At 41.7% G+C, this 144,179-nt stretch overlaps 1 protein-coding gene across 1 annotated transcript; it reads left to right on the top strand.

Moving 5' to 3' along the window:
• The first annotated feature begins 49,719 nt into the window (after positions 1–49,719).
• Positions 49,720–134,103, top strand: LOC124548284 (hydroxyacid-oxoacid transhydrogenase, mitochondrial). Its single transcript, XM_047125164.1, has 10 exons — positions 49,720–49,869; positions 64,524–64,638; positions 82,733–82,941; positions 83,016–83,212; positions 83,349–83,517; positions 85,985–86,152; positions 98,249–98,407; positions 107,638–107,789; positions 129,886–130,007; positions 133,613–134,103. Exons 1-10 carry the CDS (start codon positions 49,817–49,819, stop codon positions 133,694–133,696), a joined length of 1,428 nt encoding a protein of 475 aa, XP_046981120.1. The 5' UTR covers positions 49,720–49,816; the 3' UTR covers positions 133,697–134,103.
• The last annotated feature ends 10,076 nt before the right edge of the window (positions 134,104–144,179 follow it).

The raw sequence follows: 144,179 nt of genomic DNA, 5'->3' as shown, positions 1-144,179 counted from the left end.
ATCAAAACGACAAAGACTGTACAAGAATTAGTTAAGATATAAATAGGCAATATATTGCAATAGAATCGCTTGTCTTCTGCACGGACTGAATGGGAGAGGAACCCGTGACGTTGCATTAGGCTCTTAGGTAGTGTTCATTTGTCGTAAGTCGATGATCGACGCCATTTGTAGCTGGGATTGTAAAAGGAGTGTAATGATTTTAACTGTTTCTGTTAAAATATATTTATCTAGTAAAATCTGTTTGTCACAATTACTGCAAAGTTCGCACCGGACATTACCCATTTTATTTAAGAAATTTCACCATTTTATTGGATATGGCTGGTGGTGCGGAGCTAAGCCGCGAGCGAGCAGTCTGCAGCAGCGGCAGATTTAAATATACGATCACAATAACGACCACATCCGAAAAAGGGTACGGGTAGAGGTGGAGGAAAATAATAAACTGTTTCTTTTCACAGCATTCCAGACGCAGAATAAAAAGAGATAGTAGATTTTATCGCGTGCATTTGCAGGTGGATACAAGCTGCAGCTTTTGTAAATTTTCATTCAAAAAAGTGATAAATTCTGAACATATCGTAAAGTGTATTTAAAAGTGGATAATTTCGTGAGAGCTTAGCAGTATAAAACAAATTAAAACGTTTTCATATAGTAAAGATAGTCTTATGCTTCGTAGCTAGTCGGGATATATCCAGTTAAGCAAAAATCCACTGCAGCGTGACAATGTTTGCTAAGTTCGATGGACAATAATGTTTTCATTCTTGCACAAAAAGCTTTAGTACTAGAATAAAAGCAAAACGCGTATCATTATTTCAGAATATTTAAGGAAATTCATTTTTATTAATCTGCAGCAGAGTATTTCATACGTAAAGTAATAATTACTGATGAAAAATTTATTGCAATTTTTCTTTTCTCATGTCCATCCATGCATATGTTAGTTCAATCTCAACGGTTTCCCAATCAAATTAAACGCAAAAAGTAAAAAAAGTTTAAAACCAGACGGTCAACTCCCGAATAATTAAAACAGAAAGAATCGCATTAAAAAAACCTTAGCCTAGTTTTAGTATATTTGTACAGGTATCTCGTCTTCACTTCCTGTGTGTGATATAGCGTGTCAGTGTCTGTGTCTGTGGTCTTCCCTGTCAGATGTGGAGCCTGTCTTATTCTAGCGTATGGTTTCTCCTGTTTGTATGCTGCATGTAGTGATCAGAATCCTTCGTCTGCAATGTTGTTCGCAGAGTCCCAGTCATCGTGTCTGCGTATTAACTGTCCTATGTCTTGGTTCCCTAACCTGCGTCATATGTCCTGGGGCATCGCAGATGACCACTATGTCTTCAGGTGAGCCATTCTCACGTCAGACACAAGTATGGGACTTGGACTGTGAGAAAGTGCACGATGCCGAGTGTTTGGTTTACGTACTTCATACTCATCCACTCTTGGGGTTAGTCGTAAGTCACTCGACGACGGTAGAATTTCGTTCTTGCTTTCCAGCAGTTCATATTTATAGCTGAAGTCCACATCTGGTGAGCGCTGGAAGGTGAGCACCGGCCCACGGGCCTCGGCTGAGATGTGTTGTGAAGAAGCCTGCAGCTGCTACACCCAGCACAGCTCAGGCATGGCGCGACCTTGTGCGGTAAACAGACCCAGCCGGCGACCAGATTACGTCAGGAGATCACGTGGCAGACTGGCTCGGCCGAGTGCGGACGGGCAGTCAACCCGCCCCACCTCTGGTGGGCGATAGGAGTGTGGAAGTCCAGGGAATGAAACACTGTCCAGCATCTGACTGGTGGCGTCTGGTGCTGGCATATGCACACTGGCTCGGTAGCTAGGAGGGCCTCAGTTCGACCGCTGGTCCATCACCGCTGCGGCTTGACCCACTGGCGGGCAGTCCTGTCCAGGTGACAGTGTAGCAGCAACATCACTGTGAGGGGCACTGACTACAAGAGTCGCCGATTCGATTCACTGCCTGTCCGGACGACCAGTATTTACAAGCGCCGAAGCAGGTTTTTTGCGGTGCTGCAGCTGCAAATGTCACACACGTCGAAGAGGCCCGCTTTTGGGCAGCTAGGTGGGAACTGATAGGTGTTGGGAGGGGGGGTGGGGTGGGGTGTGGGGAGGGGGGGAGGGGGAAGTGGCAGCAGCACACACCAAGTGCTTTGGCGTAATGCTGTGCCAGCGTACTGCAGCAAGAGTCCTCCTTACGGCATCGAGTCCACTCGCCTAGGCTCGCATTGTTAAACCACTGTGCCCTCAATCTGTTGAGTAGAACTCTTCTCGCAGATGAAGGTCACATGAGCGTGTCTTCAATCGTAGACAATCTCCCAGCACAACTGTCGCCGGGTGAAGCTTTTGGAATGCCTCCATCAATCTGAAACATTGTCACTGGGAAGAGTAGCGAAGCTGTGTAGCGGGTGGTCGCTGTTGGTAGTGCAAAAACGCGAAAGTGGCTGTGCAGTGTGGGGAGACTACTGTGCAACGATCGACCGATGAGAGTAGTCGTTAAGCTGGCGCAGAGATTCACGTAGTGAATCGAAATTCCAAAAAGGAACTTAAATTCACTATATCCATTGTGGTTACCGAACTGGATCTGTGATTTAAATTGGTGATTTATCTGGGTTTGATATGCAACATCTACTTAAATTTTTTATAGAATTTCAAGCCCCTGCAGGCTCATCACCAGATGAAGGTGTTACAGGAACATATCCAGATCGTATGCAGCTACTCGCAATGGTTGTGGTGATGGAGGATATGACAGAAGTTTTGTTACTAGTAACGAAAAGTTTATGAACCAAAAAGGTTGTTATGTTTTGCTAATTACATTGCACTCCCTCACTGTATCCATAACAAATCCGTTTTGTGGTGCACATTTTCCAGGTAACGTACAGACATATACAGCATTTAGCTGCACTTTAGAGCTAAACTATTCCCAATTAGTAAACACTCCAGCTAAGCACATAGAATGTGAATATAATGGATAGTACACTTTGCCACATCGCGATCTTCAACTTGAGATGTATTGCATTACAGAATACGTATTTAGTCATAGATAATGGGTATAATCCCTCATTCTCATCACCCTAGTTGAATAAAGCAAACTACAGCAACCACCATCACCATTGCATACTCAAAAAGAAACGCCTAAATCTGCCAGTCTTCCATTCCTCGGTAAAGTTTCATACAAAATTGCAAGCCTCCTCAGACATATAATAAACTGTTCCGTACAGACAACAAACCACAAAATAAAATTGTCGATAATAATAAATCCACTAGAAGAATGGGGGCACCAAAAGTCTAGTACATGTAAACTTATAAGCCCTCGTCTTTATTCTAGACATGCTACATATAGAGTATGCAACCTTCTACGATGATCATATGGATGCCGTCCAACTCAAAGACAAACAAGTCACTCTTTTCGTCGCACACTACCGATAACTAATACCCTGCTGGGGTCATCAGCGACAACTCGTCTGTGTTACGCATTTTTGCCAAAGGGTTACAAATGGATCTCTTCGAACACTTGGAGATTTACATTCACAAGTTAAAATCACTTCAATGAATAACAAAGAAACTGAATCAAAAGAACTTTTTCTTCCAGAATTTCCAAGACACGCTGGTACCTGAACACCAAAAAACGGCAGTAATAAAATGTATTCAACCTCCTGCATAAAGTATCATTCTCTTATTCATGTAACGAATATGACACTGTGTTTGTTTATTCATAAATCTTCTGTTCTTTGTTATTTATATTCCGACATCACCACGAAGAAATGCTCTGTCATATACGGTAGTAACTTATTCACTCTTTAACTATCTAGTAAATATTTCACTCTAATGGTATGTCTTTTGTATTTCTTTGTCATTCATAGTACAAGTATGTTGTCAGTATATGAACACACATGCACGTTGGGAGGTTCACTTATATTGCCGGCCGCGGTGGTCTCGCGGTTCTAGGCGCGCAGTCCGGAACCGCGCGGCTGCTACGGTCGCAGGTTCGAATCCTGCCTCGGGCATGGGTGTATGTGATGTCCTTAGGTTAGTTAGGTTTAAGTAGTTCTAAGTTCTAGGGGACTGATGACCACAGCTGTTAAGTCCCATAGTGCTCAGAGCCAGTTGAACCATTTTTGAACTTATATTCACTGTATGCTTGTAAATATTTATTCTGCAACGCAATGCATCTCAAGTCGAAGATCGTGGTGTGACAAAGAATCATGGTCTAGCTACACACAGTCCAGGGAATGTTCCTGTAATACCTCCACCTGACTATGAACCTTCACTGGCTTGAAAACTAGTTAATGGTAAAGAAAATAAATTATATAAAAAAAAGACGACTAGTTACATGTTACACCCAAATAAATCGTCAATAGAAACAGATACCCGCAATACTAATTTGCATGTTCGTGACAGTACTGCCCTTTCATGTGCTGAGATGTCTTGCTCCCTGAGGTTTCAACCAGTTCATTGCAGTGTGTGACGGTGAGTATTTATCGGCGTGGCGCACCCATCTGCCTCGGCCAGCGTGACTCGAACTGACCGGGTCAAAAGATGTCGACCCTGACACTGATAATATCTCCGTCTTGCCGTCAGAGTCAATGTTGTAGTTGCGCGGTACTGGAGAACGGCTGGCTGAAGGGGGAGAAACTAGGATTTGCGGTTTGTGGTATCGACAGTCCTCCCACTGTGTCCCTACTTAGGGCCTCGCGGGGTGGGATAGAAATCTACTCTCGAAGTTGTATAATACATATTGCCGCCTGACAAGTACCTCTCTCAATTGTCAAAAAGACTTATTGGAATAGAAATAGTTCATTGGCGTGTAGCTCTTAATACACCACATTTTAGCCGTCTGTGCCATACATGGTTTATGAGAATACGGACCCTCATCTTAGACGATTGATTAACTAAACACCCTTTTGGCGTTGTGTGGAACGCAGCAAGTCCTTCCCAGTTTTACTGCGCACAGTGTTCCAATAGTTTTCATTAATATTTTGAATTTCTTTTTGACTTTTGTTCCATATAACGTTAGAGTCACCCTATTGGGTAATTGACTGCGGCACACTATAATTATCATCTTTGTCTTTAAAAAGAGTTACAATAAATTTGTAAGATCAAGCCTTAAGAGCAAACGTATTCAGAGGACGAGCTAGAATACGTAACAGGCACTGATATGTGATGAAACATATCATCATATGGAACAAATATCGAAACAATACAGGACATGAATGCACAAGGTATATATATAACTATATATTAAATCACGTTCAAATTTATATGGTAAAACTGATATTCGATGTGAATTCTGTGATTACTGAAACAACTTGCACATTGTTCTCAAAGCAAATTTCTGTAATGTTCTGCAGGAACTGGATATGTAATGAACTCAAATGCTGCATGATTTTTTTCCTCACAACTGTGCACTAGCTGCGAGAGAACAACGGTTTAAATCTCAGACCGACTCAATGCCACAACCACAAAATGTCGCTGCACTGACGTTGATTGTATGCAGGTGGAACGCCAAATAACCATGTCCAAACGTCAACCTGTAAATCGTGCTTATAGTTCGTCTTGAGAAATCTGGATCTTGAAACCAGATAGAGGTTGGGATGGTAGGTTGTATCTCTGCGCTGTGCCTTTTTTTTTTAAAAAAAAAAGCACCACTGTCTGACTGCGGTTTCTACATACTCTAAACCCTCTCTTGTTATAATAATAACGGAATACTTACTACCTTTCTTGGACCAGTGCCTGTCTTCCAGATCTTCACTACAGACATCGAGTCTGTTACCAACAGTGCTATTAGTCTAATTCTTCTGACACACTTCATTGTCTCTGTTATCGCAATGTTTTCGGCTGTTAAGTACAGAAGATTTTCGAGGAAGCTGGAACAATTTTTCTGATTACATCGCTGAAGACCAAAGACATGACTTTCAGCTTTCACTTTCGATACATCTCTGTAAACTGGAATAGAGTTCGGAAACTTAATTTTCAGGATAAGTGAATAATTGGATACAACAAAGATATCTTGAAAACATTGATGACTTAATTTTCAGAACAACCGAATGGTTGGATACAACAATGATGTCTTGAAAACATCTGTTGTTATATAAGTCGAGGCTCGAAACGTTACTGCAGAGCAATCACTTTCTCGCACTGGAGCAGAGTTCCACTGGACAGTGGATTCCAACAGGTGATTCCACGCCATGTAACTATGGTAGCTTTTTCGTACTTCTCTTTTTCTAAGTTCGCATGTAAAAGCCAGTATTTTGATGTCAGCTGGGTGGTCAGTAATCGATAATCTGGAAAGGAAATATTTATCATGTAGCCGTCTTTTTAAGCTGTATGATTTCCTTAGCTCTTCTACGAGGGCTGAAACTTTAACAATGGCAACATTCAATTACAGCTCGTACAAAATATATACGTGTTTCAACGTTTTACTGACCTTAAAAGTGTCGGCCGAAGTGGCCGTGCGGTTAAAGGCGCTGCAGTCTGGCACCGCAAGACCGCTACGGTCGCAGGTTCGAATCCTGCCTCGGGCATGGATGTTTGTGATGTCCTTAGGTTAGTTATGTTTAACTAGTTCTAAGTTCTAGGGGACTAATGACCTCAGCAGTTGAGTCCCATAGTGCTCAGAGCCATTTGAACCATTTTTTTGACCTTAAAAGTAGTCAGCAGCATTGTGTATAGCGCGTTGCCAGCGATGTGGAAGTCTTAGGATACTCTTAGCAATGCCAGTTGTGTTGATAGTTCGAGCGGCGCCGTCTATTGCCCGACGAATTTGTAGCAGTTCTGAAGCGAATGCCGTGAAGCGTTTCCTTCAGTTTAGAAATCGAGTTGAACTCACGAGGGCTTAAGTCAGGGAGTGCAGTGGGTGGTATAGCACTTAACAGCCCCATCAGTAACAGCTTGCACTGTACGTACTTGAGCATTGTCCTGCAAAATGATGGTCAGGTCCTGCTGAAATTGTCCTCACTTCTGTCTCTATGCTGTTCATTTTCGGAACACAACCTACGACCAGTTTAGAGACAGAAGTGATGACACTTTCTGCAGGACCTGATCATCATTTTGCAGGACAATGCTCAAGTACGTACAGTGCAAGCTGTTACTGATGGGGCTGTTAAGTGCTATACCACCCACTGCACTCCCTGACTTAAGCCCTCGTGAGTTCAACTCGATTTCTAAACTGAAGGAAACGCTTCACAGCATTCGCTTCAGAACTTCTACAAATTCGTCGGGCAATAGACCGCGCCGTTGAACTGTCAACACAACTGGCACTGCTAGGAGTATCCTACGACTTCCACTGCGCTGGAAACGGGTTATACACAATGCTGGTGACTACTTTGAAGGTCAGTAAAACTTTGAAACACGTATCTATTTTGTACGAGCTGTAAATAAATAGTTGTCACTGTTAAAGTTCCAACCCTCGTATGAGTAGTGCGTTGGTAATTGTGGTCCTTGTTGTATCGAGACGTACATATTTACATTAAATGTATGCGAATACGAAACTGTGCACGTAATTCGTCGGCGAGCACGATCACAACGTATTAACAGCACCGCTTAACGGGCACTTAGCGTAATTGAAGTATAAGCTGGGTATGGTGACCCAGCTTCAGAGGGCTTTAATCTAGAGCCATCCATCATCCAGCCATCCATCGATCATGAACGTCGTTATTTTCACCCCAGCTCGGCCGTCCGAGAGGGAACTGCAATGCAGTTAAGTGAACAGTAAAGTAAAGACCTCTAGATCCAACATACGCAAATCTTGACTGTCAATTCCGAACATGTTACCCCTCTCCTTCTAGGAGCCACAACTTTCCCTGAAGCCGTGTATTTCCTAAGAGGCCCGGATGAGGATACAAAAGGTCTTGATGACATGTATATACAAGAACTGACAACAGCTATAAGCGACACAAAAAACAGGACATCAAACATTATCGATGCAATTTTTGCAGAGTTAATTAAGTACAAGGGAATGCAATTTCATTTTACATTCTACGTCTTCGCATAAGAGTTGGAAGGTTAAGAAAAGAGGAAGGAGGTAAAACTAAAATACTGAACAAGAAAGGCCACGAGACTATTTATAATAACTATTGGGCAAAGAAGCCCACTTCTCACGCATTACAAACTACTGTACATTCCAAAATTATAAACAAGTGTTTCAGATCAGTAGCTGACTTTTATTAGTGATAAGTTAGTATTAGAAACCCAGCAATGGCTGATATTTTTACTTGACGACAGTTGATTGAAAGACAACAGCAGTTTAACCAAGAAAAACATTTAGTATCTGTAGATAGATCTAGGCTCTCTGGTGTACGCTTGCCAGTCGATACGCAGAGAGCGAAATCAGATGGCGTACAAAGTAAAGACCCTTCGACTGTCAATATTTTGACAGTAAATGCCCGAAGCGTTCGTAACAAAGTACCTGAATTCACTGCCTTCCAGGAAAGCTGTCGAGCTTTAAATTCTCGGAACCGAGAGCTAGATGAAACTCAAAACAGAAAGCTCTGAAATATTCTGAGAGGCACAGAACGTATATCGAAAAGAGATATTAGGCTCCGTAGGAGGGGGGAGTGTTCATTGCAGTCGACAAAAATATTACGTCTCTAGAAATCGAAACTGAGTCTGATTTTGAATAGACACGAGTAACCGGTCTATGTGAACTCGAGTTACTTATCAGATGTTTTTATGACTCATTCAAAGAAAGTCTGCACTCAGTAGCGTGGAAATACACCCATCATGCAGTATTAGTTGCTGAAGACTAACTTCCCGAGTACAGACTGGGACGTCAACGGATTCATTGCAAGCGGTACCGACAGTCTTGTGAATTAGTTCTGAACACGTTTTCCGAAAACGATCTTTAGCAACCAGTTCGACGATCCACACGCAATGGAAATATTTTAGACCTTTTAGCTACAAACAGGTCTTACGTTATCAGCAGACTCAGTGTAGAGACAGGGACTATTTGTCATGATATGATCATGACAAATACCAGACCAGATAAACAGTTGTTAGCACCCCACTTAGACAATGAGTGGTCATCACTTAGTTCCAATATGATGGACGTACTGGAATTATGGACAAAGTTTAACTAATCGAAAACTGCGGTCCGGAGAAGCATGTACCGAGTAAGCGGATTAAGGACGGAAAAGACCCACCTTGGTTTAATAACGGAAGTCCGAAAATCCTGAGGAAGCAGAGACTGCTTAACGGTTCAAATAAGAACGTGAAAACGTCGACAGTCAAAAATTAGTGGAAATTAATGCCTCTGTCAAAAGATCGACGTGCGAAGCATGCAGCTTCTAGCGCCCTGCCTCAGTGAAAGAGACTGCCGAGAAGCTGAGAAAATTCTGGTCCTACGTAAAACCAGCACGTCAAGCTTCTATCCAGTTACTCGTTGACCAGTCTGGTGTGGGTAGAATATAAGGAAGATGGATTCTGAAGGCATACTTAAAAATAAAGAAGTACAAATGAAAAGGAAAAGGAGGTCCTGTAACACCGAAAGGAAAAGAAACCTTAACTGGTAGCAAACGCACTAAAATGTAAAGTGATGAGGAAATTAAAGAAAGAAGATGAAGAAGAAGAAGAAGAAGAAGAAGAAGAAGAAGAAGAAGACGAGGAAGAATGTCTGGAAAAGTACTCTATAAGACAAAAAAAAAGTCGCACCAAGAAAGAGTTGTGCAATTTGGTGACAAACTGGTGTTCATACAGGTATCGACGGAAAATGTAAAATTGTAAACTTTGGCTGCCGATGGATGTGTGACTGCGCAACGCAATTTTGCCTGGCAGTTGCCAAGGATACATGGAACACGTCGATACAAGAGCATAAAGTCTTTGCGAATCTCATTCCGCGTTCTCAGTGGGACAATAACTATGCCTCGTAGACAGGCGCGTGAACAATTTACGAAGGTATCAGCATTTAAAAGAGGACGTGTAGCTGGGCTCTGAGAAGTCGGTTGGAGTAATTGGCGCATCGCTCGACAATTGAAAAGGAGCGATGCCACTATTCAACGATGTTGGCAGGAATGGGAAAATAAACGCCGAACACAGCGTCAAGAAGGAACGGTCGACTTCGAGAGATGACAGATTGTGAGGAAAGAGCAATCGTCAGAGAGGTACTCAGAGCACCGGATTCATCATTATCATCGGTCCGACGCTTCAGTGACCACAATTAACAGGAAGCTCACAGAAAGGGGGATGAGCTCACGGCACCCCTCGCGCCAAATACCATTGACATCTGGACACCAACAAGTCCGTCTCCAGTGGTATCGGGCTCATTCCGCCTAGAATCTCATTGACTGGAGTAGAATTGTCTTCAGTGATGAGTCCCGCTTCGAAATGAGCCTCGATGACCAGCAAAGACGCTCTGGAGACGCCCCGAAGAGCGGTCACCTGCCATACAGCCATACAGTCCGGCAACCGGGAGCGATGGTCTGGGACGTCATTTCACTTCATAGCAGGATCCCTTTGCTCGTCGCCCGCGGTACCCTTACAACACAGAAGTGCGTCGAGGATATTCTACGCCCCGTTTTGTCGCAGGCGCTCCTGTCTGTGATGCAGCGTCAAAGGTAACCGCAGCCATGGTCTCCGAGCTGATAGTCCATGCTGCTGCAAATGTTGTCGAACTGTTTGTGCAGATGGTTGTTGTCTTGCAAACATCCCCATCTGTTGACTCAGGGATCGAGACGTGGCTGCACGATCCGTTACAACCAAGCGGATAAGATGTCTGTCATCTCGACTGCTAGTGATACGAGGCCGTTGGGATCCAGCACGGCGTTCCGTATTACCCTCCTGAACCCACCGATTCCATATTCTGCTAACAGTCATTGTATCTCGACCAACGCGAGCAGCAATGTCGCGATTCGATAAACCGCAATCGCGATTGGCTACAATCCGACCTTTATCAAAGTCGGAAACGTGATGGTACGCATTGCTCCTCCTTACACGAGGCATCACAACAACGTTTCACCAGGCAACGCCGGTGAACTGCTGTTTGTGTAAGAGAAATCGGTTGGAAACTTTCCTCATGTCAGCACGTTGTAGGTGTCGCCTCTGGCGCCAACCTTGTGTGAATGTTCTGAAAAGTTAATCATTTGCATATCACAGCATATTTTTCCTGTGGGTTAAATTTAGCGTCTGTAGCACGTCATCTTCGCTGTGAAAAAATTTTAATGGCCAGTAGTGTAAATTGTAAATTTGTGGTAAGGTCTTATGGAACCGAACTGCTGAGGTCATCGGTCCCTAAGCCTACATACTACTTAATCTAACTTACACTATGGACAGCACACATAGCGATGCCCGAGGGAGGACTCAAACCTCGACGGCGGGAGCCGCACGGGACGTAGTAAAACTCAGTCTGAAGTTTAGTGGTGCAAATCTCAAGAGCAGAAGGAATCCCTCCATCAGTATTTCTGGTGACAGTATCCAGGCACGGAGGCATTTAGTTCCTTTTCCACACAAAGTGTTGCAGTACTCCTTTTTAAACGCGTGCCCAACTACTTTGTCGCCCGCCAAGAGGACATAATGTAAACTCTCTCACGTGGTGATAGTATGAGGCTATGCCGATCTCTTTACGTTTTTGACACTTGCAGATTTCCCTCCTCTCGTTTATTTCCACCTCTGCGTTCTTCAGTAGCAGCATCAGTATTACACCGAATTAATACACCATCTCTATTTGAACTGCATATTACAGCGCGATTCCAAGTCATTTTATCTGTTTGGTTCGTTGAAACACACGCACACCCATCCTCACAACCACCCATCCACCCAACCCCCATTCCACACACACACACACACACACACACACAAACAAACAAACATATATACACGCATTCGCCCCACATACACTTCGAACAAGACTTGAACAGAGTTATCCCTCTACACAAAAAGAAGAAGGGATAATAGGGTTCAATGTCCAATCACTAACGATGCCATTAGCGATGGGAAACAACTCGAATTGGATGAAGTAAATCATCAAAGTAGATATTCCAGTATTGGTCTCAGGTGACTGCGGGAAAGAGCAGGAAACCCACATGTCGATGGAAGAACGAGGAACCGAACCGCTGTCGTAGCGAATGAAAGTCGAGAGTACCAACCAGCGCGCCATACCTAACCGGTTTAGCTCTTCGCAGCCAATGCTGAAACAGTAGTTTGTTTCGAATACTTATCCTCATTATAGGGTATATTAAACATTTCATATCAGAATCATAATTCCTGCACAACCATGTGTCATTTAGTTTCGTTGAGAGACATGGGGCGGTACATAAAACGGTGGAATGAAGGAGTGGAGCACAGACCACTGTTAGACCAAAGGGATATTCAAACTAGATTGAGAAAGGAGATTGGATACATATTAGAAAAAAGATAGAATCGCTTTCAACAACAGCAAAGAGCCCCATGGTCTCATCTTCACTCTTAGAATGGCCAGGCACAATTTCTAGCCGGACGTTGTGGCCGAGCGGTTCTAGGCGCTTCAGTCTGGGACCGCGCGACAGCTACGGTCGCAGGATCGAATCCTGCCTCGGGCAAGGATGTGTGTGATGTCCTTAGGTTAGTTAGGTTTAAGTAGTTCTAAGTTCTAGGGGACTGATGGCCTCAGATGTTAAGTCCCATAGTGCTAAGAGACACTTGAACCATTTGAACCACAATTTCTAGAGGAAAACAAGGCTTTCCACGCTTCATTTTTGGACCCAAAGCAGACACTCCACAGATTCTCAAAAGGTGTTCTTTGGGGGTCAGTAATAAATTTGGAATTAACCTGGCTCTATTTAGGACCACCACGAGTCTCTAAGGAAACTCGAAGACCGACTAGCCTAAGTCCCTTGTTTTTTGTCACATGCCTTGACTTGATAATTGAACAGTGATTTATTTTCAAAGAATATTCTTAAGAATTTATTTTATTTACTAGCGATTCATCAAGAACATTAACACATTTTATCGCACTATGTAAGCATGGAAGTAGTTGCCAGGGAGTAACTGATGAAATCATAACCAAATACCTTTTAACAAATGGGAATTTAAATTCAATTTAATAGTGCCTAAAAGCATTGTTTTGAGAAAAAGATTTAAAACTATAATCAGAAAGCACCCTTTAAATATCAAAGTTACAATTTATTCAGAGGCAGAAAGAAACAAGTTTTGACTGTATGAGCTTTCGGGCAGAGAACCTTGCCGCTCCCTTTTGACACGGCCGTAGTTACGACCACTCACAACAGCCTCTGAAAGACTACACTGGTGCAAATCTGCAACACACCAGATAACTTTAAACTAAGAGTTTCAACAATTTACACAAGCACACAAACTATGCACACACACACACACACACACACACACACACACACGCACCCCTCCCCCCGTAGGAGGGATGGAAATGGTACAAAACACTAACAAAATATTAACCTTGCCACCGAAGGTGCAACTTGATTTTAACTTCTAAGAAAAGTCTTACAGTGAAAGGGTGGCAACTTTATATACTAAAATGATAATTTAAACAAAACTCCACGAAATGAAACCTTATATAAAATTCTATAAGGTTGGCCAAACACTAGTTAAGATGCTCTACAGTACAAAGATACCGCCTCTCAAGATAATAGGCAATAATATCAAAGTTTCCAAAGATCAAAACACATTTAAGGTATTATGCCGTTACACTCCAAGCAATAAATTCGTTAACACACCAAATCCGACAAACATGGCAGAGGGAGCTACGGTAGATTGATAGAGAGATTATCGAACAACCTGAACCGCAGGTTGCTCTAACCTGCCCCCTACTCCACAAGGGAAAAACGGACTACCCAATTTATAAACAACCACCTTCCCGCGGGTGGGCAAACGGAGAAGAATGGTGAGACGGCCCCAAAGCAGAACGGCTGGTGACCTCACCAAGAAAACAAGTAGAATTTAACAAGAGTAAATCAAACAAGACCTCACCAATCACTTCTAATAAACTGCGATTTCTCGAGAAGACCTGGCGCAGCACTCCCAAATCGCTGCCAGCCGCTTCAACGGACGCAGGAAGTCGCGCCGATCTCCCGTCTCACGGCGTCGCAGCTCGCGCCGGCCAGACTGATGTCGTGGGTTGACTCCTGTTGCTCTCGTGTCGACCGCGAAGTCACTACCCCTCGCTATACGCTGCGGCCCACTGGACTCACGTGGCGACCTCACATGCGCCGACGCTCAAGGTGGACAAGTCATCTTTTGTCTCAGTGCATGACCGACCAACCGATCGATCCAACCGCCAATGACCATTGCCTGAGCAAATTCGAGCAGACTGGCGGCCTAACGCGCATACTCAGATGCAGGAACTAAGCCCCGACTGGGTGACCACTCGCTGAGTTCTCTTACCGGCGGAGTGGAAAGACTCTCATTTTGGCGGCTTTAAAGGTTGATCCGAACAACAGACATACTAGCACTCTGAACGACAGACAGACACTAACTGCCTAATAAATGCGGACGAGAGACAGACTAGCAAACTGGGGACGAGAGACTGACCCAGACTAACCGACAGGCGAGCTCATAGCGCCCCTTGAATGCACGTGAACAGGCAACCTTTCCCCTTTCCCACCAGAGGGAGACACCAAAGCTGCGATTGCCACAGCGGCGCCACCGCCAGAAACGGAGGGCGACTGCTTCACACTACGTGCTGCGGCGCGCTCTTCAAAACAGCAATTTTTACCACGGCTCAATAATTAAGGGATGTAATAACGAATTTAAAAAATCTGTCCATTGAATAGAAAAAAATACATGCAGTTGAAGGAGATTAGTAATTGGCTTATTATGAACTTCTGTGATACAATCATTACTCGTCTCGCCCCGCAATAGCCATCTTCAGAGCCCGCAGTGAGAAAAAAAAGAGAGAGAAGTCTATATTAAAATCTTAAAACGTGTAAAAAATCTCTTGACAACTCTGCTTAAGATTTAATCAACGTAGAATTAAAATATGTGGCTGATGCCAGTTGATAAAGGCTGATATTTGGTGAACAAAACATTCATTTCGTGCGTTGTCAAACCAGCTTTAATAACGAAAATGAAAGAAATATATAATCATGTGCTTTTTGCTTATCTTCTCTTTGTGCGTCATTTCTTTCAATGTCAGACTATAACATACAATGCCTGATAAAAAATGAAGCACTTACAATGGAAACTGAGGAGATTTAGTGGTAACATAACCCAGTGGATAGCCTCTCAAAGACTAAACGCCTATCAAGCGCATGAAAATAGGAAGAACGTGTCCTGAACTGCGAAAAAAATAAGGAAAATAGAAACAGTGAACGGTCGTAGCTAAACAAGTGCATCATCGAGCGAACTTCAGGAACAATGGCGTCGTGTTTGTGTGGTAACGGTGTTGAACTGTAAAGCGGGAGATCCGACCTCCACAATTTTATGAGCTGTCCGTCCGGTCATTGATGTGTCTGTTCTCCTTCTGTAGTCTTGGCAATTGTCATATTACACGTTGGTGATAGAATATGAGTCATGTGGGAAGAGTATATTGCGGTCGGAAGTAAATATGATGAACAGTGAGACCATAGACCTCTCACAGAAAGAGAAACAACAAATAAACGAGTGTGAACTATGCTACAACAAAGGAACTCAAAGAGTCAAAACTTCCAAAACGGAACGCAAGTGTCATTAACATGTGGTACGTGTGTGGAACAAATTGGAGGCCCGTTCCTTAAACCGCGCTGTTGCAAACGGACGTTACACCACGACACAAGCAGAAATCTGAATTCAGTGAATAGACACGTCACTTCATCATTTTGTGAAACAAATAAAATGCTAGGCACGAGCGAGATGTGAACACGGATTTCCGCCTACACAGTTGAACACTGTGACCACATAACCATAACGCGGTGGCTATTCATTTTTGCTCTATGTTGCACATCTTCAGCTTGGAGCATTCACTGTTTCGATTTTGCTTTATTTTGTGGTGTTTCAAAAGTCTAATCAGGAAACATCGCGTTTCTTTACCGCTTGAGCGACGCCAGGCAAGAAATGTTAATATATATATTTATTTATTTGTAGTGTGTTAAGTGGAGACTTGTTATTTAAAAAGATTTTGTTTCTTTTCTTTCATGTCGAGCGTGGCAGCAAGATGATCCAGTGGGGTCTCCAGACGCGGCGGACGACGAGAGCTAACCTCTATGGCATCGTAGTCGACGGCCGGCGACTGGAAGAACCGATGAAACACCATGCTGACCATTATTAAAATATGTTGTAGCCTATATTTTTTTTTATAAAAATGAAAAGGAGTTCAATGTTGAAAGTGGAATGATAAAGTTTGCAATTGGAGGTCAATTGGTTATCAACTGCTAAGTAAACTTCGAGTTGGAAGTTAAAACAGTCAGTTGATTCTGTTGTTCGACATACATCGTAAATATTACTTATGTGTGAAATTTGCCAATTTTATTAAAATTCAGACTTCTTGAAGAGATTCTGGCAGAATTTTATCAAGAGTGTGGACGATCTTCAACAATTAACTAGTTTAAAGTTTTATTAATGAGAAGTCGACACGTATTGACATTTTGAAATAATCGATACTGTGAAGCGTATTAAAATTCTCTTTTAAAACTTTATCGGCGATTGTGGTCAAGAAGATCGGTTTTAAAGTGGAACATTTCGTTAAATGAGAACGAGATTGATTCTTTAGTGACATTGATTAATTATTTAAGGAAAAATTAGGAGAATTTCAATTTATTCTGGCAAAGATATCAAGGAGTGTCAGACCGCACAACGAACATATAAAAACTCTGTGACTTGGTTGAACTGTCAAAAATATTTTTTTTACGATGAAACTTTTCTGCAACAGGGACTGGTGAATTTTGCTGCGTCTATCCTTATCAGGTTGAATCTGCTACAGCTTAATGTTTTTCTTTATGGATTTTTCAAGTAACAGGGAAAAGAACTTGTAATTTGATCTGCGGCGGACCGTCGATATTGGGTACACGATTAGGCTGTTGAAGCCTGTTGGTTTGCAGATTGCCTTTCTTTCCCCTGCTGCAGACATCGTTGCTGAGTTGCTGCGACAGGATCGGCGGTTCAGCGCAGTTTCTCAGAGTTCGGCACACCTGACTGTTTTCATGCTTGATCTGTGTTACCACTAAATCAGAGGGGTTGCGATGGGGAGTTTCCCTTGTTAGAACACATGTTCGGCTGTCAATGTAATTTCGCACAGTACATACCATCGTTGGATATGTAAATGCAGTTCTCTGTGACAGGGAAAACGGCCACCAGAGTCCGTTTACGGTGTTCATGTTTATTGTTGTTACCAGGCGGGGTAGGATAAATAAGGATGAACAGTGTCTGTTGTTGGGAGATCACTGTGAAGAACACGAGATGTCATGTCCTCGTATGGGACAGCGTCATTAGCTCCTGACCTTGTGTGAAAGTGGCTTCATTGTGGATCTCCATTTGGCCGGTTGTTCGAAGCGTGCAGTATCCAGATTTGTAGGCGATATGGACGTCACGGTGGCCCGATGTTGGACTGTGTGAGGACGTGAGAGAAGGCACACTCGCTATCAAGTTTCCGGTCGACCATGTCTGACCAGCACAAGTGAGATTGGCCGTATTGTGCAGCGAGAACGTCGTAACCCCTTCACATCTGCACCTCCATCCGAGAAGCATGGACTGCTGAAGGATAGCGTCGCATTGTGTTCAGCGATGAATAGTGGCTCTGCACTGCCCCGGATGACCATCGTCGGCGAGTATGGCGGTGACCCAAGAAGAGGTCCCGTACTTCCAGTGTTTTGGAGAGGCATAACGGTGTTAGGCCTACTCCTCGCATAATGGTGTGGGGAGCCATCGGGTATGACTTCAGGTTAGAGCTGGTAGTGACTGAGGGAACTGCACAGTGGTGCATCACAGATATCCCGTGTCTTGGTGTATCACCTTTCATGTGACAGCATCGTGGTTCCATTTTTCAACAGGACAATGCCCGTCCGCTCACTCACACGTCCCTGTGAACTGTCTGCGTGATGGTAAGGTACCCCCGTGACCAGGAAGATCATCAGATAGAACATTTGGAGGGCCATCACAGACTAACTCCAGTTCAGCTTCCGCAGCCAGGATTCCAAGGACCAGTTACAACCTTGTGGGGCAGCTTGCGTCAGGACAGAGTACAACGGGTTTAAGGCATCCTTCTGAACCAAATCAGTGCACACATCCAGGCCAGAGAGGGTGCGTCGTCATAATGATAAATGGACTCAAACTACATTGAAATAACATTACGTATCTTCTCAACCCGCGATGTTTCGTTTCCGCCCCCCTCCCCCTCTCCCTTCTAGGTGCTTCACGTTTCTTTGTCAGGCAGTGTACGTCAAAGCTACAGCGGAAGTTGTTCATTAAATATAGAGTGCAAGCCTCTGTGGTAGTAAAACCACATCTTAAATGCAGTAAAACCACATCTTGTAATAAAAGGAAAACGGGAGCTCTCAAGCTAAGATACATATTTCCGATGGGTGATTACGCTTGCACTTTTTCTTTGCGAGGTGTTTAACAACGTAAGTCACAAGCTCAGAAGAGGCGACACGGCCCGGAAGACACAGGCTGTCATTCCGCTGCAGAAAGTACCCTTCACCAGCTGGAGCACACAGGCAGGGCCAACGACCGCCTCAACCGAAGAGGTCCTCGTAAGAAGTGGAATAAGCATCCTTTAGAAACTCACTCTGCTCACTGAGGTGTTTGTTCGGTTTCTTCTGTTTTCTAATATCAATTCTCAATGCTTATTAAATATCTAATCGTTTACTTTTTTCAAGTTTGTAATCAATTTGTAGTCGTTTGTCAGTGTTACCAATATTATGTCCCTTCTTTCGCATATGTACCCCTAATGAAGTTTTATTGCTAGCGCACTTCTGCTCCTTAAACTACAAGTTTGCCTGCCTGCACAATGTAGCTATTTTCGCAGCCACAGTGTAATATTTTAAGAGGCCTAGATTTTCCACCTTTAGTAATCTTACGTGACAAGTTACGACTCACTCGTGTTTTTATATTATCTGAAAATTTGGGATCTTTCTTATAAACTGATAGCCACTGGCCGAAACACCTCGCAACCAGTGCAGCGCCATCAGCTGTCGGAAATATACAGCATAGCCTGAGCGCTCCTGTTTTACTTTTATGACAAAGACCTTAGTCTCTTTTAAATATAGTTTCACTACCATGGGGACTAGCTCTCTGTGTTTATATGTAATGAGTTACTGGCTGAACTTTCATTGGAACTTTGGCATGTTTTACTGTTTTACATTTAAATATTTCTCTCATATGGGATTTTTGCATTTACCACGAAGTGTATGGAAAGCAAAGTTCCACGACTTTTTTTATTAAGGCTCCTCCGACGACGCATGTAATGAAAATATATCTTTACTAAATGTTTGCGGTCGTATAACTTAGGTGGGACTTCGGTACCAGCCCGGTATTCACTTAGTCGAATGTGGGTAACCGCATACAAGCCACATCCAGGCTGCCCAGCACGCAAGTCCTTGTCGCTAATCCGCCGGGCGAATCGATCTATCTCCGGCGCACCTGCCCAAATTCCACGAGCAGCATGCTAACACTCACGGATATCCGAGCGGAGCCGAAGAAAGGTATACCTACATTTATAGAATTTGTAGATTTACACAAATCTTTTGATATTGCTGTTTCGAATAGACGCCTTGAAATACTAAAGGTAGCAGGGATAAAAAAAAAAAAAAACATGGAGCGAAGAGTCATCTACAACTTGTACAGAAAACGGATCAGCTGTATCACTTTGCTTACTGTGATGTACATGAACGGACAAATAAATGATTACAGTTTCAGAAAAACTGGATGAGTTAATAACAGAAAGATCTTCACAAACCAAGCAAGTCAGTAACGCACTGGTTCATCTCTGGATTTGATAAAAATTAGCCGAGCGGTCTAAGGCGCTGCAGTCATGGACTGTGCGGCTGATCCCGGCGGAGGTTCGAGTCCTCCCTCAGGCATGGGTGTGTGCTTGTCCTTAGGATAATTTAGGTTAAGTAGTGTGTAAGCTTAGGGACTGATGACCTTAGTAGTTAAGTCCCATAAGATTTCACGCACATTTGAAGATTTTTGAACTTGATAAAAGCTGTTATTCGGCTTGGCAGATAAAAGCTGTTATTCGGCTTGGCATTGATTGATAGAGTTCTTGGATGTCCTCCTGATTGTTGTTATGGCAAATTCTGTCCAATTGGCACCTTAGGTCATCAAAATCCCGAGCTAGTTGGAGGGTTCTGCCCACAATGGTGCAAACCTTGTCAGTTGGAGACAGATCCGGCGACCTTGCTGGCAAAGCTACGGCTTGACAAGCACGAAGACAAGCCGTAGAAACTCTCGCCGTGTGCAGGCGGGCCATTATTTTGCTGGAATGTAAGCCAAGGATGGACTGCTATGAAGGACAATAAAACGGGGCGTAGAATATCGTCGACATACTACTGTGATATAAGGTTGCCGCGGATGACAACCAGGGGGGATCCTGCTATGAAGTGAAATGACAACCCAAACCACCACTCCTCGGTCGTCAGAGCCGTATGGCGGGCCACAGCCAACATCCCACTGCTGTCTGGGGCATTTCCCGACACGCCCTCGCTGGTCATCGGGGCTCAGTCCGTCGTGAGAATGCTGACATCTGCGTATATTGTACACTAGCTTGTCTACGAGACTTAACTACTGTCTAACAGAGTACACGGAATGAAGTTCGCAAAGACTTTATGACTGGTATCGACATGTCTCCTGAATACTATCCATGTCAGCTGCGCTTTATAACACGGAAATTAATTACAGTATGATTATCAAACTTGGTAGTATTAATGTCCAGATTATGGAGTGCATGACTTACATTGTCCAGTTCCAACTATGGCCACCAGGTGCCGGGATCAGTCATCGTGATTCACCGTCTCACACATGTGACCAGTCGTAGTGCACTTGTTGACGTGTCAACATGTGCTTGGACAACTGCGCTTGGAGAACATTGCCGGCTGAAAGGATTACGGAAGGGTTCTCTTTCTCCACCTGTTGTGAGGAGCACCACAAAGAAGTTCGTATCAACTGGAGAGCCGACTACCGGTTGCACCACAAGTGGTTGATTAAATCGCTGTTGCTATCGCAGACAACACTGCGCGCAGTTTCCTATCATCAGGCGGTGCGTGTGCTGTGTTAAGACAATTGAACATCCCGCGGTCCACTGTACGGAAGGTGCTTGGAACCGTTCTCAAATGGCATCCGTACAAGGTCCGCATCGTACAGCAGCTTGCACCATAGGACGCACAACAACGTGTTGACTTGGCTCTTCACTTTCTCGCAAGGGTTGAAGCTGACGAGGGCTGGCCCTGGCGCATCCTATGGACAGACGAAGCTCGTTTTTCTCTAACGGTTGAAGTGAACACACAGAATTGCCGAGTGTGGGGATCTTCACCTCCAGTCACCGTTCGTGAAGTTCCTCTGTATGGTGAACGTGTCACCGTATGATGTGGCTTCACGGCTACGTTCATCATTGGCCCATTCTTTTTTGAAAGAGTTGGCCCACAAAGATCAAAGCCGTGCAGTGTGACTGGCCAGCGTTACTGTTATTTCCTTCGCCAGCATGTCATACCCGCCCTAAAGGAGACAGACGCATTGAACTCAACAGTTTTTATGCAAGATGGAGCCTCACCACACATCGCTCGTGAAGTTCACCTGCTTCTCCGGAACACATTTGGAAACGATCGAACCATCAGCGGATCGTTTCCAAATGGTTCGTAGGCACGATCACCTGATCTCACTCTCTGTGATGTCTGGTTGTGGGGCTACCTGAAGGACAGGGTTTACCAGGAAACATGCACACACGTGCTGATCTGAAGCGTAGCATATCAAGAGCGCTAGCCAGCATACCTACGGACATCATTCGTTCTGCTGTGCAGAGTGCAATCCTACGCTTACAAACTCTTTTAGACATCGAGACATCGATGGGCGCCATATTGAGCCCCTTTTGTAGCAGCAATGGTACTGGTATGTAATGGTATTATGTACCGTAGCAGCACATCAAAAGTGTTTCAGTTGAATTGGTTCTGCATTATTTCTCTTCCCCACGTCCTTGACATTAATGCTACCAAGTTTGGGCCTCGTACGGAAATCAGTTTCCGTGTTATAACGTGTTAAATAAGGAAAATTTAAGTATAACTATCCTGTACATCCATCGGCTGCCAAAGTTTACAATGGTGCGTTTTCCGTAAACGCTTGAAAGAATATCAGTTTGTAACCTCCCCACAAAAATTTAAAAGAAAAGACAATATTTAATAGAAATGGACCCAAGCGTAACCTCCCTAGCAATTAAATTTAATGACAATAAAAATGAGAATCGCAATCTGACTCAAGGTGTAAGCTCTCACGAAAATAATGAAAGTCGATTCAGTGATAAGAAAATCTCAGTGATAATGAAAATTCAATTAAACCGAAATATCGGTCTTTGGCCCTTGTGCAAAAATCAGAATTAATTTCTTACCTCATTGAAACTGCTTGTCAAATTTCTGCTCTTATTGTTGCGCACGGCTTGGAGGAACTGCATTGCAAATAATATTTTTTTTTTTTAAATTTAACTGAAACTTTTCTTTAAGGGAAATGAAGGAAATCGTAATTAAATGATTTTTTTTTTTGTAAAAATTGCTTTGAAATCAAAATTATTATTGGGGCATTTGTTGGAAATTAATTACAATAAATAAACTTTACATTATCTGATGATTACCTTAATTAACAATATACCTCATTCAGCATCTTGACCAGAATCGCATGTCGACGCTCGCCGACTCCTCACACACAACTGCACTGGGCTGCTATTACGGACATACTGCCCTGCCCACAGACTGCCCACTGACAGACTGCTCGCAGCTGTGCTGCACGACTACTACTAGCGTACTGCTCGCAACACTCGCGCGGTCAAGCGCAGACTAACTACGATAATAGGCTCTCTGGTCAAAGATTTTAACGTGCCTCACCATCGCTGCTACGTTACATACGTGTTTCAAGTTTCTGAGCAGTTTGCTTAACTCCTTCGTTGTGTGTAGCTTTTTTTTCTGAGAGTGTATTTTTCACCTCTAATAAATTAAATGCTGTAAACTTTGAAGTGAAAGACGAATGGATAGGGTACATTTTATTGTCAGGGCTATCTAATAAGTACAAAACAATAATCATTGTTCTAGAGAACTCTAATACACCAAATACCAATAACTGGAGACTTCATTAAGACTAAATTATTGCAGGTAGTGAAGGACGAAGAGATCTGCCATTCTGTTTATGCGGGGTGATTTTCTCCGTCGTGTACAAACTCTAGGGATTGATCGATGAGAGGATACGGAACAAAAAATGTCTAATGAACATATGTCCAGAAGTGCATGGTTTACACGCTAGAGACCATTTATTAAGTCTGTTACAGAGACTGCGGTCTAATAGGCGCTGTACCATGCAGCCATAGCTGCAGTATGCATGTTTTCCTCCTAGAGGGTGGTACTGTTCCTAATAGGTCGCGCCTTAGAGTCCTCGCCTGCCGTAGTAATTGGTAATATTGTGTTAGTTTCACTTCTGCTGCTGACTCACCTTTTAGTGAACTGATACGGCGTTGTCCACAGTGGCTGCGTTTTCGAACCGAGAGCTTGCAGACATCGTGTTTACTTACGGAAAGGCAAATGGCAACAGGCCGGACAGCAAGGTTGTATCAGGAGACCTGTCCCCGCCTCCAACAACCACAGCATTCAATGTTTGTAACACTGTTTCGCCATGTGTCTGCGACAGGTTCGTTTTAGGAAGCTGGAAATCATGAAGGACGTACCCGAAATGTTCGGACACCACACTTGAAGGAAAATGTGATCAACACCGTGCAAGGCCATCCCCATGTCATTAGCAGGCAGCTGACCCGCCAGTACAGGGTAAGCCAGACGACTGTGTGGAACATTCTCCATGACAATTGTTACTACCCTTGTTATCTGCAGCGTGTGCAGGGCTTACTAGCGAGACTTTCCACGTCGGGAACAGTTTTATCACTGGTTTCTTCACCAGGCAACCAAGATTCCAGGATTTGTGTCATCCATCCTGTTCACCTTTACGCGGAGTGGTGTCTTCAGCTTTCATAACAGTCATCTGTGGGATGGTATGCAGAACCCTCATGGTATGGCGACAGCGAATCATCAGCATCGGTGCAGCCAGAATTTGTGGGACGGGATAATCGGCGACCGTTCCTTCCACGTCGACTAACAGGCCGAAACTATAGGCGTTTCTTGCGGGTGACTTTGCCTCCCCCGCTGCCAGAAGTGCCACTGATGATTCGAAGGGCTATGAGGCTGCTACATGATGGTTCTCCAGCCAACTTCGCCGTTAATGTCCGGACGCATCTTAACTGTGTCTCCCCTAGTCGATGGCTCTGACGAGGGCATCCAGTTGCGTGACCTGCTCGTTCGCCGAATCTTAACCAGTGCGATTTCTGGTTATGGGGCCATCTCAAAAGTATCGTGTATGCAGAGCCAATTACAGATGTGGAGACACTGGAACAGCGTATTCATGCTGCCTTTGACATTTTCAAGTGCAGCCTGGCCGATGTGAACGTCAGAGACCGAATACGCTACGGCGCGTACACTCGTGCGTCGAGGCACGTGGAAACCATTTTCAACGCATACTGTAACTGTGGCTGCAAGGTACAGCGTGTGTTAGACTGCAGTCTCTGTAACAATGAATGATTGAGTAAATAGTCTCTAGCATAGAGGCCATGCATTTCCGGACATAAGCTCATTAGACCTTTTCAGTTCCGTATCCTCTCATCGAACAGTCCCTAGAGTTTGCACACGGTGGGAAAAAATCACTCTGTGTACACCTAGCTCTTGAGATGAATAAGAAAGATAACAAACTCTGCACACAATTCTTCCAAGGGGCTAAGGTGCTGTAATTGTAATAAGCATGGCCACTTTGTAAAAAACGGTCGTAGCAAAACCAAACCATCGACAAATTACAAGACTATCGTTCTACACACATCAAAAACAAATTTGCATCACCCCGGTTCCCAGAACTCCTGAAGATATACGTTGACTGTGGATATGGTATAACAGACACAGTCCCTTTGACTGTTCAGAGGTGCCACTAAACCCGCCCAAAGATGTAAATGACCATGCATGAGCAGTGCTTATTAGACGGAATGAGTCCGACAGCCTATCAGTGCCAGTCATTCCACCAGGAAGCAGGCACACGGCTCGTGTTGTCTGTAGTTCAACAATGCCTAGACGGTCAATACCGCGGTCCGATCGCGTCCGCATTGTTACTTTGTGCCAGGAAGAGCTCTCAACAAGGGAAGTGTCCAGGCGTCTTGGAGCGAAACAAAGCGATGTTGTTCGGACATGGAGGAGACACAGAAAGACAGGAACTGTCCATGACACGCCTCGCTCAGGCTGCGCAAGGGTTACTACTGCGGTGGATGACTGCTACCTACGGATTATAGCTCGGAGGAACCCTGACAGCAACGCCACCATGTTGAATAATGTTTTTCGTGTAGCCACAGGACGTCGTGTTATGACTCAAACTGTGCGCAATAGGCTGTATGATGCGCAACTTCCGAAGTCAGTTCCGAAGTCCATCTTTGCAACCACGACACCACAAAGCGCGGTACAAATGGGCCCAACAACATGCCGAACAGACTGCTCAGGATTAGCATCACGTATTGTCTTCATGGACGACAATTCACGCCGCCCTCGTGCACATCTTGTGAATGGCTTCCTTCAGGATAACGACATCGTTCGACTAGAGTGACCAGCATGTTCTCCAGACATGAACCGTATCGAACATGCATGGGATAGATTGAAAAAGGCTGTTTATGGACTATGTGACCCACCAACCACACTGAGGGGTCTACGCCGAATCGGCGTTCAGGAGTGGGACAATCTGGACCAACAGTGCCTTCATGAACTTGTGGATAGTATGCCACGACGAATACAGGCATGCATCAATGCAAGAGGACGTGCTACTGGATATTAGAGATACCGGCGTGTACTGAAATCGAGACCACAACCTCTGAAGGTCTCACTGTATGGTGGTACAACATGCAATGAGTAATAAAAAGGGCGGAAATGATGTTTATATTGATCTCTATTCCAGTTTTCTGTACAGGTTCCGGAACTCTCCAAACCGAGGTGATGCATTTTTTTTTATGTGTGTACATCCGTATCAGATAAAGTCATATACAGGGTGAACCAGCAATCCACCGTCAGACTTATAGACCAAAAGAAGAAAAAAAAGTGTTGTAAACATAGGCTCTAAAATGGGTATCTTACGAGCTATGAAAACGTGTTCACCAGAAGAGGTTTTTCACAGTAGCGATTATGAACAAGTACTCATAGCTCTTTAAGTGTGCGCTTTATAGCCCATGTGTACTGGAACTCTTTTCTTGTTTTGGTCCACGATACCACCTCTTAAAACATAGAGGGCAGAGAGCTTGCTGCTCTTAGCTATTAAGGTATGCATTTTGTAGTCCATGTTCAACAGACTTTTTTTTATTATTTTGGTCCATACCACCACCTCTGAAAGTCTGTCGGTAGATTTTTGTTTCACCCTTTATAATGAGTGGTAAACTGACTTCGGTGCATCAGAACGTGTGTGAAAGGTCCCAGTTGAAACTAATGTTCACTGGTGTTAATTACATGAATGGTAGTAGCAAATGACGAAAATTTTCCCGTTAAAGGAATTTGTGACACAAACATTAATGCATTGGTTAACAGAGAAAACACTAAAATGTAAATAAAATTAATGTATGAAACGGCATCCGTTTCTTACTTTGAGACGATCTTACCAGAAGCGACAATGTAAATGGTTTGAAGCTACCTATGTAATGACTCTATTACGGACAATAAGTGCTACCTCTTCCAGGGACAACGAGGAGGAACCATAGTGGTATGTAGTGCGTACTCCAAACAATCAGTCGCCAGCTCGGGGTCTAGTACAATTATGTGCTACATCCATGCACCAGCTGGCTGTCTGATGTCTTTTCCAGAGTAAGTCTATACTGGCGTTAGTTTGCTCTACCGCTAGAGTTGTGCACACATGTATTGCTGAACGCGGAGATAAATGGTTCAAATGGCTTTGAGCACTATGGGACTCAACATCTGTGGTCATCAGTCCCCTAGAACTTAGAACTACTTAAACCTAACTAACCTAAGGACATCACACACATCTATGCCCGAGGCAGGATTCGAACATGCGACCGTAGCAGTCGCGCGGTTCCTTACTGGAACGCGGAGATAGCTTGCAAACTGCCGAACGAAATCAAAATAATCGGAATACCGATGGCGAAGAAGGAAAATTAGAGAAAGGAGAAAGGAGGCAAGACGTCAGTGCCGTTAGTGGTTTTGCTTTCCTGAAATAGACCAACATCTTTATCTTATTACGAGTGGAGCTATGCATTCTACCGTATCTATCATTCACAAACATGTGGCTAAGTCGGATATTAGCTCCCGATGTGTCCAGCGCAAATTGACTGGTAAATAAGACAGAAAGAATGGAAACTGGTAGATTGTCACAAATCGATATTTTCTGCAAATCACAACCCCTGTGGATGAGACCTGGCATTACCAATAACAACTGAGGCAAGAACGCAGATCACGACTGTTTGCGCCACATCTGTTTGTATGCTCAAATGTTCAAATGTGTGTGTGAATTCCTAAGGGACCAAACTGCTGAGATCATCGGTCCCTAGACTTACACACTACTTAAACTAACTTAAGCTAAGAGCAACACATACACCCATGTCCGAGGGAGGATTCAAACCTCCGGCGGGAGGGGCCGCGTAATCCGTGACATGGCGCCTCAAACCGCGCGGCTACCCCGCGCCGCTGCTGGATTGGAAGGGGAGATCCTATTGCATGGTCTGCGAGGTCATCTGACCTGAATCGCCTTGATTATTTCCTTTGGGGATATCTAAAGTCACTTGTGACTGAGACTCCAGTGGATACGAAGGTATTAGTTGCCAGGATTGTAGCTGCCTGTGATGTGATTTGAAGCACGTTAGGGATCTCCTAAGCATGCGGATGCGTCAGAATCTTGTTCACCGATGTCATGCTTGCAAAGAGATTGACGGCCGTCAGTTTCAGTACATTTTGTGAGATACAGTACAAATGGTTCGTTCATTGTGTCAATGATGGTATTGGCAGTTAACTGTAACTAATGTAAGTAAACAAAGACACAGTAGTGTGATTTTATTGCAATAATCTCCTTAAGCTGGCTTCTCCGACCACAGGTTGTTAAATTTTTGCACGCTCTTACGGAAACACCCTGTAAACTCATTATGTAAAAGCATGTAAATTTTGAACAGGTGACCTAGCTTAAGGAGACAAGGGCAGAAACATATCTGCCAGCATTGCTGGTCGTTTACTGTATTGTTTCATTTAATTACGTTTCATTTATTTGCAGACAGGTGCGTTGGTACAGTATAGCCGTTTACGGTGACAGACATATGTGGAAGACCTCTGCACAACTTAAGCAACACGAAGTGAGCGAGACGACAGGAAAACAAACGTCCCGCGACCTTTGACAAAGCAGTAAACAAGGCCTGCGCATTGTTCTCCGTGTGTGGGGCCAAGTTCAAGATGTGTGATGCCCGCATGTGTTTGTCGCCGTTAGGGTATCGCGTTAGTACAGTCCCGTTAAGAAGTGGAAACTCGTGTATCGACTAGATTGCAACTCGTCGTGACGATGGCCCGACTTTCACTGACTGTTGTTACAACTGCGTGCGCCCGTCCAAAATTTCTTAGTCGACTCACTTTCTCTGTATGGCCGATTGTGTGAAAACTCTAGCAGTACAGCAAATATCTCCCGCCGTATTTACCATACATCGACAGCACATATTCGAAGGTGGGTGTTCAAGTGGTTCAAATGGCTCTGAGCACTATGGGACTTAACATCTGTGGTCATCAGTCCCCTAGAACTTAGAACTACTTAAACCTAACTAACCTAAGGACATCACACACATCTATGCCCGAGGCAGGATTCGAACCTGCGACCGTAGCAGTCGCGCGGTTCCGGACTGAGCGCCTAGAACCGCTAGACCACCGCGGCCGGCGAAGGTGGGTGTGAATACGTGTGATGAAATGGGACTCGTCATGTTCAAATCTAGATTAGTAACCTTCTGTAATGCACTGCTTGACTTGTTGAAATATCTGAAGTTACACGACATCTGGGTGAGCTACATCTGTTGCAGAGGGAGACAATTTAAGCCTCTCCACGTCTTCAGATGTTGGGAGAGCTGGGGCTGGTGTGATTCATTTGATATCCCTCGTGCTGCGAGAAGTATTCCAGCCGTAGATAGTGGAGGCAATGAAATCGATATTGTCGAATGCATATTGACAGTATGTTAGCTTGAGACAGACGCTACTGTGCGGTAGACAGTTGCACCTCCAGCAGTCGATCTTTTTATACAGTAGCTCACTTAACAACAGCACAAAAAAAAAAAAAAAAAAAAAATTCAAATGGCTCTGAGCACTATGGGACTTAACATCTGAGGTCGTCAGTCCCCTAGAACTTAGAACTATTTAAACCTAACTAACCTAAGGACATCACACACATCCATGCCCGAGGTAGGATTCGAACCTGCGACCGTAGCAGTCGCGCGGTTCCGGACTGAAGCGCCTATAACCGCTCGGCCACCGGGCCGGCACTAATTTATTGCGCACTAACAATTGTGGTTCACAGGAAATTTAAAAGAAGTCTAAGCTCAGGTGGGACTCTGGAAAAATCTGAAGAACTACCACCGTATCAGTGCGGGAACTGAGAGATTCGAACCATGCCGGAGTATACTACCTGGGATATGAACCCTACATGGTTTGAAGCATCGCAGCGGAAACACCACGAAATGCAAGAGTCCACATTCGATCATTGTTAACAACCAGAGGTGTGAATGAACACCAGAACAAATTGTGGAATACGAAGGTACGTATAGCAGCCGTCAACAAATAAAACTTTTTTGTCGGTTTCCCTGCAACAGCCACCACGAAGAGTTTGTAGAATGTGCACTGTGCAATAGGTAAGTCAGAAACAACACACAGTACGAATCGAGTTGATCGAATGAACATAAAACAAAGGAAGAGTGTAAAATGGAGAAAAATGTGTCTTGGTGAAATTCAAGAAAGAAAATTCAAACCAAGATCTCATTGGCAACGAAAAGTAGAAGCCCGATCAGTAAACAAGAAGTACAGGAGATGCCGCGATATCAGAACGGGACCTAGCGAAGAACATACTAACGCGGAAAGGAAAAAAGAAGGAGAAGAAAACACGAGAAAAAAGCTACAGAGAGAGAACAGAAACCGACGAAAGAAAGCCACTGAAAGGAATACGGGTGTAAATAGTGTACGCGACGGGGACTGCAGTTACGAACATTAATTGCGTGTGGCTTCAGCAGAAGATTCCCCTGAATTTGTCTGGCTGTCCTGCACCCATTCTCGGCAACAGGGGCGACCTTCATTCATTCCGAGACAAATGGGACGCTTGCGTCATTCGATAAAAGGCTACTGTACAGGAGCCTGTTGTGTTGCATAATCCATACGAATGTATCAGATACCTTATCGGTTCGAGTGACATTGTCGCTGCGATGTAATTGCTTTTAGATTCCACGGTCTGGATATCTCCCACTCCTGCAAGCGGGAGGCTATCAAGAGCTAAGGCTGTGATACGATCATCCGTTAAACTGTTTTCACAGCAATATCTGTATTCCACAAGCTACCTTTCGTTGTGTGGCGGAGGGTACTTCGAGTACTACTGTCAGTCACAAACGGTGCGTTAAGTCTCCGTGAGAACTCGAAAATCGAACTTTACCCTCACACACATGTCGTGAGATTTATGTAATTCAAAAAGTTTTTTATCCTTCCGGCAGGCACACCTACTGTTGCCACACCAGCAGGCGCGTATTGTAAGATTTACAACATGGACATTTGCGAATGAAAACAAGCATGCGCTGAACAAACTATCAATTTTATTGAAGAAAGCAGTTCATATTCACTATCTTCAACATTTGTAACAAAGCTTTTGCTCGTTTACTTCTTTTAATAACATTTTAGACAGTTGTTCTGACATACGTTCACTTTCATAACACATTTCACAACAACTTTTTTCTTAATGTGCTGTTTAAAAGGAAAGTTATTACATCCAACACGTTTAATTGATATGGATGAATTTTTTTTTTATGTCCACGAAGAATCACGTCCCGCGTTTTCACGTTGGCGGTTCAGGGTACTGATCTTCAGAAGTCGCTTGAGTACGCAGCCGCATAAGAAATACGGTGATATCGGCTGGCAACGATATCAGTTGAGCTCTAGGTACGAGTTGTTATTTCGAAAAACATTCTACTGTGCTTGAGATACACTCCTGGAAATTGAAATAAGAACACCGTGAATTCATTGTCCCAGAAAGGGGAAACTTTATTGACACATTCCTGGGGTCAGATACATCACATGATCACACTGACAGAACCACAGGCACATAGACACAGGCAACAGAGCATGCACAATGTCGGCACTAGTACAGTGTATATCCACCTTTCGCAGCAATGCAGGCTGCTATTCTCCCATGGAGACGATCGTAGAAATGCTTGATGTAGTCCTGTGGAACGGCTTGCCATGCCATTTCCACCTGGCGCCTCAGTTGGACCAGCGTTCGTGCTGGACGTGCAGACCGCGTGAGACGACGCTTCATCCAGTCCCAAACATGCTCAATGGGGGACAGATCCGGAGATCTTGCTGGCCAGGGTAGTTGACTTACATCTTCTAGAGCACGTTGGGTGGCACGGGATACATGGGGACGTGCATTGTCCTGTTGGAACAGCAAGTTCCCTTGCCGGTCTAGGAATGGTAGAACGATGGGTTCGATGACGGTTTGGATGTACCGTGCACTATTCAGTGTCCCCTCGACGATCACCAGTGGTGTACGGCCAGTGTAGGAGATCGCTCCCCACACCATGATGCCGGGTGTTGGCCCTGTGTGCCTCGGTCGTATGCAGTCCTGATTGTGGCGCTCACCTGCACGGCGCCAAACACGCATACGACCATCATTGGCACCAAGGCAGAAGCGACTCTCATCGCTGAAGACGACACGTCTCCATTCGTCCTTCCATTCACGCCTGTCGCGACACCACTGGAGGCGGGCTGCACGATGTTGGGGCGTGAGCGGAAGACGGCCTAACGGTGTGCGGGACCGTAGCCCAGCTTAATGGAGACGGTTGCGAATGGTCCTCGCCGATACCCCAGGAGCAACAGTGTCCCTAATTTGCTGGGAAGTGGCGGTGCGGTCCCCTACGGCACTGCGTAGGATCCTACGGTCTTGGCGTGCATCCGTGCGTCGCTGCGGTCCGGTCCCAGGTCGACGGGCACGTGCACCTTCCGCCGACCACTGGCGACAACATCGATGTACTGTGGAGACCTCATGCCCCACGTGTTGAGCAATTCGGCGGTACGTCCACCCGGCCTCCCGCATGCCCACTATACGCCCTCGCTCAAAGTCCGTCAACTGCACATACGGTTCACGTCCACGCTGTCGCGGCATGCTACCAGTGTTAAAGACTGCGATGGAGCTCCGTATGCCACGGCAAACTGGCTGACACTGACGGCGGCGGTGCACCAATGCTGCGCAGCTAGCGCCATTCGACGGCCAACACCGCGGTTCCTGGTGTGTCCGCTGTGCCGTGCGTGTGATCATTGCTTGTACAGCCCTCTCGCAGTGTCCGGAGCAAGTATGGTGGGTCTGACACACCGGTGTCAATGTGTTCTTTTTTCCATTTCCAGGAGTGTAAATATGCCTCTGTGAAGTTACCTCCGGGCTTTCGAAGAAAAACAATATTCGTGAATTAATTCCAGCAATGTTCAAAAAATAAAAAGTTTAGTTAATGCCATCTCCTTGTAATTCTTGAGACTGAGTGACAGACAGGCACTTTATCTACAACATCAACTCCACCTTTTATCGCAGTGTAGTCAGCTATCATTTCAGTTTTTTTGTTTCTTCAGCAACTCTTACCGTGTCATGCATGGTAGACAAAAGTATGACAGAAAGCTTTTGACGAGGGACGTTCGAAACTAATGAATCCAAACATTGCACCTCCAATTTCTCTTCTTTGTTTAGGAGAAATTCTGGAGGAATTTCACGTTTGTTCTTCCTCATTGTACCAGTGCAAGGTATTTTTCTTCAGTAGCAAATATTCAGAAAGAAAGCAGGTTGCGTTCTAATTCTTAGTTGTAAGGTTCCTTTTAGAGTTTTCGTAGACACCTAAAGTCTTTTCACTATATCCTCAGGAGCATTAGATGCCAGATGTTGCCCTTCTGGTTGCATGCCGCAGTAAATCTCCAGGTTACTGCAACAAAATGTTTTTGCATAACATAGTGCAAACAGTTTTATCCTATATTCAGTTGGTTTGTTGGGTACGTACTGAATCCATCCACAGCTGCCTCTGAAAGGGCGAAGCATTTCATCTATTGTGGTGAATCCACTCAGGCTGTAAGAACTTCGACGGTCAGCAACAAAAGCGTCGAATACTGTACGAATTGCAACCAACTTATCAGTTTTCTCCTATCCTTCCTCGTTTCTATGTCATCAAACCGCATGCAGCGTAGAAGAAACAGAATCTTGTTGTGACTCACTGCAGCCCCAAGCAGTTGCATTCCTGTTACATCTGCCACCCAGAGTTGATGTATGAGGTGCATTCAAGTTCTAAGGCCTCCGATTTTTTTTCTAATTAGCTACTCACCCGAAATCGATGAAACTGGCGTTACTTCTCGACGTAATCAGCGAAGGCTTGTTTAGGAGTCTGTTTTGACCACTGGAAAATCGCTGAGGCAATAGCAGCACGGCTGGTGAATGTGCGGCCACGGAGAGTGTCTTTCATTGTTGGAGAAAGCCAAAAGTCACTAGGAGCCAGGTCAGGTGAGTAGGGAGCATGAGGAATCACTTCAAAGTTGTTATCACGAAGAAACTGTTGCGTAACGTTAGCTCGATGTGCGGGTGCGTTGTCTTGGTGAAACAGCACACACGCAGCCCGTGTCGCACGTTTTTGTTGCAGTGTAGGAAGGAATTTGTTCTTCAAAACATTTTCGTAGGATGCACCTGTTACCGTAGTGCCCTTTGGAACGCAATGGGTAAGGATTACGCCCTCGCTGTCCCATAACATGGACACCATCATTTTTTCAGCACTGGCGGTTACCCGAAATTTTTTTGGTGGCGGTGAATCTGTGTGCTTCCATTGAGCTGACTGGCGCTTTGTTTCTGGATTGAAAAATGGCATCCACGTCTCATCCATTGTCACAACCGACGAAAAGAAAGTCCCATTCATGCTGTCGTTGTGCGTCAACATTGCTTGGCAACATGCCACGTGGGCAGCCATGTGGTCGTCCGTCAGCATTCGTGGCACCCACCTGGATGACACTTTTCGCATTTTCAGGTCGTCATGCAGGATTGTGTGCACAGAACCCACAGAAATGCCAACTCTAGAGGCAATCTGTTCAACAGTCATTCGGCGATCCCCCAATACAATTCTCTCCACTTTCTCGATCATGTCGTCAGACCGGCTTGTTCGAGCCTGAGGTTGTTTCGGTTTGTTGTCATACGATGTTCTGCCTTCATTAAACTGTCGCACCCACGAACACACTTTCGACACATCCATAGCTCCATCACCACATGTCACCTTCAACTGTCGATGAATTTCAATTGGTTTCACACCACGCAAATTCAGAAAACGAATGATTGCACGTTGTTCAAGTAAGGAAAACGTCGCCATTTTAAGTATTTAAAACAGTTCTCATTCTGGCGGTAAAATTCCATCTGCCGTACGGTGCTGCCATCTCTGGGACGTATTGACAATGAATGCGGCCTCATTTTAAAACAATGCGCATGTTTCTATTTCTTTCCAGTCCGGAGAAAAAAAATCGGAGGCCTTAGAACTTGAATGCACCTCGTATATTAGCATGATGACCGTTTCTTCTTTCAATCAAAACAAGAATCCCAAACACAGCCTTCATTTTGTTTCTTGATGTCACTTTATTATGTCTTTCGCGCGATAATTGGTGTGTGAGTCGCTGTCTATTTATACACGCTGATTAACGAAAATATGCAAATATTTTAATATGTTATTCTACAGGTAAAACTAAAGAAAAAAAGTTCATATAAACATAGGTCCACAAATGTTTAGTTACGAAGTTACGGCTAATAAAAGATTTTGCCTGAAATTTAACAGCTTCGCTAAAATGAATCCATCGCAAAACTGTACGAGGTTAAAGTAAAGCACGATTTCCATTTATTTTGTTGTTTCTGGTTTGGTGAATCTAATAAAACATGTCCCAGACGTCTATCTAAAGTAGTTTTCCAGAACATCCAGAGACGCAAAGATTATTATTGTACAAGTAAATTTGTTTATTTCCCATTTAAGAATGTAAAAACGTTTATGTCATTGTTGGCAACCATTAGTTAGTAGTTCCAGTCGTTCCCTAACTTTGAAACGAGTTAGTTTTCTGTATTGTTCAGTGAAAGTCAATACACGTGAGGCATTACTTGCTCGCATTATGAATGCAATAGACGAAATTATGAACAACCCTGTGAAATTGAAACGAGCAACTAAATCTGTTCATACACGTGCAGCTAATTGCATTGAACTCGGTGCAGAGATTTTTGAACATTAATTGTGAATGTTTTGTGAAATTGTATGTACACTGTACAACTTCCTTAACACTGAGCTTTTTTTTTTACCATTTAATATGAATCCATGTTTGCTATGGTATTAATAAAAGCAGATTATCTGACACATTCATACAGTTTCAGGTAATGTTATTACCAACATTTTTCCAAAATTAAGTTCTCTACAGCTTCTGCTTAAAACTTTGTGCAATTGTCTGGAATTTAATAAAACTAATTGGGCCAAGTAGTTAATAAATTAAAAATTTTACGAAATTACGTCTTTGCTTCTCTGGATGTTCTGGAAAACTACTGCAGATACACGCCTGGGGCATGTTTTATTAGATTCACCAGATCAATAACAACAAAATAAACGGAAATCGTGCTTTACTTTATCCTCGTACAGTTTTGCGATGACTTCATATTAACGAAGTATATAAATTTCAGGCAAAATCTTTTACTAGCCGTAACTCCGTCACTAAACATTTGCGGACCTATGTCTGTACGAACTTTTTTCTTTAGTTTTACGCGTGGAATAACATATTAAAATATTTGCATATCTTCGTGAATCACCCTGTATACGTATTCGTATAGTTTACGATTTCATCAATAATATCAAGATCGATTATTTTCAGAGAAGCACTAACTTCATCTGTTATATCCATCGCATTTCTCTTTGGACGCGGTAGAATTTTCATAATGTTTTTTTCTCTTGGTTTACTTTTTGACAGTTCCTAGTTTCTGTCCCGAACGTTGACTGTCTGCTTAGTATTATTTAAGACCTGTACTGTAACTAACCATGTAAGTATCTGCATTTCAGTTGCCTTCTCTGTATGGATTACAAATGCCAATAACTGAGAAAAAATCCGTGACCTCGCCCAGTTCGTTTGAGTACTGAACGAACGTTAGATTTACATTTCATCTGTCGATGCTCCAAAGGCTGTATTTTCTCACTTACTGCGTGTTAATGTAATATATATCGGCATATCTGGCTAAGAAGCATGTAGCCTGGCTAAACGCACGGCTCCTTCTCGGGTGCTTATCTGATACTGGAGGACGACAGCTGGTACAGTTTGTCTTGTTGTTGTTGTTGCTACTGTGGTCTTCAGTCCGTTGTCTGCTCTGATGCAGCTCTCTACGCTAAAGTGCCCTGCGTAAGCCTCTTCATCTCTCCATAACAACTCCAATCTGCATCTATTTGAACCTGCTCTATAATTTTTATTTCCTACACTTCCCTTCATCATCAAACTGACAAATCCCTGATGCCTCAGGACGTGACCTAACAACCGATTCCTTCTCTCGTAGGCAGGTTGTCTCATTAAGTTTTTCCTCATTTCGATTCTGTGCACTGTCATTAGCTATTCGATCCACTGATCTACATTTTTTGTGGCAGGAAATTTCAGAAGTTTCTATTCACTTCTTGTCTAAACTGTTTATGGTCCACGTTTCACTTCTGAACAAAGCCACGCCATAGACAAATGCCTTCAGAAAAGATTTCTTGATCTTTTATTTCTAATGTTCCAATGCCAGTTTGCTTTTTATAACCTGTGTTCTTTTGTACGGTCCGCAAATGTGTAAATCCGCTGGTATAAGCGGTTTCGATAAAGGACGCTTTGTTATGGCACTGTGGCTGGAAACGAGAATCTCTGAAACGGCGAAGCTGGTCGCCTGTTGGCATACTACTGTAGTGAGCAGTTATGGGAAGTGATTGAAGGATGGTCAAAAATATGTTGGCCATATGGTATTGGACCATCGCGTCTCATCAGAAAACATAGGTGTTGGAGGATTCCCCACTGTGTAATCCAGTACAGGCTGCGATCTGTGAAAGATCTAACGACACAGTACAGTGCTGGAGCGGGCACAAGTGTTTCGGAGCACACCGTTCAAAGGCCATTGTTGAACGTGGAGCTCCACATCACTCGACCCATACGCTTTCCTGAGTTGACTCAACGACATCGCCATTAATGACTGCAGTGGGGATGGCATCACTGAGTTTTCACCGTGTATCAATAAAAACGTGTCGCCTGTCGGATGAATCCCATTTCTTGTTACGCCAAGTCTATGGTTCAGCCCTTACACGCCGTCATCCAGTCGAATGGCTGCACAAAACATGCACCACGCCACAAATGCAGGCTGGTGAGGCTAGAATTATGCTATGGGGTGCATTGAGCTGTGCCCCTATGGGATCTATGGCGGTAATCGAAGGTATCTTGACCGCAGTGAGCCACGTGAACATTACTGCGGATCACCTGCATCGTTTCATGCTTGGAGCGTCCCCCTACGGCGACGATATCTTTCAGCAGGTTAACTATTCGTGTTGCAAGGTCAGAATAGTGCTACAGCTAAATTCATCTAAAACTTTTAGTGTCTTATTTACTAATCTATTCCCCTCAGCATCTCGCGATTTAAATCGACTACATTCGATTACCTATATTTTACATTTCTTGATTTTTCAACTTATAGTCTCTTTTTAAGACACTGTCCATCCGTTCAGCTGCACTTCCAAGTTCTTTACCTACTCGGGCAGATTACAGCAAACATCAAAGCTCTTATTTCGGCTCACTGAGCTTTAATTCCCTTCTCTAAATTTCTCCTTGGTTTCCTTCACAGCTTGGTCAGTGCACAGACTGAATAACATCCGGGAGAGACTACAACTCTGTCTCACTCGCTTCTGAATCACTGCTTCCCTTTCGTGTCATTTGACTCATATGTACAGTCCAGTTTCTGTAAAAGTTGTTAGTAAATACTGTCCCGTTAATACTTGCACCTGACACATTAAAAATGCCGTGGATAGCTTTCATCCCCCACCCCTCCCCCCCCCTCCCCCCCTCCCCCCCCCCCCCCCCACCCCCCACCCCACACACACATGAAACATCGACCTTGCCGTTGGTGGGGAGGCTTGCGTGCCTCAGCGATACAGTTGGCCGTACCGTAGGTGCAACCACAACGGAGGGGTATCTGTTGAGAGGCCAGACAAACGTGTGGTTCCTGAAGAGGGGCAGCAGCCTTTTCAGTAGTTACAGGAGCAACAGTCTGGATGATTGACTGATCTGGCTTTGTAACACTAACCAAAACGGCCTTGCTGTGCTGGTACTACGAACGGCTGAAAGCAAGGGGAAACTACAGCCGTAATTTTTCCCGAGCGCACGCAGCTTTACTGTGTGGTTAAATGATGATGACGTCCTCTTGGGTAAAATATTCTGGAGGTAAAATAGTCCCGCATTCGGATCTCCGGGCGGGGACTACTAAAGAGGACGTCGGTATCAGGAGAAAGAAAACTGGCGTTCTACGGATCTGAGTGTGGAATGTCAGATCCCTTAATCGGGCGGGTAGGAGAATGGATAGTTTAGAGTTAGATATAGTGGGAATTAGTGATGTTCGCTGGCAGGAGGAACAAGACTTCTGGTCAGGTGAATACAGGGTTATAAATACAAAATCAAATAGGCGTAATGCAGGAGTAGGTTTAATAATGAATAAAAAAATAGGAGTGCGGGTAAGCTACTACAAACAGCATAGTGAACGCATTGTTGTGGCCAAGATAGACACGAACCCCATGCCTACTACAGTAGTACATGTTTATATGCCAACTAGCTCTGCAGATGATGAAGAAATTGATGAAATGTATGATGATATAAAGGAAATTATTCAAGTAGTGAAGGGAGACGAAAATTTAATAGTCATGAGTGACTGGAATTCGAGAGTAGGAAAAGGGAGAGAAGGAAACATAGTAGGTGAATATGGATTGGGGGTAAGAAATGAAAGAGGAAGCCGCCTGGTAGAATTTTACACAGAGCATACCTTAATCATAGCTAACATTTGGTTTAAGAATCATAAAAGAAGGTTGTATACATGGAAGAATCCTGGAGATACTAGAAGGTATCAGATAGATTATATAATGGTAAGACAGAGATTTAGGAACCAGATTTTAAGTTGTAAGACATTTCAATGGGCAGATGTGGACTCTGACCACAATCTATTGGTTATGAACTGTAGATTAAAACTGAAGAAACTGCAAAAAGGTGGGGGTTTGAGGAGATGGGACCTGGATAAACTGAGAGAACCAGAGGTTGCAGAGAGCTTCAGGGAGAGCATTAGCGAACGATTGACAGGAATGGGGGAAACAAATACAGTAGAAGAAGAATGGGTAGCTCTGAGGGATGAAATAGTGAAGGCAGCAGAGGACCAAGTAGGTAAAAAGATGAGGGCTAATAGAAATCCTTGGGTAACAAAAGATATAATGAATTTAATTGATGAAAGGAGAAAATATAAAAATGCAGAAAATGAAGCAGGCAAAAAGGAATACAACCGTCTCAAAAATGAGATCGACAGGAAGTGCAAAATGGCTAAGCAGGGATGGCTAGAGGACAAATGTAAGGATGTAGAGGTGCATATCACTAGGGGTAATATGGATACTGCCTACAGGAAAATTAAAGAGACCTTTGCAGAAAAGAGAACGACTTGTATGAATATCAAGAGCTCAGATGGAAACCCAGTTCTAAGCAAAGAAGGGAAAGCAGAAAGGTGGAAGGAGTATTAGAGGGTCTATACAAGTGCGATGATTTAGTTGATAACAATATTATGGAAATGTAAGAGGATGTAGATGAAGATGAAATGGGAGATACGATACTGTGTGAAGAGTTTGACAGAGCACTGAAAGACCTGAGTTGCAACAAGGCCCTGGGCGTAGACAACTTTCCATCAGAACTACTGACGGCCTTGGGAGAGCCACTCCTGACAAAACTCTACCATCTAGTGAGCAAGATGTATGAGACAGGCGAAATACCCTCAGACTTGAAGAAGAATATACCGTAATAATTCCAATCCCAAAGAAAGCAGGTGTTGACAGATGTGAAAATTTCCGAACTATCAGTTTAATAAGTCACAGCTGCAAAATACTAACGCAAATTCTTTACAGACGAATGGAAAAACTGGTAGAAGCCGGCCTCAGGGAAGATCGGTTTGGATTTCGTAGAAATGTTGGAACACATGAGGCAATACTGACCCTACGACTTATCTTAGAAGAAAGATTAAGGAAAGGCAAACCTACGTTTCTAGCATTTGTAGATTTAGAGAAAGGTTTTGACAATGTTGACTGGAATACTCTCTTTCAAATTCTAAAGGTGGCAGGGGTAAAATACAGGGAGCGAAAGGCTATTTACAATTTGTACAGAAACCAGATGGCAGTTATAAGAGTCGAGGGGCATGAAAAGGAAACAGTGGTTGGGAAGGGTGTGAAACAGGGTTGTAGCCTCTCCCCAATGTTATTCAATGTGTATATTGAGCAAGCAGTAAAGGAAACAAAAGAAAAATTCGGAGTAGGTATTAACATCCATGGAGGAGAAATAAAAACTTTGAGGTTCGCTGACGACGTTGTAATTCTGTCAGAGACAGCAAAGGACTTGGAAGAGCAGTTGAACGGAATGGACAGTGTCTTGAAAAGAGGATAGAAGATGAGCATCAACAAAAGCAAGACGAGGATAATGAAATGTAGTCGAATTAAGTCGGGTGATGCTGAGGGAATTAGATTACGAAATGAGACACTTAAAGTAGTAAAGGAGCTATTTGGGGAGCAAAATAACTGATGATGGTCGAAGTAGAGCGGATATAAAATGTAGAATGGCAACGGCAAGAAAAACGCGTCTGAAGAAGAGGAATTTGTTAAAATCGAGTATAGATTTAAGTGTCAGGAAGTCGCTTCTGAAAGTATTTGTATGGAATGTAGCCATGTATGGAAGTGAAACATGGACGATAAATAGTTTGGACAAGAAGAGAATAGAAGCTTTCGAAATGTGGTGCTACAGAAGAATGCTGAAAATTAGGTGTGTAGTACACATAACTAATGAGGAGGTATTGAATAGAATTTGGGAGAAGAGGAGTTTGTGGCACAACTTGACACAAAGGAGGGACCAGTTGGTAGGACATGTTCTGAGGCATCAAGGGATCACAAATTTAGCATTGGAGGGCAGCGTGGAGGGTAAAAATCGTAGAGGGAGAACAAGAGATGAATACACTAAGCAGATTCAGAAGGAGGTAGGTTGCAGTAAGTACTGGGAGATGAAGAAGCTTGCACAGGGTAGGGTAGAATGGAGAGCTGCATCAAACCAGTCTCAGGACTAAAGACCACAACAACAAGAACAACAACAGTTTTCTTTTCGTATAATATGTTAATCAAGGAGGCAGAATATTGTATCTAATTTCATTAATGGGGGTTTCGGCTTGTTCCTCCAAAATTGCCTTTATTGAACAGTTAGGTTAGACCTGAGCAAGCACAAACAATAAAAATGGCGTTTACCAATATAATACATTGGTGTGGTGTCAACTTCACACACCGAGCGAGGTGGCGCAGTGGCTAGACACTGGACTCGCATTCGGGAGGACGACGGTTCAATCGCGCGTCCGGCTATCCTGATTGAGGGCACGGCCGACTTCCTTCCCCATCCTTCCCTAATCCGATGAGACCGATGACCACGCTGTCTGGTCTCCTTCCCCAACCAACCAACCAACCAACCAACTTCACACAAAAGTCAAGTGAGATTTATCAGTACACTAAACTGAATAATGATAGGGGATAGCTGGGATAACTAAAGGATAAGTCAATTAGGAAACTCGTCCGTATCGCAATAAATTGAAATAAAAAGTACCTTACAACCACCAGTACCACCACAAAACCCCCTGCCTACTCAGCAGAGAGAATATTTACTAGGAGAAATACAGCATGCCCTGAACAACACGTGCTCGCACATGCCGCTTTACATATAACCGATAAAATCCACAGAAATTTAGTGACGTGCACAAATGATCCACGAACGCTGAAGGCACAGGTAAGTCGCAGAATTAATGAAGGAACGTATTGAATTCTAGAACGTCAAAAATAATTTGGCCAAGTAACTATTCATTCCACTCTGCAGACTGAGATCTATCCATTGATTAGTAAGCAACTGCTACACGTTCTACCAGGAACACGTGTGTTCGAGAATACCCACGCTCACACTATGAATAATCATGAATGCACGAAAGATAAATTTAATATCGATTCGGAATATACGCTTGTTATGGCTAATACTCACACACTGAAGGTTCGTATATTAACTGAAACTAACATGGAACAGATTTAAATCATACCATTGTTCACTACTTTCAAGTTCCGAAAGCACATGAATAATCTAATTCAGCCTCGCGCCTCTCCCAGTTACATTTAATAAATTTATACTACACATCAAGAACAATTCAACTCTACTATCTATTGCGGAAAATAGAGTCTCTTTGACCTGCTCCACACATGGAGCGTAACTCACTCACACCCGAAGTATTCCCAACCAAAAATTCGAGAATAGTGTTAAATCCTCACACGAAATTACGGCTACGATAACTACGATGACCATCTGAGGAAGAATATGTTGGCCTGAATGATACTCGGGCAGAAGCACCGAAAGAAAGCACTGCTGAAGTCGAAAATGCTCTTAAACAAGCAAAAACCAAAAAGCCCCTGTAAGGGGGGAAATAATAACAGATGAAAAGTTGAAACTAGGTGGAAGTTACCTGCTGGAAATTGTGAGGATACCTAATCAACAAACACATCAACTGTGGAAGAACGCCAGAAAAATGGAGAAATGCTGAACTGGTACTATTCTTCAAAAAGGGTAACAATAAAAACTGAACCGTGATTCTTCAATTTCTCCAGGCGTATTTCATGACGAAATAAATCTCGGGTGCACAGCCTGGTGTGAGTGTACAAAGGACACAATATTTCAGCAATCGACCTTGTTGCCTTGTTGCCGAAATATTGTGTCCTTTGTACACTCACACCAGGCTGTGCACCCGAGATTTTTTTCGTCAAAAACTGAACTATAGCCCAGTTAGTTTCTTGTCTCATCTTTACAAACTCCGGACTAAAATTGTAACAAACCGCCTCAGAAGAGATCTGGATTTTCGTCAACCTGTTGAGCAGCCTGAATTTCGAAAAGGTTTTTTTACTACATGTCACATCCAGAGCATTCGCCTTCTTCTTGAGATAAGAACTGTTTATAACACCACGATTCATCTGACCTTATAGATTATCGAAAAGTTTACGACTCGGTGGAGATTTGGACAATCATGAAGCCGCTTGAATGCCGGCCGCGGTGGTCTCGCGGTTCTAGGCGCGCAGTCCGGAACCGCGCAACTGCTACGGTCGCAGGTTCGAATCCTGCCTCGGGCATGGATGTGTGTGATGTCCTTAGGTTAGATAGGTTTAAGTAGTTCTAAGTTCTAGGGGACTGATGACCACAGCTGTTAAGTCCCATAGTGCTCAGAGCCATTTGAACCATTTGAAGCCGCTTGAAAACGCCAGGATGAAATGAAGCTGTATAAAGCCCCTGAAATACATCTACAAACAGGCAACAATAACAGTTAGAGTGAATAAAGACTTTGTAACCAGTAAGATCCCGATCGGAAGAGACTAAGGTTCTCTGAAACAGTTCATCCTTACATTGTAAAATTCATTTAAATCACTGGATTGGAATAACAGAAGAATAAAAATCAATGGCTTACGTCTGAACCATCTGTCCTGTGCCGATAATGTTGTGGTCGTAAGTGAGGATTTGGAACAACTAAAGAGTATGATCCAAGAACAAAAACTTGTATCTGCGAAGATTGGCTTGCAAATTACTGTCGGAAACGAGTCTATAGAAACTGTTAATGAATACTTCTATCACAAAATTAAACTAGGGAAAAACAATCAAAATGCAGAAATTCCTCGCAGAATAAGACTGAGCTTGCCAACATTCCACAAACTTAGATTTATCCTGACCAACAAGGAAGACCCAAATAACCTGAATGCTAAGGCCTGTAATAAGTGCATACTACCAGTTACAACACATGGTCTGGAGTGTTCGTAAACTAACAGAGCACCCGACGAGCCATTGAAAAGCAGAAGCTAGGACTCAGCCTCAGGGCTAGGATTCGATCAGAGGACATTAGATGGCGAACAAAAGTAACAGACGAATGGTTCAAATGGCTCTGAGCGCTATGCGACTTAACTTCTGAGGTCATCAGTCGCCTAGAACTTAGAACTAATTAAACCTAACTAACCTAAGGACATAACACACATCCATGCCCGAGGCAGGATTCGAACCTGCGACCGTAGCGGTCACGCGGTTCCAGACTGAAGCGCCTAGACCCGCACGGCCACATCGGCCGGCAGTAACAGACGTCCTAGAGAGAATTGCAAGACTGAAGTGGCAATGGGTCAGACGGAAGCTCGACAAGATTACAGCATTTGGACCGCTACAATTGTTCAATGGATACCATGGGATCACAAGAGAGGCGCTGGAAGACCCCAAAAGAGATGTCTTGATGACGTGTAGCTCGTCGCTAGAACACGATGATATCAAGTGGTCCAAAATCGAAGACATGTGGGAGAGGCTTATATCTAGCAATGCACTGAGATAGACTGAAGAATTATGAATTACCTCGAAAAGAACGGTCTATTGACACGCAGTCAACACAGATTCAGAAAACATCATTCTTGTGAAACACAACTAGCTCTTTACTTACACGAAGTGTGGAGTGCTATCGACAAGGGATTTCAGATTGATCCCGTATTTCTAGATTTTCAGAATGTCTTTAAAACAGTACCTCACAAGCAGCTTGTAATCAGACTGCGTCCTTTTGGGATATCATCTCAGTTATGTGACTAGATTCGTGGTTTCCTGTCAGCGAGGTCACAGTTCGTAGTAACTGACGGAAAGTCATCGAGTAAAACAGAAGTGATTTCTGGCGTTCCCTAAGGTAGTGTTATAGCCCTTCTGCTGTTCCTTATCTTTGTAAGCGATTTAGGAGACAATCTGAGGAGCCGTCTTTAGTTGTTTGCAGATGATGCTGTCGTTTATCTTAGTAGTGGTAGTAGTAGCTTTATTCATCCGTAGATCTCTTTTTCCAAGGATATATGACATTTCAAACTAAAGTCATCAGAAGATCAAAACAAATTTCAAAACGATTTAGAAAAGATATCTGTGTGGTGCGAAAATTGGTAAAGTACCCTAAATACTGAGAAGGGTGAGGGCACCCACATGAGTGCTAAAAGGAATCGGTTAAACGTCGGTTACACGATAAATCAGTCGCATCTAAAGGACGTAAATTCAACTAATTACCTAGGAATTACGATTACGAACAACTTAAACTGGAAAGAACGCGTAGGAAATGTTAAGGGGAGGGAAAACCAGAGACTGTGATTTGTTGGTAGATCACTTAGAAAATGCAACAGATAATATACTAAAGAGACTGTCTGCACTATTCTTGTCCTTCCTCTTTTGGAGTACTGCTGCGCGGTGAGGAGTCCTTACCAGATACGGTTAACGGAGTACATCGAGAAAGTTCAAAAAAGTGCAGCACGTTTTGTATTATCGAGAAATAGGGAAGAAACTGTGACGGACATGACACAGCATTTGAGGTGGACATCATCAAAACAAAGACGTTTCTCATTGTGGCTGGATCTTCTCACGAAATTTCAGTCACCAACTTTCTCCTCCGAATATGAAAATATTTTGTAGATCATAATAAAATAAGGGAAATCAGAGCTCGCACGAAAAGATATAGCTGTTCGTTTTTTTCCGCGCGCTGTTCGAGAGTGTAATAATAGAGAATTATTGTGGAGGTGGTTCGTTGAACCATCTACCAAGCACTTAAGTGTGATTTGCATAGTATCCATGTATACATAGGTGTAGATGCAGACTGTGCGGCTGCCGGCCGGGGTGACCGAGCGGTTCTAGGCACTTCAGTCTGGAACCGCGCGACCGCTACGATCGCAGGTTCGAATCCTGCCTCGGGCATGGATGTGTGTGATGTCCTTAGGTTAGTTAGGTTTAAGTAGTTCTAAGTTCTAGGGGACTGATTACCTCATATGTTAAGTCCCATAGTGCTCAGAGCCATTTTTGAAGACTGTGCGGCTGATCCCGGCGGAGGTTCGAGTCCTCCCTCGGGCATGGGTGTATGTGTTTGTCCTTAGGATACTTTAGGTTAAGTAGTGTGTAAGCTTAGGGACTGATGACCTTAGCAGTTAAGTCCCATAAGATTTCACACAAATTTGAACATTTTTTTTTGTAGATGCCGATGAAGAAGAAGAAGAAGGAGAAGAAGAAGAAGCTCTGTATGAAGTGTAAACTTCTCGATCAGCTTCTTAAAGACTCTGGAATTGGGAACGGTTGCCCCATGTCAGCAAACGCTTGTCGTTTATGCGGAGTACACGGCAAGAACTATCAGCTGAAGTGGAGAGGCCTATCAACAAGTACAAGAGCCAGAGCTAGCAGTAGACGAATGAAATTACTCTGTCAAAGTTTTCCACACTGACAGGAACTTGAGCGGGTAAAGACATTCTGTTGGTGGGATAAATCACCTGCGTCTCTTTTCCCACCCATTCACATAATTCTCGTCATCTCTCTCTATACAACTGTCTCCTTCGCAACAAATTCCATGTGGCGGTGGGTCATGTTTTCTTCTGGGTACAAATAATACTCACGAAGCACTCGAGTTGACACGCATTAAGTCCAACACCTGTCTGTTAGGCGCCATAGTTTCGTAACTTTGGTGGTAGCCTTCAACACGCCTCCACTATGCCACAGCTATATCTTTCCGTGCGAGCTCTGATTTCCCTTATTTTATCATGATGATAGTTTCTCCTATGTAGGTGGCCGTATACCACATGATTGTTTACTGTTCCGTGAATATTTGCTATTTTCCTTCCGCGAAACGGATTCCTTGTTTTCTTCTGGGTTGTTGTGCTGACGGAACTCAGCGTCCGTCGTGTAGCTTTCACCTGTGAGCTGCTTCCACTTGATCAGTGTGAAATTCACTAACTCGCAAGGAGTAACTCAAAGGAGTAATTCCGGGACAGACACATTTATGAACACACATACGAGGTGCGGCTAGAAAAAAACCGGACTGATGCTGGAAAAAACATTTATTTACAATTATTAACAATTTCATGTTATCTCCTTCAATGTACTCTCCTCCTCGGTCTCTACACCGCTCCATACGAATTTTCCACTGTTCATAGCAATGCTGCAGATCATTTTCGGTAAGTCCATACGTTACTTCCGTCGCTTTTTCTTTTACTGCTTCAACAGTCTCAAATCTAGTTCCTTTCAAAGCTGACTTGACTTTAGGGAAAAGAAAAAAGTCACAGGGGGCCAAATCAGGTGAGTAGGGTGGATGATCTAAGATGGGAATGTTGTGTTTTGCCAAAAACGTCTTCACTGACAACGCACTGTGAGCTGGGGCATTGTCTTGGTGAAGGATCCATGACTTTTTTCTCCACAAATCGTTCCGTTTTCTCCGTACTCGCTCACGTAGGGTAGCCAGGACGCTAATGTAGTAATGCTGATTCACTGTTTGTGCCTCTGGTACCCAATCAATGTGCACAATCCCTTTGATGTCAAAAAAAAAACAATCATCATCACTGGTGTCTTCGCGGCCATCTTTAAATCGTTTAAACCACTCAAACACTTGTGTTCGCGATAAACAATCATCGCCGTACACTTGTTGTAACATTAGAAACGTTTCACTTGCAGATTTTCCTAGTTTGAAACAAAATTTGATGTTAACACGCTGTTCTTTCTGTACACTCAACATTTTCCGACGCACAGACAAAACGTCAACTACTTAAAACAGACGCCACGGGCAGACTGAGTGCAGGAGGCAGATGAAACTCGAGCAGTAGGCGGAGCGAGAGTCACGTGACAGGCCACGCGACTTTCAGCCTTATTGCATTCGTTTTATTGTTTCACCAGTACTAGTCCGGTTTTTTTCTAGCCACACCTCGTAGATGCACGTCGTCACTTATGTATTCCCACTTTACTCGTCCGTTTAAATTTCTCATTTTCTCTCTCTTCATTTTTCTCTTTTTTACTCTTAGGCGCCAAGAGGCATCTTGTTCTTTGAGACCCTGAGGCATTGCCACGGTCGCCACAGTCCATGGGCGTCCGCAAAAATTTTCGCGGGAAGGAACAGGATTCTAAAACTGCCACTTTTGTTATAACTGATTGACTCGGTCCGAAAAACGTATCATCCCACAAGAACTAAGTCTGAGAAGGAGTACCGTACGTCAGAAGAAGTACCGCACATAAAACTTACTGTATCTCAAACGGTTGATAGTTATCACTTAAGTACGTTGCACTAGGAACCTTCGCGTCATGGTGGTGGAGAAGTCTCTCTGTAACTCGCTAATGGCTGCAAGTGGGAGTGACATAAGAAATTAAGGACACTCTTTCGGTACGGTGCTGTAAACGTTCGCAACCATTTTTGCTGTCCGAAAAAATAATGATTGTTAAAGTCACTCTTATCTCTCCTCGCTCTCGGCAATGTTAAATCTGCAGTTCATTGGGGCCGCAGACGTTACTACAAATTTTCGAGAATTCTGTAATGAATTAAAAATCTGTGCCCAGATCCTTGTAGAGGACAGAACACTGAGGCCTCCAAGCTCAGGTAGTGCTCTGGACAGATTTCAGTATCGTAGAAACTTTTCGGCTGAAAGCTTTATTTGATATGTTGTAGAGTCGGCTGCATCCGAAAGTCCTAATATCAGCCAGCCACGTTTCTCTCTTAAGTTACTCATACTTATAACAAGTTTTAGAGCTGACAGGTAAAAGAGCGTTTGTTTTTAACAACAACCTTATTTTAATTCCCGCGGACAGGCCTGTTACTGACATTTAGTGATTTTTCCTCAACTTGCCTCGTAATAACTTAGTACGTGTGCGAAATACATCGCCGCCGTAGTGCAGCCAAACATTGTACCATCAGCCACAGCTGAGAGCTTTAACCTCATTACAAATTCTTCCTATTATTAGCCTTGACATGGCAACGCAAGTGATGTGACCCTCAGTGATGGCTTGTTGATCCCACGGTGAAAAGCTCGCAACTTCTGCGCTGCGAAACTGCATGTTAACTTACACTGTTCTGACATTAGTGGGTAAAGTTTATGTCGTTTACTTCATCACTGAACATCAAACGTGTAAGCATATGTTTCCTCAATTGTGTGTTAAGCACGGTTGGTTACAAGACTAGTCCGTGATAGGGAGCACTGAACTGAGTAAGTTGGACAGCCTGCCACGCCCGTAGCACTATCGTCAACAAGTCGTCCAGCCTTCAAAACAACCTTGGCACTTGGCAGTGCGTGAGTGAGCGCGTGGCATAGTGGACGCTTGTTGGAGGCTACCACCAAAGTTACGAAACTATGGCGCCTAGAAGACAGGTGTTGGACTTAATGCGTGTCATCTCGAGTGCTTCGTGAGTATTATTTGTACCTTATGTTCCCACTAAAGCTCTCCTGTTACGAAAAATAAGGAGCTAAAGAAACAATCTGTGACTGCCAGATTGCGAGTAAAGCAACACTCAACTCTCTAAAACAACCGGTTTCGCTATGCTTGCAACATTTTTACGAATAGTGGGGTAATGTTTTTTGTAATATATATATGGGGATTGTGTTATTTCATATCTTAACTTTTTTGCCGTTTGGTTAGAAGTAGACCACTGGTGACCAGTAGTAAACACGTATGAAAGAATTTTTTTTCCATTTTCGTAAATAAAAGCTGCTCTTTCAGGACCTCACAATTTTTGTAAGCGGAATGAAGTGCTATAGGCCTACGCTCATTTTACCGAGCATTACAGTTTCGATTTGCAGCGTTTTCAGTTGATGTTACGTCCACACATGAAAGCTGTAGACTGTGTTTGACGGGAAATCGGTTGACATGAAATTCGCGATATAATGTGCCAGAAAAATATAGTTACTGCAACTGGAAGTAATGTAGTTAGCTGTGCAATTCTGTTGCTATCTTCTCCTGTGCAAGCTGTCGTTCAGTTAATTGTAACTTTCGCCACAAAATAACTAAGGACAGAATAAAGTATTGGTACGTTTCTTAAGTGTGCGGTGTTTGACTGCAAGAAAGATTGGTACTAAAGGTACTAGTGGAAGTTTCAACCACTAGAGGAAGCGTTAGAGACACTGTATTGTGTTTTAAAAGCAGGGAAGCATCAGGTTAAAGACACCTCTAAGTTATGAACTCTGCAGTTGCACACTGCTACAAGTCTCCATTTGTATTCCTAAGCCATATATTTGCACACAAATACTAAAAAACACAAAGGGTTATTGCTGAAGAAAGCAACAACTAGTTTCAACAGTTTTCTGTTCATTTACGTTTTCATGTTGTGTTTGAATGTTAAATGGCATAAACCAGCAAAGTATGACCACTAATCACGGTGACTGTCTTGGAATAACAATAGGAAACAAGGCAGATGCCTTTAAAACAGTCACTGTTCTTCCTATATACAGCTGCTGTTGATATCAGTTATTTACACTAACAGGTTATATAACTTAAAGGCAAGCACTATCAGAGGTTTATATACTGGAAACATTAAAATGTGTTTGATATTAGTGTTACCAGAATTTACATGCCAGAGTCTAAATATTCAGATACATATGTGTAATATTTAGATTCTGGGTACTTGAGGTTTCCGGTTTCCTGTCTGTCACCTCTCGGGCATTTGTCAAAGATGAATAAATCAGTAGATGAAAACTCTCTCCTGAGTTCTAGACAGGGCCCATAAGGAATTTATTTTACACTACTCTTACCATGGTTCTGAAGTTCCAAAACTTTCAGTTGTGGACTTTATATGATTCCTGCAAGATTCCCCCCTTGATCTGTATTGCTGGAGCCTGTAGCTAGATTTTGTTTAGAAGTGCATAGTAGGTTTTTTAATCAAAAGAAAAACTTATATGTGGAAGTGGCAAAAATTACAAGGAAACAGAATGGCTGGTCAGTGTTTATATTCAGGAAATTGAGTACTGCTAATATACACAAATAAAATTATAAAAATAGCTACCCTAGCCTTCTGAACTATTAGTTCCTTCCTCACAGAGGAGAAAAGCATTAAACAGAGAAGGCTGGGAGGGACCTACTTGAGTGATGAGTCTTTCCTTCCAAATCTTCCTTAATCCCTCCCTCTCTCCTCTCTTACGACAGAACTATTTGCACCAGAACCTAAAATGTTTTTCCTGCCTTTGTGTCTGTCAACTGTACTTGGAATTTCACCTCCTTGAAGGTAAATACTAGCCAAATACTCTCTCTTCTTGTAATTTTACAATATGAATTTTCTATGATTAGGTACTACATTGTTTTCTAAGAACCAGTTCTAAGCATGTTCCACTGTTATGCTGGCTGAATCTGTTACGAATGTGTTCAGGTCTTTATCAGCAAGCCACACCTTGTATCATCAGCAAACATGTTTTTGAAGAGCTCTCCATTGTCTTTGGCAAATTATTTATATACTTCAGAAACAGGAGTTGCTCAAGCAACAAATGTTACGTGCCATCATATATACATTTCCCCAATCTGAATTTAGTTTTAATCCTACGGCATTATTTGCTAATGTGTCCCTCTGTTTTCTGTTTCTTTTAAGATATGACTCCATCCACACATGGTGGATGTCATTAATACTAAGTGTGTTATGTATGTAATTTAATGGGCCACTGATATCAAGAAATACGTATGTCTGTGTAATTAGTTAGTAGTTTGCATTGGTGTGTGTAGATTGTGAATACTGTTTCAGTGTAGCAACTACAGTGGAACAGAAGGGATTCCCAATTAGACTATCATATGAATGTATACATACTTTACTCTTAAAGGAGATAGCTCACTGAATAGTAGAGTTGTGTGTGTGTGTGTGTGTGTGTGTGTGTGTGTGTGTGTGTGTGTGTGTGTCCACATACTGTATCTCATTAAAGGATCTGCCCACCTAGACTTCCGTGAACATGGATATGTACTTTATATTTAAAACATGGGAAGATCGGATTGAGATGAAGCAGAAGATATTGAGGTTGCAGACATTTGATTAGAGCAGTGTGGGACTGGGGGATGAGTAAATGAGAGATGGGAAAAATTAAAAGGGAAGGAGTGAAAAGGGAGTAGTTTGGATAGTTCTGTTATCACTGAGCCCCAGAACAGGTATAGACTGTTACTGTTTAAGGAAAGGAGCTTTACTTGGCTATGAAAAATGTATGGTGCAGCCCACCATTAATAATAATTTAAGAGGTGTGTCTGTTTCTAGTAGAGAAATAAAGGCCTTGCTGTCAGGTAGTGGCCATGTGAGTGTTGTAGGCAGACAGCTGTATGTAGAAGTATGATCAGGGTACCAGATCACCAGTATTACAAAAGCTAGTGCTAGCCTTGTTCAGGTGGTGGAGGATATTGAGAAACAGATTAGGGATTTGAATTAAGAGGGACAGATGTTGATGATTGGGGGAGGGGGGATGCAACAGTGTGGCCAAGAATATAGACTATAGTATCAGTAGTGACATGTATAAGCAAGGGGCAGCAACAATGGATGCAATTTTGAGCATCATTGATGTAAATCAGCAGCATGATCAACGCTGGCTGAACAAAGCCTTCATGTGAATTGGCCACATTACTGCTAACTTCAGATGAATCTCACATGTTGCTGCTTTTGGGAGATGGGGATACACAAGACATGACCTACAACTTCACAGGAGGGGAAAGATAGATAAGTTTAGCTGGTAGCTAATAATATGGTGGGAGGGGGAGAGGGACGAGACAGTCACCAATGATAGACTCCCTGTGATTAGTACACACTCTAAGGGCACACACTGGTGACTGCTGTGCTCCTTGCACTAACTTCATTCTGTCTGGCAAAATGCCTCCAGGCCCATAAACGTGCTACTATACTCCATGCAAGTCTCTGTCCTCCCTTTGGTTTGCCTGTAGAAATGAATCAGCAACTCCCCATAATGAGTGAGACATTGCTCTCAGAAGAATGAGAATATGTTACTGTCATGTACTTGGCACATGATTTTCATGTAAAAGCATTACATTGTGATCGTGTATTGTATTGTGACAGCGTGTTGTAGTTATCCCCCTTTTGTTATTAACCACTACACTGATTCCGCTAAGAAATATTAAATTGTGTAGTATGCACTGTTTATGAATAATGTTTTAACTGCTTTTTAAACAAATGGACTGTAGTGTAATAATCTTTCTCATCTCCTTGGACTGGGCGCTGATAACCTCGCTGTTGTGCGCCCTAAAACACTAATCATCATCATCATCATCTCCTTGGACAGTATTTGTAAAGGTCCATCTTCATCTCACAGATTTGTGAGATCAAGACAGACCAGGGGTGCCGACTTATAAAAATTATTGGGTGCGGGGGGGGGGGGGGGGGGGGGGGGGGTTGGCGGGGCATACTGGCAGTCATGCCTCAGGAAATTTTCTAAATTTTAGATGAAAAATAGTGAAAAATAGTTTTAAAGTTTTTCTAAGCATTTTAGACTCGTATGATAAACTGGACTCTTGATAACTTGACACTCCGGGAAACTCGACAATCCTGACACATGTTTTGGCTTTGAAAAAAGAAACAAAACAGAAACACGCATGATATTTTCGTAAAAAGCTAATTTAATTTACGGTAATAATCTTGCTTACAGACTATTACAGAGCAGTGAACATATAGCTCTGAAAAGACTGAAATTATATTTAAATAAATCCTAAACTATCATTAAAAGAATAAAGAATAAAATATTGCTGTCGCACAGTAATAGCACTTTGATAAATAAGTGAAATAGGTGATTTAAGGTTACTTTGAATAAGGTTCAGGGTTCATTAAATAAAACAATATCTCAGAGTTAATGTGTTAATACAGTATGCCTAATACTTTCAGTCAAAAAGTATGTAAATAGCGGGTTTTAATTGGGTCTAGTGCCCTAAAAATATTTAAGGATTTGAAAACAGCTAATACAGTACTATAGTAATATGGTACTAAACTAGTACTAATATTTTAAAACTGAAAATTTAACATTGTGTATGTAATTTAATTCTCTATTTTATAAAGATTTTTAATATTGCTGTAAATGCCATTATTAGGGCTAGAGTGTTTAGAAAGGTGCAAATGTCGACCGTCTGACTGGATTACTGAATATGAAGTCGTTGATGACTGGTCAGATATCCAATTCATCCAAAACATTTTGGTGGTCATGAAGAACAGCCAAGTTGTTCAATCACTTCTGTCCCATTGTTGATCAGAGATATGACTTCAAATGTCTAAGGGCGCTAAATGACTGCTCTGCTGTTGCTGTCGTGATTAGAACTACTTGGAAAAGCTTAATGCGCTTTACTACTTCACATAACATTTCTCCAACTGCAGGCTCTTGTGAAATGTACTTTCTTACATCACCTGTTTTTTAAGACCAGTTGTTTTTTTATTAGTGATATCGGCTAACATATTCAAGTGTAAGAGCAGTCTCTCAATGTCTAGGTCATTTTTCAAAACCTTGGTTGATTTTTCCGAATTTGTTCACCTCTGTTTACTAAAAAAACAAGCACTACTGTTCAACTGCAATGACCTGTGTGAGTCCAGTTGAAGCAAACTGCTCAGTAATGCAAGATTGCACTGTTTCACAAACTTCAATGTAAATAGCTTTGTAGTATTCCTTTGGGGTTTTGAAAGTGTGTAATGAGCTGTCTTTGTTGTTTTCATACTTCTTTGTTGTGCTTAGATTCTGAGGAAGTGAAGGATCATAACCTTGTGAGGATTTTTCATTTAAACACAATTCCCAAAAGTGTTCAGAACTATCATGCCTTCCATGCAATATACAAATCAAGCCCCAAGTGTTTCCAGGTCAGGAACACTGAGATGAGGGCACTGAATTTTTTCATTGACATTCTCTGCTGGGCTCATTGCATGGCAATAACGATGTAAAAAGAAATAAGTCTTGAATTGTAACATTGAGTCAAGGTAGCCTGCACATTTGTAATGTGCCTCTGTTTTGTCCTCTGCAGAAAATGTTTCAAAAAACTCTAGAAGTTCTTCAGAGTTTTTCAATATTCTCAAGATACTAGGAGCTCACATAGTCCATAGTCGGCCAAAGTGTGTGCTCACAGTGTATGCTTCTGAAGTGTCTCATCCTTCTGTTGGATTCCGTTAGGGTGTTTATTAAGTCCTTGGCTAAAACCATAATATCCCTCATAGAAGTAAGATGGCGGAGACTGTCTACAACTGCGAAGTCTGAACTGTGAGCAGTGCAGTGCACGTAACGAGCTTTTGGTTTTATATTCAAAACTAACTTTTTTAGTCCTTTGAACTTACCTCTCATATTTGAAGCATAGCACTGTCCTCTAAAGTTATCCATTGACAAATCAAGACGAGCAAAAAGTCTTTTAAAATACTAAACAGAGTTTGTGATTCAGTATTGGGGGTCTCGTATAAGCCAATAAAGTCTTCATTGATAATTAAGGAATCAACAACAGTACAAATACAAAATGACACTTGTTCGTGAATCGAAGAGCAGTTGTTTCGTCAACCATAGTAGGAAAAATGTTCAGTCTTCTTGATTGAAGCCAATACCTTTCTCAACACAGACTTTCCTAGTAGATCAATGATATTGTTTTGAATATTGTGGGATGTCCACTTATCCCTCGAATGCTCTAACCAATATTTGAACTCAGGTATGTCATTCTTCTGGAGTTCCAACAATTGAAAAAAAAATTTGAGCTTACAGCTTTGTGCCCTCTAATTGCTAGTCCTTGTTGACATAGAAATTGCACGGTAGTAAAAATTGTCTCAAGAGCTAAATGGCGTTCCTTCATATCACTATCTAACTGTTCAATCAATTGGAAGCCACACTTCAGTTAGTGATAGAATTTAGTTTCAGAACACCTTCTTTATGTGTAAACGTATTTTCATGAAGACAGAGTTTTTCCAAAGCCTTTTTCAGGTTAGAAAACCCTACGGAAGTAAATGCATCCCCTCTCTCTCTCCCCCTCTGGTTTCTTTTTTTTATTTTTATTTTTTTTAAAAAGAAAATTTTTATCATCTGCCTCTTTTTTGGTAGATGCTTCATATTCTAGACATGTATATTTCATCAACCACGACTTCTGAAATGATCTTCCCTTACCAGATTGTCAAGGTTTTGGCTGTGATCACTTCTCACCTGAAGATGATGAAGCAATTGATAACGCAATAATTTTTGGAGGTTGACTTGCTGCATAAAAAACTTCCAAGCGCGCATTTATTGGTAACAAATTTATCCATTGCAAACTTAATTCACAAGACACTAAGAGACTAAAGTAAACGAATAAAATATAGTCATATAAAATAGTCCACTAGACACTATAAAGTTGGAACACTAAACATGTCTGCAGCATGCACTGAACGGAACTATCCACACTGAATGGTTGCAACAGCAGGGTGGGTTTTATATAGCCGTGGCATTGTAATGTCTCGAAGCATCAAGACGACGTGAGGCGGATGGTTCCAGGTGCTTCTGCTCCAGACCTTTTGATGGGGCTGCGGCTGCAGTGCTGGCCTGCTGGCACCAGACTTTGCCCAAAGGTTTGCGCACCGGAACCAATTCTACATGTGCCTGGAGCACTGTAACACTGTCATGATTCACACCGTTCGTTTTCAGCTAACGTGCTTACTACCGTAATAATTATTTGTTTTTGCTCATTACTGATTGTATTTTAAAAGGTAACTATTGTCAAACAAGAAAATAAAGAATTCCAACATAATTTTGTGATTTTACAAAGCATAATATAACTAATAATTTTGCCTCCCTCCCCCCCAAATGAATTTTTGAGGGGGCTCGGACCCCCTCAGGCCCCATGGAGCCTGTGCCTGTAAGATATAACTATACAAATAAAGTGCTGCAACGTGATTGCGTACTGATTTACACACTTTGTCTTCAATTGATATCCTTGGACAATTTTGTAAGCGGTTTTATTCCCTGATAGAAAGTGCAGTTTGGAGGTTTTTTGTTTGTTTTTCCCTGGCAAATATAAGCCCATATGGTCTCTCTTTCCATGATTGTCTGTAGTCCCATTAGTGAAATACTACTAATGTTTTCCCTGACATACACAGCAGACTGGTAGGTGCATGTAGTTCATGCAGTAATGATACCCAGTTCTTTAAGCAGTTGTTTACAGTGAGCTTGATTGATAAGAGGGTAATCGCAAAAGTAAGGTCTCCTATTTTTGTACAAGTACATAGACCTGTTTATTTCTAAAATGGTTTAAATCAGTTAACAGCTTGAACATTTAGCTATTTTTTGACTTAATCACCATTTCTGTCGATGCATGTTCGTAGACATTGTGGCAGTTTTTGTATGCCCATGTCATACCAGCTCGCCGCCATGCTGTTCAGAAAGTTATGAACTTCTTCTTTCACCCCGTCGTTGGAGCTGAATCACTTTCTGGCCAAATGTTCTTTTAACCTAGGGAGCGGGTGATAGTCACTGCGCACCAAGTCATGACTATAGGGTGGATGGGTGATTATGTTCCACTGAAACTGTTGCAGGAGAGCAATGGTTTGCCGAGCAGTGTGTGGACAAGTGTTGTCGTGGAGAATGTGTACACCTTTGCTAAACATTCCTGTTTTCTGGTTCTGAATTGCCTGTTAGTTTTTTCAGATCTCTCAGTACCAGTCAGCGTTAATTATGGTCCTAGCAATTCAGCTCAGATGACAAGGTGAAAGAAGTGATTCATAACTTCCTAAACAGTATGGCGGCGAGCTGGTATGACATGGGCATACAAAAACTGCCACATTGTCTACAAAAATGCATGGACAGAAATGGTGATTATGTCGAAAAATTGCTAAAAGTTCAAGCTGTAAACTGATGTAAAACATTGTAGAAATAAACAGCTCTACGTACTTTTTAAAAAAATAGGAGACCTTACTTTTGGGATTACCCTCGTATTTCTTGTTATTAACCTTGCAGCCTTTTTCTGCAGTTTAAAAACTGTGTTTGTGTTTTGTGCCTTTGATCCCCAGAAAATTATTCCATAGCTAAGAATTCAATATACTTAGGAATAGTATGTCACCACAAGACATTGACTGTTACAAACATTTTATAGGATATTAAGAGCGTAACATGCCAATGATGTTCTTTTTGCTAGCACCTTTGTTTGTTCATTCCATATTAACTAACAGTTAATATTCATCCCTAAAAGCTTTGTTAAACCAATGTATAAGTTTGTAACCTATGCTCAATTTGACACTTGTTTTCCCTCTTTCTGCTGAAGTGCATGCTGTTGGTTCTCTTTATGTTCAATGTTAAATTATTACATACTGCCCAATTGTAAACATTCTTGAGGATTCCACTTGCTTTATCTAATAAGAGGTACAGTGTTTTATCAGTGACTGTGATGTTGCTTTAATCAGCAAATCCATGTCTTCTGCTGTCTGGATAGTCATTGCTAAAATTTTGAGAACAGAAGTGGACCTGATAAATTACGTTGATGAACACCTATGTGTGTATGTTTCTTGTGTAACAATTAAAAAATTTATAATCAGCAGATATTTGAATTATTTCACCCTCTTTTCCAGGTAAGAATGGAACCACTTGTTTGATTTTCCTTTCAGACCTGGTGTAGAAAAAAATTGACAGTCAACTATGCCAAAAGTCATGGACAAGTGTAAGAACATACTTGTTACACAATCATCCTTGTCAAGAACTTTGGGGGGGTACTCTTGTGGACTTGCTAATGTCAGGTGTTGTACTACTTCCACTGGGGGAAAAAACTGTGCTTCTTGAAAAAGGTTGAATTTATCCATGTAACTTATTAGTCTCACCAACACAGCAAGAGTAAGAATAATTGAACACAAAGATTAGATCTTCTTGATCAATACTGCATTCTGAATCATTGTTTCTTAGGGTTTGTGACAAAGATACAAAATTTTGAAGTAATATATCTGGTGTTTACCACAATCACTGCTGAGTACAATTGACAAGTACATACAGACCACTACGAGGACAACTGTCGTTAACCACCAATACTAAGATTGGTAAACAGCAGTTACGAAGTCCTGATGCCCCGAGGCCATGGAGGCCTGTGGGAGGCTCGTTGTGGCTGTGAAGGTGTGATGTCAAAGTTGGTATGGTGGCTGGAACTACTGGCTGCTTGGACACTGCAAGGAGTAAATCCTCATTTGGCTCACACGAACTTAACTGGTTGCATAACAGCCAGGCTGCATCATAAGTACATGCCCGGCAGATAGATATCAGCTTGGCACTCAGTGGGCACGTAATTAGCAGATGTGAAGTAACACTTATGATAGCAGTGCTGTTGACAGCGATAATTGCACAGGTGTTGGTGAAGCTTGCGTTTCGTGTGGTGAATCTAGCACCATGGAAGATGTCATGGAATGCATGTGGTGCATATTGGCACAAAAGGTTTGACAAATAGGATGGACTGGCTGTAAGTCCTGTAGTATTGTGGAAGACACCTATGAGTGTTGACCATGCACATGAGCATGAAAATTGTGTGAAACATAATAGGCATTTAGTTGGGCCTTTAATTGGACATACAATAAGATATCATGTTACAACCTGGGTTGCTAAGTTGCAGGGTTTTACAGCCTGTAGGCGTGGAATAGCTCAGTAAACAGGCATATTGTTGAGGCCACAGAGTGGTGCTCCAGCCATGTGATAAACACTGGCCATTCCCTCACTGTATGCTTGAGATGGCGGAGGGAGCATCATCCTTGTGGGGGGTCCAGATGGGACAACTTTTTGAGAAGAATGACCTATTTTTATGAAGATACTGCATGGAAAGTGGTAGCTGCATCAATAATTCCTATTGCTATGTCACTGTGCTGGAATGAGAAAACAAGATTAGTGTCACTGGTAATGGCACTGCCAATTATGAATGTAGCAATGAATAACAATAACAATGTTATTGAGTGTTGAATATTGTTGTTGTTATTCATAATGCGTCTGAGCTGTGGTTGCCCTCCACTGAAAGTTGTTTATATCAATTCTGCCAATTACGTAAAGTGTTGGAAAGTGTCTGTAAGTGCACTTGCTACATTGGAAGTCGTCAAACTCAGTCTGTTTCATTTGACACCTTGGTGCAGTTACAATTGGTTGAAACTGCATAGCATTTTAGTCTCATTGCCAAAACTGTAGTGACCTTGTATAGACTCATAATGCAAGATAAGATTTCCATGTAAATATAAAACCAGGCTCACATTATTTTAGCAAGCATGAAAGAATTGTCACACTGAAGTCCACTGATGCACCAAGAGGAAAGAATAATTAAATACACAGAATAGATCTTCATGATCAGTAATTGATACTGAATAATTGTTTCTTAGAGTTTGTGATGAAGATACGAACTCTTGAAGTAAATGTCTGGTTCTGACTGTAATCACTGATGATGAGTGTAAATACTACAATTCTAAGTCCAGATGGACCACTTGGAGGGCAGCTGTTCTTGACCACAATCACTAAAGTCAATAAACACTGGCAGATATGAAGTTCTGGTGCCCAGAGTCTGTGGAGATTGAGGTTCATTCTAGATGGCTGGCAGCCCATTGTGGCCATGGAGGCCTGATGTCAAAGCTCATATGGCAGCTGCCACTGCTAGCTGCTTGGAAGCTGTGAGGAGGATATCCTTCTTCGGCTCAGCAAGTTGAAACGACTGTATAGCAGCTGGGCACTATTGTAAATACATGCCCAGTGAAAGGATATGGACTCGGTGGGCAAGTGACTTGTGGATGTGAAGTAGTGCCCATGACTGCAGCACTGTTGACTGTAATAATAACGGTGATTAAACTGGTGTCTTTAGTGGTGAATCTAGTGCCACATGTTTTCAGAGCGGATGCAAGTGGTTCCCTTGACAACAAACCAGTGTGTTGAATTTCCTAAGGTGGCATCACCAGTGAGCTAGAGCAACGGCAAACTGCCAGACACACCTGTATTAGTGGTAGCTATTATTTCAGGTGAAAGGCTGGGGATATAACAGGAAACAACATAATTGTGCTTGCTGTGCCTGTCATTGTGGGTGCTGTGTGTGTTTCAGCAAGGTTTTGTTGCAAGTTCTTCTCAGTATCGGAGAAACAGTCATTTACAAAGTTTTCCATTCAGCCTAAGACTGATGGTGAAATTTTTGATATCTTAATAGCAGTGTTTACCATTTGTGATTTGCTAAAAGTACTTAAATATTGAGTAAGTTATTACTAATTTCACTCTCGTCACTTGTATTACTATTCATGTCTCCACATACTAGTAAGTTAGTTTTGGAGGTGGAAGCTCTTCCCAGGATTCCAAGTAATTCATAGAAGAAAGTGGACACATAACAATAGGGGAGTGGTACACGTACAGGATGGTTAATTTCTAATGGATGACTAGCTTTGTTAATTCAGTGGCTGGCAATTCAAAATGTTTGTATGTACTAATTAGTATCAGATCTTCTCTAGCTTTAAAATGTACACCATCTCTGGTATTGATGCATACTCCCACCCCCCATAGCTAGGCATCCTTGCTATGTCTCTCCTACCTGGATTCAGCTGTTTCTGAATGGCACAGATCTTCCTTTCCTGCTCCTCTATTAACCTGTTTCTGCTGCATATTTTGCACTTCTAAGGCAGGTCCTTAGTGACCTCCCCAGAGTTCCCCCAACCACATTTGCCCCAGTGAAACCATTTGCCACATTTCCCACAATGCATCCTAGTACTTACTTTCCTATGGCAACCCCCATTGTCACATAAAATATCTATAGCACAGGAAAAAAATCATAAATATGTGAAACTAAAAGAATATTATAATATGTATTAAGTTTATTTCACTATAAAAGAATGCAACCTCCAATAACATGTTGTTCACTATGAGAATTAGTTCAGTAATATCGGACGTATGTACAAAAACAAAACATGAGACAGAGGTCATACTAAACAGAAACTCAAAACATCATCAAATATTTTGTAAATGCAACCCCAAGGTGAAAAAATTTCACTTGTTTGAAAAATTTCCATGCAAAGAGCAATGCCACTATTACTCCATGATTTGCTGAAATTATTAAAATGTGATTAACTCCCTCAGATGTAAATTTCTTATGGAAATCACAGGGAGATATTTTCAGATAGACTGAAATATGCTATTGTTAGCATACCTTTAGGAGGGTGTGGGCAGTGGAGGGAGTTTCAGCAAGATGCTGATGGGTGTAGCCAGAATAAGCTTCAACAGCTAAAGATGAGCGTATCTTTAAAGTTGGTGCTTTATTGCTTTTACCCACCGTTAAGGTGGAAACTAATGCAGGGAGATATTTCAGTGCATCTCACTTGTAATATTGCTTTTTACAGAACAATAATAAGTAAATTATACAGAGTTTTTGTTTGTTATTTACATCTACAGCTACATTTGTACTCTGCAAATCACCATGAGGTGCATGACAGAGAGTAAATCTCATTGTTCCATTTATTAGGGTTTCTTCCTTATCCATTCACATATGGAATGTGGAAAGAATGATTTTTTGAATGCCTCTGTGCATGCAGAAATTATTCTGATCTTATCCTCATAATCCCTTTGTGAGTGATATGTGAGTATATTCCTAGAGTAATGAGTTAAGGCCAGTTCTTGGAACTTTATTAATACACTTTCTCAGGATAGTTTGCCTGTCTTAGAGTCTGCCATTTTAGTTCCTTCAGTACCTCTGTGACATTCTCCAATGGATTAAACAAACCAGTGAACATTTGTGTTGCCCTTTTCTGTATATGTTCAATATCCCATGTTAGTCCTATCTGGTGTAAGTAAGTTAAGACCACATCAGATGTAACATACATCCATGAACCTGCAACCTCAGACAGTGATCTCAAAATAAGCAGCCTACATCCACGGGAGTTGTGGATTTAGGGATTCTTCATTATTAATGATTAATTGGGGGGGGGGGGGCTTATGTTAAGGGCATTTCAAAGAAACATAGGCAGATCACACAGCAGTAGTTCACAAGCACAGTCATGTAATTGTTGGTCTATGCAGGCACCACTCAGTTGATCTATGTAGGTGCTACTGATTACAATAGATTTGGACTTTGTCACTTTTAACTTCCCTGATAATTTCTCTTTGCTCCATTCACTACAGATATAGGTGAATTATCTTTATTCCTTTCACTTTTTAACTAATGATTTGAAGTGTATACTTACATGACTTAATCCAGTATGTATCCTACACACAAGTTAGTAAATGAAAATAAAAAATTCCACTACAGATTTTTTTATTTATATACTGGGATTGTCAGATTGCCACTGAAAATTAAGAATCTGAGGAAAAAAGTATTAGCATCTGTTGGATACCAACTAAAAGAATCATTCAAAATGTTCCATTGAATAATACTTCTGAAAAGAAACAGGAAATAAACTAAAATTAAAGATCAACAAAGGTGGACAGGGATTTGGGGGGGGGGGGGGCATGGTGGAGGCAGTGGACGCAGCAAAGTATCCTGTTTTGCAGGTGCTTATGTTTGGCAATGTCATAATCTATCTGCTCCACTGCCCATTTTTTCCTTCGGTAGTAAGGATCAATGTTACAACAACGTACACTGTAAAATTTCAGCATTGTTTGCTTCCTCAAATGTTTTTTGTTTAGAGCTGGAGTTATTGTAGCTTGTATTCTGTTAAATCTCTCAGTATCTAGTTTATCATCTTCAAGTATAGAAGTGTACAACCAAAGAAGGTAAACTTGGCAACAAGTTCAGTAGGTTTATCAACAGCCAATTGTTTGCTGACTTCCAATGGGCCAAAAAAAAAAATCTCATCAAACATTGAACATTATACTTTTCAGTTACTCTTTTTTGGTTCATCAGAGTTTGTTGTACTGTACCTTTAATGTCTGAAATAGTTATTACTACTTGATAACCAGTTAACATGTGCACCAAGATAAAATTTTGTAACTGTTCAACTTGTCATCAAAATCTGATTCGAAAAGTTCTGCATCTCACTCTGATACTTCTTACTGAATGTTCTACATTCTGTATCTGCTAACTTCTAAACATGCTTGAATGTAATATAGCTCTTTCAGTAGTCTGCCACAATTTTGCCTAAAAGCTGCAAAATAGTTCTCATTTTTTTACAACAACTTTTAACTTTTTTTCTTTCAGGTGTCGGTGCCCTGCTCATTCACACACTGCTGGCCCAGTGAATGTTGTGTCAGCTTCATGTGTACAGCATTCTCACACAAGCACATCACAGAATGAAAAGGAATATGCATTTGAGGTATGGCTACAGATCTCCTGGTCTGATGTAATCTGGTCAGGCTAAATAACCAATAAATAAAATAAATAAATAGTTACTAATGAGAAGATATTAGTGTTGGTAATTTGCATGTGACCAGTGTAAGCTGCTTTAGTAACAGAGTGCTACAGTGAATGAATAGTTCATATAATGCTAATTGTCTTGAAAAGAAGTAATAACAACAACATTATCAAAAATAAAAGAAAGGTAATGGAATATTGTCATATCAGGTGATGCTGAGGAAATGAGATATTAAAAGCATTGAAAGAGTTTTGCTATTTGGACAGTAAAATAACTGACAATGGCCAGAGTACAGGATATAAAATGCAGACTGGATATAGCAAGAAAGCACTTCCGAAAAAGAAAGGAAAAAAATGTTCACGTTGAATTTAATTTTAATAGGAAATCTTTTCTGAAGGATTTCATCTGGAGTGTACTTCATTACCGAAATGAAATATAGATGATACAAATTACAGGAAAGAAGAGAATACAAGCTTTTTAAAAGTGTTGCTACAGAGGAATACAGAAAATTTTATACAAATGAATATCCAGTTAATACAGTGATTCTATACTGTTTCTTCTTGTTCACATAGCGATTACAATCTATCCTAATGCCTACAAACCATCAGAGGAAGTAGTAACATAGCTTGTAATGATTAAGTGATTTTATGCTTGATGATTCCTTTTAGCTAAAAAACAAAAAAAAGTACACTAAATTGCATCCATAAACAGAGGCATTAACAATCAAACATGTAATAAATGAAACATATGAATAATTTGAACTGCAGGAAAGACAGTCTAGGGTCAGCAGTGTTCAAATCTTGTACATTAACAAATGTTTAAATTAGCTAATGTTGGCTGTTTTTGTATACTATCATGTGGAATTATAATTTGGGATAAGTAATCTTGAGATAAAAGGAATTATTCAGGTAGTGAAGGGGGACGAAAATTTAATAGTCATGGGTGACTGGAATTTGAGAGTAGAAAAAGGGAGAGAAGGAAACATAGTAGGTGAATATGGATTGGGGGTAAGAAATGAAAGAGGAAGCCGTCTGGTAGAATTTTGCACGGAGCATAACTTAATCACAGCTAACACTTGGTTCAAGAATCATAAAAGAAGGTTGTATACATGGAAGAATCCCGGAGGTACTAGAAGGTATCAGATAGATTATGTAATGGTAAGACAGAGATTTAGGAACCAGGTTTTAAATTGTAAGACATTTCCAGGGGCAGATGTGGACTCTGACCACAATCTATTGGTTATGAGCTGTAGATTAAAACTGAAGAAATGGCAACAAAGTGGGAATTTAAGGAGATGGGACCTGGATAAACTGAAAGAACCAGAGGTTGTACAGAGTTTCAGGGAGAGCGTAAGGGAACAATTGACAGGAATGGGGAAAAGAAATGCAGTAGAAGAAGAGTGGGTAGCTCTGAGGGATGAAGTAGAGAAGGCAGCAGAGGATCAAGTAGGTAGAAAGATGAGAGCAAGTAGAACTCCTTGTGTAATAAAATAAATATTGAATTTAATTGATCAAAGGAGAAAATATAAAAATGCAGTAAATGAAGCAGGAGTACAAACATCTCAAAAATGAGATCGACAGGAAGTGCAAAATGGCTAAGCAGGGATGGTTAGAGGACAAATGTAAGGATGTAGAGACCTACCTCACTAGGTGTAAGATAGATACTGCCTACAGAAAAATGAAAGAGACCTTTCGAGAAAAGAGAGCCACTTGTAGGAATATCAAGAGCTCAGATGGAAACCCAGTTCTAAGCAAAGAAGGGAAAGCAAAAAGGTGGAAGGAGTATATAGATGGTCAATACAAGGGCGATGTACGTGAGGACAACATTATGGAAATGGAAGAGAATGCAGGTTATACTGCACGAAGAGTTTGACAGAGCACTGAAAGACCTAAGTCGAAACAAGGCCTCGGGAGTAGACAACATTCCATTAGAACTACTGACAGCCTTGGGAGAGCCAGTCCTGACAAAACTCTACCATCTGGTGAGCAAGATGTACGAGACAGGCGAAATACCCTCAGACTTCAAGAAGAATACAATAATTCCAATCCCAAAGAAAGCAGGTGTTGACAGATGTGAAAATTACCGAACTATCAGTTTAATAAGTCACGGCTGCAAAATACTAACGCGAATTCTTTACAGACAAATGGAAAAACTGGTAGAAGCCGACCTAGGGGAAGATCAGTTTGGATTCCGTAGAAATGTTTGAAAACGTGAATCAATACTGACGTTACGACTTATCTTAGAAGAAAGATTAAGGAAAGGCAAACCTACATTTCTAGCATTTGTAGACAGAGAGAAAGATTTTGACAATGTTGACTGGAATACTCTCTTTCAAATTCTGAAGGTGGCAAGGGTAAAATACAGGGAGCAAAAGGCTATTTACAATTTGTATTCAATCTGTATATTGAGCAAGCAGTAAAGGAAACAAAAGAAAAATTTGGAGTAGGTATTAAAATCCATGGAGAAGAAATAAAAACTTCAAGGTTTGCCGATGACATTGTAATTCTGTCAGAGACAGCAAAGGACTTGGAGGAGCAGTTGAACGCAATGGACAGTGTCTTGAAACGAGGACATAAGATGAACATCAACAAAAGCAAAACGAGGATGAATTAAGTCGGGTGATGCTGATGGAATTAGATTAGGAAATGAGACACTTAAATTAGTAAAGGAGTTTTGCTATCTGGGGAGCAAAATAACTGATGATGGTCGAAGTAGAGAGGATATAAAATGTAGACTGACAATGGCAAGGAAAGGGTCTCTGAAGAAGAGAAATTTGTTAATATAGAGTATTGATTTAAGTGTCAGCAAGTCGTTTCTGAAAGCATTCGTATGGAGTGTAGCCATGTATGGAAGTGAAATTATTAAAGAATTTACTTCATATTATAGAAACCCAGAAAATATTGGTTTGGCAGTGCAAATACAGTAATTTATTATGTGAAGGCACAAGATTTTAAATACAATTGTTACTCTACAGTCAATGCAAGGCAGTGTGTCTCAACTGTATGAGCCACAGTAAAATTACTGAACATTTAAAAATCATCATCTCCAAAATATGCTTTACTTGATATTTTAAACATTTTTTTGGTTGTATGCTTGGCAAATGTATATGCAAATATATAAAATGTAACGGTCAGCCAACCAGTTGCACACAACTTAAAAAAAAAAAACACATGAACCAGGTTTCGATAACTCTAAGACTATCTTCATCAGAATGGTAAAAGTTCCATAGAAAATTATATAACCAGAGAACTCACATGACAGCTTTTAAATTTTCAGCAATAGTGCTATCATCAAATGACATGGTTTTGTTCCACGAATCAAGAATATAAAAAGACAGACAGTTATCAGAGTAATACTGTCGTAGTTGCAAGTGGTGGCACAAGTTACCTGCTTTAGCCTGCTAAGACTGGCACATGCACAGCACAACAGGCATCATACTGAACAGCATGTAAACCGAAACTGCCATGAGATGAACAAAAGATTGGTAGTGCTATCTAGTAACAAAGTGGCAAACTCATAAACACCTACGATTAGAGCCAAATTACGGAGCTGTGTGTATACATTAGTGCCATATAGCACCCAGGTCATAGGCAAAATGGAAGTTCAAAAATAGTAAATCACCCTTTTTGCAGGTAGTTTTAAAATTCAGGCTTACAGTGACAGTTGAATAAGGAAAACAGACATTCCTGATGCTACTGTGAGGAAAAATTCCAAAAATTAATCAGTTATAAGTAATGGCTCTAAACCTCAAAAGAAGTTTTTGTTAAACAATTGCAATTGTTTGTTAAGAATAAAACCGTCTTTACATGACAGGTGTTTGAAAATCTCCAGCTCTTCAAGGACATTGAGTTAGAGACCTTTTTTTTCTTGTAGTGTAGGATACTGACATCTTGCACTTCCTTGGATTTATGGCCGGTGATTAACAAGTGGTCAGCAATGGATGAATTACAAATATTAGTAATCTTTTTTCCTAGATGTTATCTAGATCTTACAGGTATAGCTCTCCCTGTCTGTCCTATGTAATAGGCCAGACAAGTCACAGATGATTTTATAAACTCCTGACTTTTGCAAATGAGACTGTGTTGAATCCTGACTGTGAATAAGGGTGGTTTTTTTTAGTGAATTGTTTGTGGAAAAAGCTACTTTGCGATCATATTTGTTTTGCAGAAGACGTTGTATTATATTAGAGACAGGTCCAATAAATGGTATAGAAATAAAATTTTTAATTTCAGTTATTAGTGGAAAGGCCCAGAGTGGTGATTCTGTTCTTCATTATATTGCTTTTTAAAAATGTTACTTACTATGTTGGGTTCGTAGCCATTATTAACTGCAACAGTTTCGGTAAAATTTTTTCTGCCTCAAGATTTTAATCGGATAAGGAAATAGAAATAGCTCTAAGGACAGGTGAATGAATAAGGAATTACTTTTGAATACATTATGGGAAAGGCTGTAATCAAGGTCTTACAAATATTTACTATTAAAAACAGTCTTGATCATGATTTATTTATCAAGGTGACCAGTTTCGACCACCACTGTGGTCATCTTCAGACCATTGAGCAGGAATCTCTTTCTGTTGGAGAATCACTAGAAACCGGTCACCTTGATAAATAAATCGTGAACAAGACTGTTTTTAATAGTAAATATTTGAATGAAAAAGGCTTTTTTGTGAGACTGGGGGTTTGTTGAAGTAAAAGGTGCTATTTGATCAGTGCAAGTTTGTTTGTGGAAGATATTAAAGGAAATTTTATCATCTACTATTGTCAGATTAAGGTGTAAGTAGTGTAATTGCTGGAATTTGTTTTCAAGCTCACAGGTGGCAGTAATTTTTTTCATGAAGTTCATTGAAGATTTTGAATAGGTGATAAGCCCCATTGTTTGGTCCTCTATAAATAATCAGAATATGTCAACATATCTAGAATATGATATAATGCCTAAGGCAACAGCTGAAAAATTTTTAAAAAATTTTTCCTCTAGGGAATTTATAAAAATGTCTGCTAGGATTCCTGCAAATGGGTTTTCCATTGCAAGACCATCAGGTATAACTCCCCATTGATCTTGAAATAATTGTATTTAATACAATTTGAAACAAATTCATGAAATCACTAATTTGTCAGAAATATCTTTTTTGAAGAGTTGTAAATTTTTTTCTGCTATGTCCAACGCTGTTTTGACTGCCACATTTTCATAGAGATTTTTGATGTCGAAAGAAATTAACATAGTACCTTGATCACAATGTATGTCTCTAATTTTATTGGCTAAGTTTTGACTGTTAGAGATAGAAAAATTATTCTGGAAAACAAAAGATTTTTTTTTTTCAAGTTGTCATACAGATAGCTAGGTCATGGTAGGCACTATTCCTACTATTCGAAATGGGACCTACAGTCTGTACTAATTTAAGAACTTTAAATTGTACACATAACATTGGACCTTGAGAGGTCATGTTAATTAACTGCCTTTTTTTGGTAAGATTTAAGTTAAAATTTTTCATCGTTAACTGTGGCTCTGATATCCTTTTGCAAAACAGAGGTGGGATCCTCATGAAGCTCAGAAATATCATATTCCTCAAAAAAACTCCAAGGTTTTCGTAACTTATTCTTGCTTTTTAGCAATGACAGTGGCATTCCCTTTATCAGACTTCATTATTAAAGCATTATTTACTTTAACTTTATTCTTCTTCTTCTTCACGGATGGATCACTTAGGACCACACGTAATCAACATTTGTTGGCCTTCCTTTTCGCCCAGTATTCCTTCATAAAAAACGAATGGGCTAGCTTTCGTTGCATAGACCATGTATGTCGGTTAGTTTTTCTCTCTTCTTCCTCAAAACCCCGTGTGTTTGTGATTTTTCTGATTTCATTTCTATCATGTAGATTTGGAGACCCTAATTCTCTCAGGTCTTTTTCCGTCTGTTTGTACCAGTTCGGTCTTGTAGTTTTGTTCTTTAAAAATGTATGGATTTTGTGCGTTAACCTGTTTGAGTCCATTCTTTCTAAGTGCCCCATGAATTGGATTCTTCTCATGCGCATTGTGTCTGTTATTTTGGAGATATTTTTATATATTTCTGCATTGGGTTTTGGATAATGTACCCCATCTTTAGTTCTTGGTCCTAGGATTTTGCTCATTATCTTACGTTCTTTCACTTCTAATTCCTCTTTTAGTGTTCTGTGTTGAAGGTTTAGTGTCTCAGATGCGTAGAGAGCTTCGGGTCTAATTACTGTTGTGTAGTGTTGTATTTTGCAGTTCCATGAGAGACTCTTTTTCTTGTAAATGTTTTTTGTTAACTGAAACGCCGTCTCCATTTTCTGGACTCTTGATCTGACAGATTTCTTTTCATTACAATTTTCTGCAATCCATTCACCTAAATATTTAAATTCTTTTACTCGAGAGATTTAGTTATTACCAATTTTGAGATCAGAAGGTGCATCTTTGACGTCAGTTGTAAATTTTGTTTTTTCAAATGAAATTTGTAATCCTATTTTAGCTGCCTGTTCTTGTAATAATTCTAGCTGTTTCTGTGCATCAGTAATGTCTTGTGCGATCAGTGCCATGTCATCAGCAAATGCTAAACAGTGTAATTCTATGCCCTTATGTCTTGGTCCCAGTCTGTGTGCTGGTGCACCTACTTTTTTCCATTCTCTAACAACTTTTTCAAGAGCACAATTGAAGAGCACTGGGGACAGTACATCCCCTTGTCGTACTCCTGTGTCTATTTCAAATTCTGTGCTCAATTCTCCCATAAATTTTGCTTTGGATTTGGTCTCCGTGAGTGTTTCTTTTATGACGTTTGTTGTCTTTTGATCTAGTCCAAATTCTGCTAATACTTCAAAAAGAGATTCTCGGTCTATACTGTCATATGCTTTTTTAAAGTCGACAAACGTGATGACATAACTTTTGTTTGAAGTACTATGTAAATATTTCACTGAGTTTTTCAAGTTAAGGATTTGTTCTACGCAAGATCGACCTTTTCTGAACCCACCTTGGTATTCGCCTAGTTTTGAATCCAGCTGAGGTTCTGCGCGGTTTAGTAGGGCTCTAGACAGAATTTTGTATGTTATTGGCAATAAAGAGATTCCACGATAGTTGTTGGGGGTCTGTTTTACTTCCTTTTTTGTACAGAGGATGTATGATTGCAGTCTTCCAATCTCTGGGGATTTTTTCAGTTTTCCAGATTTCATGTATAATTTCTTTGAGTTTTGCAATAAGATTTCCTCCTGCACTTTTCCATAATTCTGTGATGATTTGGTCTTCTCCTGATGCTTTGTTATTTTTCAGTGACTGAATTATCTCTTTAATCTCTTGTAAACTTGGTGGCTTTGAGTCTGGGTTTCGTTGTGTACGATGGAACTCAAATTTTTCTGCAGGCTTTTCACAATTCAGTAATTTAGAAAAGTATTTTGCAAGAATTTCACAGTTTTCGGTGTTGGTATGAGCAATTTCCCCATGGTCATTTTTGAACAGGAGTGATGGAGGAGAGTACTTTGTTAATTTTTGTTTGAATACTCTGTAGAAATTTCGGGAATTGTTTTTCTTGAAATCATTTTCTATGTCTTGCAATTTTTTGTCTTCATGTTGTTTACGGAGTGTTCATATTGCTTTTGTGACTGTTTTCCTGGTATCTTTGAGATCTTCCAGGGTCTTTTGATTTTTGTTGCACAACCAATTTTTCCACGCCTGTTGTCTGAGATTTATCAGTTGGTCACACTCATCTGTCCACCATGGGTGTTTACGTGTTCTTGTTTGTGGTGCTACAGTTTCAGCTGCATTTAAAAGTCCTGCTTGCAGTTGTTGCCAATTTTGTGGTTTTAAATTTTGCGTTTCTTTTGTAAATTGTTCATTGCCAATTATCTTTTGTACATCATATTTACGGTGTGGAGATTTCTTAGTGAATTTTCTTTTTTCTGGAATGACATCTAGGGAGAATTTTGTTGGGTAATGCATGGAATCTAGGTCTAGTCCATTAAGGACTTTAAGTTTCATGATTTCTACTGTATTTATGTGGGAGATCATTACATGATCCAACTGATATTCACCTAGTAATGGATTAGGTGAGATCAAAGTTTCTGTTTTCGAGGCTCTTTTCTTGAAAAATGTTGATTTGAATAATAGGTCATGGTTTTTTGCAGATTTCAATGAGTCGCATGCCATTCCGGTTGGTCTGTGTATGCCCTGACCATTTACCTACCCAATATCGATATTTCTTTTCTTTACCGATTTGTGCATTGAAATGGCCCATAAGGATTTTGACATGGTTATTTGGGATTTTTTGGAGAATATTATCTAATTGGTTCCAGAATTCTTCTACTTCTTCTATTTTGTTTTTGTTAGTGATGTTAGTTGGTGCATGTCCATTGATTAGGGTGTATATCTTATTAGCTGATTTTATTGTCATCGTGGAGAGCCGACCCGAGTAAGATTTGAAAGTTGCTACTGAATCAAGTATTGATTTTGAGTTCCAAATTGTAGACAATTTGCCATGGCTCATTTTCGAGGTTTTCCTTTGTATATCTTGTATCCTTCTGAATCAAAAGGATTTTCATCTGTATATTGTGATTCATGAAAAGCAATAATTTTGATTTTACGTTCTCTGGATTTGTCCAGGATGTTTTTAGTTTTCCCATGACCATTTATTATTAATGGCTTTAATTATTTTTTTTTATCATTACTAACAGGGTTTTGGGAAGCAGTCACAAATATATACCTACAGCTGTGTAATTTTGCTCTTGTCGTAGATGTTTATAAGTTTGCCGTTTTGTTACTAGATGGCACTACTAATCCTCGTGTGCATCTCATGGCAGTGTCAGCCTACATGCCATGTACTCTGATGCCTCTTGTGCTGTGTGTGTGCTGGTCTTAGGTGGCTATAGCAGATAACTTGTGTCACTGCTTGCAACTATGATTGTATTATTCTTATAACTGTTTGTCTTTTTTATTATGACCTATACATGTCATTTGATGATAGCATTATTGCTGAAAATTTAAAAGTTGTCATGCGAGTTCATGTAAGCACAGTTTCCTGGTTTTTATTTGAGAATTTCCACATATGTTACTATTTCATGTATATTACCTGTACCTTGTATAATTTTCTAGGTAACGTTTACTATTCTGATGAAAATAGTCTTAGAGCTAATGAAACCAGAAACCTGGTTAATGTGCTCTTTTTTTAAAAAAGAGTTGTGTGCAACCAGTTGGCTGACTGTTACATTTTATACATGCGCTTTACTATCGTCATATGTATGTACACACACATTGTGCAAACCACTGTGCAGTGCTTGCTGTCTTACTCGGTTTAAATACTGAGTGAGACAAAGCATTTGTAAGTGGCCCAATCTCTTACCATAATCCCTAGTTGTGGGAGTGTAATGGTCACACACACACACACACACACACACACACACACACACACACACACACACACACACACACTTCTTTGAGTACAGGTTCTCAGTCAACAGATTTTGCCAAGAAATAAATTGTCTTTTGTATGGTTATTTATGACTGTTGCTATGTACCCAAGGTCTGTTGAATTTAAAATAAGGAAATAAAACAAGAAATGCAAATTATGCTCTAGCCTGACACCATCTCACTCAAACATGGTCCTCAAAAGAACAAAATGTTTGCTCTTAAATACTACTGTCTACAAGAAATTATTTAACTTCTTGCAGTTGCTTCTATCAATGCGTGTAGTTCATTTATAATATTAATAGTCCAGGCTTCAAGACTCTGTAATTAAAAGTCTAAGAAGCTGATTTTGCCTAGGGCATTGTATGGATAACAGGTGGGAGATAGTGAATGTTGTGTCAGATATGGTGGACAGCTGCGAATAGAGATTAACCAGTCCCAGACCAAGGCAAAACAAAACCAAATCCACTTTGCATCGGTCTTGTTGCAAGCGGCAAAGTGATCAGCATTTGTTCAGTGGTGTCGCTGAAATTTATATTCTGGAACTAACCCTTTCAGTCTTAGCACTCGGAGTTCACTCAGTGAGTCAACCCCACCTGATTCCAGGTACAATCATCATGGAGAATTTAGATGACGACAATATTACCCCAGGTGGTCAATCCACTACCAGTATCGCTGGCACAACTGGTCTTTCAGATTCTGGGGCAGCCTTGTTAAAATGCAATGTGATTCAACAGAACTCGGAGTTCTCTGGCCATCTTAAAACCAAAACAAATAAATTTTTTGCAGCATCTAACATACACTTTTGTAACCAAGTAAACTTCATAAATTGGGAGATATATTAAAAGAAAGGAAGATTCAAATTTTGGCACTTCAAGAAACAAGAATGATGGACAATAACACCATGAATCTTGGCAGTTATTGTCTTTCAAAAAGTAAAACTGATAAAAGAATACTTAATAATAAACCACATCTGGGAGTTGCTTTAGCAGTTTAAAAAAAATATTTTAAGTTCAATAATGAAGGTAGAACCCGTTAATAATAGACTAAGTACAATTTTTCTTAAATGCATAAATAAAGCATACACTTTAATTAATGCCCGTATGTCAATCAATGAGGATAACTGTAAAAACCTGAAGAAGTTAATGAAGCTTGGGAAACGTCAGAAAGCATCATCGCGAAAATTCCCTCAAACCTTTTTAAAATTTTAATGGTGATTTCAATGCTCAATTAGGTAAAGAGAGAAAATATAAGAAAACAGGTGAGTGGATTTCCTGTGCGTACATGGACAAACCAAAATGGCCAAAGACTTGTTGACACTTGCAAAAATTTTAGCCTTAAAATTGTATTAACACATTTTAAAAGGAACCCTTCTGAAATTCAAATTGATCATATAGCTATTTCATATGCTAATGACAAATTTTAAATGTTCAAGTTAGGAAAGGGACTGATACTGATCCTGACCATCATTTAACATGAATAAAAGTAAAATGTCAACCTCAACCCCAAAAACTCTTCGAAACCGAACAAAATGTTATTCCAAAATTTGACACCGCTAAAATAACCCTAACATAACTCTAACAAGCAAACTTGACACAAAAACAATCCAACAGTTGGTAAAAGAAAAGTTCATCAAAATAGCACAAAATTTAATTCCACTTTGAAAGAAACAAAAACACCCTTGAAGGAACATGGATTGTGAAACAGCCATTCAGAAATTGGATTAGTAACAAACTGGAAATATGTACAACACCTTTCTACCTGTAAGAAAAGAAACATGTAAATTAATCCAACAGACTGAAAGAAACTATTAAAATGCCCAACTGTTAGAAACTGAAAAAGAATTCCAAAAGAGTAATACGAGAAACTTATATAAAAACATTCTAAACAAAACTACCCAATTACCAACCTCAAAGTCTTTGCTTAAAAAATGAAAATTGCAGTTGGGCTCATAATAATCAGGAAAATTGTAAGGTACTTGCCAATATTTTGGAAAAAGTATTAAACTGTCCAGAACCTGCGAATAAATTCTGACTATTGCAAACTAACACCACCAACCCTAACACTAAAAAATCTGACAAAATCGAAGTAACTAAACAGATTAAGAGACTAAAAAACAATAAAGCATCTAAAGAAAATGGTATAATTGCAGAACTACTAAAATCAGCTTGCCTTAACACTATAAAAAGAGATCACCCAACTGATTGGACATATCTAGCAAATTGAAAAAATATCTGAGGACTGCAAGACTGCCTTAATTCATCCATTGCATTAAATCAGAATAGAACCAATGTTAATAATTACCGAGGAATCTTTCTTCCCCTGGTCATATACAAAATTCTCTTGCAATGTTTACTTGATTCATCCCAAGTACAGTTAGAACCTAAAATTGGTGAATACCAAGCAGGCTTTAGCCCAAACAGATCCTGTCTGGAACAAATTCTTGATTAAATACCTATCCTTAGGCACCAAAGGATTTCTAGTAACAACATTATGTGTACATTTGTGGATTTTAAAAAGGCCTACAACTCAGTTGATCATGAATCTCTCTTCCGAATTTTAAAGCAATGAGGGCTAGATAATAAAACTCTAACACTGATTAAGGAAACGTTAACAGACACTAGCTCTAAAGTTAAATTCATGGGCAAATTTCTGAACCATTTGATATAAAGACTGGTGTTAGACAGGCAGATGGACTCTCCCCTTTACTGTTTAACTGTGTTTTGGAAAAGGTAGTTACAGAAAGGTGAGAGCAAAAGTAATCAAAACATAGATCAATCAATTAAGTTGGGTAGATGTAATATTAGACTGCCTCACCTGTGCAGGTGAACTGGAAATTTTAACTAAGAGTATTACCACAGCTTGAAACCAGATTGAAATTCTTAAAGAAGTTACAGAAAATGTAGGACTACAAATATCATTCAAAAAATGGAATAAGTGACGTACAACAAACAAGCACCAAAGTTTAACACAAAATATGGAAAAATCAAGAGTTTCTCAATTTAAATACCTGGGGGGAAATCATACAAGAAAATGGTCTGGATAAAAACTGCAGACGAAATTCGCTGTCAAAAAATGGCAACTGCATTCAGATTAACTTTCTAAATTCAGTAAACTGTAATCAAACCTGACAGTCTCTATGGAGCAGAAACTTTAATTTTAAATTGAAAGAAGCTATTCAAAAGAAAGGTAGAAAGAAAGATTGTTAGGAAAATATTAGGCCCCAAAATTACTGATGGAGACACTTATACGCAAAGAAGTAATAACGAAATAGAATAATACACATACATGGTGACATGACAAAATGAAGACTTTAATTTTATGGTCACATTAAACGAATGGGATCTACTAGGTTGACAAAACAAAGAGTAGAATTCTACTAAAACAGAAGTTAAGCCAAAACTGAGCCAATTAAATGGATTGCAGTGACTGAGAAGGATCTTAAAGTACCCACTATAATTTAGGCCAACGTTACAGATAGAAAAACATTCAGACAAAAGAAAGTTGGTCAGAGAGGAAACTAGAAAACAGACTGGAACACTGGTCTGATGAAAGAAAGATACTTCATTCTGAAAGGATGAAACTAATTTAGACACAAAGGAAGGTTAACCATCAAAAGCGACATTGATTGCACTTAGCATGGTCCCACTGGGCTCATACATGACTGTTTTATTATTATTATTATTATTATTATTATTATTATCATCATCTTTATTAGTCTTTTCCTTTAATTGCTTGCATCATTTTTAAGTCTGTGGCTTCTGTCTTGCTAGTTACACTGTTTGACATTTGCTGTCACTAAAGACTTCAAAGTGCTACTAGAATGTGCCCTCATCCATTTCACTTATTTGTCAAACAATGGAAATTCCAGGTTGGGGTGACAACAATATTAGGAAAAAGACAGGATTCCCTGTAAAGATGTCCCATTGAATTGCAGACCGACACAATGAAAAAACTGTTGTACATTATAGCTTTCAGCCAAAGCCTTTTTCAGCAAAGAAAATACATAAGCAAGCATTCCTCATGCACACATGACCACTACCACCTGCAGCTCCAACTGGAGCTGTCGGAGCTTTGACTGAAAGCTATAATGTGTAACAGAATTTTTGTTATCTGTCTGCAACTCAACGGGTCCACTTTGTGGGAGTAACAATTTATATATTTGTGATATTTTGTATGAAAACATGGTCAACATTTAAGTGATAATCCGTTTCATGCCATACATTCTGAAGCATAAGTGGAGTCGCCAAAATAAGCACTTCGAAATGCGCAGTTGGAAATCTGGTGCTGGTTTTGGCCAAGGAGGCACAAGCGCAGTGTCTTTCATAGAAACCCAACAAATAAATCCACAACTGTTAGGGCGAGAGATCTAGGTGACCAAGAACAGAACATTGTGTTGTCACGTCAAGTATGACCAAGTCAACAGTTTGGAAGATGCTGATTTAAAAATGTGCCCCATATTACAGTTCACTGCATTTCTACAGAGATTGAAACTCTCTTTCACATTCTTTGTATTTCTAATCAGTGTAGTGCTATGTATTAAATAGTGATAGCTGTTGAGCTCCCTTGTATGTAGATGAGCATACTGTGTGTGTGAGACAGCTGCTTTTATTGCTTCAAAATAGATCACAGCCAAGAGAAAAATTACAGCTGGAAGAATGTGGTGGTGGTGGTGGTGGTGGTTGTTATTGTTGTTGTTGTTGTTAATTCTGTTCAATAAAATATATTTCAAGAAACCAGTGCACAATCTATATATGCCATTAACTCTTCTTGCTAGCCAAATTGTGAGGTCACAATTGTTTGCAGCACACGTCCAGTTCAGACTTTCACCATGCCATGGAAGTGGGTTAGTGTAAGTTTTCAGTTCACCTGTAAAGGAGAAGTCCTGCTGCAGGTTTTCATGGCCAAGGTTTCAGTTGCAGTCAGGACTGTCATTATGTTCCAGTGAGCGTAGTATGCTTTGCAGAAGCAGCAAATAGGTCAATACAGTTCATGTATCAATATGAGTGGTATCTGTTCTTTCAAAAGAACAGACACCATTTGTGTGTTTCATTCCAAGGCCAGGCTATGTTCAGAAAGGAGAAATTCCAATTTCTACCACATCTGGGCAGTGAAAGAATTCATTAGCAACAAACAAAAATCTGTACCAAGGTCGGGAGTTGAGCCAGAGTCTCCTGCTTACTAGGCAGTTGCATTAACCATCTATACCACTTTGACATAATAGTTTGGCACAACTGGATGGACTATCCGAGCATGCCTCCCTCCCCCCCCCCCCCCCCCCCCCCTCAGTGCAAATTCCTGTTTGCCACATACTATCAAAGTCACACCCTGGCCTTGGTACAAATTTTCATTTGTCGCCAGTGAATTATTTCATTGCCAGAATGTGCCAGGGATAGGAATTTTTCCTTTCTGATCATAATGCAGTTCATCTGATGTATTTACTTCTAGGAAGATCTTTCAACATTTTTTATGATAATACACTATTGCTACATTTCTACATATGACTATGACTTTCACTACTTGAGTTTAAAAATCATAATAATGTGGAATCAGTAAATATGTGTCATTAAATAATTATAACAAACATCCATCTAAAATGCACTGTACTATACACTGTAATATTGCTACTCACGACATGGAGGAGGCTTTGACCTACAGGTAGGACAATGAAAAAGACTGCAAAAATAGTTAAGCTTTCAGTTAGTCCTTCTTCAAAGTGGAAAACACACACATACACATTCACAGAAGCACGACATGCACACACACTTGACCAGTCACCAGGTGCTCGGGCCTGACTGTTACTGAATCAGGCATGAGCAGCAATCTGATGGACTGTTTCTGTTTCTGAAGAAGGTTGGAAGAGTAATTTTGGTCTGTTTCGGCACCAGTAAGACACTGGGCATACTTGGAGAGGGATTGCTTGTCAGTACAGATACTATGATGACTGGGAACTAGGCTGTATGGAAGAGATGTCTGGTTATGGAATGGGTGACAGTTGCCAAACTGGAGGTATTATTGGTGGTCGGCAGGCTTGATGTGAACAGATGTACTGATGCAGCCATCCTTGAGGAGGACCAGTTGAAGTGGATGGGTGAGAAGGTATGGATGCTGTGGAGGAATGTGGATAGGGTGTTTTTCCCTTGGTCCAGATCATGATGATATCCTCACTGAACGTGATCCAAGTGAGGGGTTTGGGATTCTTGGTGATAAGGAAGGATTTCTCTAGATGGTCCATGTATAGGTTGGCATAGGATGGTGTCGTGCATGCCCATTGCTGTACCACTAATTTGTTTGTAGGTGATGCCTTCAAAGAAGAAGTAATTGTGGGTAAGGATATAGTTAATCATAGTTACCAGGAAGGAGGGTATGGGCCTGGAGGCATTTGGGTATTGAGAAAATCAGTGTTAAAAGCAGCAAGGCTGTGGACATTAGGGATGTTAGTGTAGAGATTGGTGGCATCAATAGTGACAAGCAGGGCTCCTTAGAACTGTGGGGAGTAAGTGGAGGAAATAGTTGGTGTATTTTATATAGTAGAGTAAGTTGCAGTTAATAGCCTGAAGGTGTTGACCAACAAGAGTGGAAATTCTCTTTGTGAGGGCACAGTGACCAGCTACAGTGCTGCTTCCTGGGTGGTAGGGTCTATGAACTTTTGGAAGGATGTAAAAGGTAGGGGAACAGGGAATGTTGGGGAGGGTGAGGGGAGAGACAGACAGAGGGGAGATGTTCTGGGCTGGAGTGGAAGATTTTAGTAGGGGCTGGAGATCTGTGGGGTTTATGGAGTGGGTCACTGGCAGGGTTTGTAGGGTATAGCTAATGGAGCCCCTCCATCATGTAATCCTGATGGTTCGTAGCCACAGTGACGGGGCCTTTGTCGGCAGGTTTTTAGGTGGTGAATTGCAGTTCTTTTGACAGATGCAAGGTTGGTGTCCATGTTGAGTGATTTGGGGAGCGATGATAAGGCAAGGTTTGAGGTTAGGAAATTGTGGAAAGCTAATGGGAGAGGAGGAAACTGAATTAGGCAGGGTTCAGTATTGGTTTTAGATTGTCTGATTAATAGGGTTAGTGACAGAATTGTTTTCACTGTGTTTCTCCCAGTTGCCACTGTGGTGTTCTGCCACCCGTAAACCTACGTATATCCTTGACTGTCCATATTCTACTCCTGCTCCCAACCCCTTGCCTTGTGGCTCATATCCCTGCCATAGACCTGGATGCAAGACCTGTCCCATTCATCCTCCCATTGCCACCTACGCCAGTCCTGTCACAGCCATCTACTACCCCATCAATGGATAATAGATGCTTTCACCTGTGAAAGCAGCCATTTGAGCTACTAGCTAAACTGCAAACACTGTGTAGCTTTCTACATGTATGTGGCAACTAACAAGTTGTCTGCCCACATGAATGAACACCACTAAACTGCAACCAACAAACAGCTGGGCCACCCGGTTGCTGACCATGCTGCCCAACACAATGTGCTTCACTTTAATGATAGCTTCACAGCCATTGTCACCAGGATTCTTCCTATCAATACCAGCTTTTCTGAACTGAGCATGAGGAAACTCTCCCTGCAATATATCTTTCTTTACTGTAACCCTCTGGCCTCAGCCATTGCTAATCCCTGCCCTCCACCCATCTATCTCCTTACCTGCTCCCACTCTAGTACCAAACACCTTCTATTCTGCCAATACACCTACAAGCCCTTTCACTTTCTTTCTTCTCTCCTATTCTTTTCCTCCTCTCTTCCCCCCCCCCCCCCCCCCTCCCCCACCACCACAGAACTGTTTGGACTACACTGACAATGGCTTAGGTGACATAGATAAAAAGAATATTTACTTTGACAATTGTTGCCCATTCTGTGCTAAACATTCCCTCTACAGCAACAGATTATGCTGGTAGGATTAGTTTTCACACAGCTCCCCTTGCTGCGTTTGGGGCTTATCTGCTGAATGCTTTCCTTGAAAGTAGCTGAGTTAGTTTTTATGTAAATAGTTTCATTTTCCATGAGGATATCATGACTGTAAGTTTTGCACAATGCATCCCCCTATCACATGATCTATTGTCTGTTTTTTATATTCTGCTGCTCTTTTTTCCTTTCTACTTTCTTCATTTTTATGGGTTTTTTCCTTGTACATTTTCACCTTCTCATTTCTGTGCATCTGTGTTCTTTGATTTCTTTCCATTTTTCTGTGTTCTTTGACTTCTTTCCATTTTTCTGTGTTCTTTGACTTCTTTCCAGTTTGTATCATTTGCTTTTAAGTGATTTTAGTTTACCATTATTCCCCTTTGGCACTCCTTTAAGGGGAATATATTTTTACTTGTTACTGTGTGCTGTGTGTTTTGCTCACAAGGAAATAATTGAAAAGTTCAGGAAGTTAAACATTCAGTGTCTTTTCTGTCCTGCTATAGTTTCTACTGTGTTGGTGATTAGAAGTAAAGATTGTCTTTCATTTTATGTAGTTCCCCATATTTATCAATTTCTGTTATATCTTGCCTACTGTTCGGAGAGCTATGATTTAAATTACAATAAGCCATTGGTATCATACTGTAGACTTTTCAGATTAATGAAGTAAACTATTGAAATCCTTTTCTAAGTAATTGATTTGGCAGTTATTGTATAAAATTTTGAAGTACGGTTCATAATAGATTCCTGTGTTTCAGATGGCTTGTTCCACAATCCGTTATGGGCCAGGAGTCACACAGGAAATTGGAATGGATATGGCCAATATGAATGCAAAGAAAGTTTGTTTGATGACTGATCCAAACATTGCAAAACTCCCTTCCATCCGAACAGCAATGGATTCATTAACCAAGCATGGTATCAATTTTGAAGTATTTGATAGAGTCAGAGTGGAACCAACAGACAAAAGGTGCGGAATATATTTCTAGTATTATTCCTTAGCATTAGGCTGAAGTACCTCATTATTAAATTGTTGCTTGACAGTTTGCAGGATGCAATAAACTTCGCGAAAGCAGGGCAGTTTGACGCTTTTGTTGCAGTTGGTGGTGGTTCTGTTATGGACACTTGCAAAGCTGCAAATCTGTATTCTTCCAACCCTGAAGCAGACTTCTTGGATTATGTTAATGAACCCATAGGGAAAGGAAAACCTGTCAACTTTCCACTGAAACCTTTTGTAGCAGGTGAGGTGCAGTAAATAAATTTTTTGTTACTTTAGAGCACTTTTAATAACTGATATTTATATGTAACAGTGGTATACACTAAAGCCTTCAAATAGCTTTCCATCTGACCTGTTTTTCTTTTTTGCCACAACTGTAGTGCCAACAACTGCTGGTACTGGAAGTGAAACTACGGGTGTGAGTATTTTTGATTATGAGCCTCTGAAAGCCAAGACTGGGATAGCTCACAGAGCTATTCGCCCAACAATGGGACTTGTAGATCCGCTGCATACCTTGACAATGCCAGAGAGAGTATGTGTTTACAGCGGGTATGTTACTGTGGTACAAGGCAGCACTAGAAGTAGCGCCTCACTGTGTTTGATTTTCGTGTTGTCAGTTGTCGTCCTGAATCTCTCTCTTTCAATTCTGTTAATTTAATGTGTTCTTGGCCTTACCTTCTCATCATTGTGTGTTTTGTGCTTTCATTTTACTACTCGAAGTTCTCTGCCATTCGTGTTTTTATGTTGACCCCACCTGGAATTCCCCACTATCAATTATAAATACTATAAATTAGTACTGGAATAAAAATTCAGTTATTTCCATAATTCTAAACTGAAGATACTCCAAAGGAATGCCAGAAAGATAAGGAAACTCAAGCTTCCCAATGGTGTCAGCCTCTTGCTGATAGGGCAGCAGGCATGGTAGCTATTGACACCGACTAACTGCCATTCTGCATCAGCCAACTCACTAGAAGTGTTACCCTGGAACAAGCTGTTAAGGTGTAGGTGACAGCCAGCTAGTTAGTTCTCAATACCCCACACAAAAAATTAGCTGTAGGAGATGATAAATGAACCTGCAAAAAGACAATAGTGCCTGATGCATAACTTAGTACATGCAATAGAGAAACCTACCCCAGTCAGAAAATATGTGTAATAAACACAGACTATGCTGACAATACACTGTAAATGTAATATGAAACCTTACTGATGCTAAATTAAGCAAAAATAGATGCTTACAGGAAGGAGATGGGAAAAAGTCTTTAAAGTGTAATGCTTTATTCTATCATCATTACGGCTGTTATCTGGTATATTAATCTTACATGTAAACCTGTGAAGGGCTGAGCAGCCTATTAAACCTTCTCAAATGTTAGCCTTTGCCTAAACAATGGTAAGCACTGTGAGATCAACTCTTTATCACACAGCCTACAGAGATAACATTTTTCATGAATCTTCTTATCCATCACAGCTTCTTGACCCAAGTGGTCTCTTGATATGTAATTTTTTGCAGCTCTCAAGAGTATATGCAGTTCTGGTTTTATTTCTTCTCCTTTGAACCACACCTGTCACCTCATATCCTACATTTAACTTGGGAAAATGTTTTTGGGATTGGCACTAAAATGATTTACTTTTCTAAATTACAAAATTTCTTTCGTAACATTCTTATTTTTGCAATAACTGTGAAACAGTGCTTCATTGTATTTCATGTCTATATTCTGGAATCATTCCTGACTATTCTCTTAGATAATTGTGTAGTTGTTTGGCTACATTCATGGTTGGTTCATCGTGAATGGGTTCTTCTAGAGGAGAACAATTTGTGTATCGCACATCGTTATGGAAATAATACATGCACCTGGACTCGATTAATAAAGGAGTGGGCACCCTTCAGCCTGGCACAGTGCTGCAGATCAGCACAGAACGGGTGCATAGAACTTGCTATAGGCTTTAGAAAGAATTTTTTTTCATTTGCCAAACAGTGAAAGAGTGCAGAGGGGTGGTGGCAGACCTGTACTCAGTTACCTATTCTAAAGCTAGAATTGGCACCAGTTGTATTTTACTGGTGCATTTTCCACAGTGATTAGATGTTTTTAAGGCTGCATCTCTGTAGATAAAGTTCAGTTGGTATAGTGAGCAGACAGTCCATTCCAGAAACAGTGCTTCAGATGCTGATTGAGTTTGAGATACCTTGTATTTCATTAACTATGTAGATATTTAGGACCATTAACTTAAATGTTTAGTGATATCCTTTGTTAAATATTGGTTTCCATTCACGTTTCTATCAGTGATGTCTTGCCACAAATAATACATATTACTATACCCTGAAAATTGGATTGTTGTCTTTCATCTTGCTTCAAATCAGTCTGTCGAGCTACAGAGGTTAATGTGCAATACAATATCTAACTTACTGTGAACCACATTCCTTCAATCTAACAAAAAATAACAACATGCCATGTAAATTTTAATTATCAGCACAGAATGAAACAGTTTCCTGGAATTTTGATTGCCAAGTCCAACAATCCATTCAGCATTCAGTAGGTATAGTTGTTTGAGCTGCCCACGTAAAACCCTTACAAAACTGTTGATCACTTATGACAAGTTGACTTTTCCCTCTTTCAGTGCAACCAATTTACTGTTAAATCCGAACAGAATAGAAATTCACATACAAAACTTTCTGTTTTAGACTCACCACCATTTTCCTAAATTGGCTTGCTCAATTGTACAGGTAGCTCCTTCAGTAAGGCCACAGCAGAATCTTCCCATCGTCTTCTCTGACAATGTGATTCCTGCTCCCCTTTTTACTGTAACTAACCTTCCTTCCAAGTGTAATGTGTGTGTTTATTGTTGACTTACATGTTTGTGCGTTGTGAGAGAGAGATATTTTGATTTCATTGTTTGCTGTCGAGTTCCTTATCAGTTTCTTCTGCCACACTTATATTACCCTTTTTTTTAAATATAAAAGCTGTGACTTTCAGCATAATATAGTTTGAAATTTTTTAATTCACACAGATTTCTTTTACAGGTTTGATGTCTTGTGCCATGCACTTGAATCATTCACAGCTGTCCCTTACACAGAACGAAAACCACGCCCCCCAAATCCTATTCAGCGTCCTGCTTATCAAGGCCAGAATCCAATATCAGATGTTTGGGCTAAATATGCATTGCAGGTCATGCAGAAATATTTTAAAAGGTGAGGAATATTAGGTTAATGTAAATGGCAGGGCAGATAAAAGCCAAAATCTATAATATTATAATTTATAAAAAAAAGGTGGTGAAATTGAAGCCAGGAGAAGACCTAAACAGAGAGAAATCATCATAATAAAATAAGGGAAATAAGAGCTGACCTGGAAAGATACAAGTGTTAATTTTTTCTGCACCCTGTTAGAGATTGGAGTAGTAGAGAATTATTGTGAAGTGGTGCAATGAATCCTCTGCTGGACACTTACATGGATACTCTGCAAATCACATTTAAGTGTAGATAATACTGTTACTGTTTATTAGCAAAATATAATCTAGTAAATTGGAAGTGAAGTATTATATCAGAATAACACAATAAACATCCAAAATACTCAAATGATTTATTCACAACGATACTGTTTTACAGCAGCATTTCACAATCCATAGCAATTGCACAAGTCCAGGGCACTCCAGTTCACATCTGAGATAGCTGAGACAGGATCCTAAGTTCCACAGGGTTCCTAGTATATGCAGTGACTAGTAAGAGTGAAGGCAGGCATAGGACTGGCTGTACAATGCTGTTGCAGTGGCCTATATACCACCCTGGTAGTCTGGGAATATGGCGTGTGGTGGCGCAAGGGGCCGAGTGGAGACTTGCTTCCACCTTGCGACACCAGCCCTCTAGCAGTCATCTTGAAAGCTTCCTATGCAGCTGCGTGACTGGCCACGCTTTGCACGTGTTGACATCCGCTGCTGTTGGGGGTGACTGGGTGATGGTGGATACCACAGAAAGCTGTTACTATTTAAAATACCTTTTCAGGGTGTATACGACCCGGGACAACTGTGAGATCCGGGAAGAACCTGGGAATTTTTTCATCCGGGAGAAAACTGGGAGACACCTGGGAATTGTTTAGAATTCCGGGAATTTTTCATTGTTTTAGTTTTCAGTTAAATTTTGGTGATTTTTGACTGATAAGAACCAGTACTCTAACAAAGGATATTATTGTATCCCGCTACTGCCGAATGATACTGCAGCAACAAAACGTGAACGGGAGGAAACAAAAGAAAATAAAACTTAAGTAGCAAAGGAAATGCGCCGTATACAACAACAAAACAGTTCTCATAGAAGCGTCTGCCAACAGTAGTGTGTCAAAGGCTTTTCGAACACTATGCAATGCTTTATAACAACAAATTGTCTCTGAGTGTGACATGACAACTGTTTAAATTAGATTTGTTTGAGAAGTTGCGGGCGGGCTCTTGCGCATGCGCAGTTGAGTCGCGTATGCGTAATACCATCTCCCGCTTCTGGTTACGGAAGTGTGGCCGGGCGCCACTACTTAATATTGCCCCTGTCCGTAAATATCGTAGATCTGGGGTTGATGCACAGAGCAGTCGGAGTTGTGTTGGGGAGGTGGGTCATCTCCACGTGACCTGTGTTTAAGTTCATTGATTTTGTTGTTTCCTCTTCGTTTATTGTTCTCGCATTAAATGTTAACAAAACGGATTTTTGTGGCCGGGAGCTAACAAAATGAATTAAAATAAGTTCGCATAATTACGGCAGGCCAAAATATGTTAATAGTTTCAGATTTCATTTCCACCTTTGACAGTCAAGTATTAATTGCCTTACAGAACAATGAAGTTATTTTTCCGGTTTGCTAAAGAGATTTGTCTTTTATTAATCCTTTCTACTGAGGCAGTCAATTTATTTGAAACGAAGTGTTTAATTTCACACTATTGGCTAGTTTCAACTGTTCGCTGCATTTCAAGTGCTTCTATGGCATTATGCTATAATAAAGAACCGAACATGGAGTACTGGTACTCCAAGAAAATTTGCATATGGATGTGCCTTTTAAGCCGAATTATGCATTTCAGTATGGTTCTTGAAATCCCGACGCTCTTGAAGTATCCTGTGATGTCTTGTTTCTTTTATGACATAATGTAAGATCTTTTAATGTTTTACATGTACGAACATATGGGCTTCCTGAGTTGTCATAGCTGTGCAAGTGCGGTGACACAAGTTATCTGGTGCTTTCTTGCAACTGCTGAAATGAACCTATTTCTAACAGGTTGCGGGAAAACATTGCGAATGGTGGTTTGAAAAGCGTTACATTCAAAGCAGATTTCCTTTTACCCAAGATGAACTATGCACGATGAATTTCTTAAATCACAAAGCGTTTGACTTTCATTTAAAGATCAACTCTTTGAGGACGACCATTTAGAAGAATTTAGAGCCCAGAAGATGAGACATTTGCGTCATTATTAAAAATTTTACTGGCACATTTGTGTGATGTATCTTAAAGTGTAACACACACAAAAAAAGATCAACATTATATGTGGAAGCTTAGCTTCTCTTTCAACTTATTAATCTTTGAGACCAATATTATATGTGAACGCTATGTATATTAATTTAAACCATTAACTTTTCTTATTTGTGTGTTCTTGCTACGTAAGTGATCTTGCTATTGGCTGACTACATCACGTGTCCTATTGCTGTCATCAGCTCGCGACATCACACGAATGAGCTATGACGCTTACAAAAGCGCATCACTATCTCTATTTCAATGCTTCGGAAAGTGACATACGTTGTTTGGTGCAATTCAAATTTATACCTTTGTAATACGAAAATATGCAGCGTACATGTTGCTGCACATCAAAGGTCTTTCAAAACGTGTTTTCCCACGCGAGTTTTGTTTTCTGAAGTGCCGGGAAATTCTACGTCAGTATATAAAACCATAAACATTCAAAGGATTGATGCGTTTTACAGTGCCGAATAAGAGAATACTGTCATTTAACATGGAAAAAGTGTATTTTCACCCGGGAGAAACTGTAATTTTAACCGGGAAATCCGGGAAAAATCTGGGAAGTTTTTTTCCTTGTTCGCGTATACACCCTGCTTTTGCTTATCATCTGTTGGTAGCTTAATTTTTAATTGATTTAGCAGAAATTTTACTTGATTAAATTGGTACTGTGAAAGATGATTAATCTGGAGTCCAAATTTTTGAAAGGTTGAATTATAGAATGTTTTCTAAAGAAGTTATCTGAAGCTGCAATTAGGAGTATACCATACAATGTGTCTATAACTTGGATAAAAACTGGATGTACTGCAATATTATGTGAAATACTGAAGGGTACATTTAATTTAAAAGCAACTAATGTAATGACATCACAATAATGATCAATAATATTTTAAACAAATTAAAGTTACAATACATCTTCAGAGATTACATAATTTTTTTGGAGAATGATATGGATTTCTCCCGTTATTTACTGCTGACATCTTGATGTACAACGATATGATGCACAGTATCTAAAGAGGCACTACTACCTGAAGTTGATGCCAAGAAAATATTTTCATTTGCCATATATTTTGATAATTTCAGGATGTCCATTATTAAAGTTCCAGTTTAAAAATGCTGTAGAAAGAGAACCACTGCTCAGAATGATGCTAGATTTGAACGGCATATTATTGACGCAAGGGAAATGAAAATGATAAAAAAAATTAATGAAAATTTGACCAATAAATGATGCAGTAAGTGTCAGAATATGCACACAAACAGCCACGCAGCACATGGTTGTTCCTCAGTTTGTATCTGAGACTCTCAACATGACTGTCTCCATGTAGTATCACAAGCTGCTGGTAAAGCTCTTTTACAGGAACAGTGACTGTGCATCAGCAGCATTACAGAAGTTCTGGACACTCAAGGTATGAAAAAAGTCATTGGATTGAAGTCTGCTCAGGGTGTGGAGAAAATTATTTAAAAAATGCGGAAAGGCAGGTTTTTTTAACTGCAGTGTGGCAGAGGGTGGAAAGCAGTTGATCTGATATCTGTCAAGGATGTGGACAGCCACAGCATTGCAGGAGGAGTCAAGCGGTGGCCTGTAAACACGCAGTGCATGGGGAATTGTCAGAACAATGGACATGTTTGTGAGCGTGGTGCCAAAAATCCTACAAGCTATTCTCCATAGCTATCCATACAAAATCGCCCGTGTTCAAGAGTTGCTTCCTGCTGACCTTCCAGCAAAAGAAACATTCACCTCCAAGGACATGTCAGTATGCAGAATTGCAGAATATGGGCAACAGGAAATCTGTACACACATAACCAATACCACTTCATTCTGCAAATGTATCTATGTGGTGAAGGTTGATAGCATTGTGTATCATAGGGCCATATTTTTTTGAGGAGATTAGACCTGTGTGTCTTGTTACCTTTACCATCACTGGTAAATTCTGCGAGTCTTTTGTGCACCTTCTGCATTCCAACCCTTCAACAGTGTAGCTGTATGGGTAGGATCATTTTATACAAGATGGCGCACCTCTGCCCATTGCACAGCCAGTGATGTGGCTGCTGCAGAGGCATTTTGAAAATGCTGGAATTATCAGCCATCATTTTCCTACAGCGTTGCTACCCAGGTCACCTGACGTTAATCGGTGCGACTTCTAGCTGTGGGATTATCTGAAAGATGTGTTCTGTGCTCCAATTAAGACCATGGGTGAATTGAAAGTACGCATCATGTATCTTATTCTGAATGTGACCCCTGAGATACACCAAACTGTTGTGGAACATGCTGTTTTTTGATTTTATCTTGTGGCAGAAAATGGTGGACAGCGTATTGAACATGTCTTACGCAGGTGTTACGAAAATTAGAAACTGATGTGATATTGATTTTTATGCAGCTTCTGCTCCCAGGACACGTAAAAATTGATGTCAGTTTGCTTTTTATGTGACTTTTGGCCTCGGGGCAGTTAAAAACAAATTTTCCCCATCTAATGTGGTACAACCTTGCTTCAGTCAAAGGGCTTTTCTAACACTGCCACAACTATTGACTGCAGAACTTGTGAAGCCATGCGCATTGAATAGTATGGATGGTGTAATGTGCTACTCAAACCATTGCAATCATATTGCGATTCAGCTGTTATTTGTAGCTGACCTCATTTACTTGAAGATACTTACAGTGCTACCTCCTAGTAAAATTTTCTTTAAATTTTGTATCATGATCTTTTCCTGCTTCAGTAACATGCTGTTCAATTTTGATGCCATTCTGGGTAGTGGTTCTCTTTCTATAGCATTTTAATACTGGAACTTTAATTATGGACACCATTTACTTAAAGAAGGAACTTATTTCTGGTTGATTCTACATCTACATCTATAACCTGCAAACAGCTGTGAAGTCCATGGTTGATGGTATGTCCCACTGTACCTGTTATTAGGACTTTTCCCATTCCAGTCACATAAGGAGCATGGGAAGAATGATTGTTTAAATGCCTCTGTGCACACTGTAATTATTTAATCTTGTCCTTATGATCCCTATGTGAGCAGTACATCAGGAGTCATAGTGTATTCAGAGTCATAAAATTGGAGCCTGTTCTTGAAGCTTTGTAAGTAGGCTTTCTCGGGATGGTTTCCATCTATCTTCAAGAGTCAGCCAGTTCAGTTTCTTCTGCATCTCTCTGACATTCTCCCACAGGTCGAACAAACCTATGACCATTCATGCTGCCCTTCTATGTATTATATGTTCAATCTCTCTCTTTGTCCTGTTTAGTATGCATCCCATATGCTTGAGCAATACTCTAGAGTGGGTCATATGAGTGATCTGTAAGCAATGTCCTTTGTAGAATAATTGTTTTCCCAATATCCTATCAAGAAACTGAAGTCTACCATGTGCTTCACCCATGACTGAGTCTATGTGATCATTCCATTTCATATCTCCACAAAGTGCAACATCCAGGTATTTGTATGAGTTGGCCAATTCCAACTGTGACTTATTGATATTACAGTCAAGAGATACATATATTGTTTTGTTTTGTGAAGTGCACAGTTTTACATTTCTGAACATTTAAAGCAAGTTGTCAATCCTTGCATCATTTAGAAATCTTATCAGGATCTTACTAATAATAATGTCCACGATGTCATTGATGTACAACATGAACAACAAGGGTCCCAACACTGTGCTCTGTTGTTTTATCAATTTTTGTCATGTCTCTTTTAATGTAAAGTAATAATTTTGATAATTTGGATTAATGTTCAAAATTTCCCTAAGTTTGATAGCTAAAACATTGGTTTGTTACCTGTACACTCATTGATATTTTTGATTTCCTCTTCTCTGCTGTAAATGCCTTGTGCCTGGTCTGTTATTTTGTCCTCAGTCAGGATTTGGTTGCCAAAATATTCTCCATCTTTATACAGCAAGTCATGAACATCCTTTGTTCTTCTATGCCTGTCACTCCAAATGTTACCTGGAAATCCAAATTTTCTTTTCCTATTCCTTAAAGACCAAACTCTGTTCCTTGGTTGAAGAAAACCATACATTCATAAAGTTACTTGGGTCTGTACAGATGCTTGATCATAGTCTGCATCAGCGAAGTAGTGTTTGGAGAGGGAAACATGAATTTATTCAGTCCATTGTCACTACACAATAAGGGGGTTAAGGAGCATTGCCTAAAATCAATAATACTTTCACATATTTAGGTTTCAATTTTAACTGTCCAACAAGAATTTTTGAACTTAAAGGATGAAGTTTTCCTGGGACTAGTAAGAGACCACTCTGTGTGGTAAATTGAGTTTTTAGGAGTCGTAATCATAAACAGTAATGAGCAGGGTAGTGATAGTGTGCTGTTAATACAGTAACAGAGTACATTTACGTTTTCCCTATCTTTTTTTTAGTGTATACCCTGCCTTGTTCCACATAACTGAAGGCTCTCCTTGATTGGATTCATGGAACCGGGTGGGGGGTGGGGGGGGGGGGGGGGCGGGGGGATGGATGGAAGCATGAAAGAACAAGGCAATCAACACTTACTATGTGTGTAGATGAGTCAACTCGTCATGCTCTGCCACTACTAAGTGCTAAGGACATGTTTTTAAAATGGCCCCTGAGTTTTCCTTATGCACTATTGACACTATTACACATCCCATTCTGCTGCCCCTCCAATGATCTGGACGAGTTACTTGCACATCTTGCTGAATAGAAAAGTATCAAGTATTTATTGCACCACATACATGCCTCTCCGCATGCTATCATTTGGAAAGAATCCTCATTTTGGTACCTTGAACAATTTTTGATACACGACAGTGATGTCGTCGTTGTCGTCGACGACGACGACGACGACATGGCTCCTGATACTCGGGGACAGGAGTGGAGACATTGCAAGTGATTGTCCATGGGATATAAAAACCAATAACAAAATGAGATGGCATTCTGCTCTCAATTTTAAATAAAGTTTTGTTATTTTATATACATTTCATACACTGCAATGTATGAGGTAAGATCAACACTACTCGAAGTTTACAACATGCATTTCTACTTGTACAAATTCTTCAGAGTTTTGTGCAGCAATCTACTTAAGTTGATGCAGCACTGTAAGTATGACAAATAATGAAAATAAATTCAGCCTGTCAGATGGGGAAAAGAAGAAAAAAAATCACTGAATAGTTTCCTGAAAATGAGAAGTTTTTCATAGTAACCAGAACGCCATCTCTCAGCCTAGATAGCAGCATTAGGTGAGCAGTACAGTGACAACAGAGCCACACTCAGTATGGAATGCAGAGAGCTCACACTCTTTTTCTGTTAAAGATATTGTGTCAATTATGGAAGCTAAACATTACTAGCTGTGATACATAGTTGGCCTTATTCCTGTGCACATTTTTCTATTGCAGCCTGCAGTTCATCTCCTCTTGCAGGAAATGTGATGAAAGTGGTCTTTGTACAGGGTGTGCACATCATCATAAATGTTCAGTTTTGGTACAATTATCAGCTTTAGTTTTTTCAGCTAGTTCATTCTGTTTTAGCACAAAGTCCAAAGTTTTATTTTGATTTTTCCTAATGTCATAAAAAGCCTATTTACCAGTGCCAGACTCTGTCATAATATTCTGGGCAGAAGCATTGGCCTGTATTTTATCACACACTATCATGCTATAATCTAAAAGTAACTGTATTTACTCCTGACATTTGTCTAAGTTACTACTTTGTACTATATGATTAAATTTAACTCGTCATATTGGCATCAGCAAGCAAACTGAGCAAGGTTTGACTTAGTGGTGCTCTTGTGATGAACACTGACACATACATTACTTTAGTGATAGTAGGCATTGCCTGCAGGGGAAACGGTGACTGTTGAAATTAAGCCTTTTCAGGACAGCCACGAATTGCACTCAGTGGCTTTTACTGACAGATTTCAGTCTATAACATTACAGGAGCATCACCAGTATCTCTGGAATTTCCATTGTGAATTATACAATAAAATGTGAAAATGTGGAATCTCAAATTGATATTAATGAACATATTCCATCCATAATACGATATCTTAAGTTTAAAGTACAGTGGGTGACTGGTTACATTGCTGGCACCAGAGGTTAAGTTGGATGTACAACAAAAGTAATGATACTGATAATGTCCATGTACATTGATGAGCCAAAATATTATGACCACTGCTCACTGCAAAGCTGGATGCCATCTGACATGGTAACAAAAGCATGTAAGTGGAGCAGACACCGATGGGGATCACTGTAGCAAAGATATGGGGTATGAATTGGGAAATCCATTGAGATAAGTGACTTTGACAAAGGGAAGATTATTATTATTATGCAGAGTCAGTGAACAAGTATCTCAAAAATGGTGAACGTGGCTAAATATTCATATGCTACTGCCATGAGCATCTACAGAAAGAGGTAGGACAACAGTACCACTAGGTGCTAAATGGTTGGGTGTCCATGACTCTTCACAGAATGTGGGGTTTGGAGGATTTTCTGCCCTATAATGTAGGGTAGATGGTGATCTGTGGCACCTCTGATGAAAGAGCACAATGCTGATGCATGCACGAGTGTTTTGGGGCATACCGTTCATTGTACATTGTCGTAAATGCAGTGCCTCGGTAGACCATCCTTACATGTTAACCCAATGACATTGTCAATTGTGATAACAGTGGGCATGGGACCATCGGGATTCGACCATCGAGCAATGGAAACATATCAGCTCTTTGGGTGAATCTCATTTTTTGCTAGGCTATGTCGATAGTCATCTTCACAAATGCCATCATCTAGGTGAACAGTGGCTTGAAATGTGTATGTGCCACACATGCAGGCTGGTGGGAGCAGTCTTATGCTATGGGAGGCAATTTTCCCACACTTGCATGGGACCTGATGTCTTCCCCAAGGCAATGTCATCTTTCAGTAGTATAACTGTCCATGTCTTGAAGCCAGAACCATGCTGCAGTGGGTTGAGGAACATACTAGTGAGCCTACATTGATGCTTGGCAACCAAATTCACCTGATGATAACCATATGGAACCCACCTGGGTCACTATCTGGCACAATCGCCCACAGCAGCCCATAGTATATGCGAATTACATGACCTGTGCATAGAAATCTAATGGGACATGCCTCCACAAACATACCAACAAACTTTTGGATCACTGAAATGCAGAATCAGTTATGTAAGTTGTTCCAAAGATGGACAAACAAGTTATTAAGCAGGTGGTTATAATGTTTTGGCTTGTCAGTGTAAGATTGCATATGAAACACTTTCTTATAAATTTCACTTTCTTAATTCCTGAGACTGTGATGATGCTTTTGTACGAGGTTACAACTTTGCTTCCACCGTTTTTTCCCCAACATTTGAAATTTTAATGAAACAAATTGGTTACACATGTATCATTCAAAGTATTTTCCATTGCAGGCCACTACTTCCTGCCATCTAACGGGCAGTGTACGAATTCCGCGTCAAAAAAATTGTTCAACTTTTGAAGTGAGCCATGAATCAATCCAATTTGTGACTTCTTCATGAGACTGGAAGTGTTGGCCAGCCAGTCCATGTGCCATTGATGTAAACAGGTGATAGTCTGAGGGAGCAGTGCCTGGAGAATACAGTGGGTGGGGTAGGACTTCCCATTTTAACGTTTTCAAGTACATTTTGACCTCTTTTGCAACGTGGAATCGAGCGTTGTCATTGTGCAAAATCACTTTATTGTGTCTCTTGCTGTATTGTGGCCGTTTGTCTTTTAATGCTCTGCTCAGACACATTACTTGCATTCGATAATGAGCACCTGTGATTGTTACACTTGGTTTTAACACCTCGTAGTACATGATGCTGAGCTGGTCCCCCCAAATGCTGAGCATGATCTTGGAGGCAGGAATACTCGGTTTGGCCATTGACATGGAAGCATGGCTGCAATATCCCGATGATTTTTTGCGTCCACGGTTATCTTAATGAACCCATTTTTCATCCCTTGTCACAAAGTGAAGCAGATATCCCTTCTGTTTTTGCCTCTGAAGCAACTCCAGCTTTTCGGGGCAGAATGCAACATCATGCGGGATGCAAGCAGCAGTGTAGAGGGGGTGAGGAAGGGGAAGGGAGGCAAGAGAGGTGAACACTATTTGGTGGAGTATGCAGGGACTAGACTGCCAACAGTGCAGAATCACGAGGTTGGCGGGGCAGGTAGGTGTCGAAAAAATGAGCGAAAGAGAGAGGAGTGGGGAAAGATGGGTAGATGGATTGGCAGAGGGCTGCAGATAAACAGTATGGGAGATGAGAATGGGGAGGAGATGATAGGACAGAGGGGGTGGAAACTATTGGGTGGAGAGTGTGGAGATGGTATGTTACCAAAGGTTGAGGTTGGGAACGGAGAATGTGTTGTAAGGATAACTTCCATCTGCATGGCTCAGAAAAGCTGATGGTGGAGGAAAGGTTCCAGATAGCTTGGGTAGTGCAGCAGCCATTTAAATCATGTGTTATGTTCAGCTGCATGATGTGCCACAGGGTCATCTACTTTGCTCTTGGCCACAGTTTCACTGTAGCCGTTCAGCCTGATAGACAGCTGGTTGGTAGTCATATCAACACAAAATGCTGTGCAATGATTGCAGCAGAGCTGGAGAATGATATGGCTGCCTTCCCAGGTGGACTGGCCTCTGATGGGGTAGCATAAACCTGTGACAGGACTGGAATAGGAAGTGCTGTTGGGTAGATTGGGCAGGTTTGACACCTGGGGCTTCCATAGGGATACGATCCTTGTAGCAAGGGATTTGGAGTGGCAAAGGGATGGACTAGGATGTAGTTGAGGTTGAGTGGATGATGGAACACCAGGAGGGCTGGTAAATATTTTGGTTAGGATGTCCCAGTACCGCCTCAGACTGGAACAACTGAACCACAGCCATCGCCAGGGCTTTGACTAGCTGTCATCAGGACCTGAAATGAGGGACATCCTACTGACATACTTCCCACCTCTACTCAAGTGTTGTTCATTCATCCTCCCAACCTCCACAATGTCCTAGTCCATCCCCAACGTCAACCCCATGCTACAAGGATCATATACCTGAGGAAGACCCAGGTGCAAAACCTGCCCAATACACCCACCCAGCACTTCCTGTTACTGTCCTTTCAAGGTTTATCCCACCCCCATCAGGGGCTGGGCTACCTGTGAAAGCAACCGTGTCATTTACCAGCTTTGCTGCAGTCATTTCACAGATTTTTATGTTGGTATGACTACCATCCAGCTGTCCAACAGGATGAACAGCCACATAAGGGGTGTGTGTGCGCGCGGGAGGACTTGTGTAAAATTGTCATATGAAGAAAGTGCAAGTTAGGTTTCATGTTATCAACATTTTTGTAATCCAGGCAGATAAACATGAAGGAAATAATTGTTAGAGCTACCTCATTATGTTTGAGATCAGAATATGTTAAAGGAGTCCACAAGACATGAGTATCAGTGAGAGTCAGTGGCATTTCTTTTACTTTTACTGCATAAGCACAAATAGTTAATTGTACTTAAAAAGTGTTTGTTAGGCAGTTTCTGTCATTTAATTCACATTCTTAATGTATACCATGTGGCTTGGTGACCCTGTGCATAAGTATCATATTAAAAATACAAAAGTATCTTAACTTTTATTTGTAGCTTATTGCTTCTTTCACCTCTGCTAGCAATTTATTAATGAAAAAAGCCATGCTGGACCATGAAACATGATGAATGAATAGTAGAAGAGAAATAATAATTTATAAATATCTATCTCTCTCTCTCTCTCTCTCTCTCTCTCTCTCTTTCTTTCTCTTTGCTGTACCTTAGTTTTACTTTTACTTAGAAAATATGAGAGAAATTTAAGTCAAACAATAATGTATTGTTTAGGTCAGTTTACCAGCCGGATGATGTCGAGGCCCGATCTGCCATGCACTTGGCATCAGTAATGGCAGGCGTTGGCTTCGGTAATGCCGGGGTGCACCTTTGCCATGGTCTGTCGTATGCAATATCTGGGAATGTGAAAGATTACAAACCTGAAGGCTACAGGTATGTGATGTAGTTACCACTGTAAGAGATAATTAAAGGACAATTTGTAAGCCATTGTGGGATTTGTTGATCTACAAACGATTACTGAAGTAATCTAGCAGTACTGCCACATTGAAAAGAAAGCTATTGAAAATGCAAAATATGGTGCATGAGAAACTGTTTTTGTATTGTATCTTCCTCATAAGCAGGAGACAAATATGAAATTACATTAACACATAGAGTACTGCAGCAGCATATGAGCAATCATAGTACTATTATTTTAAGTTGGCTTGGACAATGCCCTATTTGTACTTGTTATTTTGCAATAGTTTTTCCTGGAACCATATTAAATTCTTTTCTCTCCTCAATGGCATATATGGCAAAATTATCTTTATGAACAAATGAAAGGAAACGAATTCCTACCATCCCTGGACATTATCATGTAAAGGATGATTAGTGTTTGCAGTGATCAAGTACTGATATGTTTAAAGGAATCTTTAAAAATACAGAAGAATAAAATGTTATGTGAAAGAAAGATAGTGAGTTATCAAAATAAACAGGCTTTCACTTTCCTGCCCCTATTGCCCTATAGCTCTTCTCCTCAAATGTTGCTTTTTCTTATTTTTATATGCAGCATTTCTATCAGCTGAGAGTAAGGACTAGGTAATTATTGGTCATCCCGTATTTCTTGTTGTGAGTGTCTGTGTGACAGTACTAGTTACAATGCAATATGCTGCAAATAACCAAGTCTATGGTGCAAATATAATATCACATCATAATATCCTAAATATAATGTGCAGGCAACCTAGCATCAAAATTAATTACCATAGATTGCATTTCTAGAACTAATTTCCATTTATGGTTGGGTTACTTCAGAATGTTACACAAAAGAGACTGTTTTTGTTGTTGTTGTTGTTGTTGTTGTTGTGGTCTTCAGTCCTGAGACTGGTTTGATGCAGCTCTCCATGCTAATCTATCCTGTGCAAGCTTCTTCATCTCCCAGTACCTACTGCAACCTACCTCCTTCTGAATCTGCTTAGTGTATTCAACTCTTGGTCTCCCTCTACGATTTTTACCCTCCACGCTGCCCTCCAATACTAAATTGGTGATCCCTTGATGCCTCAGGACAGGTCCTACCAACCGATCCCTTCTTCTAGTCAAGTTGTGCCACAAACTTTTCTTCTCCCCAATCATATGCAATACCTCCTCATTAGTTACGTGATCTACCCATCTAATCTTCAACATTCTTCTGTAGCACCACATTTCGAAAGCTTCTACTCTCTTCTTGTCCAAACTATTTATTGTCCATGTTTCACTTCCATACATGGCTACACTCCATACAAATACTTTCAGAAACGGCTTCCTGACACTTAAATCTATACTCGATGTTAACAAATTTCTCTTCTTCAGAAACGCTTTTCCTTGCCATTGCAAGTCTACATTTTATATCCTCTCTACTTCGACCATCATCAGTTATTTTGCTCCCCAAATAGCAAAACTCCTTTACTACTTTAAGTGTCTCATTTCCTAATCTAATTGCCTCAGCATCACCCGACTTAATTCGACTACATTCCATTATCCTTGTTGTACTTTTGTTGATGTTCATCTTATACCCCCCTTTTCAAGACGCTGTCCATTCCGTTCAACTGCTCTTCCAAGTCCTTTGCTGTCTCTGACAGAATTACAATGTCATCGGCGAACCTCAAAGTTTTTATTTCTTCTCCCTGGATTTTAATACCTACTCCAAATTTTTCTTTTGTTTCCTTTACTGCTTGCTCAATATACAGATTGAATAACATCGGGGACAGGGTACAACCCTGTCTCACTCCCTTCCCAACCACTGCTTCCCTTTCATGCCCCTCATCTCTTCTAACTGCCACCTGGTTTCTGTACAAATTGTAAATAGCCTTTCGCTCCCTGTATTTTACCCCTGCCACCTTTAGAATTTGAAAGAGAGTATTCCAGTCAACATTGTCAAAACCTTTCTCTAAATCTACAAATGCTAGAAATGTAGGTTTGCCTTTCCTTAATCTTTCTTCTAAGATAAGTCGTAAGGTCAGTATTGATTCACGTTTTCAAACATTTCTACGGAATCCAAACTGATCTTCCCCTAGGTCGGCTTCTACCAGTTTTTCCATTTGTCTGTAAAGAATTCGCGTTAGTATTTTGCAGCCGTGACTTATTAAACTGATAGTTCGGTAATTTTCAGATCTGTCAACACCTGCTTTCTTTGGGATTGGAATTATTATATTCTTCTTGAAGTCTGAGGGTATTTCGCCTGTCTCATACATCTTGCTCACCAGATGGTAGAGTTTTGTCAGGACTGGCTCTCCCAAGGCTGTCAGTAGTTCTAATGGAATGTTGTCTACTCCCGGGGCCTTGTTTCGACTCAGGTCTTTCAGTGCTCTGTCAAACTCTTCACGCAGTATTGTATCTCCCATTTCATCTTCATCTACATCCTCTTCCATTTCCATAATATTGTCCTCAAGTACATCGCCCTTGTATAGATCCTCTATATACTCCTTCCATCTTTCTGCTTTCCCCTCTTTGCTTAGAACTGGGTTTCCATCTGAGCTCTTGATATTCATACAAGTGGCTCTCTTTTCTCCAAAGGTCTCTTTCATTTTCCTGTAGGCAGTATCTATCTTACACCTAGTGAGGTAGGTCTCTACATCCTTACATTTGTCCTCTAGCCATCCCTGCTTAGCCATTTTGCACTTCCTGTCGATCTCATTTTTGAGATGTTTGTACTCCTGCTTCATTTACTGCATTTTTATATTTTCTCCTTTGATCAATTAAATTCAATATTTCTTCCGTTACCCAAGGATTTCTAATAGCCCTTGTCTTTTTACCTACTTGATCCTCTGCTGCCTTCACTACTTCATCCCTCAGAGCTACCCATTCTTCTTCTACTGTATTTCTTTCCCCCATTCCTGTCAATTGTTCCCTTATGCTCTCCCTGAAACTCTGTACAACCTCTGGTTTAGTCAGTTTATCCAGGTCCCAGCTCCTTAAATTCCCACGTTTTTGCAATTTCTTCAGTTTTAATCTACAGTTCTTAACCAATAGATTGTGGTCAGAGTTGACATCTGCCCCTGGAAATGTCCTACAATTTAAAACCTGGTTCCTAAATCTCTGTCTTACCATTATATAATCTATCTGATACCTTTAGTATCTCCAGGATTCTTCCATGTATACAACCCTATTTTATGATTCTTGAACCAAGTGTTAACTATGATTAAGTTATGCTCTGTGCAAAATTCTACCAGACGGCTTGTTCTTTCATTTATTAGCCCCAATCCATATTCACCTACTATGTTTCCTTCTCTCCCTTTTCCTACTGTCGAATTCCAGTCACCCATGACTATTAAATTTTCATCTCCCTTCAATACGTGAATAATTTCTTTTATCTCATCATACATTTGTTCAATTTCTTCGTCATCTGCAGAGCTAGTTGGCATATAAACTTGTACTACTGTAGTAGGCGTGGGCTTCGTGTCTATCTTGGCCACAATAATGCGTTCACTATGCTGTTTGTAGTAGCTTACCCGCACTCCTATTTTTTTTATTCATTATTAAACCTACTCCTGCATTACCCCTATTTGATTTTGTATTTATAACCCTGTATTCACCTGACCAGAAGTCTTGTTTCTCCTGCCACCGAACTTCACTAATTCCCACTATATCTAACATTAACCTATCCATTTCCCTTTTTAAATTTTCTAACCTACCTGCCCGATTAAGGGATCTGACATTCCACGCTCCGATCCGTAGAATGCCAGTTTTCTTTCTCCTGATAACGACGTCCTCTTGAGTAGTCCCCGCCCGCAGATCCAAATGGGGGACTATTTTACCTCCGGAATATTTTACCCGAGAGTCTACTGGATAAAAAGAATTCACATTGAAAATTTTACTGACTTGTTTCCAGAAGTGAAAGTTACCTTCCTTATGACATATTTCTGAAACACTGTAATTTTACTACATACAGATAATTTTTGTAGACTGGATTTTATTCATTATGCCCAACCAAAAATTAAACTTTTGTGTCATTTCAGTTTTCCTTGTTATCTAAGGTATCAGGGGAACAAACTAAAGTGTTTGTGTTACACAGCTGAATTTAGTGTCATATTATCTACAAATTCAGTGTTTTGGATGTTAGGGTTATGTTATCAATTCCCTGCAATATTTCTCTGTCAGTTATCTGAATACAAAGTAAACAAAGCTGCAGGTAACACACCAGTTACGTATAACTAATGATTAAGTATTCATAAATGTATTGTAGAGTTTGACTAAAACCCATATACAAAAACAGCTTGTTGTTGTTGTTGTTGTTGTTGTTGTGGTCTTCAGTCCTGAGACTGGTTTGATGCAGCTCTCCATGCTACTCTATCCTGTGCAAGCTTCTTCATCTCCCAGTACCTACTGCAACCTACATCCTTCTGAATCTGCTTAGTGTATTGATCTCTTTGTCTCCCTCTACGATTCTTACCCTCCACGCTGCCCTCCAATGCTAAATTCGTGATCCCTTGATGCCTCAAAACATGTCCTACCAACCGATCCCTTCTTCTGGTCAAGTTGTGCCACAAACTTCTCTTCTCCCCAATCCTGACTTCCTGACACTTAAATCTATACTCGATGTTAACAAATTTCTCTTCTTCAGAAACGATCTCCTTGCCATTGCCAGTCTACATTTTATATCCTCTCTACTTCGACCATCATCAGTTATTTTACTCCCTAAATAGCAAAACTCCTTTACTACTTTAAGTCTCTCATTTCCTAATCTAATCCCCTCAGCATCACCCGATTTAATTTGACTACATTCCATTATCCTCGTTTTGCTTTTGTTGTTCATCTTATATCCTCCTTTCAAGACACTGTCCATTCCGTTCAACTGCTCTTCAAAGTCCTTTGCTGTCTCTGACAGAATTACAATGTCATCAGCGAGCCTCAAAGTTTTTACTTCTTCTCCATGAATTTTAATACCTACTCCGAATTTTTCTTTTGTTTCCTTTACTGCTTGCTCAATATACAGATTGAATAACATCGGGGAGAGGCTACAACCCTGTCTCACTCCTTTCCCAACCACTGCTTCCCTTTCATGCTCCTCGACTCTTATAACTGCCATTTAGTTTCTGTACAAATTGTAAATAGCCTTTCGCTCCCTGTATTTTACCCCTGCCACCCTCAGAATTTGAAAGAGAGTATTCCAGTTAACATTGTCAAAAGCTTTCTCTAAGTCTACAAATGCTAGAAACGTAGGTTTGCCTTTTCTTAATCTTTCTTCTAAGATAAGTCGTAAGGTTAGTATTGCCTCACGTGTTCCAACATTTCTACAGAATCCAAACTGATCTTCCTCGAGGTCCGCTTCTACCAGTTCTTCCATTCGTCTGTAAAGAATTCGCTTTAGTATTTTGCAGCTGTGACTTACTAAACTGATAGTTTGGTAATTTTCACATCTGTCAACACATGCTTTCTTTGGGATTGGAATTATTATATTCTTCTTGAAGTCTGTGGGTATTTCGCCTGTCTTGTACATCTTGCTCACCAGATGGTAGAGTTTTGTCATGACTGGCTCTCCCAAGGCCATCAGTAGTTCTAATGGAATGTTGTCTACTCCCGGGGCCTTGTTTCGACTCCGGTCTTTCAGTGCTCTGTCAAACTCTTCACGCAGTATTGTATCTCCCATTTCATCTTCATCCTCTTCCATTTCCATAATATTTTCCTCAAGTACATCGCCCTTGTATAAACCCTCTATATACTCCTTCCACCTTTCTGCCTTCCCTTCTTTGCTGAACTGGGTTGCCATCTGAGCTCTTGATAAACAGCTTAGTTACTTAAAAAAATAGTATTCTATTGCTTCTGTTTGCATTGGGTAGGCCATAATAATATCACTTCTAAAAACAGCTAGTACTTTTCTCTTGTTCTACATTCAGAGGATCTGTAACAGAGAACCATGAGCTCTTCTCACTTAAGAATGTTGTTTCCCTATTAATATTCTGCGAACAGTTTAAAGTAGTCTTCTTTTTATTGCTCATTTGTATTTTAGTTATACACTTTGTCACCAGTCTCAGTGAAGTGCACTTTTCCATAAAGAGTATTATCATTCACAGTGAACAGTTTGCAAATAAGCCTAAGTGCAGTTTTGTACAGGAAAATACACTACTGACCATTAAAGTTGCAACACCATGAAGCATAGTATGTAACGAAATATTACTTCCTGAGCAACAATATACGAATAAATTTGTAAGTGATGTGGGGGTATTCAGAGTGTGAAAATTAGTACATGCAGTTGCCACCTATTGCAGCTACAATGGCTCTAACAAGGCAGGGCATAGACATACGGAGTTTGGACATATGCCATTTCATACCGCTTCATCTCTGTACTTGAGTTCATAAATCATATAGTCACCGGCAAATGGCAGAATGCCAGTTTCTCAGCAATATATGAGCAGATGTTTTTAATGGGTGAGGAATCTGAAGAATGTGCTGGGCTGGGCAATAATTGAAAACCGTCTGCACCAGCACTGTGAAGGCAACATGCTGCCTTCTGTTATTTAGTTGAAAGAAAATGTCACAGAGTCCTTGGAGATAGGGTACAGTCACTGGCCTAAGCACATTGGAAATGTAACGCCTAGTGTCCAAATTACTAGTTTCGTGTACTACAGGAGATAGCGTAATGCACTCAACGGTGCTCCATACCATCTCACCACATCTCCGTATGAATGTGACAAATGCTTTCAGGCAACATCCATTCTCTTCAGAACCTTCACACATGAACATGCCTATTGTGATAATGATCACAAAAGCAGGACTCATCTGAAAAGGTGATGTGGTGGTGCTCCTGTGACCAGTGTGGATGTTGGGTGCACCAGTGTTGACACACCTCCCTCTGTTGCCACTTCAGACACCCGCAACAATGGTTATCATGTTCACAGCACATGACACTCTAGATATAGACACAGATTGTTTGGACACTTCCATTGCTGCAAACAAGCTCATTTTCTGATTCAAGCTCCATGACCGGGTTATTCCATCTTCCATGGCTTAGCAAACAATATGTCAATCCTCTCAGGCACAAGTCATGTGGCATCATTAAAATCCTGCATGCTGTTGAATATGGCATTCCTGAATCCATTGGTTCTATATTCACATGACAGTTGTGGGATATGGACCACGCGAGCAGCAAAATCTCAGAACGATTAATAGCAGTCCCTGTAGGTCACAATCTTGCTGCTATAGAATTAAGACATGTACTGGAAGACAATCGTCATTTTTGCATGAGGGATAACACAATCTTCTCGCAAACGAACAACATTCAAACACAATTTGTGAATGAGAAACCTGCTGAGTGATCTTTCTTTATATAAAGAATATAGATGATATAACTCCTTCGTATTTTGTGCAGATGTGTTAAAATGCTAATCATCTGAATGTGCAAAAATGTCAAACACCACATGCCAGTTTGACCTTGTTGCATGTTGCCACCATGGTTTTGCATTCTCAATAGGCATGGCACTAGTGTACTACATTTTAATGGTCTTTATTGTCAGAAAGATTATTTTGTCATGTAAAAAAAATCTACTTTACCATCCGTACTACACTCCTGGAAATGGAAAAAAGAACACATTGACACCGGTGTGTCAGACCCACCATACTTGCTCCGGACACTGCGAGAGGGCTGTACAAGCAATGATCACACGCACGGCACAGCGGACACACCAGGAACCGCGGTGTTGGCCGTCGAATGGCGCTAGCTGCGCAGCATTTGTGCACCGCCGCCGTCAGTGTCAGCCAGTTTGCCGTGGCATACGGAGCTCCATCGCAGTCTTTAACACTGGTAGCATGCCGCGACAGCGTGGACGTGAACCGTATGTGCAGTTGACGGACTTTGAGCGAGGGCGTATAGTGGGCATGCGGGAGGCCGGGTGGACGTACCGCCGAATTGCTCAACACGTGGGGCGTGAGGTCTCCACAGTACATCGATGTTGTCGCCAGTGGTCGGCGGAAGGTGCACGTGCCCGTCGACCTGGGACCGGACCGCAGCGACGCACGGATGCACGCCAAGACCGTAGGATCCTATGCAGTGCCGTAGGGGACCGCACCGCCACTTCCCAGCAAATTAGGGACACTGTTGCTCCTGGGGTATCGGCGAGGTCCATTCGCAACCGTCTCCATGAAGCTGGGCTACGGTCCCGCACACCGTTAGGCCGTCTTCCGCTCACGCCCCAACATCGTGCAGCCCGCCTCCAGTGGTGTCGCGACAGGCGTGAATGGAGGGACGAATGGAGACGTGTCGTCTTCAGTGATGAGAGTCGCTTCTGCCTTGGTGCCAATGATGGTCGTATGCGTGTTTGGCGCCGTGCAGGTGAGCGCCACAATCAGGACTGCATACGACCGAGGCACACAGGGCCAACACCCGGCATCATGGTGTGGGGATCGATCTCCTACACTGGCCGCACACCACTGGGGATCGTCGAGGGGACACTGAATAGTGCACGGTCCATCCAAACCGTCATCGAACCCATCGTTCTACCATTCCTAGACCGGCAAGGGAACTTGCTGTTCCAACAGGACAATGCACGTCCGCATGTATCCCGTGCCACCCAACGTGCTCTAGAAGGTGTAAGTCAACTACCCTGGCCAGCAAGATCTCCGGATCTGTCCCCCATTGAGCATGTTTGGGACTGGATGAAGCGTCGTCTCACGCGGTCTGCACGTCCAGCACGAACGCTGGTCCAACTGAGGCGCCAGGTGGAAATGGCATGGCAAGCCGTTCCACAGGACTACATCCAGCATCTCTATGATCGTCTCCATGGGAGAATAGCAGCCTGCATTGCTGCGAAAGGTGGATATACACTGTACTAGTGCCGACATTGTGCATGCTCTGTTGCCTGTGTCTATGTGCCTGTGGTTCTGTCAGTGTGATCATGTGATGTATCTGACCCCAGGAATGTGTCAATAAAGTTTCCCCTTCCTGGGACAATGAATTCACGGTGTTCTTATTTCAATTTCCAGGAGTGTATTTATCCACTACTTAAAACTAAATGAGTGAATGGATAATTATTTCCTCTTTTCTCATTTGTACTATTCTTGAGTCGCAGAATTTTCAACTGTGTTTCTTAGGTAATAATCTGTATTTTAATTTGGCTGGCTATCCTGATCTGAAATTATTCAATAGTAGTGTAAGAATTGTTTTTAAATTTTTGTTGATAGTAAAATTTATTTATACTTTCATCTGTCACTGATTTTAGCAAGGATCATCCCATCATTCCACATGGCTTGTCTGTTGTAATGAGTGCACCAGCAGTCTTCAACTTTACGGGACCAGCATGTCCTGACAGACATATTGAAGCAGCGGGTATCCTAGGAGCTGATGTAAGAAATGCTAAGAGGGCAGATGGAGGTATGTGTGTTGTTTCTTTACTAGTTGGATTTAATTTCTCATTGGCCATGAGGATATCTGTAGTGGAGGTCCGACTTAATGTTTGGAGGAGATTTTATTGGGTTATTTGGGAAAGAATTTATTGTCCTATTTTGTAAGTGGTTGAGGAAAACCACAAGAAGCATGAATTAGTATCTCTGAATTAGAATTTCAGATCCGCAACATCAAAAGAACAATACTGCATTTTACCACTGTGATCTGTTGTTAAGTTGTTCGTCTGCTAGGGGAATTTATTTTTGTATTGACATAATCACATTGTTACTGAATGATGGAATAAGTAGATGTGTCAGATATCACATGTTGTTTTGGTCATCAACCCTAAGGTCAGTTTGACACACCACACTACTGCTGTCACTTGTCAACTGTTGTTTTCATTTCTGCATAACTGCAACATCCCACATGATGTCCTTTCCAGAGCAACAGAACTGTCAATAATAATTACCTTCTGTGGGGTGTAAACTGATTAGAATTTATGCTTTATTAGATGTGGTGGTTTGCACAAAGGGTGATCTACAAAACAGTGACAAGAACTCCCTGGCAATCATTCCGTATTATTGGCATGTTTGTACCTATATTACAAGTAGTCAAAAAGCAATGGTGGGGTGAACAAATGTGAGCAAAAGCGTGTTGTGGGATCTGTTGCAGTGTTTTGATGTCATGAAATGATTCTGAATATTTTGTATGCAATTTTAATCTTTGTGTTGCCAACTATGGATCAACTGGAATGAAAGTAAATCTAATCTAACTATGAGATATTATTAAACATATCATTTTCTAAAAGCAACCTTTCCATTTCTAAATACAAAGAAACAAGTCCCTTTGCTGTTTCAAAAGATGAACCAGTAGTAAACAAAAACAAAATGGAACAGAAATTGTGCCATTTGATTGCCACTTGATACATGAAATGTGCTCATGAATGAAGTGCTAGAACTGAGATCATGTTATCTTGACTGATAAGTACCCTCTGGTAGAGGAAACTTTAACACTTTCGCAGAAAGGAAAGCATGCCATGTAAATCTGTAGCAAGATTAGAGAGAGAAATTGCTAGGACCTAAGGATTGAAGAAATGGGTACTGTCTTGCCTGTCTCTTGTCTTAACTGGTTTTAGGTATCCTATATTTAATTTTATGTTGCACAGAAGAGCAAGTTATTAGCTAATGGGCAATAGAGAGTCCAGATTTTCTGAAGAGTTCTTGTTCTCCTGGTTACAAATAATCCCATCCAATATTAGTTGCAGGGTTGTTTTTTTATTTTTTATTTTTTATTTTTTTTTATTTTTTTTAGTCAGGATGTCAAACCGGCAGACTCAAAGCAGGAGAGGCACTACAGGACATTTTAATTTCCACTGTCCTGAAATAGTTTAATGGCATCCATTACAAAATATACACGTTTGAGTTCCACGGAGCAAAATACAGTGACGTGAGGTATAAGAATGTTGTTTGAAGAGGCGTGGCACTGCGCTTCGGGACACTTACGACCAATAACTTCTCTTACATTTCCTCAAAGATATATATTTTATGCATCGACTCTCCAGAAAGATGTGTGCTACAAAGTGAACTTATTTTTGAAAAGTGTTTTTTTCAATTTTTACGTTCTGATGCACAGAGCAGTCAGAGTTATAGCGGGAGGCGGTGGGGGAGTCACCACTTGACCCATGTTTACATTTAGTGATTTTTCTGTTTCCTCTTCGTTTACTGCTCTCACGTCAAATGAAAATGAGACGGATTTCTGTGGCTGGGAGCTATCAAGTGAATTAAAATACATTTACATAATTACAGGAGGCCAAAATATGTTACTAGTTTCAGATTTTATTTTATTTCCACCTTTCTGACAGTCAAGCATTAATAACCTTGCAGAACAATAAAGTTATTTTTGTTGGTTTACTAAAGAAATTTGGCTTTTATTAAGCTTTCCTAATGAGGCAATAAACGTATTTGAAACGAAGTGTTTAATTCCACACTATTGGCTAGTTTCAGCTGTTCGTTGCATTTCAAGTGCACATTTTCATCGTCTAGCACATATGACATTATGCCATAATAAAGAACCAAACATGAGATAATACAGTACTGGTACTCCAAGAAAATTTACGTCCCAAAAACCACACCGAAAAGCTTAGTACCAGGTAGAGGCCTACATCATTGGGAATCTTGACATAGAAATGTGCGCTTTAAGGTGAACTATGCATTTTAGTATGGTTCATGAAATTCCGACGCTCTTGGAGTACCCTCTGATGGCTTGTTTCTTTTATGACATAATGTAAGTAAGATCTTTTAATGTTTTACACGTATGAACAAACGGGCTTCCTATATCACAGTAGCTGCGCAAGTGTGGTGATGCCTCTTATCTGGCGCTCTCTGGCAACAGCTGAAATGAATCTATTTCTAACAGGTCGAGGGAAAATATTGCAAACTGTGGTTCGGAAAGCGTTATTTTCAAGGTAAATTTCCTTTTACGCAAGATGAACTATGTACGATGAATTTCTTAAGTCACAGAGTGTTTGCTCTCATTTGAAAATCAACTCTTTGATGACGAGCCATTTAGAAGAATTTCGAGCCAAGATCATCAGAGATTTGTCAGTAGTAAAAATTTTACTGGCGTATTGGTGTGATCCTAAAAGTGCGCATCTTAAAAGTTTAACATGCGCTAAACATATAAACATTATATGTGAAAGATTAGCTTCTCTTGTAGCTTATTAATCTTAGAGACAAATATTATATGTGAAAGCTTTGCGTTTCTTGTAGCAACACTATGTATATTCACTTAAACTATTAACTTTTCATGTTGGTGGAATTCGTGTTTATACTTTCGTAATATAAAAATATGCAGCGCACCATCAAAGATCATTCCAAAACGTGTTTTTTTCCCCCGAGTTTTATTTTCTAAAATGCCGAGAAATTCTACGCTGCTGTATAAAACCATATCCGTTTAAAGGATTGATAAGTTTTACACTTCTGACGGAAAGTATACTGTCACTTAACACGGAAAAAGTGTATTTTCACCTGGGAGAAAATGTATTTTTAACTGGGAGATCCAGGAAAAATCCGGGAATTTTTCCTTGTCCACATATACACCCTGACTTTTCCATGCTTGGGCACTGCATGAAGTCCAGTGTACAAATTGCTAGCCTAAGAAATGCTAAGTGTCGGTAATGTTCGCATTATCTTCATGTAGTATGTTGCAATATAACACAAATGCACAATGATGCAGATCACTTCGCGGCACCTAGAGTTGCAGCCCCCTCTTTTCTTCTACTCTGCCACTTGTACTGCGCTCCAGGAGACCCATTTTGTCAATTCTTACTCACCCGCCCTTCGTGGGTTCCACACCTTCTGTTGGAACCGCATTGGTCCCTTGCGGGCTTCTGGTTGTGTTTGCACCTTGGTCCGCAAGGACATAGTAAGTGGGTTCCCCTCCATACTACTCTGGACACCATGGCTGTCAGGGTCCATGTGACGACTCCAATCACAATTTGCTATCTCTGCCTCCCACCTGACAGCTGCCCATATCCCTTGCCCCGATCACCCTTCTTCAACAACTCCATTCTCCCTTCCTGCTACTAGGGGACTTTAATGCCAACAACCCTCTTGGGGTAGTCATACGACTACTGCCCTAGGCAGGACAGTTGAAGCTGTTCTGGCAGGGCTTGACCTCTGTTTACTAAACACAGGCAGTCCCACACACTTTAGTGTGGTGCATGGCACTTTCTCTACCATTGACCTCTGCATCTGCAGCCCCGGCCTTCTTCCCTCAGTGGATTGTCCACGAGAACTTGTGTGACAGCAACCATTACCCGATTGAAATGATAATTAAATCAACACCCCCAGCTGCAAACAAAAGTTGATATACATCATTGGGGACATGTTTAAAATGTGTGCCCCGACTGTTAATAGAACCCAGAATCTCCTGCTTACATGGCAGATGCTCTGTCCAACTGAGCCACCGAGGAAACAGAGGATAGTGCACCTGCAGGGACTTATCCCTTTCACGTTCCCTGTGAGCCCCATATTCCCACCATGTCCACACCACTACATTCATAGTGTGCCTAATGTATATTAACGCCTGTTTGCAGCTGGGGTGTCGATTTATCATTTCATTCTAGAGAATCTGCATGGTCTTCGATAGTATTTGTTCCCAAAAGAACAAATACCACCTTCATATATCATTAACTGATTGTTTTGATCTTCCTTCAGTGTCTCTCGCTCAGTCACCCTCCCAGGTGGGCCATATCTAAGGCTGATTGGGGTGCCTTCTCTTCTCCCATCCCCCCTTGCATTGCCACATGACAGTGTTGATGAATCTACACAGACTTTGACTGCTGCCATCCTTTCAGCAGCTGTTTCAGCAATCCCTTCTTGCTCAGGTTCCCCCCACTGGAAGATGGTCCCTTGGTGGACTCTGGAAATTGCTGCAAACATAAAAGACTGCCACCATGCTCTTCAACACTTCAAGCAGCACCCTTCTACTGCTCTTCTTCTGGTCTTTAAATGACTCCACGCCTGGGCCCACTACGCAATCAAATTTCAGTAATGGATTTGCTGGAAATGATATGTAGCTGCCATAGGACCACACACCCCCTCTTCCCAAGTCTGGGCGAAACTCGGGCAAGTTTTTGGCCACTGTCCTCCCACTGGGGTTGCAGGAATTTCTGTACATGGTGTTTTCCTTACCAATCTGGACCTTGTAGCTGAAAATTTCACTCAACACTTTTCTCAAGCTTCGGCATCGGCTCAGTATCTGCCCATGTTCCTTCTCCTGAAAGAGTGCTTAGAACGACTGCCTTTTTCTTTTGTTTCTCTCTGCTCGGAGCCATATAATGCCCCATTCAGCCAGTGGGCATGTGCCAACACCTTCGCCCTTTATCCTGACACGGCTCCTGGACCGGATCGGATACATAACCAAATGCTCCAACACTTATTGGTGGCTGGCCACCATCATATACTGACCCTCTTCAACTGTCTGTGGAATGAGGGAGTCTTTCCTATCTCGTGGCAGGAAAGCATTGTTGTTCCGGTGTTGAAGCCAGGCAAGCTACCTCCTCAGTTGGGTGCTACCATCCAATTAACCTTACCAACACCCTCTACAAGCTCCTTGAATGCTTGGTGAGTCGGCAGCTCTTTTGGATCCTTGAATCCCGCGACCTTATGTCATCGACTCAATGGTTTTAGCTGTGGCCACTCTGTGGTGGCTAACTTTGTCCACCTGGAGTTTGCTATCTGGTCAGCTCTTGCCCATCAGCAACACCTCCTTGCAGTCTTCTTTGATCTGCATAAAGCCTGTGACACCTCCTGGCACCACCGTATCCTTGCCACCCTTCACGACTGGGGCCTTAGGGCACTCTGCCCATTTTAATCCATAACTTCCTTTCTTGTCGCTCTTTTTGGGTCCAAGTTGGCTCCTCCTACAGCACTCCACATCAGCAAGAAAATAGGGTTCCACAGGGTTCCATGCTGAGGGTCCCTCTCTTTCTCATAGCCATTAATGGTCTGGTGACTTTCAGTTTTCGGCGACCAAGTCGTGTGTCATGCATTTCTGCCATCGCCATACAGTCCATCCTCTTCTGGAACTGTTCCTTGATGGCCAGCCCCTGGTGGTGGTGGTGGACAGCCATCAGTTCTTGGGTCTGGTCTTCGATGCCTGGTTGACATGGTTCCCTCATCTGTGCCAGCATAAGAGGATGATCTGGTCCCATCTCACTGTTCTTTGGTGTCTGTGCAATACCACCTGGGGTGCAGACTGCTCTGTTCTCCTGCGATTGTATCAAGCGTTGGTCCAGTCTCGTTTAGACCATGGAAGTCCTGTCCATGGTTCTGCGTTGCCTTCGACGCTGCAGGTACTAGACCCTATCAACCACTGTGTGGTCCAACTTGCGACTGGCGCTTTCTGGACTATCCCCGTACGTAGCCTTCTTGCAGAGGCGGGGATTTCACCACTGCGAGTTTTGCGCCAACAACAGCTGATATCTTATGCACTCCGCATTTGCTGCACTCCAAAGCACCCTAATTATAGTTTCCTTTATCCAGACATGGAGATCACCCTGCCACAGCAGCGGCCACGATGTGGGCCTACCACTGCTACCTGCATTGAGTCGCTCTTTTCTGAGCTCCAGCAATTCCCTTTACCACTTCTTTTCTCCACCCAAACACGTACCCCTCCATGGTGCGTGTCTCGGCTGCAGTTCTGTCTTGATCTCTGCCGCTTCAAAGGAGTCTGTCCCTCCCTCGGCTCTTCACCACCAGTTCGACTGTATCCACAGTTCTTTTCCAGGTTCAGAAGTGATCTATACTGATGGCTCCATGGTTGCTGGCCGTACTGGTTTTGCTTACACCTATGCGTGACACACACAACTTCATTCCTTGCCGGATGGCTGTAGTGTGTTTACTGCAGAATTGGTAGCCATCTTGCATGCACGGGACCATATCCGCTCCTGCTCAGGACTGTCCTTCACTATCTGTAGTGATGCACTGAGCGATTTGCATGCTATTGGCCAGTGCTTCCCTCACCACCCGTTGGTCATCGCTATCCAGGACGCCCTTTCTCTCCTTGCTCAATGTGGGTGCTCGGTGGTTTTCATTTGGACTCCAGGCCATGTTGGGATTCCTGGTAATGAAACTACCAATCGACTGTCTAAATTAACTACTACCAGACCATCTCTTCCTATTGGAATTCCGGAAATAGACCTTCGCTCAGCATTACATCAAGTTTTGGGCCTTTGAGATGCAGAATGGCACACTCTTTCTTCGCCATACAAGCTCAAGGCGATTAAGGATTCTACAACTCCGTGGTGGTCCTCCTTATGGCCTCTATACCAGCTCCGCATCGGCCATACTTGGCTGACTCACGGTTATCTCCTTTGTCGTGAGGACACCCCCCCCTCTTTGTCATTGTGGATTGATGTTGACTGTGGCTCACATCTTATTGGACTGCCACAACTTGGCCACCCTGCGATGGACTTTTAGCTTTCCAGACTCACTACCCCTGGTGTTGGCTGACAATGCCTCAGTGGCGGATCTCGTTTTAATTTTTATTCGTGTTTTTTTTTTTTTTTTTTTTTTTTTTTTTTTTTTTTTTTTTTTTTTTTTTTTTTTTTTTGGGGGGGGGGGGGGGGGGGGAGGGTATTTATTACTTTGTTTAAGAGAGGGACCTTCCACCCTATCAGTGAGTAGAGGGGATGGCAGGCCCTCTTGCTCCCCCCCCCCCCCCTTTGCCCTAACTGGATTGGCTTCAACTGGACTTTGCGGTTCATCCTGGCCCTCTGCCTTCCCCCTCCTTTCCTTATGGGGTCTGTTATATCTTGAGCATCTCTCTTGTCTCCTGTGCTTCTTCCTTCATGCCCGTCATTAGTCACTTTCTTTCCCTCACCTCGTCTTCCACCCTTTTACTTCCTTCCCTGTCCATAGTTTATCATTTTATGGACATTGTAGTTTCCTCTTCTAATGTGGGATTTTATCGGTTTTAATTTATCCAAGGTCAGAGGGACTGATTTGGTGTAGTTTGGTCCCTTCTCCACCCAACCAACCAACTTCTGGAGGTGCTGTGATTGTCACTACTGCTACACTGTATGAGAAATAGAGCACCTTTTCTAGAAACTTAGAGCTGATTTGTCAGTGGTGCAAGATAAGTTAGCAGTTCTGTGTGTTGTGGTAGTGATGTTAGGTTTAGAGAAGAAAGGAAGACTTCAGAAATGGGGATGACCCAAAATACACTTTACTGAAGAGAAGCAATTACCAGAACCAAATGTTGTGCACTATATTAAGAATTAATTTTAGTCTATCTTCTGAATACTGCACTGATGAATCAAAAAATTATAGTCTGCTTAATGTTATGATGGCCCTCTTTTGGAGCCCAAACCATCAGTTCTTCCTCACATGTATTCAAAAAGTTCTTAGTAGGTTTCCTAAGGTATGTGGCACCAAATGTCTGTGCACAGATTTCACAATTCCTACAAATTATGGGCAGATGATTTGTGTTTCTGGAGTTGGCACTCAATGTCTTCCCAGATGCGTTAGGTTAGGTTCAGATCAGGCAAATTTGGTGGCCATGACATCAGTGCAAGTTTGCTGTCCTGTTAATAAAACCATGATAGCATGTATGGACCTTGTGACATGAACAGTTATCCTGCTGGAAGATGCCATCACTGTCAGGGAAGACTTTAAGCTTGAAGGGATACAGTTGGTCCACAGTTACAGTTCAGAGCTGTCGCATTGCCTTATATCACTACCACATGTCTCATGGAAGTCTAGGTGAATATCCCCCATAGCATCCTGCACCTGTGGCATGGTGCATGTTTTGAGCAGTTATTTGTCTAGATGACAGCATATCAGTACATGATCATTGATACGATGTAACGAGATAGGTGAATTGTCCAACCAGATGACTTGTTTCTGTTGATCCACAGTCCAATCTCAGTGATTCTGTGCTGACTGCAATCGTAAACACTAGTGTTGTTTGGTCAACATAGGAGCACATAGGAGTCTTCTGCTGCGTGTCTCAGTATTAACACTGTGTGCTGCATGATGTGATTCAAACTACTTGTGCCTGCAGCAGAGCTATACCCTATCAGATCTGCCACATATTGCCTCCTATCTTGCCTTACAGAGCAGGCAAGCCTCCAACTTCCACATTTTGCGATAAGGTGTTTTTTGTATCCCCCCTGGAAGTCGGCGTGTGGGTAGGAGCAGGAAAAGGTAATACTCGTTGGTACTGCAGTGTGAATTAAAATCACCTTTTCTCTAGCAAGAATACATAACTTTGCAATGAGTTGCGAGGTGTCCCGGCCGTCTGCTCTGGATCAAATGGGCTGAATCTACAGTGGTCTCGTAGAGCTGAACAGTGCCTTCTAGAGGGCACTGTCATCATTGTCTGTCGTAGTGCCAGCATCACTGGCAGCTATGCCGTGGCATACTAGCTATCGATACCACATCCCTCCCCACTGAAATGACGCACCGTCATTGAGTATGGCTTCCAACGGCGGGTGGAGGGACCCAGGGGCGGCGCAGTTGAGGGGGCAGACAGCGGAACTGCCAGGGCGCACTGTCCACCCGTGACCCCGAATTGCTCGCGAGGGAGCGAGGAAAACGCTCTGTGGAAAACATGCCCAGGCCGCGCACAACCACTGGGTATGCTCGGATGAGGAGGCGGAGCAACGACCTCCATGGGCGATGGCAGCAGTGACGTTACGGCAGCCTCAGTGTCCATCGACTCTGGCGACGGTGGCGGCGGTAGCGGCAGCGGTGGCTGGAGGTGGGGTTGTGGTGATGGCGAGAGGCGCCCGTCCGGTGCAGGTGACCGGACCGGCAGCAGCGACGACAGCAGGCGTGCACGCGCCCGCAGCGAAGGCACAGTCAGTGGATTCGTGAGCTGAGGCGGCGGAAGGTGTGAAGCCTCAAATTCTGCCGGACAACAACCAGTAGCAGAAAACCGAGGACGGCACAAACGGACTTGGTTCCGGTGTCGCAGGACAGTGCCGGAGGAACCAGAAATGACAAATAAGGCGTGGTCAAGCTGGCAAACAATCCACCCCTGCTCCCAGTGCTGCCTCTCGGAGAAAAGGCGATAGAATACCAAATCATGTGGCACCAAGCCAGAACGAGGCAAAGCAGTGGGAGCGTGCAGCGGCGGGTTTGATAGCTGCAGGAGCGACCGATGGGCATGGCCGTCTAGCAATTCCGCTGGGGAATGGGTGCCGCGTGGCTGAGAGCGATAGGAAGCAAGGAAAGTCCAGAGCGCGTGCTCATGAGAATGTGTGGCGCACAACTTGCACATCTGCGACTTAAACATACGCACAAAGTGTACGGCCTTGCCGTTCAGCTGGGGGCGTAACGGGGCTGAGGTCAGATAGTGAATGCCAGTAGCTGCACAGAACGCTTCAAATTCTGAGGACATGAATTGGGGGCCATTGTCGGAGACAATAACTTCAGGAAGGCCCTCTATACAAAAAATAGATGTCAAAGCCCAAATAGTACTGGTAGACATACTAGAAGACAAAGGTACAACAAAAGGAAAGTTGCTGTACACATCAATAACCATCAACCAGCGGGTGTCCCAGAATGGACCCGCAAAATCAATATGAACGCGCTGCCAAGGCACAGTAGGAGTTGGTCACACAAAGAAGCACTGGCCGGGAGTAGATTGGTGCTCTGTGCAAGAGTGACAGTTAGCAAATTCTCAATATGTTTATCAAGCCAATCCAAGTGCAGTGACGACGCGCTAATTGCTTCATCCACACTGTACCCCAATGACCAGCACGCAGCAATCTTAGGATTTCAGACTGCAACGAACTAGGTACAACCACACGAGGCTGATGATTGTCAGTTTGTAAGAAGATAACACCGTGGTGTTGAGACAAGTTGTGACATTGCGCAAACTAACGTTGAACAAGTGGATCACAAATCTGCGTAGCAGATTGAGGCCAGTGAGTACGAAGATTCCGCAAAAGAATCTGCAAAGAAGCATCAGCCGCTGCCGCAGAAGCAATGCAACGAAAATCCACTGGAAAACCATCAGCTAATTCCTTATCTTGTGAATCAATAAAACTGCTGGACAGTTCGGAAGAATCAAACACTTCGTCAGGACCGATAGGCAGATGAGACAAAGCATCAGCGTTGCCACTCTGGGCTGTAGGCCGAAACAAAACTTTGTAATTGTAGTTAGATAAAAACAAAGACCGACGTTGCAGCTTTTGTGCAGTACAGGCTGGAACTGGCTTTGACAGGTGGAACGACTACGTCAATGGCTTATGGTCAGTGACCAATTAGAACTTAAGACCACACAAAAAAATCATGAAACTTAGTCACTCCATAGACAATAGCTAAAGCTTCTTTCTCGATTTGAGAATAGTTTTGCTGGGCAGAATTGAGCAACTTAGAAGCAAAAGCGATCAGGCGATCGACAGAATTAATGCCGTGAGAAGATGCATCGACAGCAAAAACAACTGCTTTGGAGGGATTGAAAGGAATCAAACAGCGATCACTCAACAAAGCAGATTTGAGCTTGTGGAAAGCAATGTCACATTCCGAAGACCAAACAAAAGGAACGTTATTACACCGAAGGCACCAGAGACGCTGCAATCTGCGCTGCATTTGGTATAAACCGAATATAATATGTAATAGTGCGATTAGAGACTTGCCAGCACCCAGGAACTTCAAAGAGCTTCAGTCTGTGTTGGGCACAGAGATGTGATGGCGAGGGGTGGATACACTGTCCGTTAACCATGTCCTAAATACTGAATCTCAGTTTGAAAAAATTTGCACTTGTTTCTGTTACACTTTAGTCCTGTCTGCAAAAGTACAGTAAATAAGGCATACAAATTCTGCAGATGTTTGTCAGGGGTGCAACCTGATACAACTATATCGTCCAGATAATGGAAACAACCAGGGACAGTGGCACACAACTGCTGCAAATAAGACTGAAAAATAGCAGGAGCCGAAGCACAGCCGAACAGAAGGCAGCGAAACTTGAACAATCCAAGGTGGTGTTGATCACAAAATAGCGCTGCGACTGTTCGTTGAGCGGAATCTGAAAGTATGCGTCCCTCAAGTCAATTGTGGAAAAGAATTTTCCCGCGCCAAGCTTATAAAAATGTCGTGACGAAGCGGTAAGGGAATTGTAGCTACCTCTGTCTGGGGATTTACTGTAGACTTAGTCAGCACAAATACGGAGATGACTGTTTGGTTTCTTCACACACACGATAGGCAAAGCCCATGACGAAGCAGAAACAGGTTCAATGACACCAATGGCTTGCAAATGCTGAAGTTCAGCAGCTACGGCGTCTCGCAGTGAGTGCGGTACTGGGTGTGCGCACCAGAAAATAGGCATGGCATTGTCTATAACTACAACATGCGCTGCAACCAAGGCCATCAGAAAACAGTTCCTCAAATTCATCGCATAGTGTGGCGACACTGTCTACATGGTCACTAGTGTTGATGAAAAGTACATTGTCCTGAATGGCGAGGCCAAAAAGTTCAAATACGTCCATGCCAAAAATGTTCGTAGCATCACTAGAGCGGAGCACACTGTGCGGGTCGTTGCACCATATGTGGCTTGCAAACTACACATGCCTGGCACTGAGATTTCCTGTCCAGTAAATGCAGTCATGGTGGAATGAGAATGATGAAGCGGGGGCAAACCAAGCAAGTCATATGTTGATTAGTTCAGTAAAGAAACTGACGCACCAGTGTCCAGCTGCATGCAAACAGAACGTCCACAAATGTTCAAAGTCACAAAAAGTTTCCTCGTATCGTGCTGAATGCGAGGGGAAGTGTCTGGCAAAACTTGATTAACACGACAAGCTGTTGAAGCACGTGAAGCAGGTGAAGCAGAAGGCTTTGAATAAATGGCATTAACGTCCATAGGTTGATGTGAATCATGGTTATGGCGGTTGCCATTGTGGTGACGCCCACGCGAGTCACGCAGACGGGAGACAAGTTGTGAATTAGAGTTTCTCTGACTGCACACGGGTTGCACATGTCCTTTCTTATTACAAAAATAACACTGTGCTTGACGGGATGGGCAACTGTCCCGTGGGTGGGCACGAGAGCAGTTCGCACATCATTTCAGTTTCTTGGAGGGTGCCTGGTTTGAACCATGTTTACGTGCACGTGTGCGCGAGCGGCGTGGTGTGGCGTGGCTGGAGCCGGGCGGTAGGGCACGTGTTGTGCCGCGCTAACAGTACACACACCCGGGGTCACATAAAACATGGAAGTAGCCATGTCTGATGTATCGTGTCTGTCTAGCAAGTCCACTACTTCCTGCAAAGACAGTTTTTTAAATCTGAGGATTTGTTCGCAGATACAGTGGTCCACTACATTCTCTGCAATAGCGTCTCTAATCATTATATCCGCATATGAGTGTCCACATGAGCAATTAGTCACAGTCAGAAGTTAATCCCTGAAGGTCCTGTAACCAAGATTTATTCGACTGAGTAGGGCCATGCCGGAGGTGAAAGAATTTGTAGCGTTTAGCTACCACATTTACAATGTCGCGGAAGTGGGAGTTCAAAGCATCAATCACTTCGTCATAAGTTTTAGTTTCTGGGCGGGTGGTGGGAAACAACTTGATGAGCACACAGTACAACACAACACCTGCATTGGCAATGAAAAAAGCAAGCCGCTCTGTACCTGGTATGTTGTATGCTGCGAAGTGTGCCTCGAGCTGGGCGATGTATTTTGGCCAGCGTTCAACGACAGAATTGAAGGCACGAAATGGCGGCACCGTCAGAGGTGCCAAAGTAGCTGCAGTTTGTTGTGTGACCAGTCCATTTATGGCAGCAAGCAGCTGCGTCATTTGACGAGCCTGAAAATGGACAAGATCGGACAGCAAAACCTGTTCCAGTGGCGAAGCCATGGTTTACACAAATAAGTCTTATAGCAACTTGGAGAAGCAGTCATACACCCACATGGTCACACTGGGAAATCACAAAAAAGCTAAAGCAGTACTGAGCAAAAAAGGAAATGGATAAGTAATAAAAAAAAAAAAAAAAAAATCCCTGATCGTCGACAGCTTTTGTACCCCACCTGGAAGGTGGCGCGTGGGTAGGAGCAGGAAAAGGTAATACACATGAGTACTGCAGCGTGAATTATTCTAGTGTAGCATTTTATAATGGAAGCAAGATTTAAGATATAGCAAGAAACATGCATATGATTTGTTGACCTATAAAAGCATTTGTCAATATAAAATGGTGAAAGTTGTTAGAAATTCTCAGGAAAGTAGGTGTAAACTATATGGAAAAATGGGTAATGCACAAAATACACAAGAAACAACAGGGAACAATAGAATGAAAGGCAAAGAATGAAGTGCGAGATGGGGATACAGTCTTTCACCCCTACTCTTCAGTTTATACATTGAAGAAGCAGTGATGGAAATAAAAGAAAGATTCAAGAGTGGAATTAAAATTCAGGATGAAAGAATATTGATGGTAGGATTTGCTGATGACATGGTTATGCTCAGTGAAAGTGAGGAAGAACTGCAGGAATTTTTAAAGGGAATGAGCAGTCTGATGAGTAGGGAACACGGATTGAGACTAAACTATAGAAAGATGAAAGTAATGAGGAGTAGCAGAAATGAAATAAGTGATACTGTCGACATCAGATTTCGGGACTGTGATGTAGGTGAAGTGAAGGATAGTGTGGAAACAAAATAACAAGATAGATAAAGCAAGGAGGATGTTAAAAGTGGATTATTGTATGCAAAGAGTGCATTACTGGGCTAAATTTGAGGAAGGAATTTCTGAGAATGTACCAGGTGATAAAGTCAATAAAATTTGAAAACTGAATAAATCACGGAATAATGTAGATAGAGGGGTAAAAATTGACACACATGCTTGGAATGACATGGGATTTTATTAGAACCAAAAAAATACAAATGTTCAAAAAATGTCAGACAGATGGCGCTTCACCTGATCAGAATAGCAATAATTAGCATAACAAAGTAAGAGAAAGCAAAGATGATATTCTTTACAGGAAATGCTCAATATGTCCACCATCATTTCTCAGAAATAGCTGTAGTCGAGGAATAATATTGTGAACATGACAGTAAAGCATGTCCGGAGTTATGGTGATCCCCCTGCGGGTTCGGGGGTCAGAATAGGCCCGCGGTATTCCTGCCTGTCGTAAGAGGCGACTAAAAGGAGTCTCAAACGTTTCGGCCTTCTGTGATGGTCCCCTCTTGGGTTTGACCTCCTTTTTCTTCCAAATTTCCGTCGTCAGTGCGTGCCATTTGGGGAAGGACACCTTACGTGGTGTTTTTGTATTGGTCCATCATGCTCCACCATCTTGCATGTTACCTATTGTCGTGTGGGGGGGACTACGCCCAACATCTTCTGGGTGGTCTCCTTCTCGCCTTGTGCGCACTCTTCTTCTTAGCGCCTACGACAACTGTGGACCCTTTAAACACCTAAAATCCAGCACGGTAGCCAGTCCGTTGTGGTGGGGTCGTCATGTACCCTCTTGGTGGTAGCCCCCTGACCACGCAGGGATCGCACTACAGATGCCAGAGCTGTTTCCTCCCCATGCATGCCAAGGAGTATGTGCCCATCTTGTCTGGGGCACGGGGACTCCGGGCAACGGGATATCGGCCAGGTACCCGTTGCTTTGGCTGGGTGGCGCCCTTGGGGAGAGCCCTCGTTCGGAGTAGGTGGCATCTGGGCGGATGTGGCGCAATGAAGCGCAATAAATCACATCAAGCTGGTGGTCACACGGCCACCAGCGTCTCTAAGCGAGGTAGAGTCAACTTCGATGCTGCGCAGTATGACCCTCAGACGTTCCCCTCGTTGGCTGCGCCATGGGAGGGACGCCGATCTAGTGCCAAGCGGGAGCCTTACGTACCGCAATACCTTGTCTGCAGCAGGACTGATGGTGACTCCTTTCTTCCGACGAAGCCTATGTTTTTTGTGGAACACCTGGAGGATAAGTTTGGGGAAGTGGCGGGGTTGTCAAAAATGAGGAATGAGTCCATCCTCCTCAAGACGTCCTCCCCAGCCCAGTCACGAGCGTTGCTCTTGTGTGATAAGCTGGGTGACGTCCCTGTTACCGTCACTCCCCACAGTAGCTTAAATATGGTCCAGGGGATTATTTACCATCGTGACCTCTTGTTGCAATCCGATGACGAGCTGAGAGCCGACTTTGAACGACGTGGTGTGCATTTTGTCCGTCGTGTCCATCGAGGACCCAAGACAAACAGGGTGGCCACCGGTGCCTTTATCTTGGCCTTTGAGGGTGATGTCTTGCCCGAGAAGGTCAAGGTGATGGTTTACCGTTGCGACGTCAAGCCATACGTGCCTCCCCCGATGCGGTGCTTCCAGTGCTGGAAGTTTGGGCATATGTCCTCCCGTTGCCCATCCAGCGCTACATGTCGAGATTGCGGACGCCCCTCTCATCCTGATTCTCCATGTGCACCTCCGCCTGTATGTGTTAACTGTGGGGAGCACCACTCTCCCTGCTCGCCGGATTGCCCCGTTCTTCATAAGGAGCGGAAGATCATGGAATTTAAGACCCTGGACCGGCTTACTTATCGAGAGGCTAAACAGAAATATGAAAGGTTGTATCCTGCTTCCCTTCGAACATCTTATGCTGCAGCCACGTTATCGTCGCCCGCACGAGCGACGGTTGTCGCTTCATCTGTGCCGCCTTCAGTGGGCCCTCGGGGCCATGTATCTCTGTCTGCCCCCCTCGTGCCTGGGGGCAAGCCTTCCTCTCTTGCCCCCTTAGCAGTTGGGGGCAAACCCTCTTCTGTCGCTCCCCCCAAGCTTACTTCGGGAGTGACATCTGCTCCACAACCGGGAGGCTCGATTCCTCCCCCTCCTTCTCCGGCGGCGTTGCCTCCGCCGGTTCCTCTCTCGCGGAAGGGGTCCCTCGGGGCTCTCCCTTCCTCCGTTTCTTCTCCTTCCCAGCCAGATGTCAGCCAGTGGCTGAAGGTTCCGCCACCTGCTGGTCGTAGGGCTTCTGCGTCGTCGTCAGCCTCCGACGCTCCTTCAGAGAAGCTCTCCCAGCCCTCTCACCCTAAGGGCAGACGCGAGAAGAAGGAACGGAATGTGTCCAAGAAGAAGGACGTTCCGGCGGTTTCAGCACCGCCTGCTGTACATAGTCCTGGCTCCGGGGATGAGGTGGAGATCCTCGCCTCTGCCGCGGATCTCGCCCTCACGGAACCCTTGGGGGCCTCTCCTATGGACTCAGCTGACTCTCCCCCAGTGGCGGCGGTTGGCTCTGAAGCGCTGTCTGCTTCTTAGTCGCATTCACGCCCTCCCAGTCCCTTCCTGCTTCCATTCTCCAATGGAACTGCGGCGGTTATTTCCGCCACCTGCCAGAGCTCCGGATGCTTCTGAGTGATTCCCCTGTTCTCTGCATTGCTGTGCAGGAAACTTGGTTTCCTGCACTGCGGACCCCCGCCCTTCGCGGTTATCGGGGATACTACAAGAACCGTGCTGCCTGTCAACGAGCGTCAGGTGGGGTTTGCCTCTTTGTTCACCACTCTGTCTGTAGCTCGCCAGTACCCCTTCAGACGCCTTTAGAGGCAGTTGCTGCCAGGGTTGAGCTCTCGCCGGCTATTACTGTTTGCTCTGTTTACATTCCTCCGGATGGGGAGCTCCCCCGCCATGTCTTGGCTGCGCTGCTGGCTCAACTCCCGCCACCATTGCTGCTTCTGGGCGATTTCAACGCCCACAATCCTCTATGGGGTGGGACTGTCTCCGATGATCGCGGTCGGGCCGTGGAGCATGTGTTGGCTCAGCTCGACCTTAGCCTCTTGAACACCGGTGCTCCCACGCATTTCAGTGTGGCCCATGGCTCGTTCTCGGCCATCGATCTCTCTATTTGCAGCCCTGGACTTGTCCCATCCCTCCACTGGAGGGTGCATCCTGACCTGAGTGGCAGTGACCATTTTCCCATCTATTTGTCACTGCCACAGTGTCATTCTTCTGGGCGCTTGCCCCGCTGGGCTCTCCACAGGGCTGACTGGCCAGCTTTTACTTCCGCTGTAACCATTGCGTCTCCCCCACAGGGTGACATTGACGAGGTGGTCCGTGTTTTCACCACGTCCATCATTTCGGCGGCCGAGGCTGCTATCCCCCGTTCCTCTGGCCTCCCTCGGCGGAAGGCTGTCCCCTGGTGGTCGCCGGAGATTGCTGAGGCTATTCGCGGCCGTAGGCGGGCTCTCCAGCGTCATAGGCGGCACCCGTCTCTGGAGACCCTCATCGCCTTTAAGAGGCTCCGTGCCTTCGCCCGTCGTCTTATTGCACGGCGTAAGCAGGAGTGCTGGGAGAGGTACGTCTCCTCCCTGGGCTCCCGTGTCTCGTCCTCGCACGTGTGGTCCCGGATCCGGCGGATTTATGGCTCCCAGACCCCTATGGGTGTCCCTGGGCTCTCCTTGGACGGCGCTGTCTGCACGGACGCTGCCGCCATTGCTGAACGGCTAGCCGCGCACTTTGCTCAGAGCTCTGCGACTGCATCCTATCCCCCCGCCTTTCGCTCTCTAAAGGAGCGAGCCGAGCGGACGCAGTTCTCATTCCACACGCGTCGTACTGAAACATACGATGCTCCTTTCAGCGAGAGGGAATTCCTCGCCGCCCTCGCCGATTGCCCTGATACAGCACCAGGCCCAGACTGCATCCACACGCAGATGCTGAAGCATCTCTCCAGGGACTGCCAGAGACACATTCTCGCGATATTTAATCGCATTTGGAGCGAAGGCGTGTTCCCGTCGCAATGGCGGGAGGGCGTTATTGTCCCCATCTTGAAACCCGGTGCGGACCCACTGGCGGTGGACAGCTATCGTCCCATTACCCTCACCAACGTTTTGTGCAAATTGCTCGAACGTATGGTGGGGCGGCGTTTGTGTTGGGTCCTTGAGTCGCGCGGTCTCCTCGCTCCATCCCAGGGTGGCTTCCGTCGGGGCCGGTCTGCAGTGGACAATTTGGTGCGGCTGGAATCTGCTGTCCGTACGGCTTTTGCCCGACGTCAGCATCTTGTTGCTGTATTTTTCGATCTGCGGAAGGCGTATGACACCACATGGAGGCATCACATCCTCGCCACGTTGCATGGGTGGGGTCTTCGTGGTCGGCTCCCGGCTTTTCTTCAAAACTTTTTATTGCGCCGCTCTTTCCGGGTGCAAGTCGGTGCCACCTCTAGTTCCTCTTATATACAGGAAAATGGGGTCCCGCAGGGCTCGGTGTTGAGCGTCTCCTTATTTTTAGTGGCCATTAATGGTCTGGCAGCAGCAGTGGGGTCGTCGGTGTCTCCTTCTTTGTATGCCGACGACTTCTGCATCTCATTTAGCTCCACGACTACGGGAGTCGCCGAACGCAGGCTGCAAGTCGCCGTTCGCAAGGCAGCATCATGGGCACTGACTCATGGCTTTCAGTTCTCTGCTGCCAAGACTCGAGTAATGCACTTCTGCAGGCGTCGGACGGTCCACCCTCATCCTGCACTTTACCTCGACGGCCACCTGCTTGAAGTGGTGGACACTTGCCGCTTCTTGGGACTCGTGTTTGATGCCCGGCTCACATGGGTTCCTCATGTTACTCAGCTGAAGCAAAAATGCTGGCGGCACCTCAACGCCCTCCGCTGCCTTAGCCACACGTCTTGGGGTGCAGATCGCTGCACGCTGCTGCGGTTGTATGGAGCCCTTGTGCAGTCCCGGCTTGATTATGGGAGCCTGGCCTATGGGTCTGCGTCCCCCTCAGTGTTAAAGTTGTTAGACCCCATACACCACTGTGGGGTTAGGCTTGCCACTGGCGCTTTTCGCACCAGCCCCGTGGATAGTCTACTGGTGGAGGCCGGGGTTCCCCCACTGCGGATTCGCCGCCATCGTCTGCTTGTCGACTATGCTGTCCACGTTCATTGCTCGCCAGATCATCCCAATCGTCGCCTGCTTTTCCCTGCTATGGTCCTCCATCTGCCCGAACGGCGCCCTAGGTCTGGGCTTTCCATAGCTGTCCGTGTCCAGTCCCTGCTGTCAGAACTGGGGTCATTCCCTCTTCTGCCTCCCTTCCGGGTCCGTACACCTACGCCTCCCTGGTGTTTGTCCCGGCCGTCCGTCCGTCTGGACTTGGCACAGGGACCCAAGGACTCGGTTCCGCCTGTGGCCCTCCGTCGCCGTTTTCTTGCTCTCCTCGCCTCATTTTCGGACTGTGAGACTGTCTACACTGATGGTTCCCTGGTTGATGGTCGCACTGCCTACTCTTTTGCTCATGCTGCTCATGTTGAGCAGCGCTCCTTGCCGGCTGGCTGCAGTATTTTTACTGCAGAGCTGGTGGCCATATTGCGCGCTCTTGACCATATGCGTTTCTGCTCAGGTAGGTCCGTCGTGATCTGCAGTGACTCCCTGAGCAGCCTTCAGGCCATCGACAGCTGCTATCCCTCCTCTCCTCTGGTGTACTCCATTCAGGAGACTGTTTCCGCCATTGCCCGTTCTGGTCGTTCGGTGGTCCTGGTTTGGACGCCCGGTCATGTTGGCATCCCAGGGAACGAACGTGTAGACAGGCTGGCCAAGGGGGCGATCGACGCCCCGGCTTTGGAGATCGGCCTTACGGCTCGCGACCAGCAGATGGTGTTGCGCCGTAAGCTGATTGGGATGTGGGGTGCTGAGTGGCGTGGCATGACAGCCCCGAATAAACTGCGGGCTGTCAAGGAGACGACCGCCGTGTGGCGTTCCTCCCTGCGGGCTTCTCGCAGGGACTCGGTAGTCCTGTGTCGGCTGCGCATCGGCCATACGTACCTGACGCACGGCCATCTCTTGCGTCAGGAGGATCCCCCCCTGTGTCAGTGTGGGTCCCGGCTGACGGTCGGCCACATTTTGCTGGAGTGTCCTCGACTGCGCACACTCCGGCAATCTTTCAATCTCCCGGGCACTTTGGCTTTGGTTTTATCTGACGATGCCTCCAGGGCTGATGACGTTTTAAATTTTATCCGTGGTAGTCCGTTTTATGGTTCGATTTAGGGAGGTCCTGCACCTTTCCCTTTCTGTGTCTTTTGTCCTTGTGTCTGTTGCTGTTCTGGTGTGCCGTGAGATGGTTGACTCTTTCCCATTTTTGTTCTCGTGGTCAGTCAACCAGTCTCCGGCCATCTTCCTTTCGTCTGTTTCTTTCTGTCTGGTGTGCCTCTGTCCTGTTCTTGTTTGTAGTGTTTGTTGCTGCATTTGTGTTCTTTTAGCGCCTGGGGGGACGTCTCCTCCCCCTTTGGTTTTTACCTGCTCCGTCGCTTTTGGGCTCACCTGATTTTGGAATGGGGGACTGATGACCTTCGCTGTTTAGTCCCCCTTAAACATCCCAACAACCACCACCACCAGTTATGGTGAGGCATTGGCGTCAGATGTTGTCTTTCAGCATCCCTAGATATGTCGGTTGATCACGATACACTTGCGACTTCAGGTAAGCCCAAAGCCAATAATCGCACGGACTGAGGTCTGGGGACCCGGCAGGCCAAGCATGACGAGAGTGGCGGCTGAGCACACGATCATCATCAAACGACGCGCGCAAGACATTTCACGCATCTAGCAATATGGGGTGTTTTTTCTTTTTTTTCCCTAATAAAACCCCATGTCATTCCAAGCATGTGTGTTAATTTTTACCTCTCTATCTACATTATTCCGTGATTTATTAAGTTTTCAAATTTATACTGACTTTTTGATCACCCGGTACATTTGGAGCATAGCATTGTATGGAAGTGAATAACGAATTATGGGAAAACTGGAAAAGAACAGATTTGAAACATTTGAGAAGTGGCACTACAGAAGAATCCTGAGAATTATGGGCTAGTAAGATAAGAATTGAGGTTTTCTGCAGAATCAGTGACAGAATGAATATATGGGAAATAGCAGCTAGAAGATGGAGTATCAGGGAATAGTTCCATTGTACTATAGGGAGCTATAGAGGAGAAAGCTGCAATGGAAGTCAAAGTTTGGAATATATATAGCAAATAGAGTATGTTGAGTCAAAGTGCTACTCAGAAATGAAGAGGTTTGCCCAGGAGAGGAATTTGTTCCAGGCCACATTTTACCAGCCAGAAGACTAATGGGAAAAAACCTTGTACTTCATACTAGCAGATTCTTTTTATAATAATTATTTGTGATTGATTTCTCATTTTTCATTGTTCATCTGTCAGTGCTTTGAGTGGTACATGAGAGACCAGAAAGGCCAGCATTACTTGGTTTTGCGAAGAATCCTTATTTATGTTCCTTAAACCATAGCCTCTTATTTACAGTTGTTTGGTTTTTGGTAAATGCTGTGTTGATTCACATTGTGATACTTCCACCCATTCGGTAATGCATAATCTACTCTTTTAGTCTGTATACTGCTTCAGAGCACCTGGCTTTGTATCAGTATCCTATGAGTTTGGTTGAAATAGTATGCCAAATAATTATTGATGTTGAAATTGAAATATTGTATTAATCTGAGCTTTAAATACTATCCTGAATTATTTCACTGATCAACTCAGGTTTTTTGAGTCATTTTTTCATACAGTAGTTTAGCTGACGTTTTCGTCATTAGTCTGGATACAGTGAACCAATTGCTTTGTTTTTAAGAGGATAAACAGCATTTTTCACAAGTCATGTATTTGATTGTTTGCAGGAAAAATCTTGGCAGACACTGTAAGAGAATATATGCAGGTCATGAAAGTAGATAATGGCTTGTCTGCCCTTGGCTTCACTAAAGATGACGTTCCTAACTTAGTTAAAGGCACTGTTCCACAGGTAAGTCTTCCAACAGGGAGATACATAATGGTGAATAAAGACACTATGCTCAGAAAATAGGAACATAAGTGGCTCATAAAAGAATGATCAATATGAAATTTACATAAACAGTTTCTTATTTTCTAAATGATAGCAGTCTTCCATGAGCACAATTTACTGTATTTTCCTTGCTTATTATTCTAGTGTTTTACATACCCTATCATTAGCAACTGAAGTTCAATATTAAAGAGAAATATTTCAATACATGTATCTCATATCATCCATAACTACGTCTGTATAATTTTAGTGAAGTGGCAATATAGGCTCTTCCCTCCCCTCTGCCCTATTTTTTAAGACCACCTGTCCCACAGTGTCAGCAACAGCCCTTATGCAAAGTTTGGAAAATAACTGTTGGCAGGTAGAAACTGTAAGATGCAACTTAAGCATGCCTTATTTGGTGGTTCCATGGCCATGAACAAAGGACACCAGAGTCTGGCACACTGTTTAAATGTGTTAGCAATATATGTAGTGTTGGAAGCCAATTTGAAGATATGTTGTAAAACTGTTAGCATTTCATTACTTTCATGTGACAGTTGCAGTGTTGTTACATTATTGTCAACTGGGACATTGTACCTATGCAAGTGCAGGTTTGTATGTATTCTGACTAGCTGGCTCCAAAGGACATCATTGGATAGGTTAGCAATGTTTTCACTTTTGTTTATATGGATATTGACCACTCAACACAACACTATAGTGAGTTACTACCTTTTCTCCTTGAATTTTTTTGTTTCACCAAGGATTGTTCATTAGAACAGTTATACAGTCTGATTGTGGATATAATCACAAAGATTGACTTTGTAGGTTAAAGTTTCTACTATTTACATGATGGGCTTTGCAAGTTTGTGGCACATTTAGAAACAGATTAGTTAGTGCAGTTTTTGTGGTCTATGCCCATAGTGAGTAAAAACAGTCTCATACCTTACAAAACTTCAGCATCTACTGCTAGGTACAATTTACTTCTCTCTCCACAAAATGTGAATAGTGCTAGCTACATAGAAGTTGTTGCCATCCCTTCCATGTAACATTCATTAAACTGTAACCCAGGCCTCCACAGCCCTGTTTCTGCACAAAACACTTCATTAAGAACTTAGTTGTGACTATGAAATCAGTGAAACAAGTTCATGGACTTCTTGCTGACTTAGATTTTGTGGGCCATGCACATGACACACTTGGTTGACAGTCCAAAAGTATCAACAGTATTCTGCTCTAGACTTCAGTTTGAGCTCCTTCTGTATGATGCCCTTTACCAGCATAAACATGATTCCCAATATATAGCATTAAAATTAACACATTGTAACGTATGAACATTCTCATTTCTGTCACAATCCTGTATTATGCACAGTTGCTGATTTCAATGGAGCCAAACTCTCTGAAATATACATCGAAATTACAGTTTAATTGCTCACCTGCCATTTGCAAATTATTTGTTAGTGGTTTTACACATGCTGGTACACTGTCCATTTTACTTGAATTCATCCATTGTATGCAACAGTCATACATCACATGACAGGGCACAGTGATTTGTATCATTTGAAAGTTAACACCAAGGTAGGAACATTTTCCTAACTCATTAATGTATGGTATAGTTCTGAGGTGGTCTAGTGATACACAAATAATTTTAAACACACAGCCTTTTCTCGGGTATGTACTGCACTCTGTCTGTTATATCCCCTGCCTATAGTAGTCCATATGCTGTTTAAATTGTGATATTTCTGTTGTTCAAACCTCTACAAAATATATTGCACTGGCTAGAAGTGATCTTGTAGATGCTAGATATGTCCTGATTTGTATACATGAGTTTTATGCTTACCCCTACACACAATTCATATCCATGAAAAAATGTAATATCGTATGATGACCAATTCCAGATATGAGTCACTGATAGGGTTAACTCGTACAAATACTTGGGTGTAACAATTTGTAGGAATATGAAATGGAAATATCACATAGGATTGATCATAGGTAAAGCAGAGGCCAGACTTTTATTTGATTCTATTAGTACTTGGCAATGAACCAGTCTATATAGGAGATTGGTTAAAAGATATTTATGATAAATACCAGTATATTGCACAGTTATGTGGGAACCATACCAAATTGGATTAACAGAGGAATAATGCGTACAAAAAGCAGCTTGAATGATTGCAGGTTTGTTTGACCTGTGAAACATGTGTAAGATATGCAGAAAGGACTAAACTCAAAGACACTTGAAGATACGTACGGGTACAACTATCTCATGGAGAACCTACTTAAAATATTTCAAGAATCAGCTTTAAGTGAGGACTATACTACACCCTCCTATGTATCAATTCTGTAGGTATCACAAAGACAAGCTTAGTGTAATTACAGTGTACACAAAGGCATTCAAGCAGTCATCCGAATAGATCTGGAAGAAGCTCTGCTACCTTGTACAACAGGAAGTACCCTTCATTTCTGTGGTTTTCAGAGTGTAGATGCAAAAATGTCTGTTCTGATAAATCTTTCACCACTATTTATCCTAGCTCCCTGGCTGAAGAGACATTTGGGGGGAGGGGGAGGCTGTTCATGATACAACAAATGCTATTTCATTTCTCTTGTGTGAAACTGTAGCCTATGTGCTTAATTAGACAAAACTGGTCAGTTGTGTTTTGACAGCATATTAAAGCATCAAAGTTATCAGTCGTAACAAACTAACTACAATGAAAAAGCTGAAAATATATGTTGAACATGTTAAATTACGCAAACATTTATCAAAAGCACACAAAATAATCTGAGTTGGTCACTACAGATCAACGTGCATCACACCATAATATATACATGTGTAATGAGTAACCCTTTTCTCTAGACTATCTTCTCTTTTTTTTATCTCAAACCATCCATTGTGGAAGAGTAAAAGTTTTTCAGCTCGTATTCCAATGTTGTAGGCTTGCGTGTTAAGTTTTTTCTTGTTTATTTTGTAAATGTTTTGGTTGACTAGTGAAGGTACACCCCTCTGCAATATGAAAGTGTGTTGGAAATGCATGGTAATAGCTCATGATGTAATGTGTTAATGGGATCACATAAAAAGGAAATATGAGTTAAATAATGAAACAATGGACCAGTTCTGTATTTCTTCATGCCTAGTATGACTTGTTTAAAGAATTTATCCTCATTATTAAGTGGAAACATTTACATACATCTGATGTCACATGAAGTGTGTGTGTGTGTGTGTGTGTGTGTGTGTGTGTGTGTGTGTGTGTGTGTGGGGGAGGGGGGGGGGGGGGAAGGGGGAGGAGGTGTCTATATGTAATAGAAGTGACATATTACCTTAAAGCCAAAAATTACGGCTGCAGGGCAAAAAGAGGCAGAACAGCACACATACAAACATCATATAAAGTACCTATGTAAATATTGGACTTTGTAATGAGAATAAATTCTTGAATTGTCATGGGTATTTTGTAAAAAAAATATACTTAGAAATTGTCAGCTAGTTTGACATTTGATGCATCAAATTTTTCCATAATCTGTCAGTTAAGGCATTGCTTATGTTTTTTTCTGGATTTTGACAGGCTCTGGTTTCTAAATTAATTTTTTTTTTTTTTTTTTTCCAGCACCGTGTCAGGAAGTTGGCTCCATTGGAACAAACTGAAGAGGATCTGACAACAATGTTTGAGAATTCATTTACAGTTTATTAGTCACAATGTGTGTGTCCAGAAATACAGAATATATGAAGCTATGCAAGAAGGTGTTTCTTATTTGTGAGAGATTGTTTTTGTGCAATACCTGGAGAGAGGCAGCTGAACAGCAAATCTGCCAATAAGAAAATGCATAACATGCTCAAGGAGATTTTCTCCCCATACAATGTAATGTGGACAAAATTGACCAACATAAATTTACTGGAACATCTTTCATATTTGTAAGAAGGCAGGTCATCTGAAGGGAAAAGAAATCCACAAATATTTTTTGTTATTAATGTATTAAAAAATGTTTTGATGTATACATGGCTTATTACTGTTAAAGCACTGATTTGTTACATATTTTTTATGTGTATGTTTTGTACCTGGATGTTAAAAATTGATAAATAAATTTAATTCAATGTTAATTTTTAAGGTTGTTTATACAGATCTCTCTGTGGTTCCATCTTAAGGCTACTAGATGAGCATGCAAATCATGTATGCCTACAGAAAATACAGCAGAGCAGTAGTATCCATTCAATCTTTGCAGCTCATAAAGACATCAACCATCTGATTCAATCAAAGATTGATGAATCTCCCCAGTGAGTATCTGATCATGTTAAAAAAGCACGCAAGATGAAGGGTATCGTAGAGCAAAAACTATGCAAATTACAGACACACTTGGAGATTTTCACCTCCTCCTCCTCCTCCTCCTCCTCCTCCTCCTCCTCCTCCGTTGCTTCTTCAGCCTGATTTCATGCAGCTGTCCACGCTAGTCTGTCCTATACAAGCCTCTTCATCTCTGCATAACTATTGCAACCAACATTCATTTCCAACAGCTTACTGTATTGTAGTTTACACCTCCCTTTAAAATTGGTACCCCACACACTTATTTCCATAACCAAACTGATGCCTCAGGATGTATCTTATCAAGAGTAAGGTTGTGCCACAAATTTCCATTCTTCCCAGATTGATTCAGTGCCTCTTTATTAGCTATCTGATCCTTTCAGCATTCTTCTGTAGCACCACATTTCAAAAGCTTTTATTCTCTTATCTTTTTTCTTCTGAAATGCTCGAAATTAAAGTTCCACTTCTGTAGGAGGCTACACTCGAGAGGAATACCTTCTCAAAACACTTTCCAAAACCTAAATTTATTTTCACCAGTAACAAATTTCTCTTTTTCATAAATGCTTTTCTTACTATTACTAGTTTGCTTTGGCTATTGCCAGTTTTTTAACTCATCTACTACTTTCAGTGTGTCATTTCCTAATCCGTCAACATTGCTTGATTTTATTGGACCAGGGTAGGATACCAATCGACTGTTGCCTGTCATATGGCCCGACAACCAGTAGTGATGGTCTGGTGTATGATTATATTTTGTAGCTTTGTTGCAGGATTCCTGTGGTTATCATCCATAGCACCCTTAACCACAATGGTATGTCAATGATGTGCTATGCCCTGTTTTGCTGCCTTCACTACATGCCATCCTGAGATTACATTTCAGCAAGATAGTTCCCACTCTCACATGCTGAGAGGCTCTACTGTTTGTCTTTGTGCTTGCCAAATCCTACCTTGGCCAGCAAGGTTGCCAGATATCTGCCCAGCTGAGCGTTACAAGCAAGGCCTCAACTAGCTCAAAATCTTGATATAATGCACCAATTGGACAGAATTTGGTACCATATCCATCTGGAGGACATCTAACAATTCCGTCATTCAATGTCATGGTGAATAACTCATTATATAGGGGCCAGAGGTGGCTCAACTTGTGATTAACTCAATTTGTGAAGCCTTTCCTCTTGAATAAATTGTCCAATTTTTCTGAAATTGTAACCATTTTTTGCCTGTACATGTACATCACATTTACCAATTTCCATCCCACTCAGGTAATTCATCCTTGGTGCATCATTTCTGATTTTCCTCCCCCTCCTTAAAGCATGTGGCATCATTTAGAAATTTAAAATCCTCTCTTACCTTATATACTACAGAATGTTTAATAACTTTACAGGCAATTCCATGAATTGTGTAACTTCTATGAAAGCTACTGGTTTAAACATAGTTCTCCAAGTTATTAAGAATTTTGATGCAATATTTTATTAGCCAATGTTTATGTAGGCAAAAGACTAATACTTCTCTCTTCTGAGAGAAAAATTGTAGACTGTAAATTTTTGCCCCTCAGCCTTCTTTTTTTGTTTTGTGTGTAAGCCATTTATATCTAACTGCATCAAAAATGTGCCTCCACTTTAACCCAGTGGTCATCAACTGCGGCATGAAAAAAACATTTGTGCAGCCTGCTGTTCTCAGCTGTCTTTCATAATATGCGTCTATCACCCAATGGCTGAATCCAAAAGTCAGCTAATGTTGGTTCTTAAGAGTGCAGTTTTCCTGCTCAATAACAAAAATACTTTGGAATTAGAGGGGGAATCTGTCACAGTCTTCCAGTCCTGACAACTCCCAGGTGTGTGCAAAGTGTACCGATCAGCTAGTGAGCTGTAAATCTGTTCAGAAGTGGCATAGATTCAAGAATGCTCATTATAGACATGGTCATTTTCAAACGTGGTAAAGATTTGTACTAAGGAATATGAAATTAAGACTGACTGTAATACATCACAATGAGCAGAAAGAAAATGTCTTGTATCGAATAATCCATTTAAATATTTGTACAGTTACTGTTGTTAATCATCTGCTCTCACAGACAACACAACACTTTGTCAGGCAATTACACCTTTGCATCTTTAGGGCCACCGAGGGTAACAGCAAACCAAAACAGGGAAGATTTGACACAGCATTCAGAATGGTGCCGACTCTTAACAATCGGTAGTTGGGATCCGGATTCCATTTTATCATGGCCCCTACTGAAGGTAGTCTATTGGCTTGCTCATAACATACTAATTTATGTAGACTCAATTAATAATAAGTTCGGTATATATGTGGCCGTAGGTGCTACCCCACAATGTTGGTACTGGAGCAAAAAAGTTTGATGACTGCTGCTTTAACCCGTAGTTTGAACAATAGCTTTTCTTAGTTTTTTTCACCTTTTATTCCTTTAGGCAGTTTATTCCCCATCACTCACATTATTGTTTATAAATCTGCACACATTATTGAACAGCATGTACAAGACACTGTCCATCCTGTTCAACTGCAGTTCCAAGTCCATGTGTACCAAGTGGAATAGTTTTGTCATGGCTGGCTCTCCCACTATTATTAAGATGGATTATAGCAGTGATTAATATATTAGCAAGATGTTAAGAGTTCTTTGCCCTCAGTCTAAGAAAATATCCATTTTAATACACGTAAGCTTGTATTAAAAAATTTAATGAGCACAACTCAACAAGCTTGGATACATACATCTAAAAATCTGAAAGAAAGTACGGCAATCCATGCAACCAGCCTTCATGCAGTTTAAACATAAGCTAAAAAATATCCTAAAGCAATATTTTATGGTAGACCAGTATCATCCCTCCGTTCAATTAACAGCGATATTGGTGAGGAATGAGAAATTAGAACACATCTCGCAACACTGGAGAACTGCTCGATGAATTTCTTGTAAAGCATACATTGTGAGCTCTTGAGAACACATGCACTAGTATTTGGCATTCAGTGATTTGGAGTACAATCACTCCACGTGACTTGTCAAACAGGCCAGTAGGCTGAGTCATTGATCATCCTGCAACACACATCCCATCAGGAAAATTCAGTTATTCTTTCAGGGTGTATCATTTTTTAGAGAGAGAGAGAGAGAGAGAGAGAGAGAGAGAGAGAGAGAGATGTGCTGAATGCAATACTTATAGTCAGATGTGAGTTATGTAAAATAAATATATCTAAAATGCAAACGCAAATTTCCTATTTCTATTTTGCATTTAAAATGCCTTTTTTTCCCTCAAAAAGAATTTTCTGTTTTACGCGAGATACTCAAAATACACTAATTTTCTATTTGTAAATGCAAAATGCTTCTCCTGATCTTTTAATTTCACACTTTTTATTTTTCATTCATTGTTTAAACAAAAATAGTTTCATGATAGATATAAATGGTGCAGTAAGTGCCAAAGGTATTCCTGTCAACTGAATATAACCATGACTGTAATCATTAGTAAAAGGCAGTAAGACTTGAGTGCACATTATGTACTATTGTTTGTTTAATGTAAAATGTACTGAAATTACCTGATAATGTGTAGTGATCTCAAAAGAAAGTGGAAGGAGGGACGGACAGAGGAACACTAACTAACTAACTATTGCATTTTTGTGCAGTTATGAGTTCACTGACAAGAAATGCTAATTGCTCAGTCAGTGTGACACTGACAACTATGCATTTGTAAACAGTGTCTACATCTGCTTTTTCTTTTCATTGGTGAGATCAATATCGATAATTTTATTGGCCATTGATAATTTTGATACTGTTCTACTAAACCTGTGTATCCAGTACTACAGACAGACATTTTACTGTGGTGATTGTTTCCTAAATGATACCACATCACATGTATTAATTGTAGAAAATGAGTCCTTCAAGGTTGTTATTGAATGAATGCAAACAGCAGTCGTCTGTCCAACCAAAAATTATGTGCCAAGAAACATGTAGTTAAAACAAACTGCAGAATGATACACAGAATATGTAGAGAATGCGAAATGAGATTTGGAAAAGGTTGATTTTGTTTGCTCCGCTTCTGGTATTAAGTCCTCATCCAAGAGAAGCTATGTGGGTGTAATGGCTTATTGAATTACGTGTGAAACTTTTGAATGAAAAAATGTAGCTTAAGGGAGTCCACATTTATGATAAATTAGTTGAACAGATTGTGGACATTCATTCAGAATTCACTTAAAGCTGACAATGGATCAAATGTGGTCAAAGCTCTTCCACTGTATGGAAAAGATTTGGATACGGAAACAAGTGAAAGAGATTTAGCTCGTATTCTAAATACTGAAGTTTTGCATGATGATGGTGTTTTCAGCTTAAGAGAATTTCTTGAGGCATTGATGATTTTGAAGAGCTGCAACTGCCTAGTCATGAGAGGTGTGAGGCATACACATTTCATTTAATACCATAAAAAATATGGATAACGCCAGAACTTAATTAATACAGAAGTACATGATGATGCAGCCATGTTCAAAATGTCAAGCATTTTGGGCTGTGTGTGCAAGGTTACCTATAGCTTGTGGAACCTATTTGGAATCATGTGGAAAAATCCGCAACTTATTCCATGTCCGACATGGTGGAATTTGTACTGTAATTCTATTAAAGATCCCACAGTCAAGGCTACTCTAAATGAAACTTTAGGAAAACTGTGCGCAAGCACAGGTTAGTCATATTGGTGAAATTGTCCAAAATCTGGCTATTTGCCCAAGTTTAAAATCATATGTGCACATGCACAGCAGTCTGGTTTACATCAGTTGTATCTATACTTTCTTAAGAACCAATATGTATAACACCTGAATTCTTATTGAATTGTAAATGTTCATTGTAAACTCTGTCATATCAATGATGATAAATGGACATCATTATGTTATATCTAAGTGGGTGCCTAGGCAGTAGAAATAGCCGTAATTGTTTAGGCTCAGTTGTGGTTACAGCTCAGTTGTGGTTACAGCTCAGCAGTTGTTGTTTTGTGTATGTACGTCAAAATTGACGTGTTTTATGAGAATTTGAGACACTGGAGGTGGATAACAAATGTGTGTACATTGTTTAACTAGAGAGAAGATTCAAAGATCCTACACAAGTGATGAACCAAGAACTGTTAACAATCACCCCTTCAGTGACAAATGACAAAGACAAGTAACAGTTCATTATTTATAACAGAACTTTGTAGAAATGCACTGTAAATTAATTACAAGCCAGCTACAAGATTAGGCTTTGTTGTCAGTATTTCAGTGATGAGTCAAATATGCCTTAGCAGTTGACTTGAAACTTTCCAGGTCATTTATTGATTTTATTTGTGGGGGAAGTTTTTATATTATAACTTTCCCATAATACAGGGTTCCTTTTTTTTATGCAGGGTGGTGTTGGTGGGCTCTAGATGAAAGTCTCCTTTTTGCCTGGTGTTGTAGGAGTGGATATTTTCATTTTTCTGGAAGAGAGGGGAATTTTCAATTGAATATTTTTTCACAACCACAGTTATCTCCCACACATATATACATGGAAGTGGGAGGATTTCTAGCTTTTTAAAGAGTGGTCTACAGGTTTTGTTCCATGGCCCTGCATTCACCTTGACTGTCAAACATCTGTTGTTATGAGAGGTAGTACAGGTACTACACAAGAAAGATTAACAGACGGTTAATATAAAAATCCTTTTTATTCATAAAACAGATGATTCATATTTTATATATAAAAATGAGTTATTTAAATGCAATTTTTCCCTGAAAGTATTCTTCACTTTGAACACAAGGCACTTGCTACATTAATAATTCTTCTTACTCATAACTTTGCACATGAAAATAAAATCAGATTAGTACAAAAGTCATTTTTATTCATAAAACAAAGCATTAATTTTTCACATATAAGAAAGAGTTTTATAATTTTTTTTTTCTAAAACCATTCCTTACATGAAACCCAAGGCACTTATTACATCAGTAACTCTCCTTACTCATGACTTTTTAAGAACAAAATAATCTGCTGATAGTGTTACCATTACAGTGTTCTAGTGTTAATGTTATAGTGTTCTTGATCTCTGTTGACGACTTAAACCACAATAAAAACTTGGATACAAAAATTAAAATACTTGGGTGAAGACATTATTTTGAAATAACATTCATGTACATAATAGGCACTGTGTACACAGTCACAGCAGTCATTACCTGAATTCAAATGTACTTTGAGCAAGGACCTCTATTATTATTAAGGCACATATTCCAGAGTCTTTTACTGTTAATTTCATAATAATTAGTCTTTTACAGTATTGTATGCTTCATGATCTTCCTCTCTGAAAGTTTCTAATAGTACCCCAAAAGTTTTTATAATTGCACAATTTTCATCAGTACCATCAAAATCCTGCGAACTTGTGTACACTGCTAACAAAACTAACAAAATATCCTTTGGATACCTGAAATATTCACCATGTCTCATTAAATTTTTCCTTGTAATGGCCTTCTGTATACCATGATTATAGGAGCCCCATGTTAATCTATTAAGATTCTGATATACCTCAAATACTGAAACTGTGTGTTGATCAGTGAGTACCTGCAAGATAACAAGATGTTAGAATCCAAGAATATAAATAAATATTGTCATTTAACATTACAATCAGAGTTACCTGATGTCTTAAACTGGATATTATGGTTTCTCTAGAATAAAGACCATTGTCATTATAGCCTGAAAGTGCAATGAAAGCTGAAGATACAATCCTCGGTTTGTTGTCCTCCATAATTTTATGCATTTTCTATGGAAACAATACATTATGATTAAATAAAATGTTTATGCTGTATACATGCAGAAGAGACAACACACAAATTAGATTAGATTCAGTTTCCATTCCACAGACCCAAAAATGAGATGATTCTCATGGGTGTGGAACATGTCAGAAAGCATAATACAAAAATCATTGTGAGAGTATTGTTATTGTTATTGTTATTGTTATTGTTATTATTATTATTTTAGTTAGGAATACTCCTATGAAGAGTGTTATCTTTTCACCATATCAAGACAGAACACTGAGTCCTACGTAATGACATACGTTTGCAATTGCAGAACACAAATAACTTGACATTTGACACTAATATTGGTTATTTTAAATTATTTTTATTATTTCCAGTGTCCCATTCCCACCACCAACACTACCACTATGAGTACATTAACATTAACTGTCACCAACAAGCACAGTGACACTTAAACTTGTGGATTTGACACCATCATTAGCCATTCAATTTCTTTTTACACAGCAGCATCTCCTTGCCAAACCTATAATAACCATAGCTAACTCAACCTACTCTGTCCTAATCTAACCCTAACTTGCCCTTAGGGGAGCTGATGGTCTCTAACCCTCATACAAGATTTCTTTCTTTCTTATTTTTTCAATCAGTGTGTCGCATTAGTACTTAGTTTGTTTGAAACAGCTCAAGTCATTCCAGAGCAATGCTAAAAGACACCTGCTCACATACGTCCATTTCCTATACATAGATAAACAAAGTACACACAATGTGAAAGCCCTAAACCCCTTGTGACCTCAAAGTGATTGGAAAATAACATGATGCAGAATGGAAAATGACATATGGGAAGAAAACAAAACAGACTCACCACACACACAAAACAGACTCACATAACAACTAAGAAAAGTTAATACTATAAATTCAATATTACAGAAAGGATAGTTGCTGCTCACCACATAGTGGAGATGCCAAGTTGCTGATAAGCAAAACAAAAAGACTATCAGGAATAGACTAGACACACACTCATGCAAAGCACCCAGAGACACTGATCACGTGTATGTGGGTTGCATTTGTGTGTTGGTGTTTTATCTATTTTTGGCAAAGATATTGTTGGCCAAAAGCTCACTTTCCGACAGTCTTTTTGTTGTGCCAATCTGCGAGTCATCATGTCTGCTATATGATGAGCAGCAATTATCCTTTTTCTGATATTGGTAATTCAATTCTGGATTTTCCAATGTTTAATATTGAAAATTCATTTAATAGTCACATATAACATAGAATTAAACTAGAAGTTCAGCACATTGAAAATAATAATGAAACAGACATAGACAAAAAAGGCAATTATGAATGTAGATGGGTACAACAATATTGAGGACTGTTCTTTCACACAAAAACAGCAACAAAAAAGTCTGACAATATGATTATTACAGGGGAATATGTGTCATTAAAAGAAATGGAGAAATCAAAACTGGAGAAGCATGTAGAAGCATATCATAAAAACAAATTGCGGTTAAATAGATTTGTGTCAGGTGGTTTCTCATGTGGTAAGATGGCTATTCAGTGTATCATATATACATATCTAAAATGAGTTTTTATGTGTCTGTATGTTCCACATCTCCTAAATCACTCCATCAATTACAACCAAATTTGGTGCACATAAAACTTATTGTGTGGAACTTTGATAGTAGTGAAATAGGAACTTTGATAATAGTGAAATACCATGGACAATGAAAATTCTAGTCAGGCCTGAGGGCATGCTTAGATAGCTTAATGGTTAGGTGACTGCTTGCAAAAGGCAGGAAATCAGGCTTCAAGTTTAAGTGAGACAAAGATTTTGAACTCTCACTACAGTTTCTCTGTATTATGTATGCAGCATGTCTGAATGATCAACAGTGATATCATTCCATGTCATTACATCTTCATTAACTTCATTTCCCACCTACCACGGGGCTCACAGTTCTTTTGTGAGTTTGTGTGTGGCGCACATGGGGCCCTAAGCTATAACAGCCTATTCTTCCTTCCCAAGCTGCATTTCATTCACCGTGCCCCTCCATCCCTGTCCTCACTCCTTCCCTGCTGCCCCCTCCTTCCCCTCAGTGTAGGGCTGTTACGTGCCCATATGGCTGAGCCCCCTGACAGCACGGGGACCACGATACTGACACTTGAGCTGTTCCCTCACCATGTATACCAAGGAGTGGTTGCTTCTCATCCTGGAGCATCAGAACTCGTCGTAATGGCTGCCATGCCAGACTGCTGTTGCTGTGGTTGAGTGCACCCTTGGGGAGAGCCCCTAATCAAAGAGATTGGTATCAGTGCAGATGCTTAGCACATGAAACATATCAAGCTGCAAAAATCTGGCTGTTATCAAATGTCCATCTCTTCAAGTGGTAGCGGATCACTGAACGCCACTTTGTATGATCCTGCAGCTTTCTCTTCCCTGGTTAAACCCTGAGAGGAGGACCAGGCTCACCATCTCAGAATGAAACACTTTCCCCGCTACCTGGTCTGTACTGGATTGCCCCCATTACCTGATCTGTACTCGCACGGACACATTCACCATCACAAAACTTTTGTTTTTTGTGGACTATACTGGGGTCATGTCTGGGGAGTTGAAGCTTTCAGTAAGATGCAGTCAGGGTCCCTGTTGATCAAAGCTCCTTCTGCCTCCCAGTCTGCAGCCGTTCATGCTTGTGGAACCTCATCCTGCAAACTGATGAACTCCAAGATAATCTGGAGTGGTGCAGCATTCATTTTGTTTGATGTGTGCAGACGGGTCATAAAGACAGCTGCACTGATACTAGCACCTTCGTTCTAGCTATCAACAGGGATACTGTCCCAGAGAAGGTTAAGGTTATGTGTTACTGATGTGACATGAAGCTGTACATCCCACCACCAAGTTTTTGGTGCTTGTGTTTTGGGCACGTCTTCCTGCTGTACGGTGGAGCCTTTGTGTGGTGACTGTGGCCACCCACTCCATGAGGGAAGCCACTCTGTGGGCGTGGGCGTGGGCGTGGGCGGTGTCAGTCAACTGCCATGAACACGCCACTCTCCACCTCTCCACACTCACCAGATTGCCCAGTTTATAAGAAAGGAAAGAAGATCCAAGAGTAAAAGTCCCTGGGTCATCTATCTTATGCTGAGACTCAACAAAAAT

The sequence above is a fragment of the Schistocerca americana genome, chromosome 1, assembly GCF_021461395.2.
Source record: "Schistocerca americana isolate TAMUIC-IGC-003095 chromosome 1, iqSchAmer2.1, whole genome shotgun sequence".
Taxonomy (NCBI): Eukaryota; Metazoa; Arthropoda; class Insecta; order Orthoptera; family Acrididae; genus Schistocerca; species Schistocerca americana.
Note: the sequence above shows the minus strand (reverse complement) of the source record. Positions and strands in the feature narration are given on the sequence as shown.

Coding starts and splice junctions, on each gene's coding strand:
- LOC124548284 (XM_047125164.1), top strand. CDS start 49,817: ATGGCGCCTAGAAGACAGGTGTTGGACTTAATGCGTGTCATCTCGAGT. Junction 83,518..85,984: donor AGAGTATGTGTTTACAGCGG/GTATGTTACTGT, acceptor TTTCTTTTACAG/GTTTGATGTCTTGTGCCATG. Junction 86,153..98,248: donor ATGCAGAAATATTTTAAAAG/GTGAGGAATATT, acceptor TGTATTGTTTAG/GTCAGTTTACCAGCCGGATG.